The sequence below is a fragment of the Crinia signifera genome, chromosome 11, assembly GCF_055691185.1.
Source record: "Crinia signifera chromosome 11, ASM5569118v1, whole genome shotgun sequence".
Lineage (NCBI taxonomy): Eukaryota > Metazoa > Chordata > Amphibia > Anura > Myobatrachidae > Crinia > Crinia signifera.
In genome coordinates this window covers 81,594,094-81,715,459 of record NC_139227.1, presented here as the reverse complement: position 1 = coordinate 81,715,459, position 121,366 = coordinate 81,594,094, and the positions used below count along the sequence as shown (strand labels likewise).

At 45.8% G+C, this 121,366-nt stretch overlaps 1 protein-coding gene across 3 annotated transcripts; it reads right to left on the bottom strand.

Annotated features, from left to right (window-relative positions):
• Positions 1-37,748: 37,748 nt before the first annotated feature.
• Positions 37,749-121,155, bottom strand: CRACR2B (calcium release activated channel regulator 2B). 3 transcript variants are annotated; one of them, XM_083165414.1, is made up of 10 exons: positions 121,058-121,155; positions 83,587-83,822; positions 82,379-82,490; positions 79,107-79,272; positions 74,901-75,047; positions 64,831-64,921; positions 63,580-63,675; positions 48,630-48,817; positions 40,531-40,602; positions 37,749-38,322 (listed from the first exon to the last, which is right to left on the bottom strand). In XM_083165414.1, the coding sequence occupies exons 2-10, from the start codon at positions 83,773-83,775 to the stop codon at positions 38,169-38,171; spliced, it is 1,215 nt and encodes a 404-aa protein (XP_083021540.1). In that variant the 5' UTR covers positions 83,776-83,822; positions 121,058-121,155; the 3' UTR covers positions 37,749-38,168. The 3 variants fall into 3 exon arrangements, with proteins under 3 accessions (XP_083021540.1, XP_083021539.1, XP_083021541.1); XM_083165413.1 differs by having other exon boundaries at positions 120,950-121,093; XM_083165415.1 differs by lacking the exon at positions 121,058-121,155 and adding an exon at positions 120,954-121,056.
• Positions 121,156-121,366: the final 211 nt, after the last annotated feature.

The following is a 121,366-nucleotide window of genomic DNA, read 5'->3' as shown; positions in this document are numbered from 1 at the left end:
TCTTTGCCATAAAACCTCCATTCCATCATCAAAGCTCTCTTTCCCGTATATTGGACATCCCTCAGTCTCACCGGCCACTTTCTAAAGACTTTGCTCAAAGACGTTATTTGGGACTTTCCTTGTTTTCCTTATGTCAAAGCCGTTATTTGAATAAGTGATTTATTTTCATTTGTGAAACTGGTACTTATGTAGTATCTGGGCGTCCGATTTAGAAATCGGATCGCATCGCATCGCATGCGACCAAATCGTATGCGATGCGATGGTCAAGATTTTTCCATAGGATTCAATGTTAAAATGGTCTGAGTCCATTTTAACATAGAATTCAATGGGAAAAAGGGGTCCTTTTCCTTTCCCCACTATCCAAGTGGGCATGGAGTTGGATATAAACCTGTGGCGAGCGTAGCGAGCCACCGAGCCCGAAGCGTGGCGAGCGGACACAGAATACTTTTTAAGAAATATGCGTTCGCTCGCCACGCTTCGGGCTCGGTGGCTCGCTGCGCTCGCCACGCTATATAAAATCAACTCTATGCCCACTTGGATAGTGGGGAAATGAACAGGACCTTCTTAACATTGAATCCTATGCAAAATCGCATCGCATCGCATCTGATTGTATGCCTTAAGGTAAGGCATACAATCACAAAATCGGCAGCCCAGATACTACATAAGTACCGTGAAACTTTCTATAATAAAACCAGCTCGCTTTAGCCCTACTCCATCTGGTCCTAAAGTGATTCCTGAGCACCACACGATCCATTCCAGCCCTCCACCCGTGACAGTTTGCACTGACCCAATGGAGTCGAGTGGCAATCAGGGATTACCAGCAGACCTCCTGAAGGGAATCATGGGTCGACTGGAACAACTGGAGGCGTCGCAAAGACAGGTGGCCCAATTCCTGCAAACACTCTCACCCCCCCCAGCCGGCAGCACCTACTTCCCCAGCAGCTCAGACTGAAGGATCTCCAACAGCTTCCTCAGCCGGTTCTTCAGCCCTAGTCACTGCGGGGCATCTCCACTTGTCCACGCCCAATAAGTTCGACGGGTCACTAAAAGCCTGCAGAGGATTCCTCAATCAGTGTGATGTCCATTTCACACTCCAGCCTTCCAATTTCCCCACACCTAAAACACAAGTTGCCTATAGAGTCTCGCTCCTGACAGGCCCAGCCATAGATTGGGTATCGCCCCTGTGGGAGAGATTGGATCCTTTGTTGTCCAATTATCCAGAATTCATCTCCACCGTTCGTCAGATCTTTGACGAGCCAGGAAGGGTGTCCTCAGCAGCTTCTGAGATCCTGAGAATCCGACAGGGTAGCCGCCCCGTAAGCCAATACGTAATACAATTTCAGACTCTGGCCTCTGAATTGAGCTGGAATGAGGAGGCACTTCTGTCGGCTTTATGGAACAGTCTCTCGGGTCGGCTAAAAGACGAGCTCACCACCCGGGATACTCCGGTGGATCTCCGCCTTCAAGAACGACAAATGGAGAGAAGCCAGTCAGACCGGTTCTGGGCTCGCCCTCCTCCCAGTTCATCTGCACCTAAACCCAGTTTGTCTCCGAGTCTACCTCCAGAGGAACCCATGCAGGTCAATCGGTTCCACCTATCTCCTGAGGAAAGATCTCGGAGACGAAAGGAGAACCTGTGTATGTACTGTGGATCGCCTGCTCATCTAGTCTCTTCCTGCCCACAGTGGCCGGGAAACGACCTGTCCTAATTGGCAAAGGAGAGGCCAGGTTGGGAGTATTGGGTACCTCTCCCACTATCCTCGTCCAGCTCCCCGTTCCACAAGGTCCAATGCCAGTAAAAGCGTTGCTGGACTCGGGGGCAGCTGGCAAGTTTCTCTCAGCAAATCTCATTGCTCAATTCCCTCTTCCAGTATTCCCCTTGGAACAGCCACTATATTTAACCGCAGTCGATGGCAGCCGGATACCTAAGGGACAGGCTACCCATCGGACGGGGCCATTACTTCTTCAAATCTGGCTTCTACATCAAGAGTCTGCAGAGTTTCTCGTCATTCCAAAGTCCTCCCATGATCTGGTGTTGGGGATGCCGTGGCTAACCAAACACAACCCTCATCTCCACTGGAGCACCATGGAGATCAAAGCCTGGGGTACCAATTGCTTCTCATCCTGTCTTCCTGGAGTGCTTCCACTTCAACAGATCCGCTCAGATGACTCCATCGCTTCTCTACCCCCACAGTACCTCTCTTTTAAAGATGTCTTCAGTAAGGGGGGTGCAGACTCTCTTCCTCCTCATCATAGTTGGGACTGTCCCATCGAGCTAATTCCTGGGAAAACCCCTCCTAGGGGGCCGTACATACCCTCTTTCCGTTCCTGAAACTGAGGCAATGTCTACATATATCCGAGAAAACTTACAAAAAGGCTTCATCCGCCCGTCTACTTCGCCAGCCGGTGCTGGCTTCTTCTTCGTAAAAAAAAAGACGGATCACTCCGACCCTGCATTGATTACCTCAGGCTAAATGACATAACAGTCAAGAATCGTTACCCACTCCCCCTTATCACCGAGCTGTTTGATAAAGTCAAGGGGGCAGTGGTGTTCACCAAATTAGACTTACGTGGGGCATACAATTTAATCCGGATATGCTCTGGGGATGAATGGAAGACGGCATTCAACACCCGCGACGGGCATTACGAATACTTGGTAATGCCATTTGGACTATGCAATGCGCCCGCCGTCTTCCAGCAGTTTGTTAACGACGTCTTCTGGGACATGTTGTATCACACCCTTGTTGTATATCTTGATGATATCCTCATCTTTTCTTCCAATCTCTCTGCTCATCGTCAAACCGTGAAGGAGGTACTGTCCCATCTCCGCAAAAACCATCTCTTCTGCAAACTAGAAAAATGTGTATTTGAAGTACCTTCCTTTCCTAGGCCATATTCTTTGAAGTACCGGCATCGAGATGGATCCTGTCAAGGTCAAACCAATCCAAGATTGGACCGCACCTACTTTGTTAAAAGGTATCCAGCGATTTCTGGGGTTCTCCAATTATTACCGGCGATTCATTCGGGACTTCTCTTCCATCACCGCCCCTCTGACCGCTTTCACGCAAAAGGGAGCAGATCCATCTCATTGGCCTCCAGAGGCGGTACAGTCCTTCCAGTTGTTAAAACATGCATTTATCACCGCTCCCATACTTCTTCAACCGGACTCCTCCAAACCCTTCTTTCTAGAAGTAGATGCTTCTGCAGATGATGTCTGGGCTATCCTTTCCCAGCGAGGGGAGAACCAGGAACTTCAACCCTGTGCGTACTTCTCTAAAAAATTCCTCCCAGCAGAGAGAAACTACCCAATCGGAGAACAAGAACTTTTAGCTATCAACTTAGCCTCTGAAGTACCACTCCAGTACTGGCTCAACTCTTCGTCCTCCACATCTTTAAATTACATGGTCTTCCTGAAGAGATAGCGTCGGATCGAGGGGTACAATTTGTCGCCAAGTTTTGGAGATCCCTGTGTTCATCATTGCAAATCAAATTAAAGTTTTCTTCTGCCTACCACACACAAACCAATGGACAGACGGAACGAGTCAACCAAGACTTAGAGGCTTTTCTCCTTTTGTATATCTCTTCCGCACAAGATGACTGGGTAGAACTGCTCCTGTGTGCAGAATTTGCCTATAATAACTCCTACCATTCTTTTTCCAAAACCACCCCATTCTTTACTGTCTTTGGCCAGCACCCTCATTCTCTTGAGTTCACAAGTTTGCCAGTAGTGGAAGTCCTGGCAGTAAACTCCTCACTACAACAATTCTCAAAGACTTGGTCAGAGGCTCATCAATCTCTTCGAAAGGCCTCAACTCGCTATAAGAGATTCGCAGACAAGAAAAGGAAAGCCGTTCCTCGATTGAAGATTGGCGACCTAGTTTGGTTGTCCACACGTAACTTGCGTCTTCGTTAACCCTCCATGAAGCTGGCTTCCCGCTTTATCGGTCCTTTCCCAATCATCTGAATCATCAATCCAGTGGCGTACAAGCTAAAACTGCCAGCCTCGATGAAGATCTCCAACTCTTTTCATATCTCCCTTTTAAGGCCATTACGATTGAACCCGTACCATCCTAAACCTCCCAAAACACCTCCAATTTCTACCGAAAAGGATGTCGAATTTGAAGTGAAAAAGGTCCTCGACTGTCGCCGTCATCATACTCGTCTTCAGTTCTTAGTGGATTGGTCCGGATATGGCCCGGAGGAGAATTCCTGAGATTCTCCTCAGATCTACATGCTCCAAGCCTGGTCAAGCAATTCTTCCGGAAGAATCCACTCAAGGCTCGAAGGTACCTTTTCGGCACCCAAAAAGGGGGGGGGTACTGTCACGGACGGCCGCGGGGCACGGCGGGTTCGGTACTCACCCCTTCGTACCCGCCGCCGCCTGTCTGTTCTGGGGCTCTGGTGTGGGCACGCTGCTGTGTCCTGGCCTGCCGGGAGGCACTGTGAGATGGGGGCGGGTCCCTGTGAGTCCCAGGGGAGTTGTGACTGAGGCGGAGCTGGAAGGCCGGCGCCGCCATCTTGGATGTGGGCAAAATGCAGATTGGATGCCAGGTTCAGGTTTCCTGCCTTCCTGCACCGTCTAAACCAATGACAGCCGCCCACTATGTATGTAGGGGATCTGTCCTGGTGAACTCGTGTCAGCGCAAAGGTTTCCTAGCCTTGTGCAGTTGGAGACTCCTGGCTACTCCTGTCCACTGCAGCCTTCACCTCTGTCCGCCCTGCTACGGACTCTGGGAATCCTGACCTCTCAGTGCCTTCCTGCTTGTTCGCCCGTGATACCAGTGCTACCTGTCTGTGGGCCCCTGCCGGTACCCCGAAGTCCGTCTGCACCCCACAAAGTGATTTCGCCTCCTGGGGTATCCTGCAGCCTGGAAACCACCCACTTACAGTCTTCTCCATACTTTCTGGATCATCACCCACTTCTTTCCCGTGACCTTGCCTGGACTTTCATTCATTTCCATCTTTGCCTGTCTTTGCCATAAAACCTCCATTTCTTCATCAAAGCTCTCTTTCCCGTATATTGGACCTCCCTCAGTCTCACCGGCCACATCTTGAGTTTATGCAAGCCGTATTGCCTTTTATTATTTCCATTGTTTCTAAAGACTTTGCTCAAAGAATAAGTGATTTATTTTCATTTATGAAACCTTCTATAATAAAACCAGCTCGCTTTAACCCTACTCCATCTGGTCCTAAAGTGATTCCTGAGCACCGCACGATCCATCCCAGCCCTCCACCCGTGACAGAGGGTAGATAGTGATGTGAAGAGGCGGCACTCTTAGGTCTTTGAAGAAAAATTTCAGGCGAGAAACACCATAACTTATATCAACGTTTCAGTTTTATTATAAACCTTTGTCAGAATACTGACGAAAGTTTATAATAAAACTGAAACGTTGATATAAGTTATGGTGTTTCTCGCCTAAAATATTTCTTCAAAGACCTAAGAGTGCCGCCTCTTCACATCACTAATATATATATATATATATATAACAGCGTGGTGATGGCGGCACTCGAATAAAAGACACAAACTGCCAGGGGTATCCCAACGTTTCAAGCCCTTGCGGGCCCTTTATCAAGGTGCAGAAGACAACTGAAAACAAGTGACACACATACCTATATGCAGAATCCATCTCCGTTCGCGGGCTCCCCCGGCGTCCCGCCCGGCACAGAAACATGACGTCATTCCTGACGGAACGACGCTGAAGCCGCGAAGGGCAAACTGGAACTGCCCACACTGTGAAAATACAAACGCAAGTGATTAAGACAATGTAAAGCGGAACCATCCGCACATTGATGGTAATAAGACTGAGTTAAACACGACTCAGATATAATAATGAAAAAAGGAAAAAATAAATAAATGTTAAAGCAGACATAATACAATTAAAATAGCAAACAATTATGGAGTCCACCCAAAGTAACCGCCCACATAGTGACGGTTTCAGCATAGTATATGGTGACAGTCAGCTGCATCATAGGTCACCATAGTAACACAGTTAAATGACGGGCAATTCAAACGTGTGGACATTGCAGGCATGTGTATATATAATACTGATAGCAACACCTCAATTTTAAAATAAAAGCTGGAAAGCTGGTGCCAAATACCAATGGACTATATGAACTCGGGGTAATTTCATAAAAAATATGAATACCCAGCGTGTTCATTCAGGCCCTTGGGGGCCAATGTGTCGAGCCGGTATATCCACCTGCTTTCCGCACGACACAACAACAGATCTCTATCCCCTCCCCTTTTGGGTTTGGGGATCTGTTCAATGATTCTGTACCTCAAAGATGCCAGAGGATGCCTGGCTGAGGCAAAGTGACGGGACACTGGTTGGTCCCCAACCCCTGAGAGTAGTGCTGATTTAATTGCTGAGCGATGTGCTGCAGCTCTTTCTTTGAATGCCCGTGTGGTTTTGCCGACATAATGTCGACCACACGGGCACCCAATCAAATAGACCACATGGGTGGATGTACAAGATACCCGCTGCCTAATCTTGAAGGGTTTCCCCGAATAAGGGTGACAAAATTGGTCGCCTGTGACCATGTGGCTACAGGTTGTGCAGCCGCTGCATTTGTAGCAGCCAACTTTGGGGGTCCCAAAGAAATAAGAGGGGGTCTGGACTGGGTCCACTATATCGTTTTTAACAAGGTAGTCCTTGAGGTTTCTACCTCTGGTGTAGGCGCACATGAGCTTCTTATGATGTAATGCTTTTAGAGCTTTGTCAGAGTTGACAATTGGCCAATGAGCTTTAGCCATCCGATTCATGGCTGTGCTCTTAGGATGGTAGGCATTGACCCAGACCACCTTCTCCTCACTAACTCTGGAGGCCGGTGCCAATGCCTGTTCACGAGGAAGGGCGAGAACTTTCTGTTTAGATTTCAATAACTCTGTCAATGGGTAACCGCGCTCACTGAATTTTTGAATCATGGTTGTAAGGGCAGGTTCTACTTCGCTTGGATTACTCACTATCCTGCGTACTCGCAGCATTTGTGAGTATGGTAACCCTGCTTTCAGTGGAATGGGGTGGTGACTATTGGCCCGCAACAAATTGTTGCGGTCTGTGGGCTTACAAAACAGCCCTGTAGAGATGGTGCCATCAGAGATATTGATATTGACATCAAGAAAGTTGATGTTTTCTCTACTCATGGAGTATGTAAATTTAATAGGCGAAGCTGTCAAATTATGCTCATCAAACACCTGTTCAAGTAGTTCTTGCGGACCAGACCATAAGATCAGCAGGTCATCTATGTACCGTGTGTATAGCACAAGATGCCTGCTGATCTCCGGTACATCAATGAGCAATTGATGCTCTACTACAAACATATAACTGTTGGCGAGCGATGGGGCCACTGAGGACCCCATCGCACACCCACAGCGCTGAAGGTAGAATTTATTGTTGGACATGAAGAAATTTCGGTACTTGTGAGTTATCCGGGCTGCCGATTTTGTCCTTAAGTTTGGTTAACTTAAGGACACCCGACCGACGCGATGCCCACGATTTAGCTCCAAATCGGGGGCATCGCGTCGGTCGTGGCCGTTATAAGGGGCCGCGACGCGATGCCCCCGATTTCCCATAGACAGTAATGTTAAAAGACACGATATCGGGGGCATCGCGTCGGTCGTGGCCGTTATAAGGGGCCGCGACGCGATGCCCACGATTTCCCATAGACAGTAATGTTAAAAGACACGATGGACCCGATTTCCCATAGACAGTAATGTTAAAAGACGCGATGGACCCGATTTCCCATAGACAGCAATGTTAAAATAAAATTACAATGTGAAATTGGGCAATATGTTTTTAAAAAAAAATGTTTCATGGCCCCCCACCACCGTTAACGCCACCCCGCTATTGACGCCAACCCGAAGCGTGGCGAGCGCAGCGAGCCCGCGAGGGGCGGCGGTACGCGTCCTCCGACCTTTTCATGCCCTACTATCCACTAGGGCGTGGAGTGAGAATAGAATAGTGTGGCGAGCGCAGCGAGCCACCGAGCCCGAAGCGTGGCGAGCGGACGCAGACACCTGTGAAGCCCGCAAGGGCACGCGGATACCTGTGAAGGTGTCCGCGTCCCCTCGCGGGGCTCGCTGCGCTCGCCACGCTTCGGGCTCGGTGGCTCGCTGCGCTCGCCACACTATTCTATTCTCACTCCACGCCCTAGTGGATAGTAGGGCATGAAAAGGTCGGAGGACGCGTATCGCCGCCCCTCGCGGGCTCGCTGCGCTCGCCACGCTTCGGGTTGGCGTCAATAGCGGGGTGGCGTTAACGGTGGTGGGGGGCCATGAAACATTTTTTTTAAAAACATATTGGCCAATTTCACATTGTAATTTTATTTTAACATTGCTGTCTATGGGAAATCGGGTCCATCGCGTCTTTTAACATTACTGTCTATGGGAAATCGTGTCGGAAATCGGGTCCATCGTGTCTTTTAACATTACTGTCTATGGGAAATCGTGGGCATCGCGTCGCGGCTCCTTATAACGGCCATGACCGACGCGATGCCCACGATTTCGGGCGCGATGAAAAAATCGGCAGCCCGGATAACTCACAAGTACCGAAATTTCTTTCCAAGGTTAACCCCAGGAGCTGCAAAAATAATTCAATATTGGGTCCCTTGTACAATGGGTTATCAGTGATCAAGGACCGTACCGCCTCGAGTCCCCCCTCGTGCGGAATGCACGTGTAGAGACTCGAGACGTCCACGGTACACAAAATACAATTTGGGGGAATTTGTCCCAACCCCTGCAATTTGAGCAGCAGCGTAGTGGTGTCTTTTAGATAGGTCGTGCGGTCCTGAACACACGGTTGAAGAAAACTGTCCAAGAAGATTGAGACTGGCTGGAACAGGGACCCCCCGGGCCGAGATGATAGGTCTACCCGGGGGGTCCACCAGACTCTTGTGGACTTTAGGGATCGTGTATAATAACGGGATAATCGGATGCTGGGTAATTAAGGCATCTTTGATATTTACATCAATCATGGACTCCCGAACTGCTGTTTCAAGAATATTGTCAAGTTCACGTTTGTAAACCAAAGTGGGATCACTTGGGAGAAGTAAATACACTTTGTCATCAGACAAAGTGTATTTACTTCTCCCAAGTGATCCCACTTTGGTTTACAAACGTGAACTTGACAATATTCTTGAAACAGCAGTTCGGGAGTCCATGATTGATGTAAATATCAAAGATGCCTTAATTACCCAGCATCCGATTATCCCGTTATTATACACGATCCCTAAAGTCCACAAGAGTCTGGTGGACCCCCCGGGTAGACCTATCATCTCGGCCCGGGGGTCCCTGTTCCAGCCAGTCTCAATCTTCTTGGACAGTTTTCTTCAACCGTGTGTTCAGGACCGCACGACCTATCTAAAAGACACCACTACGCTGCTGCTCAAATTGCAGGTGTTGGGACAAATTCCCCCAAATTGTATTTTGTGTACCGTGGACGTCTCGAGTCTCTACACGTGCATTCCGCACGAGGGGGGACTCGAGGCGGTACGGTCCTTGATCACTGATAACCCATTGTACAAGGGACCCAATATTGAATTATTTTTGCAGCTCCTGGGGTTAACCTTGGAAAGAAATTTCTTCATGTCCAACAATAAATTCTACCTTCAGCGCTGTGGGTGTGCGATGGGGTCCTCAGTGGCCCCATCGCTCGCCAACAGTTATATGTTTGTAGTAGAGCATCAATTGCTCATTGATGTACCGGAGATCAGCAGGCATCTTGTGCTATACACACGGTACATAGATGACCTGCTGATCTTATGGTCTGGTCCGCAAGAACTACTTGAACAGGTGTTTGATGAGCATAATTTGACAGCTTCGCCTATTAAATTTACATACTCCATGAGTAGAGAAAACATCAACTTTCTTGATGTCAATATCAATATCTCTGATGGCACCATCTCTACAGGGCTGTTTTGTAAGCCCACAGACCGCAACAATTTGTTGCAGGCCAATAGTCACCACCCCATTCCACTGAAAGCAGGGTTACCATACTCACAAATGCTGCGAGTACGCAGGATAGTGAGTAATCCAAGGGAAGTAGAACCTGCCTTTACAACCATGATTTAAAAATTCAGTGAGCGCGGTTACCCATTGACAGAGTTATTGAAATCTAAACAGAAAGTTCTCGCCCTTCCTCGTGAACAGGCATTGGCACCGGCCTCCAGAGTTAGTGAGGAGAAGGTGGTCTGGGTCAATGCCTACCATCCTAAGAGCACAGCCATGAATCGGATGGCTAAAGCTCATTGGCCAATTGTCAACTCTGACAAAGCTCTAAAAGCATTACATCATAAGAAGCTCATGTGCGCCTACACCAGAGGTAGAAACCTCAAGGACTACCTTGTTAAAAACGATATAGTGGACCCAGTCCAGACCCCCTCTTATTTCTTTGGGACCCCCAAAGTTGGCTGCTACAAATGCAGCGGCTGCACAACCTGTAGCCACATGGTCACAGGCGACCAATTTTGTCACCCTTATTCGGGGAAACCCTTCAAGATTAGGCAGCGGGTATCTTGTACATCCACCCATGTGGTCTATTTGATTGGGTGCCCGTGTGGTCGACATTATGTCGGCAAAACCACACGGGCATTCAAAGAAAGAGCTGCAGCACATCGCTCAGCAATTAAATCAGCACTACTCTCAGGGGTTGGGGACCAACCAGTGTCCCGTCACTTTGCCTCAGCCAGGCATCCTCTGGCATCTTTGAGGTACAGAATCATTGAACAGATCCCCAAACCCAAAAGGGGAGGGGATAGAGATCTGTTGTTGTGTCGTGCGGAAAGCAGGTGGATATACCGGCTCGACACATTGGCCCCCAAGGGCCTGAATGAACACGCTGGGTATTCATATTTTTTATGAAATTACCCCGAGTTCATATAGTCCATTGGTATTTGGCACCAGCTTTCCAGCTTTTATTTTAAAATTGAGGTGTTGCTATCAGTATTATATATACACATGCCTGCAATGTCCACACGTTTGAATTGCCCGTCATTTAACTGTGTTACTATGGTGACCTATGATGCAGCTGACTGTCACCATATACTATGCTGAAACCGTCACTATGTGGGCGGTTACTTTGGGTGGACTCCATAATTGTTTGCTATTTAAATTGTATTATGTCTGCTTTAACATTTATTTATTTTTTCCTTTTTTCATTATTATATCTGAGTCGTGTTTAACTCAGTCTTATTACCATCAATGTGCGGCTGGTTCCGCTTTACATTGTCTTAATCACTTGCGTTTGTATTTTCACAGTGTGGGCAGTTCCAGTTTGCCCTTCGCGGCTTCAGCGTCGTTCCGTCAGGAATGACGTCATGTTTCTGCGCCGGGCGGGACGCCGGGGGAGCCCGCGAACGGAGATGGATTCTGCATATAGGTATGTGTGTCACTTGTTTTCAGTTGTCTTCTGCACCTTGATAAAGGGCCCGCAAGGGCTTGAAACGTTGGGATACCCCTGGCAGTTTGTGTCTTTTATTCGAGTGCCGCCATCACCACGCTGTTACATTTGCTTCCTTGCTTTGAACTTTGGGAGGGCACCGGCTATTTGCATGGTCCACGACACACCATTGGAGTGCAGCACATATCCAAAACACTATATATATATATATATATATATATACTAGGTGATTCATCGCGCCCTATGGGCGCTCTTCACACCGTCGTAAGGGGCTGCGCCCCCTTAATTTGTGAACATTTGCATATGAGAAAGATGGTTAGAATTGTATGAAAGATGGCCTGTATTGCAACTTGAGTTATAGGTGAAATGTGTTAAATAGAGAGCATATGATGTGGAAGGGGGTGTGTATTGTTTTGTTTAATCAAAAAGCGGTTACAGAGTAAGATGTACATTGATAGTGTGGATGGTACAGTGACATTTGTGGGTGTGGGGGGGGGCTGTGTGTGCATGTTGTTTAGGTGTGTGTGTGCAATAGTATAGTAGGGTGTTTCTGAGTCAGCGGCTCCCCACTGGCGGAGGTCAAGACACAGGAAAACAGGAGGCTGGGTAGTGATAGGGGTGTGTGGGCATAAGGGGGACTAAAGAGGAGGGTGGGAGATACTGTGCAGCTTCTGCCAGTGGGTGAGGGTACAGTGTGGCAGTACAGGAGTACAGGATGGTGGCCCTTAGTCAGTGTCTCCTCCTACTGGGTGGGAGTTCGGGTGCATGAGAGCAGGAGGCTGGGCTATGAGGCATGATAGGGGCATGTGGGCAAAACAGCGTCAGCGACTCCCCAGTGGTGGAAGTTACGGTTCAGGAGAGCAGAAAGCTGGGTAGTGATAGGGGTGTGTGAGTATACGGGGGACTAAAGAGGGGCTTAGGGGTGCTGTGAATTGCGGGAGGGGCGCGGGGGGTGCCGTGAATCAAGGGAGGGAGGGGCGCAGGTGTCGGCGAATCGCGGGAGAGGGCGGGGGGCCGCAAAGCGTGGGAGGGGAATGAATTGCGCGAGGGGGGGTTGCGAATCGCGGGAGGGGGGGTGCGCGGGGGGTCCGTGAATTGCGGGAGGGGGAGGCACGGGGCGCGATGAATCACCTAGTTGGTTATATATTCTTGTAGAAGGATGGTTGGATGTTGCTGTCATTCAGAATGCATTTACATAAACAGTAATAGTAGCAGTAAAAGGTCTGACTTAAAACACCTACAGTAAAACAGAACAGGTGTTATATATTATACAAAGAATTGGTTGATGATGTGTAGGTTGACGTGCACATAGTTCATAGTTGTCACTGGAAAAAAATTGCTACAAGAAAAAATCAACACAGAAAGTTCAACACATGTAAATGTTGACATAAGTGTGGCACTTCATCGGTGTCCATGTCGACACATGAGAATGAATATAAAAACATTTAAAAAAAGAAAAATAAATCTTCAAAAACTCATGTCAACCTTTTTCATTGTCGACCATAGCCGTGCCAGTATTTTGCATGTGCCATTTAATCCTGGGGTTGCCGTGAATCGCGCGCGGGGCGGGGAGGGAGGAGGTGAGGGGTGTCCGCGAATCACGGGAGGAGGGGTCGTGGGTGGATGCCGTGAATTGCGGGAGGGGGGGTCGCGGGGGGGGGGGGTGCCGCGAATTGTGGGAGGGGGGCGCGGGGGGTTGCAGTGAATCGCAGGAGGGTGGGTCGCGGGGGCGGGGGGTTGCCGCAATGACAGGAGGGGGGTCAGGGGTGGGGAATCGCGGTAGGGGGGGTCGTGGGGGGCACCGTGAACCGCGGGAGGGGGGGCCCAGGGGGTTGGCGCGAATCGTGGGAGGGGGGGTCGTGGGGTGCCGCGAATCGCAGAAGGGGGGGGGTGTCACGGGGTGGGGCCGCGAATCGCGGGAGTCACCGGGGGTGCCGCAAATTGCGGGGGGTGTGCTGCAAATCGCGGGAGGGGGGTCGCGGGGGGTTCAGCGAATCGCCACAAGAAAAAATCAACACAGAAAGTTCAACACATGTAAATGTTGACATAAGTGTGGCACTTCATCGGTGTCCATGTCGACACATGAGAATGAATATAAAAACATAAAAAAAAAAAAAAAAAAATCTTCAAAAACTCATGTCAACCTTTTTCATTGTCGACCATAGCCGTGCCAGTGTTTTGCATGTGCCATTTAATCCTGGGGTTGCCGTAAATCGTGCGCGGGGGTGGGGGGGAGGGAGGAGGTGAGGGGTTGTCCGCGAATCAGGGGAGGATGGGTCGCGGGTGGATGCTGTGAATTGCGGGGGGGGGGGTGTGGGTTCCGCGAATTGTGGGAGGGGGGGGGAGCGCAGGGGGTTGCAGTGAATCGCGGGAGGGTGGGTCGGGGGGTTGCCGCAATGACAGGAGGGGGGGTCAGGGGTAGGGAATCGCGGTAGCGGGGGTCGTGGGGGGCACCGTGAACCGCAGGAGGGGGGGCCCGGGGGGTTGGCGCGAATCGTGGGAGGGGGGGTCGCGGGGTGCCGCGAATCGCAGGAGGGGGGGGTGTCACGGGGTGGGGCCACGAATCGCGGGAGTCACCGGGGGTGCCGCGAATTGCGGGGGGTGTGCTGCAAATCGCGGGAGGGGGGTCGCGGGGGGTGCCGCGATTCGCCACAAGAAAAAATCAACACAGAAAGGTCAACACATGTAAATGTTGACATAAGTGTGGCACTTCATTGGTGTCTATGTCGACACATGAGAATGAATATGAAAACATTGAAAAAGTGAAAAATAAATCTTGTCAACCTTTTTCATTGTCGACCATAGCCATGTCAGTGTTTTGCATGTGCCATTTAATCGTGGGGATGCCGTGAATGGGGGGGGGGGGGGAGGAGGGAGGGAGGGAGGGAGGTGCATACTTACCAACATGACCCTCTCCAGGAGGGACACATTGCTCTGTTTCTGGACTTTCTTCTTAATTTATGGATTACCATCACCTGTGCTTAAACACCTTTCTTTATCAATTACCCTGTTTAAAACAGGTGATGACAATCATAAATTAAGATGGAAGTCCACAACCCAGCGTTACAGCTCCAGACACACTTTGAGTGACAGATGTAGCCGAATATATAAGACAGAGGGTAGATAGTTATGTGAAGAGGCGGCACTCTTAGGTCTTTGAAGAAAAATTTCAGGCGAGAAACACCATAACTTATATCAACGTTTCAGTTTTATTATAAACCTTTGTCAGGATACTGACGAAAGTTTATAATAAAACTGAAACGTTGATATAAGTTATGGTGTTTCTCGCCTGAAATATTTCTTCAAAGACCTAAGAGTGCCGCCTCTTTACATCACTAATATATATATATATATATATATATATATATATATATATATATATATATATATATAAACTAAACACACAATTGTGGTATGGCGCCTAAATTATGTTAGTTTCAAGTCCATAAATGGTGTTTATCCAAATTGACATTCAATGAAACTGCTGTTATTCTCCAGATATTGTTTTATTGTTTCTTAGAAGTTCACAGGAAACAGGTAAAAAACTCCCAACGCGTTTCGTCTAGCACGACTTCATCAGGGGAATACAATATACATCTAAAAATACATAAGTACTGAGTTTTAATACAATGTAAAAAAACATAAAAAAACTGTTTTTAAAATTCTTTTTTACATATATTGTATACAGCGGTTTCACTTATCACGTAAAAGATTCTTACGAAAAAAAGGCTTATGTATTTTTAGATGTATATTGTATTCCCCTGATGAAGTCTTGCTAGACGAAACGCGTTGGGAGTTTTTTACCTGTTTCCTGTGAACTTCTAAGAAACAATAAAACAATATCTGGAGAATAACAGCAGTTTCATTGAATGTCAATTTGGATAAACACCATTTATGGACTTGAAACTAACATAATTTAGGCGCCATACCACAATTGTGTGTTTAGATTGTTGTATTTGTCCCCTAACCCTCTAGGGACATTGTGGTAAGGCTGCCAATAGTTTAATTCTTTCTGTATTTAGCGCGATTGGATTATTGGTCTGTGTATATATATATATATATATATCATAAGGAGGATGGTCCGGCACTCCGCTCAGTAGAAGCAATGTGCTCCAGTGCCTGCAGCGTCCCGGTTGCCCAGGACTGTTCCGGTTTTCACTCATAAATCCCGCGTCCCGGCCAAACCCATCCCGGGACGCGGAAAGTCCCAGTTTTAAATGACGAACATCTGTCGACTTTAGGCCTTCGTAGTACACACTCAGGCGGCATGAGGGGTAGAACTACAATGTCCAGATAGTATGCAGTCACGTGATATGCCTTCTGCTGGTGGTGCCCGGGAGATGGGAAGTGTACAGTGAATACTGATACCCTAGTGACTGAGCTCCAGCTATGCGGACATAAAAGGCCGCGTCCATGTTTCTGAAGACCATGGCTCTGTGCAGCTATGTGCAAAGGTAACCAACAAAATGGCCGCAGCCGTCAGTCAGACACTGTGCTGAGGGGATTACTAGCATGAGTGAGCTGATGCCAGCAAACGAGCTCCATGGCGGCGTGAGAAAGCTCTGCTTCTGGTGACAAATAGGGACCATGGAAGGGCGTGGCCTAATGTTAGGTAAGCGTGCGTTTCTTTTGGATTTACATAATCTCCCTCCAGTTTCTTGTCACGCAGAGTGCTTGTACAATGCTGATGGGTGGCACCCTGTCCCTCCACGCTGACGAGATTCTCTGCGCATGTGCAAGCCACATAGCAGTCACTCACGCCAACTCTCCCGGCGATTACAGCAGGACACAGCTAGCCCGTCCCCGGGGTCGGCGGTTCATGTCACAATATTGAACGCAACTAACGCCAGTATTTACGAAAGGTTAGCTGCTCTGAGCTCTCTTCTGGTAAGCCTTTTATTCATTCACTAGCTGACCCGCCCGGCGTTGCCCGGGAAAACCTTGGGGTTTCTTTATTTCCAAAATTGCTGAAAAATGTCATCTTACAGTATGCTGTGACAAAGACCTAAGATTGTAATTTGTTATAGATTCCACCATAATGTTAGAATGTGTTTGCATTGATACTCAATGATGGCAATGAAATCAGGTGTGGTGTTGTTGTTTGAAACACAACGCTCCTGAGTTGAAAATTGTATGTGTTGATGAATTCCACATCCACTCCTGAGATTTAGCACCTACTGTATGACATATCCTCCAACATCTGAGGGTCAGAAATCGGTACAAAATCAGAAAGGGACATGTCCACACCTCAATTTCTATACTTTCAATGGTACAGTTTCTAGGGTGTGTAATTACAGGCGCTGAGTGCGTGGAGACCGGGGTGGGTGTTACTTACCGCGCCATAATTAATTAAAAATTCACTGCTCCCTGCCACTGCCACTCCCCTCACCGAACCTGCCTGCAGCAGTCTCTGAGGTCTGGGGATCTGTAAAGCACATGCACCGAGCATCTCTACCAAACAGTGGGGCAGCCCCTGAGTGTGGGAGCAGGTCCGCTGGCCTGGCCACATGATGTCATGACGCGACGCAAACTATCCGCACCACTGTAATGCACCACTGGGAATGGGTGCAATGGGCCAAATTCTTCCCTACACCCGCCGGGCCAATTCACTGATCCAGCCATCACAATCATCAATGGGATGCATTGATAAGGTTTGGAGTTTAAGAAGTTGAAGAATAAGATTGAGAAAAAGAATTGCCATGTTACAAAGTGTACAATTTACTCAATAAATCGTGAAAAAAATGTAAGTCTACATAGAAGTACAATCAAGAAATGAAAGTAGGATTAAAAAATAAGTTCTGATTCAAACTGTTAATTGTTTGGATGGGGTGGGTTGTGAAACAAATCTATAGGTGGGGGTATGGATATTGTGGGCATAATTGGTGTTTGTTACACCTACAGGGGGCCCTCAATTGATGGGATTTTCACTACAGTGTCACGGTCACAGTGTCACCATAGGGGGATTCCCAATTGGGGTCCAGGTGGTCTTTTAGGGACCCTTTACAATCCTGTAGGTCTCTTCTCCTTGAGCTTACAGTCTCCCTTAATGATAGTCAATCACTGAGGGAGACCATAGGCTCCAGGAGAAGAGACCAACGGGATTGTAAAGGGGTCCCTAAAAGACCACCTGAACCCCAATTGGAAATCCCCCTACGGTGACACTGTAGTGAGAATTTCTCATCAACTGGGGACCCCCTGTAGGTGTACCAAACACCAATTATGCCCACAATATCCATACCCCCTCCACCTATAGATTTGTTTCGCAACCCACCGCCATCCAAACAATTATCAGTTTGAATCAGAATTTATTTTTTAATCCTACTTTTTATTTCTTGATTGTACTGTACTGTACTTCTATATACGCATATTTTTTTCACGATTTATTGAGTAAATTGTACACTATAACGTGACAAATCTTCATCTCAGTCTTATTATTCAACTTCTTACACTCATAACATTCAATCAAATGCATGCAGCGCTCATGCCCATCGACCAAACATTATCTATAAACCAAAAGAGTCTGGGAAACCCTTAAGGCAGAGCAGTGCCTGATATCCAACTGACTAACAGGGTGAGTGCAGTGTACCCACTTTGTATTGATCAATGGGTGCATTGGCCAGGACAAAGATTTCTCAGTGCAACTGGCCGGGGAGCGCAGTGACAGGCTGGAGGACTGGAGAGACGGATATGGGGAACAAAGTAGAAACGGTACATTAGGTACAGTTTTTATTTGCCGGTACAGACGGTTAAATAAACGGCAAATTATTTTTTATGTGTTCTGTGTGTTTGTGTGTGTTGTACTGTTTTTGTGTATGTGGTTGTGTGTGTTGTATTGTATGTATCTGTCCAATGCGTAAGTGTGTGAGGTGTGCTACGTATATACAGTATGTGTGTGTTGTGTCTTTGTGTATCTGTGCAATGTTTAAGTGTGTGTTTTGTGTGTGTCGTACTGTTTTTTGGGTGTGTGTGGTGAATGTGGGTTTGTGTTGTGCTGTTAGAGGTATGTTATGTGTGTGTGTTGTGTGTATCTGCCCTATGTGTAAGTGCGTAAGGTGTGCTATGTATAAATCTGTGTGTGTGTAGTGTGCTGTGTGTATCTGTGCAATGTTTAAGTGTGTGTTGTACTGTTTTTGGGTGTGTGTTGTAGTGAATGTGTGTGTGTGTGTTGTACTGTGAGTGTTGTGTTGTGTGTATCTGCCGAATGTGTAAGTTTGTGATGTGTGCTACGTATATATGTGTGTGTAGTGTGCTTTGCGTATCCTGGCAATGTTTAAGTGTGTGTGTTCTGTGTGTTTGTTGTAATGTTTTTGGGTGTGTGTTGTATTGTGTATGGATTTGTATTGTACTGCATGTGGTGTGTTTTGTTTGTGTGTGTATCTGTCCAATGTGTAAGTGTGTGAGGTGCTCTACGTATAAATGTGTGTGTTGTGTGCTATGTGTGCATATGTGGTAATGTGTGTGTGTGTGTGTGTGTGTGTGTGTGTACAATGTGTATGTGTGTGTGTTGTGTGGTCTATGTATATCCTCAATTATTTCCTAATTGTTTAAAGCCTTCACCATAATGTTAGAATGTGTCATTCATACTCAATGACAGCAATGAAATCAGGTGTGGAGTTGTTCCTTCGCAAACGGTTTCCCAGATCATCAATCTTTTCCCCAGAACATCAATAAGGGAAATTACAACTTGGTGTTTTTTAAATTTCTAAGTGAAATTTCCCAAAAACGGCTTCGAGGTGCACACCACCGGGTCCAGAGGTATCTTGTTGCTGAATTTGGTGTCTCTGAGTGCCACAGTGTGTCCGCAATGCGACGGACACGCACACACACACGCACACACACACGCACACAGACTCTTCAACTTATTATATATAAGATTACAATAACTTGTTTCTTTCGCACCTTTTTCTTAAACAATGCTTTCCTGGCGTCCCGGGTTCGTCCATTGGAACAGGAACAAATCATACAGTGGCACTCATTTGGATTTTTCAAAACGTGTATTAATTGTGCATGATGTTATGTGTTTTGCAACTAGAATATTATGACATTAGGATTCTGTAATATGAAGGGGTATCTATCAATGTATGCTTTCAATAAGCATCTAGCTATAGTATTTTTACTTGACTCATGTTAGTTACATTATGGTATAATGGCTGTATTTATATTTAAAGTTAAAATGTGTGAGCAGAATAAGCTCTATATTCATTCCATGCAGCGAAGCGATGCCTCAAACGTTTTTTAACATTTGTATTTGTTGTAGGTTGCTATGACACCAGGCAGCGTCATCACCTAGCGCTGATTGGTGGCTGGTGTCAGCTGACCGGACTACCCAGGAGTGAGAGCACGGTTGGAGTATACCAGGAACTTTGTGTTTGAATACTTTGTTCCAGGGGGAGCCTGACTGTTGCCGTACACTGCCCGGAGATTGACTGGAGCTGGCTGCCGCTAACAGGGTAACACAGTGATGGTGAGTTCTCTCCCATCTAGGGTTACCACCTTTGTGTTGAGAGATTCCCGGACAGTGACCCGCCCCTTGACACACCCACAGCCCGCCCATTGACCCGCCCCCAGCCACGCCCCTTGACCGGCATAATGTTTTTGTTTTTTTTACATTTGCTTTAAATCTATTCTTGATTTCGCACACGGTAATGCCACATACACGTTCAGGTCACACGCTTTAGTGCCCATTACACGTTATGCAACACACTGTGATGCCCATTACACATTATGCCATGACTGGACAATAAAAAAAAAAAATGGACAAAATGGACAGTGCGTGCCGAAGGCGCACACAAAACAATTACACCATAATGCCTATTACACGTCACACACCCATATTATACCACATGCCATAATGCCTATTAGAGTTATGCAAAAATGACACTGCTCTGTATAAAACCCTTACAGACATTACACTGTCCCATGAGAAGCAATGCCTGATGCCATTACTATTAGCAATGCCATTAGAATAGGAAGAGGATCAGTACTAGTAGTAACGCAGTACAAGTGCCGGATAAAGGGATGTGGCCTCTTAAAAGGGGGCATGTCCTTGAGTGTAGTGTACCACACCACATACACCCCTTATACACTTTATGCAATGCAACAGTGGACCACCTTATACTTGCAATTTAAATATGATGCCACACTGAATTAGCCAAAATTCACATTATGCCACCGGAAATAAAACAAAAGTTACATGATGCCACCAAAATTGAGCCCAAATTTTACATTATGCCAAAATTCAAGTTATGCCACAGGATTGAGCCAAAAACCACACTGTGCCACACAGATTGAGGCAAATTTGACACTATGCCACTCTTAATCTAAATTTATGTTATGCCACACAGATTGAGCCAAAATGTTTGTTATGTTATATGCATTGAGCCAAAATTCACGTGCAGCATACCGTGTATTTTGACGTTGGTGACGCAGACAGAGAGATGGTGGGGTGACGCAGGGACATTGAACCTACAGGGGTTAAGTCTAGGCACTTGCAGGGAGGGTTAGGCGGTGGGGGCAGGGTTAGGCTGCAGCAAGGAAGGGTTAGGTGGGGCAGGGGTGCCAGCGCCAGTATTCTGAACACTGGGCATCCATATGTTTTACCATTAAATATTTTTTTAATGTTAATATAAAAGTATGAAAAGCATATATATATACATATTGTCCCAGTGATAAATAACTGGTAATAGCAATGACAGGAGCTGGGCCACACTGGGAAGCAGCAAGCCTCCCCATACCCAGACTGTGGTTGCTCCTCATTTGAGCTATTATGTGGATGCCTCCCCTCAGCCTATGATGACTGTGCCTGCACCCTTAGGGCTATTTCACACACTCCGGCTCCTGCCGGGCGGCGAAAACCCGCACGGCCAGGAAGCCGTGCCGCACTCAGTAGTTTAGAATAGTGGGATGGCCACAGCCCGGCAGCCATCCCTTTCAGTAGTGGGATCCGGCTGCAACCGTGCGGCCGGGCCATGGCCGTCCCATATGAATGGACACAATAGCGTCCATTAACAACTAGTGTGCACGGCACGGTTTTTGGCCGTGCGGGATATCGCCGTCCGGCAGGAGCCGGAGTGTGTGAAATAGCCCTTAAGGAGCGACTTACCTACCTTCTCTGTGCGGACTCTGCAGCTAGGGATACCGCTGGCACCTGGCAGCTAGTGTTCTCTCCCACATGGCAACCGCTGCCTGCTGCCTCCCGGCGGAACCTCAGCTTCACCCCGCCATCAGTTCTGCGTCACAGCTGGACTCAGCCGGCCACCTGACTGCTGCTGCTGCGCCCGAGGCCGAGGCGCCATTTCAAAAATCGCAAGATTTCAAAAATCGCCAGACAGCAGCGAGAAAAGTTGATGTCACATCAGTCCCTATCCGGGTTCTATGTACAGTGATCCCACATCAGTCCCTGTCCTGGTTCTTTGTGCAGTGATCCAACATCAGTCCCTAGCCTAGCTGCCTGTGTGCAGACAGTGATCTCTGCCAGTTCCAACACTGTGCCTCTCTCAGCTCTCCAATGCATTCTACCTTACTGATGTGCATGCTTGTAACCAACTACACAGCCCGAGGAGGGATAACTGTGCTTTTAAATTTCTTTTCTGAGTTCATAAGTTGCTTGTATCTGGCTACTTTGTGCAATGTGCCCATTGCACAAAGTGTTAACCCTCATTGCTAAAAATACCCATTATAAGAACTGTCATTTTAAGGGCTCCCACTGCAATTATCACTATGTGGAGTTGACACCGATTATTAGATCACCTCCAGCTGGACATCCAACAGACATGATCAGCACTCCACACAATCCAGCACTATAAGACTATTGCAAGCAGTAAAGAGGCTAGCACACAGCACAGAATAGTGCGGGGAAAGGGTTGTGGAATGTATCAGCCCCCTACCTCTGTGTGCAGGGCAAGGGCAGCGATCCTTCCTGGGCATGGGCACTGCTTCAGCTTTCTCCTTTCCCTGGCGGTCGGTTTAGCAGCTGTGAGAACTGAGAAGTGAGTGGAGGGGAGGAGGAGCTGCGGAGACAGGGGAGGAGCACAGCACGTACGTAGTGTGTTGCCGGCTGCCCGCCGAAGACAGGCGAGGATGCTGCTGCTGCGACCAGGCCACTCTCCCCTTGTTGCCTGCGCAGGATCTCCGGTCTTCAGTTCCCGGACATTGTATAGTCCGGGAACGCCACCCGTCCGGACTCCGGACACCCGGTCTAATTACCGGACTGTCCGGAGTAATCCCGGACGGGTGGTAACCCTACTCCCATCGGGCCGTCCCGTGTGAATGGACACAATTATGTCCATCATTAACTACTTTGTATGGCCCGGCTTATGCCCGTGTGGTGTTTTGCCGCGCCCGGCAGGAGCCGGAGCGTGTAAAAGGGGCCTCTGTTTCCTGCAGCTGTCTGAACCCGGCGGCCGAATCACACCACTCCCCCCCGCCTTGGAGCAGCCGAATCGCATTCACCCTAACTGTGTAGTGGGTGAGCGCCGGGGCACCCTTCCTCGCCTGGGCCACCAGCCCTGTAACTAATACTTCACACTGTATACACAACACATAATAGTGACTAATACGGCTCACTGTAAGAACACATACTACACAAAAAGGGCAGTGAGTATACAAAAAGAACACACATTAGGCAACACACACACACTGCACTCTGCCCCGCAGTTATTACTCACCAGATCCGCCACGTTATGATGGTGCCAGGCAGACGCTGCTGATGGTGTCAGGCATCGTATTGTAAGCACAAGTTTGCATGCACCAGTTGCTGGGTCACGATTAAGGAAAGGGACTTACACATGGTTAAAATACACTCCTCCTGGCATAATGTCTCACTTATCCCAGGCAGCAGGTTTGGTGGTACGGTGCTGTGGGCGCAAATCAGCAAGTAAATGCATAATGGCAGTGGGACTTAGGATTTTACAGGCCCGTGGGTGCTCATAATTTTTTTGTGGGTGCTCAGGCCCTTGAGCACCCACAGAATCAGCACCTCTGTATGCATTCCAGCTTTATTAATAAGAGCGTCATTGACATTGCTGTGTCACGTGACTATAATGCGGGGGACCATGTGACCAGAACTTCCGTTGATCACACAGTCCCAGGGCTAGATTCTCTAAGCTTCAAAAGTGATAAAATGGAGAGTGATAAACAGCAAGCCAATCAGCTCCTACCTGCCATGTCACAGACTGTGTTTGAAAAATGTCAGGTAGGAGCTGATTGGCTGGCTGTTTATCACTCTCCATTTTATAACTTTTGAAGCTGGGAGAATCTGGCCCCCAAAATTAGGCCTGACAAGTACACCACATAGGGCGGCGGCCTCTAGAGATCACAATGACAGAAACGGTTATGTGCACGCCACACCCTGTCATAGTCCATGTGGACATGATATTAACTCTGGACACTTGCCAAGCACCCACTACATTCCATTTGGATCCGGACCAGTCGTCAATGCAAAGATCCTTTTCCACACCTACATTGCCACTCCATACCATCTCCATTCTCTCCCAACACCACCAACATGGAGGATAATGCCGCAATACATGCCGAATTGGAATAATTCCTCAAGTGGTCGAAATGTGGTAATTATAATCACCCTCTTTATAGGGGTGTGGTATAGCACACAGAAAATGTCTAGTCAGACAGTCAATAGGTAGACACCAAAAGTTAGACATGCATTAGTCAGACATTGACAAAAGTTAGGCATGAACATGTCGACATGAGTTTTTCTGGTTTTGGTCTATGTCAACATAGGTCGAAATAGACACTGTCTAAGTATACCGCGGCCCCTCACATGGGTCTCGATGCCTCACTGCCCTCCATGCTGTAGTGGAAGAATCCATCTGCTGGTAGGTGACAATGTGGAGCAGTGTGTGTGTTGGGTGACAGTGTGGCACGACGTGTGTTATTTATTAACAGTTTCATAGGTACTTGTGTATTATCACGGCGCCCCCGATTTCCATCGCAGGGCATTGTACAACCACAAAATCACGTTGCATCGTATGCCATATGATCGCATGCGATGCGATGAGACGCGATTATACCCGATTTTCAATTGTACAGGCACCCAGACCCGATTTTACATTGTACACCCACCCTGATGGGTAAGGACAATGTAAAATGCCCCCCCCCCCATTGTTAACGCCACCCCATTATCAACGCCAACCTGAAGCGTGGCGAGCGCTGCGAGCCCGCGAGGGGCGGCGGTACGCGTCCTCCGACCTTTTCATACCCCCATTATCCAAGTCGGCGCGGAGTTGCTTGTCCCGCGCGAGGGGACGCGTAATACTTGTGAAGTAATGCGCTGCGCTCACCACGCTTCGGGCTCGTTGGCTCGCTGCGCTCGCCACACTATATAAAATCAACTCCCCACCGACATGGATAGTGGGGGTATGAAAAGGTTGGAGGACGCGTACCGCCGCCCCTCGCAGGCTTGCTGCGCTCGCCACGCTTCGGGTTGGCGTTGATAGTGGGGTGGCGTTAACAATGGGGGGGCATTTAACATTGTCATTACCCATCAGGGTGGGGATACAATTAAAAATCGGGTCTGGGGGGGCATTTAACATTGAAATCGCGTCGTATTGCATCGCATGCCATTATAATGGCATGCGATGAGACGCGATATTAAAATTGTACACTCATCCCGGGAAAAGCCTCAAATCGGGTCCATCGCATACCTTAATTAATGGTATGCGATGCGACGCGACGGACGCCGTGATAATACACAAGTACCGTTTCTTATATAGCGCACACATATTCCGCAGCACTTTACAGAGAATACATGAACATTCATAGCAGTCCCTGCCCCAGTGGAGCTTACAATCTATATTCCCTACCACATGTACACACAGACATTCTAGGGTTAATTTGTTGGGAGCCAATTAACCTACCACTGTATTTTTGGATTGTGGGAGGAAACGGGAGTACCCGGAGTAAACCCACGTAAGCATGGGGAGAATATACAAACTCCGCACAGTTATGGCCATGGTGGAAATCAAACTCATGACCTCAGTGAGGCAATAATGCTAACCATTACACCGTCCGTACTGCCCCGTGTGTTGAGGTGATCTGTTAGCAGCTGCTAGCGTGGCACAGAGAATTTGATGTGGGGAGATCTGTGGGCAGCTGACAGCATGGCACAGTGACTGTCACTCATGTCTTCTGTCCTATCCTTGCTTCATCTGTCCTGACACCTCTGTTCTAGCCCTGTCCATGTCACCTGTATCCTGGGGGTGTGGTATGACTGCCCGACAATCGGGATCCAGACAGTCAGTGCTCCGACAAGGGGGGGGGGGCGAGTGCAAAGAATGCCCTTGAGGGCTCGGTGGCCCGCTTCACTCACCACAGGTCCTACTCTCCCTCTATGGTGGTTGTAGACCCCCACAAGGGACAATAGACCCTGTCAGCCGGGATCCTCCCTGTCGGAGCACTGGCAGTCAGGATTCCGATGTCATATACTGTCGGGATCCGGATTGTCGGGCAGTCATCCTGCACCCATATCCTGGCCCAATTACTTCTGTACTGTCCCTGTACTGTGTCCTGACTGTAATTGGCTGTAATTGGCCATGCCGCCTGTCTGATGACCTACCTGCCATGTCACAGACTGTGTTTGAAAAATGTCAAGTAGGAGCTGATTGGCTGGCTGTTTATCACTCTCCATTTTTATCACTTTTGAAGCTTAAATAATCTGGCCCCTGACCTAAAGCATGGCGATCAATGAGAGGCATTTGGGGGACCAAATGCTTAGCTGTAGACATTGACACTCCAACCTTGAAAAACTTGTGTCAACCTTTTTTATGGTCAACAGTGTATGTTGACCTTTTGCTGTTGACCCGTTAACTGTCTATAGACATTATCCATGAGCCATCCGTATACTCTGAATACCCTGCTTCCCAAGCAATATTTCTGTAGTCTCCTAGTAAGAGCACATCACAACACACCTGTTCTCAAGGCTCTCTGGGTACAAAGCTTTCAACATATGTAAAAGTACAGAAACAAAGCAGTGAGAAGCAATCTATTCCCATCTGGCTACTATTTGCCCTAATTTTGTAAATCTTTAGAATAACAAAACAATACAAAAATGTGCAAAATCAGTATACCGTTTTAAATACCAGGTCTCAAACGCTTAGGCAATGTGAAAGCAGCATCAGTAGATCTAACCACATGTGCAATAAGAATTCATTGTGGCAACTTTTATTAGGTGATTTTCTGGACAAAGATACAACAGAACTTCACTGAACAGTTTGTTTAATAAAATAACAATTGTCATCATCTACCCCCGAACGCGGCTTTTTTTCAGAATGTCCCTGCACAAGACTATCGAAGATAATTGCCGACCTGGGGCCTTATTCAGTTTTATTAGCAAAGCAAAAAAGTACACCTGGGCAAAACCATACTGCACTGCAGGTGGGGCAGATGTAACATGTGCAGAGAGAGAGAGAGTTAGATGTGGGTGGGGTGTGTTCAAACAAATCTGAATTTCAGTATAAAAATAAAGTACCTAAAGGGTACATATGTTAGTTGGGCGCCCATTATAGTTAGTACGCTCATTCCCCCACTATCCATGTCGGCATGGAGTTGATTTTATATAGTGTGGCGAGCCACCGAGCCCGAAGCGTGGCGAGCGGATGCAGAAAACTAAGCAAATAGCTTAGTGGGCGCCCAACTAACATATAAGTACCAAATAAAGCGGTCTAATATATGTGGGCTGCATGCAGAAGTAGACAGTATTAACCCTGCACATAAACTTTTTTAAAATGTTTTTGGCACCTGAACCAGATTTCTACCCAATGTGGGCATGTGTAGAAGTCACTCACAGGATATATGGATGATAGGTCAGCATTCTAAAGGTCAATACCATATGGGTCGACATGGCTAAAAGGCTGACATAATAATGGTTTAAATCAGTGGTTCCCAAACTTTTTCAGTCCAAGGCCCCCTTTGGGTCTCCATGACTTTTTCAAGGCACCCTTAAGCCAAAATAATTACCGAACTGTCCCTTTTCTAAAGTAGTTAAACTGCCCAGCTCGCTGACTTGGCACAACCAGCCGCTCTGCTTCCTGCAATCAGGGGTGGATCTAGCCTTTTCTTCTAGGGTGGGCAGTTCACTGTTTAATCTTGACCCTCCCCCCTTCAGTCTCGACTCATCACCTTCCCAGTCCCGACTTCAACATACCTCCAACTGTCCTGGTTACCGTGGGAACATCCCGGATTTTGGGGATGTTCCCGCCCCCCGCCCGGAGACAGTGACAGTGTCCCCCGTGAATAGACGCTGTGCGCATAGTGTCTATTCATGCCCCACAGTGGCACGCGTGTGAGCATTCCTCAAGCTCCTGCAGGAAAGTTGGGAGGTATGCTACCATTCCCAGCATATGAAGCAACACATTTTAAACATTCAAAACTTTTTAAACTATAAGTGCTCAAGTCCCCATTGGACTTCTATGATGTAACTAAGTATGATGGGTTGGTGCTCGGTCATCCCCTACAGCCACACCCTAGGCACCTCTACTACTACTACCCCCCATTCTGCCATGTCCTGCAGCAAGCTCCCCCTCTATCACCCCCCAGCGTGTTGGTAGTACTTACTGCAGACAGTCAGGTTGTGCACAGCCCCGGGTAGCAGCAGCCGGGAGTCCAGCACATGAAAGGTCGCCCTTCTTCTCCGCCTGCAGACCAGGTTGGCAGTGTCACATAGCAGGGTCGAAATGCTTGGGCATTGCTCCTGGGATTTTGGCCCGGGACTCAGCACTACACCCAGGTTGTTCCGGGGCCAATCCAGAAAAACGGGCTCTTCACAATGTGTGGTCAGGGAAAACCACAGAGGAAGAAGAGAGGGGACATAGGCTGCTACGGTGAGAACATAGGGGAGGTTACAGTGTGACGTTGCAGTAATCTTCCCTCATCTCCTACATTACAACCCATACAGAGGGCTAGCATAGCTCCACCCCCCGACACCCCGCCCTCGTGTTTTGATTGGCCCACAGACCAATCAATTAAACACAATGGATGACCATAGATTTGTAAAAATATCGATGGTCATCCATTGCATAGTTAAGCACTATCGATGGCCAGTTGCCGAATTGCCATCGATGGCAATGGCAACGATGGCCATCCCTACAGAGGGCTGCTGCGGGGGGGAGGGGGAACCTGGCCAAACATCAGTGACCGGAGGCACTGCCCCCAGATAGCGTCACGCTCTCCACTCCCCAGCTCCATCCTGCTGCTGCTGCCACCCGGTCATCCTGCTGTCGCCACCAGAGACCAGGGGCGGATCTAAACTAGGGGCAGGGGCGTAGCTTCTGTAAGGCAGCCCCCGCCACTGCTTGGGGGAGCAGGGGCTGCGTGGGCGCCGGCTCCCGCCCGGCGCACTATGTGTGTTAGATCGTGCGTTTTTTTTTTTCACTTACATTCTGCTGCGGGCGCCTGCTGGCGCGCCGCCTGCCGCTGCCGCACACGGGAGCAGCCATGATGACAGACTGTCATGCACTTGATGTGCGGGCAGCTGTCCAATGCGAGGGTTGGTTGCGCCGTGCGCGGCTTGGGCTTTGGCTATGGCTGGAATGAGAGGGCGGGCGGGGGAGTGGCCTGGCACTGAGTGACAGGGTAAGCAGCAGTGACTGCTGGTTACTCTGCCTCAGCTTCGCCTATGCGTGTGACGTGATCACATCACACGCTGGAGAGGCCACGCCAGACAGAGGAGCCCGGGAAGCTGAGCAGAGAGGGAGGTTTCCTTGCAGTGTCCCAGTCGACGGCGTCCAGTCCCATAACTTGTTCTTGCACAGCATTGTAAAAGCAGAGGTGTGTTTTAACTTCAATTATATAAATACATTTTAAAGAAGTGTGTGTGTGTGTGTGTGTGTGTGCGCGCGCTTGGCTGTGAGCAGTGCAGGAGGGATCAGATTCCCAATTGGGTCCCTCCTAGATACATTTGAGTGTCACACAAAGTGTGTCACAGTGTGTGTGTGTATATTAGTGATGGGAAATCTAGTTCGTTTTGGTGACTAGTTCATTATGATCTAGTTCACCCAAAAGATTAGATCAGAAGATTAGTTCATCTAGTTCATTTAGTTCATTATTCCAGCACTGACTCAGAGACTGAGAGGAGTGAATGGATCTAGATGAACTAGACTAGATTATGACACACAGAGCAGGCATTGTAATACCAGCTCATTGTAGGAGTTATAGTCTTGTTAGAATGATCATATACTGTATGTTTAATAAATCAGATTATTTTCTAGTTTAGAAAAGCAATAAATTATACAGCACCCTTCTAGTGACATGTTTATTGTTTAGCTCTGCAATATTAATCCCATTGTGGTTATTATTTTACATTCCATAATATGCAAGTAAAATACCCAAATTCAGAGTAATTTAATAAGTCAAATTTTTTTCTGCTTTTAAAATACAGTAATTAGAAAAAAACATGTCCCCTTGCCCCAATGTAACTGACCTTAGAGAGATAAAGTAGAGACTTTGCAAAGTAACCAGTTGCTGATTGGTTGCTAGGGGCAACTGCTCCACTGTATGCATCATGAAGGTTCATACATATCCATCTCTGACTGTAATGTGGAATAAACAGAGGTACTACAGTATACTGTATAACATGCAGCAGCCAGCACTGTGTCTGTGGCTGCATACACACAACACATGTGCCTGAGCACAGCAGTGCCACACATGGTAGCTCACAGGTACTGTACAGTCTCATTATGGCTGTATAGTCAGAGATTAGTTCAGGGATCTAGATTAGTTCAGGGATCTGTATGATCAGTGAACTAATTGAACTACTGAACTATTTGCAGGACTCATGAGTCATCAGGACAATGTAGTTCATTTGGATCCGCAGAGTCCAGACCATGTCTGAGCTCAGCACTGCCATCTTTGGCAGCTACCATGTACTGCCTCCTGTGTATTGCATGAGAGCTGATAACATGGCTGCTGCAGAAGCTCCTACACAAGTCCCAGCAGAAGATTTAGCACAGCAGTATGCTCAGGACCCAGTACCAGAAGCAGCAGCAAGTGTTTGGACATCTGAACTAATCATATAATGATAGCATCACAGAAAGGTGAGCAGCATGAGCACACATGCTCACTCACAGACACACCACACAACTTTGTCTAGGCAGTGCATATTTTTATTTTATTAGATCTGTATTTGCTGGGCTTTGTTGTACTTTTAACTTTAGATTCAGGAAGTAAAGATCCAGTAAATGAGCCTTATGGATCTGCTGGGCTCTGTCTGTCTGTGTGTTACACCTCCCACTTGCTTTACTTCCTGGTGAACTAAATGAACTAATCTTTGCCAGAGCACTGATCTGAACGATTTAGTTCACTTTGAAGATTAGTTCATTTTGATCTAATCATTCACGAACTACCCATCACTAGTGTATATCCCATTAACTATGTAAAACCCAGGTGTCATTTTTTCTAATGTATAGATATCTATATTTCATTTTTTATTTCATTTGTTAAATTTCCCTGTTTTGGCACTCAGATGAGGGGGGGGGGGGGGGGGGGGGGCTCCAATTATTTTTGGCAGGGGGGAGCAAAATTTATAGTTACGCCACTGACTAGGGGGCAGAAATAGAGATATAGGATATGACCACTATTTGCGCACTGCTGCCTATAGTCCGTACTATTCTGTAGTTATCACCCAATAACTTAAACAATACCAAAAAATACAAAAATGGGAATTCCGAACTATCAACTGGTATACATTTTTACATATTTAAATAGGAATTTCCTATTTACCAGAAAAACATAAGGGTAGTGTACAGATTCGTACCAAAACTCACACTTTGCAGTGTTATCTTAATGTGCATAAAGGTATCACAGGGGGGTGAAAGTAATAATATTAAGAAGTAACGGATTTACACATTTATGTTTATTCTTTATTTTATATACACACTATCTGGAGTTGAAGAGGATAATGTAGAAAGTTACAGGAAAAGAAAACGCTACGTGCACATACAGTGCCGTATACACTGTGAGTAGGGTACGCCTATCTATATTTTCCTGCTTCACTCCATTGGTAGGAATTTCTTTATCAATACACTAATCAGCACCTAATTATTGGTTTATCCTCTGACTTACTTCCCATACCACCGGAAATATATGAGGAGAGAATATCCAAATACGATAAGATTCATTGGAGGTTTGATGGTCTGAACACACCAGTATCAGTTGCGCCTTAAGAAGTTCGGAATTCCCATTCTTGTATTTCCTAGACTAGGGGGGCGCTGATCCTGCTTGCACTGACCACTCCCGTGCAACAGGCATTCACACTGCCCGGGCCCCTGACTTTGAACAGGCAGCCGCAAGCCAGCAGCTCTTCTCCCTGCACTCCCACCCGCCTAATTCTATGCTCGCCGACCATCGAATGATTTCTCACCTCATCAGAAATAAGTCAGTCACAACTGACCTTTAGGTCTGCTGCTGTTCGCCGAAAAGGAGGCGGGCACTGACATCATGTGACATCAGCTACCCGCCCCGTGCAGGCATTGGCCCACCTGCGTTCCCAGGGGAACACCCAGCGTTTTCATGGAGATGCCCATAAAACGCTGGGCATTCCCCCTGCCCCAGCCCACTCTCCGCCCCCTTCCATCCCCTTAGTGTGCAAACGTCCCGTGGATACTTTCTGTAGGCATTTTCACCCATACACAGACCCACAACATTGGTCCCCGCAGCAATTTCGCTGTGGACCGATGAAACCTGAATCACCCCCTAACTGCATAGTATTATTTGCTCAGACCTACAATTTGACATCAACAAAATCTAACAACCTAGATACTGTCAACCTTTTTAACCAAACCCCGCTACTGGGGAAATCTGTAAACCCTGCACTACGGTTAGAGGTTCCTGGGGGTTGTAATTGGGAAACGCTGGCATACGCAGAACTTTAAATGCCATTTGATATTAAGTTTTTTTTTTTTTTAGATTTTAAATAATATTTGCCTGGTGACGAGAACTATTATATCGTCTGTGTACAGTTACTGCTGGTCAGTTCTAACAAATAATAATTCATAATACGCATTTTTAAAAGTGGGTGGAGTCTATCAAAATGGGGCCAAACAACATTTTTTTTCCCATTTGGTTCAGTAAGTATTTTATTTGAGCCACTTTATGTTGAATATTCTATTGGGGATTTTACCTGTAATCTTGTTAGCAGAAAATATGTTGATCATTTTTTATTTTATATAGTGGGGACATAATATGCAACATTTTACACAAGGGATGGGGAACCTTCGGCCTTCCAGCAGTTGTTGAACTACATATGCCAGCATGCCCTGCTACAGTTTCGCTATTTGGCCATGCTAAAACTGTTGCAGGGCATGCTGGGACGTGTAGTTCAACAAAAGCTGGAGGGCTGAAGTTTTCTCTATCCCTGATTTATACCATGTTTTCTTCAACCCCAGCAGACTTTCCAATTTAAAAATAGGTCGTAGGATGCCCACGGGCAGATGTGCCAACACACACACACACACACACTACAACAAAACAATCCGCAGAATAGTGTTAAGGTCCATAGACACTTGCCGACTCGCATCATGAACAATAATGTTAAGTATTTTACCTTGAACTCCTGCTGAAATGATGTAGCCCATACACACTGAACGATACCATGTACAGGGGATGGGGGCTAAAGGAGCAGCGTTAACAACTCATGGGAGTGGGCATTGTTTGTTGCGTACACACTGGGTAATATTATGAACGATATCCCTCAGGAGGGCCATAATAAGCACCCATATGCATGCTGTTCACAATGTGAGCTTCAGTAATTTAGGGCCTTATTCTGGTTGGTGCGGCCAGGCCGTACGCGTACGTTCCGGGGTTTTTCATGATCTGCGCATGCGTACAATCGCCAATGCGCAGGCGCGAACACTCCACAACGCTAACGGACGGGTCTCTCCGTGCGAAAAAACCTGTACGCGAGAGTACGGGCATTGGGGGCGGCATAGGGGCGTGTTGAGGGGAGCGGCCGAAATAATGAGGGAAAATGGGCGTAAATATGGGCGTACACGGGGGTGTGCACCAAAAATGAACGGTGCTACTACCGCACAATCGCCTAAAGCACCGTTTATTTCGGACACAAAACAGGCGCCCGCCAACCGCCAGCTCAGACCACCCCTACAGATACCGCATGCCTGCGTGCGCCTGGGTTTGCTAATTTACGCTGATTACTACTCAAACACATACACCTGAATGTAATAAGCAATGCTGCAGTCTATTAAGTCTAAACCATGATTTCACTACCTGCAAGCCACACACAGCACTCAAACACATTGGAAGCTTATCTTTCTATACTTCTCTACATTTAAAGGTTTGTTTAATTTAAGGTAAGAATCTTTTTAAGACCTGCTTATATATGCTAAGGTAGGTATTTGTTAAACAGTTATACACATTCACTACGTGCTTTCATAGACTTTACACAGTAGCACACTTAATCTACACAAGTCGACATGTGTCAACGTGTTCACTCTAATACAAACATAGGTTTTGTATTTATGATACAATAACATAAACCACATCTAACACCTACAAAGGATGTTTCAGCAATGTTTTAAGCCCATGCCCACTATTTTGTACACAATTAGAATAATTAATTAATTGTCAGAATTGTAGTTGAAAGGCAAGATTTGCAGGTCCATATATGTGAAGGGTATGCCAGCGTGCACGGACGTACGCTCACTCTCACGAGCGGTGACATAAGCTGAGTTTTCTATTGAAAACAATAGGGACCCGTCCGTGCAAGCTGGCGTATGCTCAGATAGCCGCAAGAAGTCGGTGGGAAGACGGACGAGAGACGTCCGTAAACGGTGGCGTACGCTCTGTTGTACGCCAGTTGTCGGAGTGTAAGGGCTGGTCCGTCCGTGTACGTTGGCGTACGCTCAATTGTACGCCACTCCCCTTCGACGTTGTTTCTGGCCGTACGTATGCGGCTGAGTTGTGGGTGGACTTAACCCCAACGGCTGCGTACGGAGAGCGTACGTTAATAGTGAACGTACGCACGTTTGGCCGCTCCGATCAGAATAACCTCCTTAGTGTAGAGCAGAGCAGTGGTTTCCAACCTCAACCCTCAAACAGGTCTTGTTAGGATTTCGGTTTGTGTAGGCACTCCCGCTGTTGTTGAGCTAAATATCGCAGCATGCCCTGCTGCAGTTTTACCCTTTATCCATGCTGAAACCATTGCAGAGCATGCTGGGATGCATAGTTTAACAGCAGCTGGAGTGCCAGACAGGGGCGTAACTAGATATTTGTAGGCCCCATAGCAAAAGTTTGTAAGGGCCCCCTATTTAGCAACTGATGGTGATAAATGTATGTAAAACATATTACTTAGACAGTAAAGACGGGCCTCCTTCAGCTCTGGGCCCCATAGCAGCTGCACCCCTTGCACCTATGGTAGTTACGCCTTTGGTGCCAGAGGTTCCCCGTCCCCGATATAGGTTATAGATCACTGCCGATACTGTGGCATTCATCCAAAATAAGGTCAGTCAGTTTGTGTTTGGGATTACGCAATAGGGACTGCCCAAATCACAAGAATGGTGTATTGAAGTTTCCCATATCAGTTTCTTGCTATCATTTTATTAAGCATACGAGATCAAGAATAGCTAGATACAATGGGGGAAGTTCTACTCAAGTCAATTTTTATTGTCATCAGCAGCGGGAGAAAACTCTCTCTGCAGACGAAATTGTGTAATACATAAATACCAGTACAGTAAAAGCAATATCCGCAAATACATATAAAAAAGGGAAGAAAAATACATAAGGGATACATAAAATCAAACATCACTTCAAGCATTCAACATACGCACTGCTGATGGAAGGAAACTATTGTGCAAGCAGCTTGTACGTGCCCTCATGGTTCTGAACCTTTTTAGCGAAGGTAATTTCTCGAATGAACTAAAAAACGGGTGACTGGAATCGGCTAAAATATTTTTGGTACGCTTTAAAATTCTAGAATTATAGAGCTCCAGTATGGTTGGCAGTTGCACTCCTATAATTTTGCCTGCGGCCTTTACAATACGTTCTAATTTTGAGCGTTCCCTAACCGTGCAATTGCCGAACCAGACGATAATGCCGAAGGTCAGAATACTTTCTATCGAACATCTATAGAAGTTTGTCATGGTGGGCTTGCTCACACCGGCCGCTTTTAAACGCCTCAGAAAAAAGAGACGCTGTTGGGATTTCTTTGTCTGAGTGAGAACATTGCCAGACCATGACAAATTGTCTGAGACCTGAAGTCCCAGAAACTTGACTGTCTCCATAATTTCTACATCTGCCTCATTTATACACACTGGTTTCTTCGGCACCACTAGCTTTCTCCTGAAATCAATCACTAATTCTTTAGTTTTTCCCTCATTTAACACTAAGTTGTTTCCCTCACTCCAGGCTACCAGTCTCGCTATTTCTTTTCTGTAGTGGGTTTCATCATCCTCACTAATCAACCCCACAACTGCTATATCGTCAGCAAATTTCACAATCTTGACAGAGTCAGAGGACGATATGCAGTCGTGGGTAAACAGCGAGTATAGTAGGGGACTGAGGACACATCCCTGCGGCATTCCAGTCTGAATTATGGTCTCCTCAGATACGGTGTTCCCCATTCTGACCACCTGGGGTCTGTTAGTTAGGAAATTCAAGATCCAGTTGCAGGTAGATCCGCTCAAGCCCAAGTCAAATAATTTCGACACTAGTGACATTGGGATCACTGTGTTAAATGCGGAACTATAGTCAACCAGAAGAATCCTAACATAGGTTGATTTATGCTCCAAGTGCGTTAGGGTGGAGTGCATGACAGAAGCTACAGCATCGTCAGAGCAACGTTTTTTCCTGTATGCAAATTGAAAGGGATCAAATTCTACCGGCAAGAATGACTGAATCTGTCTTACAAGCAGTTTCTCAATACATTTGGTTACTAATGACGTTAACGCAATAGGGCGGTAGTCATTCAAACATTTGGGGAGGCCTTTCTTTTTGGGAACTGGGATGATGGTCGAGGTTTTTAGGCATTTTGGGACTATGCAGTCCAAGAGGGATTGGTTGAATAAAAAAGTTTAAATCCCACCCAATTGGTCTGCACAGTTTGCCAGAACACTACCACAGATCCCATCAGGACCAGCTGATTTTTTCGGGTCTGTCTGACGCAAACAATGAACCACTGTACTGACATCAAACATAATGGGGGATTCTGCCTCCCGAATGTTTCTGGGCACAATGGGTACATTGTTATTTTTGTCGAATCTGGAGTAAAAGGAGTTTAAGTCGCTAACTAACAGACTGTTATCACCCCCCATCTCTACTTTCCTCTCTTTGTAACCAGTGATTTCTTGGATCAACTGCCACATGCATCTGGGATTTTTGATTTGGCTACTCTGAGCCTCAATTTTTACAGTGTAGTTAATCTTCGCTTGTCTAATTCCCTGTCGTAATTCAGACACACCAGGAACAGTCCACGGATATCACCAGCAAAGGTAATATGTACAGCCGCAGCGTATGCACGCGCCGCCATCTTTTCGCGCCGCTATACTCTTGCATACCTCCCAACTTTCATGATAGCAGAATAGGGACACTGCGCGAGCATCCGAAAAGTGGTGTGGTCTATGCAAATGAGGGTGCGGCTTATGCCAATTAAACCGCACCCCCTATTTTCGGTCGCGAATAGACGCTGTGCGCATGTGCACAGCATCTATTCGGTCAGATTGGGGAGAACTCCCAACTCCCTCCCCCCCCTGCAGCGGGACACGTAGGGTCATGGGAGAGACGCGGGAACGTCCCCAAAAAATCGGGACAGTTTAGCAGGACAGTTGGGAGGTATGCTCTTGTCCACTATCGAGGGTTTAAAATCTACCCTCTCCCCCATTTCTGCACATACAAATATTCATGCTGTTCAGGGATGAGTAGTTCTCTCGCTGGCTATGAATACTGCATGCATACCTCGCAACTTTGCCAGGAGGGGAAGTGGGACCTGCTGTGGTGGAGGCACTTCCCAAAATGGGGTGGGTGAGTGGAGCAGCTCGGCAGCAACCAACTCCCTCCTCACACTGTTAGATGCCATGCGTATGGCCTCTATTCAGCGGGCACTGGCTGCTTTGCAGAGCAGCAGTAATTACAGGCTCCCCATCCTGGCCCCACCCTGCCCGTGGAACACTGCGGCCCCTAGCAGGACTGTGCCACTGTAATCAGGACAGTTGGGAGGTATGTTGTATCTTTTACCAGTTGCTTTGATAAATGGCTCAGCAGCAATAGCAACTCAAGTGGTAATTCAATCTGTTGGAGAACATTACATACAGGTCACAATGTAATACACAGCTATAGGGTCAGTAAATTGACGCATTTTTTTTTTCTCCAGATGATTAAATTAAAAAATTAAAATGACAAAAAAATAAAATTTAATAAAAAAAAAAATGACATATTCATTACTCGCCCAAATCCTCACTTACTCTGGAAGCACTATTATTTCCTTTAGGACTCTGAGGTAACGTTGGTTTGGGTATATCTGACCTGTGTATACAGACTCTTCCACTGTGTGCAAGCCTAGACCCTCTCATATATTGTTCTGTACCTGACAGCATGCGGCTAGGGCTAGGCTGTAGCTTTGACCTAAAGATACATAAGCACACCAATATCTGTACACATGTACATGGATGTACTATGTGCGCACAGATACATACATACATACATACATACAACAATTATATACACATGTATATACAAAATCACAACTATATATAGCTAAAATATTCAACACCTATAGTACACGCTGCTGACCCCTGTAACACCCCCTTGCAGTGGTCACTGCCTGGGATCACAGTGCAGGCTGCCTGGGGAACTCAAGCAGCCGCAGGAGCCAGGCACCGCGATGGGGTCTGTGAAACTCTTCTTAAGGATATCCAGTTTCTTCGCCTCAAACACGTCCTTCTCATCCCGAAGCTTCTTGTTCATGTCCCTAGAAGACAATATGTAATGAGCATCCACAGCATTTCCACATTGTATATCAGTATAGCACGGGTAGGGGTCAAAGGGTCAACTCAATTAAGGTCGACATACAATGGGTCGACGACTGAAGGGTGACAGCGCTTAGGTCAACACCTGAAATAGGTTGACGAGGTTGGAAGGTCGACATGAGTTTTCACGTTTGTACTGCCCCGGATGTTGACATGGCCACTGTCCATGTGTACTGCTGCGCTCCTCACTCCAGGTGGACTTTTTATACTGAACAGTGGAGAAACCATTAGATGGTGAGCGAATATCGAATGCCTTCTCTTCCATTCTGGGGCATGCGAGCAGATGTGTATGCTAATGCATCTGCTCGCATGCAGGGGACCGGATTTGGATGTGCGACGGGCAATGTTTACCTGCTCACTAGGCTCTGAATACATGTAGCCTAAGGCAGTGGCATACCTATCTCGATGTAGACCCCGCCGTGGCTTGGGGGAGCTGGCGCCAGCAGGGTCTGCGGGGTGCACTGCAAAAACCGGAGCTGCAGTGCAGGGAAATGCCCTAAATTGTGGATACAGGATTGGGAAGAGATAAGACTGCAATTTACCAAAAATTGGCACAGTATCTCCATATTTTGGTAAATTGCGGCCTAAGGATTATGTCTGAATCGGGCACATAACCTCCACACATTCCTTGTGTACAACTTCTGATAGATCTATTGTTTAGGACTACACTACATTCTGAAGCATTGGGGTGGCTGAGTTTGCCCTAAGTAATGTGGATTTGAGCCCCTGCGCTTTGGTACGGTCACTGGTGGGCTCTGATCAAGAACATTTGACCTGTTTTTCCATTTACGTCCTACACCTCCCGAAGGACTTTCGTTTTACAGCACCCGTTTTCTTTGCTACTCCTTATAATTGTCTATTAACATTATTTGTTATAGACCTATAGTTTATTTATGTATTTCTTTATTAACAGTTTCTTATATAGCGCACACATATTCCGCAGCACTTTACAGAGTATAGTTGAACATTCACATCAGTCCCTGCCACAGTGGAGGTTACAATCTATATTCCCTACCACATGTAAAAGTGCACACAGACATTCTAGGGTTAATTTTTGTTGGAAGCCAACAAAATTGGGAGGAAACCGGAGTACCCGGAGGAAACCCACGCATACACGGGGAGAATATACAAACTCTGCACAGTTAGAGCCATGGTGGGAATTGAACCCATAACCTCAGCGATGTGAGGCAGTAATGCTAACCATTACACTGTCAGTGATGCCCTAACTCTGTACACATGATGTCCTGTATTGCAATACAGTCTTAGGGCCTTATTCTAGTTCACTCTGACAAAATCCTTCTTAGATGGACAAAACCATGTTCACTGCAGGTGGGGCAGATGTAACTTGTGCAGAGAGAATTAGATTTGGGTGGAGTTTTACTTCACAGTGAGATCTATATTGCAGTGTAAAAAAAAAGCAGCCAGTATTTACCCTGCACAGAAACAAAATAACTCACCCAAATCTAATTCTCTCTGCACATTTTACATCTGCCCCCCTGCAGTGCACATGGTTTTGTCCATCTAATTTTGTCACAAAGAGTGAACTAGAATAAGGCCCTTAGTAACTGGTGTTATAGCGCATTATATTCCTCTGCTGTTCAGTAGGGTTGGTAATTGGCTGTTCTGCTTCATATTTTTATTGCTGCTTACAGCTTTGATTTTTACCATTGCAGCTTCCTCTTGTGGCATATTGTGTGATTAAGTTTAAATATTCACATCCTGTAAATGTAACATTATTACCACCTAGCAGGTACATTTTCAACAAATAGAGATGACGCTGCTGTACTCTGACAAAGTGGTGACTGCTAGTGTGAAGCTGTTAAAATGATATCAGACATATCTATATTTAGTGTGTTACATTACACTGTTTCCTGGAAGACCCGGACATTCAATTTCATATGCAGATACAGTGACAGTAACACACTGAATATAGATAGACATGCTGTATATAACTTTAATCAACTGAAGCTGCTTGTGCTTCAATAGTCGCTTTATTTTGCAAATAAGATGCTATTTAATACGAAGTCACAAATAGACACCCGGCACTACTGAGTCACACAGAGCTTGCGCGTTTTGTATAACGCGACTTGTATGGGATAGAGGATAGATGTATGGGGACAAATCTGTATGTATCTTATGGAGGAAGTTACCTGAGCAGCTCCAACTGCCGTAGAAGACTCTGCTTCTCCTTCTGCATGTTCCGCGAGACTTTATACACATCTCTGCGGGGAAACAAAAATAAGTCAGTCACTCATCCCTTTTACAATTCAGTGAAACATTAACAATACCCTAAAGCAGGGGCAGCCAACTCCAGTCCTTGAGAGCTACCAACAGTTCACATTTTCCAGCTCACCTCACAGGTAACACAGGTGCACTCATTACTGACTGACACATTTTAAAAGATCGGTACTTGTTTCCTAGCACGGCCACAACGATCATAATCGCGGTCATCGGGGGTAAAATCGGGGCCATCGCGGGCATCGCATGCGCAAAAAAATCGGGTCTGATGGGCCAGACGCAATGCCCGCGATTTCCCCATAGAGAACAATGTTAAATGCCTCAGTTTACCCGCGATGACCACGATTTCCCATAGGAAACAATGTGAAATGGCTCAATTTACCCAAATTATCATAGGAACCATGGTAAATGGGCCAAAAACACCCCTGAACATTGAAATGTCCCCCCAAAAGTAGTTTACGCCACCACGCGATCAACGTGAACCCGAAGCGTGGCGGTACGTGTCCTCCGACCTTTTCATACCCCTACTATCCACTAGGGCGTGGAGTGAGAATAGAATAGTGTGGCGAGCGCAGCGAGCCACCGAGCCCGAAGCGTGGCGAGCCCCGCGAGGGGACGCGGATACCCGTGAAGCCCGCGAAGGGACGCGTTTACCTGTGAAGGTATCTGCGTCCGCTCGCCACGCTTCGGGCTCGCCACACTATTCTATTCTCACTCCACGCCCTAGTGGATAGTAGGGGTATGAAAAGGTCGGAGGACGCGTACCGACGCCCCTCGCGGGCTCGCTGCGCTCGCCACGCTTCGGGTTCACGTTCATCGCGGGGTGGCATGAACTACTTTTGGGGGGACATTTCACTGGTCAGGGGGGTTTTTGGGGCTTTCTGGCCCATTTACCATTCTTCCCTATGATGATTTGGGTAAATTGACCCATTTAACATTGTTTCCTATGGGAAATCGGGGTCATCGCGGGTAAATTGAGGCATTTAACATTGTTCCCTATGGGGAAATCGCGGCCATAGCGGGTGTACCATTTAAGCATTTTTAGGCGCACACGACGCGACCGACCTGATTTTTCACTGTTTTCAATGCATTTCAAAGGAAAAATTAGGGGGCATCGCGTCGGTCGCGTCGCAGGCCACTAAAATTACCCCCGATGGCCAAGATTTGTGGCCGTGCTAGGAAACAAGTACCAAAAGATCCACAGGTGGAGCTAAATACTTCACTTGTGATTCTAGGCGGGACTCTCTAACATCCTCCGCCACACATCGCCGGCATTCGCATTGTTAATAATGGCATATGCACTAACATAGTTGTGTTAAGAGCGGTCCTTTGCGTTGTGGCCAGCGATGTGCAGCAGATCCCCCCTCCCTCCCTGCAAGAGGTGCAGGGAGGAGGTCACTGGTCCGGGCAACACAGCAGGAGGCTGCCCAGACACAGGTGAGGGGGGGTGGGGGTGGTGAGAGACACGAAGGGATGCCCATAGACTTCTATGAGGTTACGCCATCTAGAACTGGCGTAACCCCCCCACAGTGAAGCCCCAGCGGTGGGGCTTAGCTGCATATGAAAATGCGGTACAAACCCTAAAAACTGGGTTTTTACGGCATTTTTTTGGTGCATCTCGCCCTCTGTGAGAAGACATGGAAAATGTTAACTGTTGGTAGCTCTTGAGGGCTGGAGTTGGCTACCACTGCCCTAATGTGTAAGATAATAGTGCAACTCTCAGGTAAATCTGATTGTTTCTATGTTATGCCCATGTTACATACATTTGCGTAATCCCTGATCTTTGGGAGTTTGGTTCCTAAAACAAGACCTCACTTCTCACCAACCCACACATGCTCACTAGGGTTTACTTCTTGAAGCAACAATGGATTCCCCGAGTTACCCGTTACCTCCAACTTCTGTTGGGTACCTTCAGTAGCATGTAGTCATGGGCAAAGCGATTCACTCAACTTATAAGTAACTCGTAAAGATCAGCAGGACCCTTGCAGTCCTTAGAAGTACTCAGAGTTTATTTCTCCCTGTACTTTAAAGATTCTCCTTGGTCAGTTACCAGGATGCACTTGAGGTTTGGTCCGGATAGTGGTGCTTTATACGAGAGTAGTCATCCTGTTTTGTAGGTACAGGTTGTACTGTGTATTTCCCAAGCCTCCAGCAGAGGACTCACTGTTCCAATCTCAGCATCTGTTCTCTCTGAACTCTGTCAGTTGCAGACACACCCTGGCCCTCTGTTTGTTCTTTAACCATTACTTAGGTGGCGATCCTGTATCTGAGACCTTCTTGTATGGATCTCAAGTTACCTAAAAAGACCCCATTCCTATTTGTAGACTTTTGATTTCTGAGGTCTCTAATTCACTATAATGAATTACATATGAATTACATATGTAGCAGTGATATTTTTCTCTCTGTTGTATAGATTGTGGGGGTTATTCTGGCTTACTCACAAAGGCAAATGGACAAACCATGTGCACTGCAGGTGGGGCAGATGTAACATGTGCAGAGAGAGTTAAATATGGATGGGGGGGGGGGGGGTACTTCAAACTATTTGTGTTGCAGTGTAAAACATAAAGCAGTCAGTATTTACCCTGCACAGAAACAATATGATGACACCCATATCAAACTCTCTGCACATGTTACATCTGCCCCACCTGCAGTGCACATGGTTTTGTCCATTAGAGAGAAAATTTGCCTTTGCGAGTGAACCAGAATAATCCCCTAGATATAATTACGGTGTAAGATACCCTTTGGCGTACTCCCAGATACAGGGCTACATACTGTATACAAAACACATTCGGTATTGCATACAGCAAAACAGAGCGAGATTTAAATTCAAACTGAAAATGTAACTTTGCACTGTAGAGGCATAGTGCAGCCTAAGTGAATCAGGGGCATGCAAGTCATTTACAGTAATGTGCAGAACTCGCCTATTGTACGATGCCTCTCTACATCTGTAAAACCTGTGTCCTATTAACCCGTGGCGTACAGGTGCTTACTACTGAGTTCTCCAGCACATACGCCGCGCCTATACACGGTGTGATGAAGAGGTGTGATGCGCACTCCCACGCATCACAAAGTATGTGCTGCCCGTACTTTTTGAACTAGATTCCATCACATCTAGTTCAAAATGCACCATGCTTTAGCCCATTGCATGCGTTTTGCACTAGATGCGATGCAATCTAGTTAATAACCATAGGCGTGCGCACAGGGGGTGCCAGGGGTGCACAGGCACCTCCTAATGATGGGCACCCCCCTCACAATTGCAGCCAGAGCCGACATCGGGGAGCAAGCTCGGGCCGGCTGCAGTGTGTGACAGACGTGGCCGAGGCTGCTGCAGCAGGATACTACAGTACTATCTGTATCTAGTGACGCCCCTGGCTGCCTCTAGGGGGAGCTGACGTGCACAGCTTCGCTGCCTGGGTGAGGAGGGACGGAGGAGTGAGGACTTCCTGCCTGCTGATTGAAATTTGCTGCAGGTGTGCTCAACTTATCGGGGCTCGGGAGGTGCTGTAACAGGGGGATTTGTATATTATCTGGGCAGTCTATGGCTTTGTTTTATGGGGGGGGGGGGGGTTGTATAAAAAGTTATTTTTATATTTGTCTTTAATCATGCTGCCTGTTTTTTATTTTGTCAAAAAGGTGTGTGTGTATGTATCAGCTTTTTGTATGTATACTGCATGTGTGTCTGCATAGAGGGGCTGTGTATACTGTATGTATGCTGTGTGGGTGTGTGGGAGGGGGCTCTGTGTATCTCTTATATATTTGGCTACATCTGTCACTCAAAGTGTGTCTGGAGCTGTAACGCTGGCTTGTGGACTTCCATCTTAATTTATGATTGTCATCACCTGTTTTAAACAGGGTAATGGATAAGAAAGGTGTTTAAGCACAGGTGATGGTAATCCATAAATCAAGAAGAAAGTCCAGAAACAGAGCATGTTGGGAGGTATGCACCTCCCTCCCTCCCCCCCCCCCCCCATTCACGGCATCCCCACGATTAAATGGCACATGCAAAACACTGACATGGCTATGGTCGACAATGAAAAAGGTTGACAAGATTTATTTTTCACTTTTTTAATGTTTTCATATTCATTCTCATGTGTCGACATGGACACCAATGAAGTGCTACACTTATGTCAACATTTACATGTGTTGACCTTTCTGTGTTGATTTTTTCTTGTGGCGATTCGCGGCACCCCCCGCGACCCCCCTCCCGCGATTTGCAGCACACCCCCCGCAATTCGCGGCACCCCCGGTGACTCCCACGATTCGCGGCCCCACCCCGTGACACCCCCCTCCTGCGATTCGCGGCACCCCGCGACTCCCCCTCCCACGATTCGCGCCAACCCCCCGGGCCCCCCCTCCCGCGGTTCACGGTGCCCCCCACGACCCCCCCTACCGCGATTCCCCACCCCTGACCCCCTCTCCTGTCATTGCGGCAACCCCCGCCCCCGCGACCCACCCTCCCGCGATTCACTGCAACCCCTCACCTCCTCCCTCCCCCCCACCCCGCGCGCGATTCACGGCAACCCCAGGACTAAATGGCACATGCAAAACACTGGCACGGCTATGGTCGACAATGAAAAAGGTTGACATGAGTTTTTGAAGATTTATTTTTCTTTTTTTTAATGTTTTCATATTCATTCTCATGTGTCGACATGGACACCGATGAAGTGCCACACTTATGTCAACATTTACATGTGTTGACCTTTCTGTGTTGATTTTTTCTTGTGGCAATTCGCAGCACTCCCGCGACCCCCCTCCCGCGATTTGCAGCACACCCCCCGCAATTCGCGGCACCCCCGGTGACTCCCGCGATTTGCGGCCCCACCTCGTGACACCACCCCCTCCTGCGATTGCGGCACCCCGCGACCCCCCTCCGACGATTCGCGCCAACCCCCCGGGCCCCCCTCCCGCTGTTCACGGTGCCCCCCACGACCCCCCTACCGCGATTCCCCACCCCTGACCCCCCCTCCTGTTATTGCGGCAACCCCCCGCCCCCGCGACCCACCCTCCCGCGATTCACTGCAACCCCCCGCGCCCCCCTCCCACAATTCGCGGTACCCACACCCCCCCCCCCCCCGCGACCCCCCCCCCTCCCGCAATTCACGGCATCCACCCACGGCAGCACCCCTAAGCCCTCTTTAGTCCCCCGTATACTCACACACCCCTATCACTACCCAGCTTCCTGCTCTCCTGAACCGTAACTTCCACCACTGGGGAGTCGCTGACGCTGTTTTGCCCACATGCCCCTATCATGCCTCATAGCCCAGCCTCCTGCTCTCATGCACCCGAACTCCCACCCAGTAGGAGGAGACTAAGGGACTAAGGACTGACTAAGGGCCACCATTCTGTACTCCTGTACTGCCACGCTGGACCCTCACCCACTGGCAGAAGCTGCACAGTATCTCCCACCCTCCTCTTTAGTCCCCCTTATGCCCACACACCCCTATCACTACCCAGCCTCCTGTTTTCCTGTGTCGTGACCTCCGCCAGTGGGGAGCCGCCGACTCAGAACACCCTACTATACTACTGCACACACACACCTAAACAACACGCACACACAGCCCCCCCCACACCCACAAATGTCACTGTACCATCCACACTATCAATGTACATCTTACTCTGTAACCGCTTTTTAATTAAACAAAACAATACACACCCCCTTCCACATCATATGCTCTCTATTTAACACATTTCACCTATAACTCAAGTTGCAATACAGGCCATCTTTAATACAATTCTAACCATCTTTCTCATATGCAAATGTTCACAAATTAAGGGGGCTCAGCCCCTTACGACGGCGTGAAGAGCGCCCGTAGGGCGCGATGAATCACCTAGTACTACAATACATCTGTGTGTGTGCGTGCTGTGCCTGTATGTATAATGTGTGTGTGTGCATGTGCATGCATAGAGGGGGTGTATGTGTGAGCATACTGTAGGGGGCTGTGTATATTAGGGTTACCACCCGTCCGGGATTACTCCGGACAGTCCGGTAATTGACACCAGCGTCCGGAGTCCGGAAGGGTGGCTGTCCCGGACTATACATAGTCCGGGAATTGATCTCCAACCCCCCCCCCCCGCTGCGCCGGCACCGCCGATTACATTACTGCGGTGCGGGCAGCCATCAGAGACAGTGTGTGAGTGGCAGTGCCGCTGCCCACCTGAGTCAGCCACCACGTGAGAAAGCAGGGTCACACACATCGGAAGGGTCCCGAGCCGTCCACTTCAGCAGTTATTCATCTTGAGTGACACGGTCACTCCGCCGCGGCGCTCGCTTGGAAGAGGAGGGAGGTGGGACACAGTTGTGTGTGTCACTGTGTGTGACGTGGTGTCCGACTCCTCCTGCGGGCAGCGGCTGCGGCGCTGCCGCGTGACACACGCCCGCTCGCCTGACAGCAGTGACACCACGTGAGACAGAGTGCGGCTGCCTGACGCGACGGACGTGCCGGCAGTGAGCGCTGTGGCATGATGATGATTGCATCCGCAGCCACTGCAGTATATTATTCAGCAGTACCAGTACTGTAAGTTCCGCAGTGTGGTGGGTGGGCGGGCAGCGGGCACAGGATCAGTATATATATTTTATATTATTCAGTTCAGTATACTACTGTAAGTTGAGTTGACTTATTTCCCTCTTGTTGTGTTTCTGTGTTGTGAGGGCAGAGAGCCAACCTGTCACCATACTGTCACCACAGTCCAGGCAGGCAGTCCCCTGTCCCCGTCTGCGCCGCACCCAAGTCACCTGGGCGATGTTGAGTTGTGCCTGCCGCAACCACCCAGCCAGGCCTGCTCCAGCCAACCTCCCAGCCAAGCCCAGCCAGCACTGCCAGCACTTAGCACAGCCACAGGAGCTACTCTCTCTCTAGATTTACAACTGTGGCCAGATTTACAACTGTGGCTGGCCTGGGCCTGGCCCAATACAATAGTATGTTGTTGTTGTATGATGATGACGATCACTATTTTTCAAGCAAGCTTTTGAAAGCAAATAATAGTGTAGTCACCAGTGTGTCAGTGAAGATTTTGGAATAATGTGTAATGGGCATTATGGAATGTGGTATACTATGTAATGGGTGTGTGATGTGTAATCAGCATTACGGTGTCCGTGTTGTCCCTATCTTAGAATAAAATTGAGTCCTGGCATAACAAGTAATAAGCATAATGTGTAATGGGGATCACGCTGTGTGGCATAACGTGTAATAGGCATTATGGCAGGTGGTATACTATGGCATTTTGTACACTATGTAATGGGTGTGTGACGTGTAATCGGCATTATGTTGAAAATTTTGGGCACGGTCTGTATGTTCCTCCTTCCCAAAAAACTTTTTCAATTCTGGCATATCGTGTAATGGGCATTGCGGTGTATGTCGTAACATGTAACTGGCATTTTGGTATGCAAAATCAAGAATGAAATTGAAGCAAATGTTAAAAAAATCAACATAAGGCGGGTCAAAGGGCGGAGCTGGGGGCGGGACATGGGCGGGGCAATGGGTGTGTCAAGGGGCGGGCCACTGTCCGGGAATCTCTCAACAAAAAGGTGGTAACCCTAGTGTATATGTATACTATGTGTGTGGGGGCTCTGTATGTATATACCTGTGTGTGCATAGGGGGCATGTGTGATGGGCATTATTGTGTGTGGCATTATGTCTAATGGGCATTACAGTGTGTGGCATTATGTTTAATAATAGGCAATGATGAACACACCCAGTAGGCGGTGATGGACACGCCCCTCCAATGGTGCACCCCCTAAGAAAATAGGCTGTGCACGCCTATGTTAATAACGCATGGAGTTTTATCGCTCCATGTATAGATGGCCGTTAAAAATAAAATATGTAACACAAAACGTTTAAGAAGGACCTATAGCCTGTGCTGGTAACTGCTGATATTAGGGGGGGACGGTATCAGAAATATTTTTTCTTTTCACATCTGTAATACAACACCAGCGCCAATAACAATAACAAAATAGAAAGGAGGTTTGTGATTGTTTGAGGTGTCCTGCCATAATTAAGGCTTGCACACATACCTCCTCTTGTGCTCCTGCTCCTCCTGCTCTTGTTTCCGAAGCCCCAGCAGATTGTCTTGTGCATTCTCCAGGTCGCCCTTGGTCCTCTCCAGCTGCTCAAGCAAGTCCTCATTTAGCTGCTTCAAGCGATCATTCAGGACTCGGGTCTCTAGTTGCTCACTGTTTATAGACTTTAGCTGATGCTCCAGCTGTAACGGGGGAAACTGGGAATAAGTTGTGTACTAGGTGTGGCATAAGTTTTGTATTACAACCAAATATAAAGCCGACAAACTGAGTAATCCACAAAAAAAAAAAAAAAAAAAAAAAAAAAAAAAAATCGGGGGCAAAAATAGGTAGAACATTTATTTATAAAGTGCAGCAATTCTTATTGCGCTTTAACAATTGCAAACAGTGATAAAACAAACCAGGTATTTACAGACAATCAAAACGGTAGTAAAGGGGCGATTTCAGGGAATTTTCTAAGAAATCTCACTGGAACTTTAAGAAAAATGCCCCTCATTCGCTCCGTGTATAGGGGCGATAGCGATGCTTCGCCCGGCAATTACTATACAGCATGCTGGATAAATCTACTTAAATCGCCATTCAGGGCCAGTGTTCTCACCGGAGAACGCTGGCCCTAACAGATCGCTGTGGGCTGAGCGATCTAGATCTATCTCCCCGTGTGTGGGCCCTTTAGGTCCTGCTCGCAAGCTTACAATCTGTAATGAAATAGGCAGTGATATACAGGTTCTTGGTGGGCTGTATGGTTTCTGAATAGAGAATACATGTGAATTGAATAATATTAATTAAAAGAATGCCTCAACAAGAATATAACAAGTTATTTGAAATTCTCATAACAAATCTGAAATGCAATAAGTAAATATCATACAACAAATGATACCCTCCAAGAACAATGGGAGTCCAAGCCGTTACTGTAGCATATTAATATACCTGAACAAGGACCGTTTCACTTCAGAAAGTTTTCAATAATGCGGGAGGTTAAAGTTCCTCAGTTGAGTATAAGTGGAGCATTAAAAGGAAATGATAAAACTTGATCCACTTGTGTAAGCATGATGGTTGATATTGCCAGATAACGCCCAGTGTAATGAAACAGTTACTCAACAGTCCTTCTGGGAGATCTTGGGGCCATTTATCATTAATATTTGCAGCTAATTGCAAATACGGGTGTTTTCGGGGATTAGCCGCAAATATAAATATGTATCACCTGAATGTATCACAGAGGGTCAGTAGCAGGATTCTCCAATCCCTGCTGCGAGCCCTACTGCTCTGCCACCAGCTGCACCACCTATTGGTTTCAAATGGGGATGCAGCCCAATGTTTCACCATCGAGCAGCATCACATTGGGTCCCAGGGCTCCCACCATTCTGAGATGGCAGTAGCCTATGGTCTACTGACCTAACTGCTGCGAAACCTGGTGGCTGTGGAGTAGGTTCTTGGGCAGCATGGGGAGGCAGAGGGTGTCTGGCGCTGTGGGCTCACTGGGCTGTTCTCTGTCATGTGAGTCAGTCATGTGAGTCAGAGGCTCCACCCAGCGTTAGAGACACACTCACACACTGAGTGACAGATGTAGCCAAATATATAAGAGGTTTTTTGGAGCTGCACTAAATATAAAAAATTCTGGTATAAAATATTACGGGGTAGATAAATTAACCAGCGTTAAGTGCATATGCTGCATTTACTGATGTTATCTGGCTGGGGGGGGGTTAACTTTTTTAAAATGTATTAATAGTGGGCAATATACCATCGGCGCGGCTATCCCCTCCCTTCAGGTGTGATTTGGTGTTAAAAATCCTTTATTCATATACACTATACACTATGATACTTACAGTATCAGCATACCTCTAGTTCCATAATAATGTATTTAATAGAACTAACAATAAGATACAATGAAACTGCATTATATACTGTAACAAAGATTTATGGCACCAAGCTTAAATTAGCATGCAGAACAAATCCCTCGGCAGTTATCCCAGGAGTGCTGGATCAAGTATTCACTACAACCACTAGTTTGGTAAGTCCTTACCTCCCTGGCACAGCAAGCTAGGCAAGGTAGCTGTAACTCCCGGGAGTGGAGGATGCTGAGAGAAACATCTGGCAGCATCAGTAGAAAATCAGGGCCGGATTCTGGGATGGATGCAGGCGGGCTGTATCTTTTGCAGTCTAAGGCTGCTTCTGATTTTTATAGACCATACTGTGCTCTTGCAGTGTCTGAAGACCGTTCATTCCAGCCTTTAGTTGCAGTATCAGTGCCCGACCTCTGCGGCAGGTGCAGTTTCTCCATCTGACTATGGCATCCTGTGTGTGCTGCTGCGTGCCGCTGAACAATGAGGGTTTCAGTGACACACCCCTGCCGGTGTAAAAAATGTGTAGCGCCATGTGTAGGGACGCAGTGTAGCGCCATGTGTAGGGACGCAGTACACTAAGACGGTGTCCACGGCGACATTCGGGACAAAAAAACATGAAAAACTCATATCTATTTGTTGACCTAATGGTTGTGTCGATGGCATCCTGTGTGTGCTGCTGCGTGCCGCTGAACAATGAGGGTTTCAGTGACACACCCCTGCCGGTGTAAAAAATGTGTAGCGCCATGTGTAGGGACGCAGTGTAGCGAGTGTAGCGCCATGTGTAGGGACGCAGTACACTAAGACGGTGTCCACGGCGACATTCGGGACAAAAAAACATGGAAAACTCATATCTATTTGTTGACCTAATGGTTGTGTCGATCTTAAGCCATGTAAACCTATTTCAGGTGTCGACAAATGGGGGGGAACCTTACTGGCAGACATCTAACAACTTCAGTGGGATTCAGTGTTACCGGTGGCAGCAGCAAACCTAGATATGATGATTATCAATAAAGTTCAGGCTGGCATAGAGCCAGGTCACGGGTATTTCCTGTGTGAGTAATAAGGTGTGTCCTTATCACAGGGCACATACCTGAGCTTTACTTAAGACTCGGAACAACAGCTGCACATCTTGGGGATGCTGCCTCATTACACAGCTCATAAATATGATGTCATTTCACTATCTGTACCTTGGAAGATGGGTCAGGTGTGAGAGATAGAATAAAGGGGGAGCAGCCGGCTTATTACTTACTAAATGAACGTTCCGTAATCTAATACACTGAGGATAAATAGAAGGGAGAGGCTTTCCAACATCGCTATCTCCTTGTGTATGCTTGCTGAACAGTCTTCTGTCCTGTTGCTGCCTCGGCTTATAATGCCAATACTGTATTCATGTGTCCTTGCGGATTTCACTTCACAGAGACAAAAGGCTTTAACATTCCATGGGAGCCCAGTAAAATGGGACCCTGACTCTGGCTGGATACACCGCCTTGGCACACTTCCGCTGTGTAGCTGCCAACCTGGCTCGGACGTATTAAAAGGCAAATACACTTTTTCAGGCTGAAATCATCATCGTTACCCAGTCTCCTACACGTCTATCTTCCAGCATAAATCCACAACTACATGACAGTGTAGGACTAGCACAGACAAGCAGGCAATAGTAAACCTCCAGTTACTAGTATTACCCTACTTTTCTGCAGCTCCCCTATCCTGGGGTCCCATACCCTGCGCCCCTTTTCATGTTCAGTAACTCTCTATTCTGAGATCAGCATTGAGTGGAGCCAGTCCCATCTTATCATGGGTGTCTGTATGTATAACAAACAGCATAGTCCTGTGAAGGGTTCCTCCTGTCCCCAGGGGTGTTTTGTTTTAGTGGATTAAAATAAACATTACAGCAACAGTGATGTAATAGGTGTAGTGTGACTGCCAACTCATAAGTACTTGTCTTTGGCAAAAGAACTCAAATTGGGCTCATATAAAAGTCATATGTTATTGGATAAGGCAGTGGTTCCCAAACTGTGCGCCTAGGCTCCCTGGGGAGCCTCAGAGCACTTGCAGAGGTGCCTCAGAGGTTGGTGTTTCAGAACCAATCCAAATTATTTATGGTCAATGTAATAGGTAAAATCAGTGCTTCCAATTATAAAATATGTGGGTAAACAGAAGTGAATCCTGTCCCTCACCACATAAGTGGACCAAAGGATAAAATTTAATCACAACTTAAATTCATTTAATATTTATTTCTGAAATTCACAGCAACAAACTTTTGGTCTACGGGTGCTGTGATATATATTCTGATACTGTAGACCAGGGTGTCGTGATTCATAAAGTTTGAGAACCACTGGGACAGGGTATAAAAGCAATGGGCCATAGTACATGTCCCCCCTACAACAAACATTCTCAAATAAACCCCTTTACTAACATTTAAAACAGATTCCACAGCACATGCCAGCCTCTGTGCCCACATAAACAGAGATTACATCTTGGCAGCATTGTATAGATTACTAACGTCACTGGTAATGTTCGGAAGCTGCAGCAGCGGGTCATGTAGAGGTGACAATGCACGCCATAAAGTTTGGAACATCAGAACTCTGCATTTTTTACTACAGCAAATGCTCCAGGAAATGGATTTTACCCCTGACCCTTTCAGACATAAAACCTTGCCTTGGACCAGGGATATTGGCCCTTATTCTGGTTCACTTGCAAAGGCAAATTCCTTCTCAAATGGACAAAACAATGTGCATTGCAGGGGGGGGGGGCACACGTAATGTGCAGAGAGAATTACATTTGGGTGGGGTTTTACTTCAAAGTGAGATCTATATTGCAGTGCAAAAATAAAGTAGTCACTATTTTCCCTGCACAGAAACAAAATAACTCACCCAAATCTAATTATCTCTGCACATGTTACATCTGCCCCCACCCCCTGCAGTGCACATGGTTTTGTACATTTGAGAAGAAATTTGCCTTTGCGAGTGAACCAGAACAAGGGCCATTAAGCCGAAGCCGGGGCTTTCTGTACTTGTTCACGATCACACATCGGGGATGATCTGGGTTTTCCAAGGTCATCACCCTTCATACCAGACCGGAGGCTTACAGTGAGGTCATCTCCAAGTCCTGCTGTCCACTGCCATTTCCTTTTAGGCAGGATTCGGTCATCAAGACCCGGGTCATACTTTTCAGAGTCGGGGCACAGATGCAGGTTGGTCAGTTGGCCAACCCTGGTCAGTTGCAGGTCACAGAACCCAGGACAGTCAAACCGTGTAAACTCTTTCACATATCACACACCGATCACATATGAGCCGAACCCAGGTTGATGTGCATTCATGACAAAAAAACAGGTGCTCCGGGTCCACGACTCCCTCTATGGGGGTCGTGGACCCCCACGAGGGAGAATAGCTGATTGCCGTCGGGAACCCGTCTGTCGGTGATCCTGGGTAAATGGCTGTCGGGACCCCGTCCGGCACCCAGGTATAGGGGAAAGACAAAAAGTACATCTGACCCAAAACATTGGTAATGTCACTTTGGACCGAATACGATGTGATGCGTCAAATCTACAAGTGCTGCTGTGTAATAGGTGTTGAAACTTACACACAGCAACTTGTTGGATGGTGTAATTTCTTTGAACAGACCGGAGTGCTGCTCTTTGGTGTATGCAAGCACCATACATTGCTACATGACTGACGGATGGTACGGGGCAATTATATACATCATTGTTCCACGGGAGCGCCGACTTCTGGACATTATAAAGGGATTTTTGTAAGAACTTACCGTTCGAATCCCTTTCTCTGATATGGTCCTGGTGACACAGCTCAACACTGGGATGTAGGAGGGTCCGAAGGAGCCAGGCACCTATCCTAAAGCTTTAGAGGGTAGGCTCCTCCCCTACTGCATCCCTGGACTCTTCAGTTCAACTTTCAAAGCCACTGGAATACATAAACTCAGTACAAACGCCTGCACATATTATATGCACATTTTATAACAGAAACTGTTAACTTTTAACCATTTTAACATGAACATCATGAAATTCTGGCATACTTACTGAGCGTAAGGGAGGGATCGCTGTGTCACCAGGACCATATCAGAGAAAGGGATTCGAACGGTAAGTTCTTACAAAAATCCCTTTTTCTCTTTCAATGGTCCTGGTGACACAGCTCAACACTGGGACGTTCCAGAGCCGGTCCTTTGGGAGGGTACGCTCAGGTCTGCAGCTCTCAGCACTGCTCGCCCGAATGATGCGTCCTCCGACGCGAACTCATGGAACCTATAGAATTTGGCAAATGTGTGAACAGATGACCAAGTGGCAGCTCTGCAAACCTGCTCCGCTGTGGCCCCATGTCGGACCGCCCAAGAGGTAGCAACTGACCTGGTGGTATGCGCATTAATTCTGGCCGGTACAGGCCTACCCACTTTGGTGTATGCAAAAGCTATCACAGATCGCAACCACCTAGCAATGGTCTGCTTAGATGCAGGCCAACCAATTTTATGTACGTCATACAATACCAATAAAGTGTCAGTCTTTCTAACACTCTTCACTCTGTCCACATATATGCGTAAGGCACGCACAACATCCAAAGTCTTCAACTTGTCCCTTTTCTTGGAACCCTCTGGGGGTTGAAACACAGGTAGAACTATCTCCTGATTTAAATGGAAGGCAGAGACTACCTTCGGTAAAAATTGCGGCACTGTTCTCAGAACAGCCCTGTCATCGTGAAAGATTAAGAAGGGAGATTTGCATGACAAGGCTCCCAACTCAGACACCCTCTTAGCAGATGCTACTGCTAACAAAAACACTAACTTCCACGTGAGAAACTTAAAGTCAGCCGACCTCAAAAGCTCAAAAGGTGCCTTCTGAAGGCAATCCAAAACCAGTGACAGGTCCCAAGGTGCTACTGGTTGCTTGTAAGGGGGTTTCAGTTTGGATACCCCTTGTAAAAAAGTTTGAATCTCCGGTAAAATGGCAATTCTTTTTTGAAAATAGATGGACAAGGCCGAAATCTGCACCTTCAACGACTGAAGGCTTAGGCCCGAAGAAAATCCATCTTGTAAAAAATCCAACATTTTTGATAATTTGAAGTGAGATGTGTGAGCTTTTTGCCTCTCACACCATCTAATATAAGTCTTCCAGACTCTATAATAATTTGCAGAAGAAACAGCCTTTCTGGCTTTTATCATAGTCTGCACTACTGCGTCAGAAAATCCTTTCTTTTTCAAAATGGCGGTTTCAATAACCAAGCCGTCAAAATCAATCGATCGGAATCCAGATGATTGAATGGGCCTTGTCTTAACAGGTCTGGTCTCAGAGGTAGACGCCATGAATCCACTGATAACCTCTGAAGCCTCGAATACCAAGACCTCCTTGGCCAATCTGGGGCCACAAGGATCACCGGGACCTTCTGGTCCTGTACCCTCTTTAACAGTCTTGCTAACATCGGAATAGGAGGGAATGCATAAAGAAGATCTCCCTGCCAATGGGTAGTCATGGCATCCACTGCCTCTGCTAGCGGATCTCTCGTTCTGGCATAGAACCTGGGCACCTGATGGTTGAACCTGGATGCCATTAGGTCCAAATCCGGAGTTCCCCACATTGCAGTGATCTGGTGAAACACCTGAGGGTGTAGGCTCCATTCTCCTTCCTTGAGCTCCTCCCTGCTCAGGAAGTCTGCTTCTATATTCTCCACTCCTGGAATGAATATAGCCGATACTGCAGGAACATTCTGTTCCGCCCATAGAAAGATTCTGGACACCTCCCACATGGCCAATCTGCTGCGTGTACCTCCCTGGTGATTCAGATACGCCACAGCTGTGGCATTGTCGGTCTGAATCCTCAAGGGGGAGTTCCTTAACCTGTCTCCCGCCAAGGAAATCACTTTCCAGACAGCTCTCAGCTCCAAGATGTTGATTGGCAACGCTGATTCCTCTGCCGTCCACAGGCCCTGCAGCCTGAGATCCAGGGCTACTGCCCCCCAGCCCCTGAGACTGGCATCGGTAGTTACTATCAACCAGTCCCAGGTCTGTAATGACCGACCCCACTGAAGGGAATCTACCTCTGTCCACCATTTCAAGGAGTCCCGAGTGTCTGCGGACAGCACTATCAACTCCGTCTTCATGGTCAAAGTGTTTCCTGACCAGGCTGACAAAATGTTCCATTGGAATACTCGAGAGTGGAACCTGGCAAATTGAAGCGTTTCGAATGACGCCACCATTTTCCCCAGGAGTTTGAGGCACCTCCATACTGACAAGCTCGGAGCACTGAGGATCTCCTGAACTAGATTGACCAGGTCCCTGGCCTTTATCTCCGGGAGGAATACCCGATGGAGATGGGTATCCAGTATGACTCCCAAGAACTGGATCCTCTGTGATGGTACCAACTGAGATTTTTGTAAGTTTAAAATCCAGCCGTGAGCCTGCAAAAAACTGATGGCCTCTTTTAAATGACTTTGAAGCAGTGTTGCTGATTCTGCTTTGAACAGGAGATCGTCCAAATAGGGTATTACTGTGATTCCCCTGAGCCTCAGCACTGCCGCCATCACAGACATTATTTTTGTAAATACCCTTGGCGCGGTTGCTAGGCCAAAGGGTAACGCCCGGAACTGTAAATGCAGGTCTCCTATGGCAAATCTCAACAGCATCTGATGTTCCGGGTGAATGGGAACGTGCAGATATGCGTCCTGGACATCCATGGACGCCAGAAATTCTCCCTGGTCCAGACTCAGGAGTACAGTTCTCAAAGACTCCATTTTGAAATGGTCTACCCAAAGGTGAACATTTAAGGACTTCAAATTTAGTATTGGTCTGAAAGACCCGTCTGGTTTGGGCACCAGGAACAGCGTGGAGTAAAATCCTTTCTTCCACTCTGCCCTGGGAACCGGGACTACCACCCCTTTTTCCAAAAGGGAATGAGCCGCTCTCATAAGAGCTGTGCGCAGGAGCGCCTGCTTTGGTATGGGTGTGGGGATGAACCTCTTTGGAGTCCGCCCTCTGAAAGGGATTTTGTAACCCTGGGTAATAATCTCTAAGACCCAGGTATCCTGGTCTAGAGAAGCCCAAGCGTCTCTGAAGTGTGTAAGACGCCCCCCCACCTTTATCCCTGCCGGGCTGATCCCCTGGCAGTCATGCGGAGGGTTTTTCCTCTCCTTTAGAGGCAGGCTTCTTATTGAAAGAGCCAAACTTGGACCTTTGGGATTTGCCCCTGGAGTTCTGGAACTTTCCCCTGAACGATTGTCCCCGAAAGGACGCACCACCTCTAGGGGAGGGCCGAAAGGACGGCCTAAAAGCAGCAAATCTGGATGACTGCTTTGTTGAGGAGGCCGGCAGAAACGTACTCTTGCCGCCTGTGGCTTGTTTTATAATCTCCTCAAGCTCAGAACCAAAAAGTAACTTTCCCTTGAAAGCTAACATTTCTAAGGCCTTTTTGGACTCATTGTCCGCTTCCCAGGCCTTAAGCCAGAGTACCCTCCTGGCATTTATGGAGACTGTGGATACTCTGGTAGCCATTTTAAGAGCTTCCTCCTCTGCTTCCACCGCATATTCTGCAGCGGCCTTAATCTTTTCTGCTACCAGCAAAGCACCGTGGTCAGCCTGCAGCATGGTGCATAGCTCACCAGCCCACTCTATAATGGCCTTAGAGACCCAGGCTGAAGCAATAAGGGGACGCAGGGTAAACCCCACCCCTTCAAAAATAGCCTTGAGGTTTCCCTCTAGCTTTTTATCCACAGCATCTTTAAAAGCTGCACCACCCTGTACAGGTAATACCGTAGCTTTTGATAAGCGTGCCACAGAAGCATCCACAACAGGCACCTTTTCCCAGAGTTCAGAATGAGACTCCGGCATGGGGTACAGACTAAGGAATCTTTTAGGCATCTGTAGCCTCTTATCTGGGGTTTTCCAAGCCCCTTCCAATAGTTCCTATAACCCCTCATCTGAGGGAAAAGTAACAGCCTCCTTTCGCTGTCGCTTAAAAACACCCTTAACAGGGGTCTTATCCTCAACAGACAGTTTTAACGCCTGTTTTACAGCCACAATAAGATCCTCTATACCAGCAGCAGAGGTCTCTTCAAAATCATCACCCTGGTCCCAGGGTGTGTCAGTATACTCTCCTTCCTCTTCCTCTAACACATTAGGCATAGCATAAGACCTTTTAGGGGTCCCTGTAACCTCATCCATTTTGTCCAGTATTTCACTGAATCTGTTGATCCCCTTAGCAGTATCCTGCATCACCTGAATAAGTGCAGGATCTGCCTGGGTAAGAGGTAAGGAGCCAGACGACTGCTGAGATGATGGCATAGGTCTCTGTGATTCTACCAGCACATCACTCTGCCTGTCCAGAAGCTGCACCAAAGCGTTTACCGACCTGCCTAGGGCACTGGCCCACGCAGGTTCACTCTGCTCTCCCCTATGGTGTTCACTGCCCATGGGTCTCACATCAGCGCAAGTAATACATAAGCCCCCCTTGGCCATCTGCTCAGGGACAAACTTTTGTGTGCAAACATTGCACGCGCTCAGTGCACTAAGGACTCCCTCCCCCAAAACCACAGCCTGATGCTCAGACATGATGCAAGTGAAGCGTATATATATATATATATCTCAATATACACAGTGCAAACAATTGTACAAGCGTTTATACAAAGTCAATGCACCCAATCACTTAGCTGTCTGTAGGTTTCAACTGCGGGGAAGCGATGCCCAGGAAATCCAAGTCACTCTGCCAGGATCAATAAGCCAGCTCAGCTCCGCTGCAAGCGTTCTGAAAGGCGCCAAAGTCAGAGTGAAGGAAGAGACCAAAGTCCCTGCTGCTGCGGGGTCCGTGACCTTTTGGCGCCAACCACCCCCAGCTAGCCGCTCCTTAGGTAGGATTTCCTTGTTCCAGTATCTCCCCCTCAAATGGGGACCACTTGGAACATGCCTGTCACAGCGCTGCTGTCCTCTCAGTCAGGAGCTCAGCGTGTAAGCTCCGCATAAAATGGCCGCCGCCATCACGGAGCGCCTGTCCCCCATGATCCCCACCTAAATGTGGAGCCGGTTTCAGGCTACTCCGGAGCCCAGGCAGCCTCTTAATAGAGGCTGTAAGCGCAGCACAGGGAGACCAGACAGAGTCTACCCTGTGCACAGAGAGCTGACAGGACGCGCTTCTGTCAGCTCCTGCTGCGCTAGCAGTGTGAGGATTCACTATGAAAATCCTCACACTGTGCCTACCTAGCTAGGGTAATAGTTAATAAAATAATAAAAAAACCCTAACTACTCTAATTCTTCGGCTGCTCCTGCAGCCCTTTAGAATAGCACCCACTCCAGTGGGCACCTAACACGAACTGAAGAGTCCAGGGATGCAGTAGGGGAGGAGCCTACCCTCTAAAGCTTTAGGATAGGTGCCTGGCTCCTTCGGACCCTCCTACATCCCAGTGTTGAGCTGTGTCACCAGGACCATTGAAAGAGAAATATAATTTTTTGTTGTTGTTCTGACGGCGCACACCCTATTGTAATGTACTGCGCATGCCTATGAGCCCTGGTCCAGGTTTGGTGCGCAATGGACTACCTAGAACAGAACCCTGGACAATCCTGGCACTGACCTGGGTAAATGTAGGCAATGTTCATTCTAGCACCCTACCTACACCTTTCAAAAACCATGCAGTTTCTCTATCCTGCCTAGGGTGTCGCTCTCTGCTGTGGTGCTTCGGTACCCGTGAAGTTTCACGGAGGCAGTTATGTAGTCAGCGTACCGTCCCTGTCAGAATGAGCATAGTGTTCCCGCGGCCAGCGTAGTCAGCGTCCCTGTCAGTATCAGCGTAGAGTTCCCGCCATTTTGTGGCTAGCCGGAGCTTAAGTAGTTAGCGTTGTCAGTCAGGCGTCCCTGTCAGTATCTGCGTTGTGTTCCCACCCATTCGCGGCTAGCCGGAGCTTACATAGTTAGTCAGTTATCGTTACGCAGTTAGCGTAGTCAGTCAGCGCTTATTACATTGTGTGGGAACCGTTGACCATTTTAACCTTCCTGACATGACAGGTGTGAATGTGTTCCTGAAACACCCCTACTATCCACGTCTCCCTGAAGCATGGGCAGCGGACGCGGTACGCATCCTCCCGACCTGTTCATACCTCCACTATCCACGTCGGCGCGGAGTTGATTTTATAAAGTGTGGCGAGCGCAGTGAGCAACCGAGCCTCGCAAGGGGAGGCAGAATACACGTCAAGTAATCCGCGTCCCATCGCGGGGCTCGCTGCATTCGCCACACTTTATAAAGTCAACCCCACGCCAACGTGGATAGTGGAGGTATGAACAGGACGGGAGGACACGTACTGCATCCGCTCGCCACGCTTCGGGCTGGCGTGGATAGTGGGGGGTTTGAAATAGAGGCATTTGCCAGTATGCAACATGGAGCACTGTGAAATGCATCCTTTATTGTGAATGAGACGCACTTGCACACACCCCCCTGAGACGCCTATGGGCTTCTACCGCGACCCACCGCCGCCCCGAAAGGACCCCCGCCGACCCCCCCCTCACCTGTGTCCAGGCAGCACAATGCTGTTATAATAATGAGGATTAGAAAACTAGTAACAAATCCCAGAAAATCTGCACCTATGGTATTGCATTCCCCCTTATAATGAGTGTCGTATACATGTCACAAAGGGTTTGTTTTCAGCATGTAGTGTTTGTAGGGTTACCACAGTAGCAAAACCCTGTGTGAACTTTGTAAACACACACTAATGAGGAATGTTCTATCGCACATACACACACTAATTGTTTTGTTACACGCACATACTGAGGAAAACTTTGGTGTGCACCCAAACCAGAAATGTACCCAGAAGCACTCAGTGGCTGCTCATTAAGCCTAATCAGTCTCAAACTGCATATCAACCAATAAGACATTAGCTTTTGTTGTAAACTTTGCACAGTATTAAAAGAAAGCTAATAACTGAATAAATGCTGCGGATTACTAAACTGACATTTCATTGGTAAATATCATGTTAGACAGTCATTTGTATGTGTTCAGCAAACATTAATTTACAAAATGTATGCAGTGTATCGCTGAAAAGCGGTGACAGCAGTGCCGTCTTTCCCATTGAGCTTAATGGGCAGTTTCCCTGGGGCTCCCAAGGATTCTAGGGGCCCATCCCAATTGGGAAGACGGCACTGCCCCAGGGAGCTGCTGTGGGTAACAGGCAGCGGGGCCTGGGATGGAGCTTGTAGTGCTATTTGCCGTGCAGGAAGCACTGCCGATTTTGAAAAGCCTGTCAGCGTCAATCAGCGTCTGGGCCAGTCTTTTTAAATCAGTAGCGCTTCCCGCCACGCCACACAGCAAATAGCACTACAAGCTCCCCAGCCACCACTGCCCGGATCCCCATTGCCTGGACCCCGCAGCGGGGATCCTGAAAGAGGCGGCTGGGAGCTTGTAGCGCTATTTACCGGGTGGGAAGCGCTACCTATTTGAAAAGATTGGCCGGATGCTGATTGGCTGAGCGTCTGGCCAATCAGCGTCTGCCCGTCTTTTCAAAATTAACAGCACTTCCTGCCAAGCAAATAGCGCTACAAGCTCCCAGCCCCTGCTACTGCACATAGGTAGGGAGGTGTGTGTGGGGGGCCTCCCAATTAATTTTGCCCAGGGGCCCGCTCTTATGTTAAGATGGCCCTGGGTGAGAGTGAGAAGATAGATGTTCCAGGAGGCAATAGTTTGCAGGAACAATGCAGATATTTAATAAATGGAGTTTGGGGAATATCTTTGGTTTCTGAGCACGGGGTATAGTACAAACAGGAGTATAGTTAAGGTTCTGGGGCCTGGCCACACAGTACAACATGGAGATCAAGGAGGGGATGCTCTAACATCCGCGCCCCCTTACCGCCGTCCATCGCCGGCTACCGCAAACATGCTCCAACATATGCGATAATTATGGCAATTATACGCTCTTGTGTTAAGAGCGGTCCTTTGCGGTGGGAGACAGCGGTTCCCACCGGGACCTGGCGGCTCCCCCTTCTCTCCCTTACCCGGTGCTGCTATTGCTGTGCTGGGCTCTCCTCCTCCCTGCACCCGGAAGAGGATCATAATGCAGGGAGGAGGAGGAGGTCACAGGTCCGGGCAGCACAGCTCTGTGGCTTCTATAGGGCATCGCCAGATTTTTCTGCCAATGCCCCCCGTCACGATAACCCGGCGGGGGAGGCTTAGAGCATCCCAAAATGTGGTAAATTTTTAGTTTAGAGAATCTACCCACAAGGCTGGAAACTCTAGCCAAGCTCCCAGGTGTATGAGCCGAGCCTAGCAACTCACATTGAGCTTCCAAGTTTCTCTTTGCCGCTGCTTTCACCAACACTTTACAGAATATTAGGAGTGTTATATTTCAGACTAGGGGCAGATGCATGGACCTCCAAAAGTGATAAAATGGAGGTTGATAAACAACCAGCCAATCAGCTCCTACCTGAAATCTTTCAAACACAGTCTGTGACATGGCATGTAGGAGCTGATTGGTTTATCACTCTCCATTTTATCACTTTTGAAGCTTAGCGCATCTGACCCCTAGGGACAGATTCTATAAGCTTCAAAAGTGATAAAATGGAGAATGACAAACAGCCAGCCAATCAGCTCCTACATGCCATGTCACAGACTGTGTTTGAAAAATGTCAGGCTGGAGCTGATTGGCTGGCTGTTTATCACTCTCCATTTTATCACTTTCGAAGCTTAAAGAATCTGGCCCCTAGTCTGAAATATAACACTCCTAATATTCTGTGAAGTGATGGTGAAAGCAGGGGCAAAGAGAAACTTGGAAGCTCAATGTGGAAAAGTTACTAGAGTGTAAAAGATCAGTCTACATCTACATGGGTTACTGAGCTTGGAATTATATATTTTGAGATATAGATTATATATCTATCTATCTATACACACACACAAATATATGCCTGTGAGCGTGTGCTTCATCCTATGCTGTGAGGCCCAGGGTTCTATTTTGTGCCATTGTGAAGAACATACGGTCTATTTTCTCTTTTGTCTACACACGGTTGTAACCTTATATTGTGAAGGGCACATGGTACGTGCTCATTACACTAGCAGTTTCAGTTGTTACTGTGAATGTGCTCAGCTGAAACCAGGAATAATAGGAGGACACAGTTACAGGGAGTGACGGATATACTATACCTGTCTCTGCCGCAGAGCAATTCCCTCCAGCTCTTGTTCTTTCCTCATCAGCTCCCTCTGCAGAGCGGTGTGTCTGTGCTGCTGTCTTGTGGAGTCCTGCACACAGGGACAGAATGTAAGTGCTCCACAGCAGAAGCTAAGGCGCCTCACGCTCATTATATCAGTATCTGGACAGTAATCAGAAAGTCAATAGGTCAACACCAGATGGTCACCGGCCAATAGGTTGACCGGTTCAAAATGCCAACATTCAAATGTTAAAATGTATGATATTTAGGGTTAAACACCAGGGAGAGGATTAGACTCACGTGGCGCTATCGCCCCTAAAACATATCACCGGAGAACACTGTCCCCGACAGATCGCTGACACATCGGTGTGTGCTGAGCGATGTTGCTGAAGTGTTTCGAACGATCTAGTATCACTCAGAACTTTAGGCATCAGGATATGCATGTCGACCTTTTGACCTTGTAAACATAATGCTGCCCATACACTTATGCGATCAGATGCGATGGGACATCGCATTCGCATCTGATCGCATCGAGTGGTGCCCAGTTCAGCACCCGATGTCGCATGCCATCTGCGATGGACATCGGGTGCTGCGGGATACTACCTGGCTGGGGACTGGAGCTGTCACTCAGCAGCGGCAGCATATGACTTTGAAATACTGGACGGCCCTCTGATTGACCGAGGCCGCTGAGACTGAGAGCTCTCTCAGCCAATCAGCAGCCTCACATTCAGGCGGGCACTGATTGGCTGAGAGAGCGCTCTCTCTCTCAGTGGCCTAAGCCAATCAGAGGGCCGTCCAGTTTTTCAAGTCATCTGCTGCCGCCGCACCGGTCCCAAGCTCCCGGTAAAGGTACCGGCTCCCGATTCACATCCCTGCCCCACTCCCGCTCCTTGTCCGCCGGTCCCCATCCCTGCCCCGCTCCCCATCCCTGCCCCGCTCCTGCAGCTGATTGCTCTTGCAATTCGATTAAATATTATGAGCTGCACATAATATTTATTGATGCGACATTTGACGGCGTGCCTGTGCATCGCGTCGAATGTCAGCTTTAAAATGCATGCAATCATTCGATTTATAGGCCAGATGTGGCCGAAATCGAATGATTGCATGCAATATCTCACATATGTATGGGCAGCATAAGTCCATGTTGACAATTGGACCATTTACTCTTGACCCATTGACTGGCAACATATTAAACATCAATCGGTTAATGAACACTCTAAATCATACACATGCGTCTAGCTCATACCTTCCTGAGAAGCCGCTCTCGTTCCAATTTGATCTGCTGCTCCATCTCCTCATATAGACACCGGACTTCTCTCCCGTGATCGGTCTCCTTTCTGCAGCAGAGATTTAAAGGGGTGTTACAGATCTATACGCACAACTAATCATGCGCAGAACTTGTAATATCTATAGAATTAACTAAAATCGTGCTAGAATAAAAGGAATATGAAAAATGGTAGAAGAAAAGAGGACTCTTTGCTGGGGCACTCTTGGTTAAAAAGTTATTTAAAAACAATATTTATTCATATACATTAAAATCATAAAAAACACAAGTCAAACAGCAGTCAAAAACAAAGGAAAGGAAGGGGCGACAAGTCAGGTCGTATCGAATATACCATGTACTAATGCTATATAGATATCATAGTCTCTATTTCATATGCATGCAAAAAACACAAATCTGTAAGTGTACAAATATGTGAACCATAATACAACAACGTGCTTAAATATGTCAATGACTATATAATACAAAAATGGGTGATTGACAATAGTGGATAGTCTCCTACACACGAGGAGATGTGCCGAGTGGTACTAGATAGGTGCGTGCCGCGCATCACTTACAAAATGCCCCAAAATCACTACGTGTGTAGGCCCCATTACTCTATACTGCTGTCTTTATAAATCCATTTGTACAGTGAGAACATACAGTGCATCTGTAGATCATTTACAGTGAAACATACATAAACATTTAATAAAAAGGCGACTGAATATATTTTGTATCAATGAGGTACGAAGCACTCCAGTCAGCCTCATTACAAATATCAAGCTGTTTTTGAGGTATCTATAGTGCACATCCCTAATTTCGATAGTAAGCAAGAATTGTCCAGACTTATATTGAATTTAAAGTAGCTTAGTTTATTGGGTATATCCTAAGAAAGGTAGAAGAAAGTACAGATTATTACCTGTTAATAGGCTTTCCTCTACTCCACCATGGCAGCATACTTCTGGGTTACGCCCTCTTGGGTAGATATCTGGAAAGGAACAAAAAAGACACTGCCCCTATATAAGGACCTCCTCCCCTGGGCTCCGTGTCTTAAATTATAGAGCTCCATACACATATTGGTACATCAAAGGGTTAGGGAAAACGGCTGCCATGGTGGAGTAGAGGAAAGCCTATTAACAGGTAATAATCTGTACTTTCCTCTACCTCCCCATGGCAGCATACTTCTGTGTATACCCAAGCAGTTTAACTTCACTGGGTGGGACACGATACATATTTTACAACAAAGAAAAATAAAAGGATACGGTTACTTCACCATCTCCGTCCGTAGTATATAGGACTTCACCAGCATACATTTTTGCTATTACACTCCTGCGCTTAATATTTTTCGTCCCATACTGGCATCCTGAGATGCCGTAACATCTACTCTGTAATGCTTGGTAAACGTATGTGCAGACGACCAACACGCTGCCCTGCACACTTCTTCTATTGATGTAGATTCTTTTTCAGCCCAGGACGCTGCCAAGGCCCTGGTCGAATGGGCTTTCAGCCCTACAGGAACTTCCAATTTCCTAATTTTGTACGCCTCTCTTATACACATCTTAATCCACCTGGATATGGTAGTTTTTGTAGCTCCCAGGCCCTTATTCCTACCTTCCATTAGTACAAATAACCTTTTTGATTTCCTAAAAGGACTGCACTCTTCTTATATAAGCTTTTAGAGCCCTAATCACATCTAGGTTGTGTAACCTTTCTTCCTTAGCGTTCTTGGGATCCGCATAAAACGAGGGCAGTATTATTTTCTGGTTAAGATGAAAACTGTAAACTACTTTAGGCAGAAAGGTAGGGTTTGTCCTCAGCACCGCTTTGTCTTCAAAGAAGTTTAAAAATGGTTCCTGTACCCACAGGGCCTGGAGCTCGGACACTCTCCTTGCCGATGTGATGGCTACGAGAAAGACCACTTTAATAGTAAGATAGCTGATCAATATTTCTTCTATTGGTTCAAACGGTGCCTCTGTCAATACATTTAGGACCAAATTGAGGTCCCATGGGGCCAATGGATTGTGAAAAGTTGGCCTGATCTTTTTGATCGCTTGCACGAATCTTTGTATGTACTTCTTATCTGCAATCTTGATGTCCAGCATTGCCCCAATGGCCGAAATCTGCACCTTCAAAGAATTTGCCGCCAACTTTTTCTCCAATCCCATTTGCAAGAAGTCCAGAATGGTAGGAATTAATCTAGGATTTCTGTCATTCTCCTTACAAAAGAAGACATATTTGCCCTATATTCTATAATAAGTCGCCGATGTCGACACCTTTCTTGCCCTTAGTGGGGTGTCCACTACCTTCTGAGAAAACCCTTTCCCTTTCAGCGTCCTGGTTTCAGTAACCAAGCCGCCAGGCTCCAACTTGCTGGTTGACGCTGATAATACCGACCTTGGCCCTTATTCTGAATCGTGCGGTACGGCCCGCGTGCGGCCGTACCGCCGATGTTTTCAGTCTGCACATGCGCAGAGGTCAATCTGCGCATGTGCAGCCCAATTCGCCGCAGACGTAGTTCGTCCGCCGCAAAGGGGGCGTATAGGGGCGTGAGGGGCTTCATACCCTCATTTCCCTATGCATACGCCCCGCGTTTCATGGGCGTTCCCATGCAAACGCGGGGCGTATGCATGCTAATGAGGGTATGACGCCAGTGATGGGGGCGGGAAGCTGACGTCGCCGGATGTCAGCTCTCAGCCCCCATACAAGCTATCACACGGACGATTGTCCGTGTGGTCTCAGCTTGCGGGACCTGGTGGGGCGTGCGGCCCTGCCTTCGATGGTCGCCGACCATCGAATGCAGGGGGCAGCTCCCACCATGGTGGAGGCGTACGCCCCACCATTTTCTTGCGGATCGCCAGCCGTCCGTGTACGGACGGCCGTGGCGATCCGTATCGTGGGCGGGGATTGGTTTGTGCGGCCGGAGCACCGTGTGCGGCTCCGGCCGCACAGATCTGAATAAGGGCCCTTGTCGGATTAGATCTCCTTGATTGGGCAGGATCCATGGCCCGTCTATCGTCATTTTTACAAGTTTGGCGAACCATGGCCTCCTTGGCCAATATAGCAAGATCACTATCACCGTGGCAGTTTCCCTCTGCAACTTTTTCAGAAATCTGTGAATAATTGGAAACGGGGAAAACGCGTATGCTAGTTCGTTGTAAGGGCATCCGTCTGCCATGCTGTCGGTTCCCAATGTCTGGAGATAAACCTCGGCACCTTCGTATTGCTTGCTGTCGCCATAAGGTCTACTTCTGGTACTCCCCATCTTTGTGTTAACTGTACAAACACTTCTGTTGACAGTTCCCACTCTCCTGGGGCTAATCTGCACCTGCTCAGAGCATCTGCCCTGAAGTTTTCTTTTCCTGCAACAAACACCGCGGACAGGTTCCTGACATGACGTTCCGCCCATTTCATGACCAATGCCAATTCTGACATCAGCTTCTGGCTCCTTGTACCTTCTTGTTTGTTCAGGTACATGACCACCGACTGGTTGTCTGACCTTATTATCAAGTCCTTGTCCCATATCAATTCTTGAAACGCTTGACATGCCATAAATACTGCCCTCATCTCTCTTACGTTTGAATGTTCCCGGCTCATTGCCTGGTCCCATTCCCCTTGTGCCGATTTCTCCTCGCACACAGCGCCCCATCCTTTTTCGCTGGCGTCTGTAGTCACTATCGCTTGAGGTCCGGTTGCGAATGACCTTCCTTTGGTCAGCCTCTGCACCTTCGACCACCAAAGCAGGTCTGAGACTGCTCCTTTTGAAAGATATATTCTCTGCTTTCGGTCTTTCACATCTCCACTCCACTGACTTAAAAAGCAATTTTGCAGTGTTCTCATGTGGAATCTGGCCCATTGCACGGTGTCTAAAGCGGCCGACATTAGACCGAGCACTCGCATGCACTCTTCTGAGTACACCGCCCTTTTTCTCTGCATATCTTTTACTTCCTGCAACAGTTTTAGACGTCTGTCCTTTGTTAATTTTATTATCATTCTTTTTGTATCTAGAATGACCCCGAGGTATTTTACCTCTTGTGTCGGTTCTAGCTGACTTTTCTGGAAGTTGATCAACCACCCATGTTGTCTGAGGTAATCCAACACTATTCGTGTATGTACCACCGCCATCTCTTCGGTCTGTGCCACGATTAGAAGGTCGTCCAGATACGGCCAGATTGATATACCTTGTATCCTTAGATTGGCTACTAGTACAATCAATATTTTTGTTAAAGTTCTTGGAGAGGTTGACAGGCCGAACGGCAGCGATGTGAACTGGTAAGTGATCTGTTTAAGACGAAACCTGAGGAATTTTTGATGTCCTGTGAATATTGGGACATGTAAATATGCATCTTTTAAATCGATGGTGGTTAAAAACATCCCTCTTTCTATGTCCAGCAATATGGACCGTATCAAGTTTATCGTATTTAGCCTCCTTAAGTCCAGAATAGTCCTGAACCCCCCTGAAGGTTTTTTTACTACGAAGAATCTTGAGAACCACCCCAGATCCTCGCACTGTCTGGGTACTCTCTTGACTACTCCTTGCTCTATCATAGTTTGTAGACTGCTGAATAGGGCCGACCTTTCTTCCAGGTGACTCCTCCATCCAATTTCCTGGTATAGTAACGAACTCTATTTTGTATCCTGAGGTTATCGCTTCTAACACCCATTTGTCTTCTATTGACTGACGCCAGACCTCTTGATACTGCAGCAGCCTGCCGCCCACTTTCTCCCTGGCGTCATTGTTGGTTTTGCCGGAAGGCAAACCTGCCTTCTCTGCCTCTTTGGCCACGAAAATTGGTTCTATTGCCGACCCAAGGTCTGCGAAAACCTCTACCAGGCCTGTATGTTTTTGCTTCTTTGAATTCTGCTGATTGGTACCGAGGTGATTTAGTAAATGCCCCTCTTCTTGCGGCCCTATCCTGGGGTAGCCATACTGACTTACCCCCTGACACTTTAGTAATAATCTCGTCCAATTGCTGTCCAAATAGATAACTTCCTTGGAAAGGCAGTGAAATTAATTTATTTTTAGACTGATTGTCTGCTGCCCATGGCTTTAGCCACAAAGCCCTTTTTGTAACCGCCGTTGTAGCACTGGATCTAGCCGCTAAACGCACCATGTCGAGTGAAGCATCGCACAAAAATTCAACAGCCACCTGTATATTTTGTACTACTTTCATTAGCTCTGCTCTTTTGATGCCGTCCAGCATGTCGGACTCCAAATCTTGGCACCATGACCGTAAGACCCTCGTCGTTACCGCCATAGCCGATGAGGCTTTAATTGAAGCCCCTAGAGTTGTGTGCTGTTTCCTCAGACTCATAACTATCTTTCTCTCCATTGAGTCTTTAAATATATTTGCATCCTCTAATGGGAGCGTAGTTTTTCTTGAAATACGGGCCACCGCCGCATCTACTTTGGGCGCTTCATCCCACCTTTTAGCGTGCTCCTGGTCAAAGGGCTACATTTTGGACACCCTTAAAAAGGTACCGCCACCTTTTTGTCCGGGTGCCCCCATTCTTCTTCAACCACATCCTGTAATGTTTTAGACAGTGGAAATTGTTTAACCTTCTTCTTTTTGTCTTTAAACAGAATGTCTTGAAGCTTCCCCTCCTCCTGAGGGTCTTCTATATTAAGAGACTTATGGATCAGACAAAGTAAATTGTCTAACAAGTCTGGGTTGAAATCCGCACTCTCTTTCTCTTGAAAGATTTCTCCTTCCTCTGTCTCTTCCTCTGTCTTGCCCGAAGGCCCTGCCTCCGAACCCTCTGAATCAGAGAGCACTGCCCTGGGCCTTTTCCCTGGTGAAATCTTCCTTTGGCACAAAGGTATCCGCCAGCTCAGTTTTAAGTAATTTCACTAATTCTGTTATCTGTATAGGTCCCATCTGCAGCGAACCCCTGCATTTGCTACATACAGAACCTGAACATCTTTCAGGCAGCACTTTATCACAAGTTGAGCATTTCCTTTTGTGCTTAGTTTTAACTTCGCTTTTCTCTTTGCCAGTTTCAGACCTAGCAGAAAAACCAGGTTTAAACCAGTTGTGAACTCCAACTCAACACATCAAAACACACTTATATCCTCTTCTTTCTGGCTTACCCTGACTTAACAAGCTGCTTTTTTTCTTCCTCCATAATATTTGCTCAGCCACAAACCGTCCACTGTAACAACATGTGTGTTTCACAGTTAGTGTCAAATAAGATAATATCCAAGTCCCAGCAGCGCTGCTGCCTTGCGGGACCTTACCCCAGTCTGCTGGTACCAAGGGGAGCCGTCCGCCGCCATGTCCGCACTGTAGGCGGGTGTTTTATACCTTGTGCACAGCCTCCGGTATCCTGCCCCACGCCGGACGCTGAGGCGCCCGACGACCTCAGACGCCAGATCCCGGCGCCCTGTTACTGTCTCTGCATGCGACGCGTCACCACGCACTGCCATCGTCTGTACCGTCAGACGCCGCTTCGCGCGGCGCCTGTTTGGGGCACTGTAGCTCGGATACCGGAGCCGCTACCCACCACCGCACTAGGCAGCGGGGTACTCCAGCAGACGGACGCCCCTACTGCCCTCGACAGCGGGGGTCCTCCATGCCATCACCCCTTACTGCACTCGGCAGTGGAGCCAGCTTGCAGCATTTTCACAGGGTAAGCCATACATCTACCCGGAAAGGAAAAAAAGACACGGAGCCTAGGGGAGGAGGTCCTTATATAGGGGCAGTGTCTTTTTTGTTCCTTTCCAGATATCTACCCAAGAGGGCGTAACCCAGAAGTATGCTGCCATGGGGAGGTAGAGGAAATCTATGCTTAATGGATGCAAGGCCTGCTTCTACTGCCCACCGTGTGTTACTGAGAACAGTGAACAGGTGGGTGAGATTGCAGGATCCTGGGTCCACGTCCCTCTCTGCAAACACCTCTACATATTAATCATGCAGAGGAATTCATATTATACCAATGCGAATGCACATCGGAGAAATGCACAGGGAATCGCTTATGCGACCCCTGCTGAATTAGGCTCAAAGTCCATAAATACCATGAACATGGGAAACAAGGGCTTCCCTCAACTTTGGAAGGATGAGACATGAAGTTAAAAAAAAAAGAAGCAATCAGGAATTCTCAACCTTTATCCGGATCAGCAGAAGCACCAGGGCTGGATAAACCGTAGCTTGTATCTCTCTTAAGAGGCAGTAGATATAGAGACCTAAAGGAGTGGGACTCAGGAAGACCAATCACAGGGATGTATAGCATAATGTAAGATTGGATGACCTTGGACAGTAGCAGATCTGCCATTGCGGAACACCATGAGGTTAATTTCCCATTTACACTGTGCCTTGGACCCAGGTATTACCCGGGTCGGCACCCTGTTTATACTGAAACAGTCTGTCCTGCATGTCACTCACAGACACTCTCTTGAAGTAGAACTCTGCATACCCAGCCAATCAGCAGCTTTTAGGCATAACCCGGGGTGGCGCAGTTTACACGAACAACCTTTTTACACTGAGCCATGACCTGGGTAGACCCGGCAATAATCCAGGCAGTGGAAAAAGGGTATAAGAGGAAAATCTCCAGTGGTGCTTGATGTTGTGCTACCAACAGAGGACGGTGAAATTTCCATTGCTGCAATGTATGTCAAAATAAAGCCTGATAAATCTCCATGCTGTGACCATTGAACTCAATACATTACAGGGTTCAGGCATTTATAGATAGATAGATAGATAGACTATCTAGTAGGTGTTTTGCTCCACCTCATTACCATAGGCCCCATTATATTATTACTTCCCTAACTTCCCACCCCCCCATTGACTATAGACCACTCAGAGGTCTTCGATCCTAATAAAAAGTACCTATCCACACCCCCTTAGTACTGTTGCACAAAATAATAATAATAATAAAAAATAAACGTATTTATAAACCAACCACCCTTATGTAATGCCCCATCCCTAGTGAATACGCCTATTTTCTCTGTTATTGGTAACCCTTGAACCTTGGATCCATCGTAGCACAACAATATCAGGTATCCAAGTGAGATCTACGTCAATAAACGGTCTATGCTGATGACCTTTTACTCCCCATCACTAACCCCATTGCCTTTCTCACCCCTTTGCTGAATGAACTTGGTACCTTTGGAAAGATTTCCATCTTTAAAACTGTGACAAAATGGAGGTAATGGGAGGAATTCAACTGCGGCTGAATCCATTTGCCTAGATGAGTAAGCATGGCAGCGAGGCAGCCTGATCTCTCACAAAAGTGTTCACTGACCCATAGGGAACACTGTGCAAAACTGGTATTCAGCCAGCTAGGCGAAGTGCCTCATCTACCTAGCACCTTCTAGAGCAGGGCTGGCCAATTGCGGCCCTCCAGATGTTGGTGAACTACACATACCAGCATGCCTTGCATCAGTTTCAGCATGGCCACATAGCAAAACTAATGCAAAGCATCCTGGGATATGTTGTTCATCAACATCTGGAGGACCGCAATTGCCCAGCCCTGTTCTAGAGGATAATAGGTAGAATCTGATTGGTTGCTATGGGCAACATCTCTCACTTCAAGAGCTCACACTTTAGTAAATGTAATTAATAATTGATTGTTAACAGTGGCGGCTCTTACCAGTATGGAGGAGGGGGGCTGCCGCAATGCGGGCCCCTCCAGTCTGCTGCCGCCACTGCCATCATCCCCGGCCACCGCTGCGCTCCCCAGTCCCCTGCACAGGCCAGCGCATGCGTAGTAACTTCGTACATACTGCGCGTACGCTGGCCCAAGCCTGCGGGGGGGGCTGCTTTTGCAGCAGCCCCCGGAGGCTTGATCGGGTTCGGCACATGCGCAGTATGGTCCGCGGTACTGCTCATGTGCAGAACCCGTTTTGTGGTCTGCTTGCATTTGCGCAGAGAGAGGCATCCCGGAGGGAGGGAACACCTCCCATTGGGACTGCCTTGAGTGACTGGCAGGTCAGACTTCCAATAGGAAGTCACTGCAGTCTCACAGACAGACTGCATCTGGCTTCACTTTAAAAAAGCTTACGTGAAAAATGGTGACTGCAGAGGAGGCTGCTTTACAAATCTGCTTTTGAATGACAAAAATACATTTTACTTTACAAGTTTGTACTTAAAAAAAAAAAAAAACACATTTACACACAACAGTTAAAACAACAAGAAACAGACATGCAACAATATATACAACTAGTTTAAGGCCTGTCACCTTGAACGGTGACAGTTTTCAGCACACAAACTCTTCACCCTACCCCCAGTCCCTATCTGCTCCAACCTCTAATCTCTGTCTTCCCAGCTCCCTCTCTCCATATCTAGCAAGTCTGAAACAGATCAGTGTCACTGCAAAAAAAAAAATTCACTTTCTGTTATGACATCTTTTAGCACACAAAGGAGTAATTGGGACTGTCGATTGGCCTCTAGTGGTCACTGGCAGTACTTCACCTCTAAGAGTTGAGGAGCAGTTAGCCTTTTACTGTATATGTATAGATGATTTAACCAACACCCCCTCGATTTAACTGAACTTGATTCCGGCATCATTAAGTCATGAACATATCTTCCATGGTTCCAAATGTTCACCATGAATTTATAGGTTGCATGATTGAGGATGTTGCTTTAAGGTGCCCATACATGCGTTTGCACCATGCGATGCGCGCTCCTGCCTTCTGATCGTATCACATACAAAACGCATGCGTTGCGATGCGATCCAGCCCATAACGTGTGCGATCAATGCACAGTGTATGGGCACCTTTAGGCTACAAGGCGGGAGCCCCCACAATACATAAATGGCAGATGCACTGTGATGATTCTCTGGGATCCATTCATAAGGCTGTATTCAATTGTTTTCACATTGAGTTTTCAAAAAGTACTTGTGCATCCTCCCAAACCAATCCACCAAAAAAAAATAAAAGGACACCAAACTGTAAAATAAAAATGTACAATTAAATGTTGCAGGGGCCTTGACAGTACATAAATCTTCAGTATCCATGTTACTAAATAATAATTTGCTTAGCAATTTAGACCTAATTGTTCTGTGTAGTTTACAGAGAACAACAAACAGCGCAGCAGGTGCAGCTTTGGGAAGTGACCAACCTTTTTAGCGCCTGCTCCAAAGACTCCTTTTCATGGTGCACGTCCTGGATGTACGAGGAAACCCGAAAGAGAAATTCCTCAAAGTTTGCTAATAACTCAGGTCGCTCTTTGCGTAGACGGATCCACAGATCACGAATCTCTCGGTGTCTGGTAGGGAGCACAAAGCAGGTTTAATAGGCTAGACAAAGTAAGGAACTGGGATAGAGCAAGATAAATCATATACTTAATGTGGGTGCTACTTGCCTAAGGAAAACTGGGAGGATGACTGACAATGGATCTAAAAATAACCTTGGCACATACAGAGTTGTGAGTTACTTATTCAGCTCCTGTTCACTTGAATCATTCTGACTTTATTAATATTAATCAAACTTATTGTACAGCGTTCATGTACATACATGAGAGATGTGATAACATTTGCAAAGTGCTTTTAGGCCCTTATTCTGGTTCACTCGCAAAGGCAACCTCCTTATGAAATGGACAGAACCATGTGCACTGCAGGGGGGCAGATGTAACTTGTGCAGAGAGAATTAGATTTGGGCGAGTTATTTTGTTTCTGTGCAGGGTAAATACTGGCTGCTTTATTTTTACACTGCAATATAGATCTCACTGTGAAGTAAAACTCCACCCAAATCTAATTCTCTCGGCACAAGTAACATCTACCCCACCTGCAGTGAACATGGTTTTGTCCATCTAAGAAGGATTTTGTCAGAAAGAGAGAACTAGAATAAGGCCCTAAGACTGTATTGCAATACAGGACATCATGTGTACAGAGTTAGGGCATCACTGACAGTGTAATGGTTAGCATTACTGCCTCACATCGCTGAGGTTATGGGTTCAATTCCCATCATGGCTCTAACTGTGCAGAGTTTGTATATTCTCCCAGTGTATGCGTGGGTTTCACTTTGAAGTAAAACCCCACCCAAATCTAATTCTACCTGCACATGTTACATCTTCCCCACCCATCCCTGCAGTGCACATGGTTTTGTACATTTGAGAAGGAATATGCCTTTGTGAGTGAACCAGAATAAGGGCCTAACATCAGACCAACTTTCCTCCAACCATCCAACTAGTTGCTTGGTTGGAATAAATATATAGTACTGGATGGGAGCAAATGTAATATTTACTACAGAAATTTGCTCCCAAAATCTGGAAAAGGACAAAAATTGTCGCTCAGACACGGTACAGTAGTTGGACCTGTTTGATTTAAACAAGTTGACTGAATGTTTTTGTCCATTTTCCTGGGTTTGTGAGCACATTTCTGATTGTCCTTAGCTTCTGTCCAGTACCATATTTTTATTCCATCCAAGCAACTAGTTGGATGGTTGGAGGAAAGTTGGTCTGATGTGTGGCCAGCATTGGTGTATATATACTGCAGGTCACAAAGTCTTTTGTCTGCCTTCCATTTTACAGCAGAGGGCACAGAATTACTTAAGCCTAGGGATGAGTGGTTTGATTTGACTTGGGTCTTTTTGAAAGTTCGAATGTGAAAACGAGGCAAGTCATCATACAGGATGGACGTGCTGGATCTCATGTGGTGAAAAGATGAGGGATTTTTCTTTTTTAGCCCTGAACTGCTCATCACTAATTAAAGACACACAAATACCTGTTGAACACAGAAAAATGAATGATGTTAGAATGTACCAATTATAAGGGATGATGTTAAAACTCACTATTTATCCAAATATTGGGCCTTATTCTGGTTCACTCCTTTTGGCAAATTCCTTCTCAAATGGACAAAACCATGTGCACTGCAGGTGGGGTAGATGTTACTTGTGCAAATAGAGTTAGATTTGGGTGAGTTACTTTGTTTCTGTGCAGGGAAAATACTGGCTGCTTTATTTTTACACTGCAATATAGATTTCACTTAGAAGTAAATCCCCACCCAAATCTAAAAGGGGGAGATATATTGCTCAGCAATATATTGCTGAGCAATATATTGCTCAGTCTCTCCTTTTCATCAGCGCCCAGAGATGGTCGCTGATGAAAAGAAACTTCTGCCGGGGGAGCCACAGAGGTAATCAGCTGGTCGCAGGAGCAAGCTCCTGCGACCAGTGATTATAACGGGGCTGAAAACAGGAGCGCGCACCCGGCGATTTATCGCCGGGGCACACTCCAATCACTGGCAATATGGTCACCAGCGACCACATTTCCAGCGATTTCAGCAAACATCGCTGCCCTGTGTACACGGCTTTATGAACCAGAATAACCCCCAAAGCCTACATATATGAATACTTTTTGTGCATGACATAATTATATAACGTGCTATAGAGGATTACATGACATAATATGAGTGCTTCATTGCATTCACTAAACTAATGTTACGTTTGTTTGGTTCAGGATCTGATTCTTAGGTCGGCCATAGCTAGTGTCTCAAACAGGAACCAAAGCCTAGATTGAAAAGAAGTAATCCGAGTACCACTGGGAGGGTATTTCTTATATAGATATGACCTGCAGTGTAATATCTGGTCCTGTTCTGTCCATTTACATAATACTGACAGTTTGGACCCTATGTAAAACAGTTTAATCTATAAACCGGCTCAGTTTGTTGAGGTCACAAAAATTGTTTAAAGTACAATGAACTTGTAAATAGCATGTAAAAGAGGCAAATACAGAAGAATTTGTACAGAAGTCAAATGAAAGAAAAAAAACTAAAACATTACATTACACTGGTGATAGTGTACCATGTATAATGTAAAGTGTTTATATTGTGCTTTTGTCCGACATGACTCAGTGGGTGGGGGAATTCAACTGGTATTACTGCCGGTCTCCCATCTAAAGTGACACAAAGATCATGGGGCAGTAACAATTGCTGGTGGGTATCGTGCTGATCACATTCATTATGGTCAGGTTTAGCCATGCTTCAGGTGGCCATACATCAGAAAGACCGCGCTTACAATCACTATTGTGTCCAACTTTCCCTTCAACTCCCTGTCAGTCGTTGGTGGTTTTTGGACACACAATGTACTCATGGTATACGGTCTAATTAAATTAACCACACTTAGGTCGACAGTCATTAGATCGACACGGTTGGGTCGACATGCAACTAGGTCGACAGGTGTCTAAGGTCGACATGGGACAAGGTCGACATGGGTTTTTTCACTGTTTCTTGAGCCGACAGGCGGTATTTCATGCCCTACCATCCACTAGGGCGTGGTGGGAGAATAAAATAGTGTGCCGAGAGCAGCGAGGCACCGTGCCGGAAGCATAGCGAGTGGCTGCAGTTGACTTCCAACTGTGTCCATGTCGACTGACGACATTCGGGTCAAAAAAACGTGAAAAACCCCATGCCGACCTAAACCCATGTCGACATTGTACCATGTCGACCTAGACACCTGTCGACCTAGTTGCATGTCGACTGTCAACCTAATGACTGTTGACCTAAGTGTGGTCGATAAAACGTTCCACACCCGTACTCACAATCAGTCATACAATCAGTCGTACAATCAGTCGTACATTTAGTCGTACAATCAGTCATACAACTGAGCTGAGATTGTACGATTGGGTACAATATCTTTCTGGTGCTGAAAAGGTCCACTTTTCACCTATTTCAGCTCATCGCCCCCAGGGATGTGGCAGTTAAGGAACACAAGGCAGACTTTGACATTTAGGGGTCAGAGGGCAGGCTGCATTAGGTAAGTAGGGGTCAGAATGCAAGGTGTAAGAGTGCAGGCTATTCAGTGTATCCAGTGCCAAGCGTGGGGTGTCCTGGGGTTGGGGGAAAATCAGGAAAGCAGACTGAGGGAAGGAACAGGTTAGGTGGAAGGGACCTGGAGGCGGGCAGAAAAGGGCGGTCTGTGTGGGGAAAGAGGCTGCCTGGATGATCTCTGTCCGGACAGTAAACATGCCATTAGTAACACAAGGGGCAGCTCTCTCCGTAGGAGCTGCTCTTTTTCGATGACTTCTGGTCCCTGGACTAGGCGACTGTGAGTGATGCAATCCAATTAGATCCCTCTACAGCACCGATGCTAATTGAATCTGCCATTACCCTCCCCACTGGAAACCCGGCAGCTGGGACATACAGTACAGTAGTACATATGGGAAATGCAGTAAGAACCTCAAAACCGGGATTTTACAGCATTTTCCCAATAGTTCATCCCGGCCCCTACGAGAACATATATTTGAGCATCTTTTCTCAGGCAAGCTGGGACACAGAAATGTGTTTTATGAATAGATAGGACAGAATTATATGGACACAGCAAAACCTACTCTTGGAATATGCGCGTGGCCCCCAACTGCTCCATAGTAGTGCAAAAAAGCATTTCCTCTGTATCATCCTCATCTTCATCTGACCATCCAGACTCAAACGTTTCTTCCATTGCTCGTCTCTCTCCATCCTCTACTCCATTTGTTATATTGACCCCAAGTAACTTTCCTGGAAGTAAGAGAAACAAGCTCAGTCAAAAAACACCCCCCAAAAACCCACATGTACATTCAGAATATAGCGTCCAGCACAACAATGAATATGTCAAAACTGAGTAAAATCAACCCAGTATGCAGACAGTTTAACAATGAAAGTATTTTAACAGTGTCGGCTTCACAACTTCAACCATGATGCAATAATGTCATTGTTATGCAGATCAGCCCAGTGTACGACAGTCAGCATATTACGCACCGGTAAGGATGTCATGCAAGTACCCATTACAGAGCAAGTTGTACAACTTCATGTTGCCTCCTGTATTCTGCAAACATACACAACAGCCTACACATGGGCAAAGAACAAGAAGCTGCTTTGTGTCTTTTAAAGATTGTCCCATAACATTCTATATATAAAATGACAAGGTGTGGATTGTGGGTGATTAATAACGACCTTCAGGCTTGTGGCTAGAGTTTGTCTTTTAGAAAATAATTAACACCTTACTTATCAATTCTAGAAATATTAGCTAAAGCCACTGGTTCTCATCCCCCCCCCCCCCCCCCCCCCTCTCATGTTTCCCAGCACGTCATGTGTTGGACCTGGCAAAATAGATAAAAAAACGCCCGCAAAACCTGCTGAGGGTACTTGAAGCCCTATTTAAAGGGAATCTTAATAAAAAAAATCCTGCTGTGTACCTTACAGTATTATAACCTCTTCTTTATGCAGGATCAATTAGCATAATGCTTTCGGCAATGGAGCCAATGCAGAGTGGGACATTGGTTTATCTGCTATTGCTTACATGTTATGCGTTGCTGTACAGAGAATATGTAATCATTCAAAGTTCATGCCCCAGTGGAGCTTACCATCCCTACCACTGGTACACTTATGCACACACACACACACACGTAACCTGCCAGTGTGCCTTTGGGGTAAGGCGTAAGCCGGAGCACATAAAGGAAATTCACAGACACAATAAGGACACGCTCCACTCAGATGTCCCCTGGGGCAGGACATTTGAGCAAATTATCACCGTCCCACAGTGCTACCCAACGCATTCTTCAAACACCTAGTAATGGAGGCAGTGTTTGGAATATTGGAACTGGTGTAACAAGAACCATGCCTTGCAATCAAAGGTTTCATTCAAGACAAATCTCATCACCAAGCTTTAAGCTTTCAGCAATGACCAGTGTAGGCGCTAGTCTAAACACAAAGTCCACCAGCTGCAGTAAGATATGGTGGGGGAGAATCTGTTGTAGAGAGAGAAAAGGGGGGGGGGGGGGGGGGGAGTTGATACCACTTTAACAATGGGGCAGAAGTGACTGTTTGAAAATGATCAGATTGCATTTCGGCAGTTGTGGAGGCGTTGGGTATCGCACCTTCTGGAAACAAGGTTATTGATAATAGCAAGCGGCATGAAACAAGTGACACAATGTTTTTACTCTGGGATTGTATAGCACAGCGTAATATGACGTACACTAGGCAAAGACAGCAGCACATGGTCACTTCTAATACATATATAAAATGATGACTGGGAGTAGTGGTGTTAAATTTAACAATGACCTGAACATATTTTCCTTCTACATAGCCCTTAAAAGCTGGATTTAGCAATGTTGATTTTATCTGATGGAAACCTTCACCACAACTTTGTTGTGGACCATACATTGCTGAAACCTGCGTCCCTAAAGTGCAAGTCCCCATATTCTTCTTCTCTACCCTTCCATTCCTCCTATCTAAGCAGACCACTATATAATCCTAACCAGAGGTCATCAAACGTTACATGCCTGACTCAAGAGAATGGATTGCTTCAATGTTTACTTCCCTACCCGTCCTTCATTGTTTGTAATACCTGAAAAATGTAATAAAAGGCTCTAGCGAACAAATATTAGTATAGACATTTGTAAGCAATTGTTCTTAAAAAGTGATTCCAACAAAGATCTCCAGGCGTGTCTTTTTTTTTTTTTTTTTTAAATGGTACTTATGTAGTATCTGGGCTGCCGATTTTTTGATTGTATGCCTTAAGTTAAGGCATACAATCAGATGCGATGCGATGCGATATCGCATCGCATCGCATCGCATGCGACCATCGGATGCGATGACCCGATTTTTCCATAGGAATCAATGTTAAAATGGACTGAGTCCATTTTAACATGGAATTCAATGGGAAAAAGGGGTCCTTTTCATACCCCTACTATCCAAGTGGGCATGGAGTTGGATATAAACCTGTGGCGAGCGTAGCGAGCCACCGAGCCCGAAGCGTGGCGAGCCCCGCGAGGGGCCGGTATTCTGTGTCCCCTCGCGGGGCTCGCTACGCTTCGGGCTCGGTGGCTCGCTACGCTCGCCACAGGTTTATATCCAACTCCATGCCCACTTGGATAGTAGGGGTATGAAAAGGACCCCTTTTTCCCATTGAATTCCATGTTAAAATGGACTCAGTCCATTTTAACATTGATTCCTATGGAAAAATCGGGTCATCGCATCGCATCGATGGTCGCATGCGATGCGATGTGCCCGATTCGACCCGATTTAGAAATCGGCAGCCCAGATACTACATAAGTACCTTTTAAATAGATCCACGCTCTGCTGAACCTGTCATAATGCCAGTGTCCATCCATCAAAATTCTATGTGTGGCCTACTCACGAGTCAAAGAATTCTCCTTGCACTCATGTTTGCCTGGAGTCTGGGGATTCAGAGCAGGGCTGTCCGGTTGTGCTATGGAAGCTATGTTCCGGGCGGGATTTACTACAGCAGAAAATGCAGTAAAAACTCAGAAAATCCCATGCCTGTAGCAAGTGTTACCCATTCTACCCTAAGGTGGATCACCACACAGCCACAGAATCACTCTGTCCACGTGCAGAGGTATCTCTGGGTCCTAAACCTAGAAGCCCAGTGATTGCAAAGGACAGTTCTTTAACTGGGAGAGCCGTCCATTGCAATACTGACCACTTTTAAGTAGATGGTAAGTATGTATGCAGTGTGGCGGGCTTTACTGTATTGTGATACTTCGTACATCCTGCCGTCATCACTGTAGTGGTTCTTTAATCATGGTGAAAACTGGAAGCAAGGCAATGTTAGATACTACTCAGTGACAAACATAATAGGGTTAGAATTAAAATAATAAGTTACCAAGGCCCATGCTGAACTCCACAGGAGTGAGGTAGCCATTATTGCTCTGGTCAAGGCTGTCAAATACAGCTTCCAATTGTTCGGGAGTAAGAGGAAGTTCATTCTGTAGCCTCTAATAAAAATAAAGTCACAAGTTAAATAAAGCTGTGGTTCTAATACACCGCAATCATCCGTATCACTCTTAATTAATATAAATGCTTTTCCTTTTGAGCAAACTGAAGTCACTATAGTGACACCATCAGTGTGGAGGATGATGCTAGCACACCATGATCCCCCAACTACTACACACAGAAAAGGTTGATGAGCTATTAAAAAAATTGTCCTCGCCTCCATCCTGACACTCAGAAATGAGGTACGCTAAATTGAAAGAGTAAATGCCCATCTTAAATTAGGTAAGTCTCACAAGTAAATTGTCTGGTGATCAGGGTGGAGGTAGGGAGACCAGGACTGAATGGTGGGCCTGCCGCTGCCGATGATCCCCACTGTGAAGTGCAATGGATGCCTAGTCTGCTTGTGGACCAGAAGCAGTTTGCATAGTCCTGGCAGACACCCTGTAGATGAAAATGGGGCAGATGTATGAAAGCTGGCAAAGAGATAAAGTGGAAGAAGATAACGCACCAGCCAATCAACTCACACCTGTCATTTTCAAAAACCACTGATTGGCTGATGCGTTATCTCTTTCTACTTTATCTAAAGTGTATCTCTTTACCAGGATTAATACTTCTGCCCCAATGTTACATGTAAAACATTAAAGGATACGGTCACTAGGTCGATAAGGGGAAAGTCGACATGCATGAAGGTCGACTTTACTGAAATATAAAAGGGTCATTAGGTCAGTCGACACAAGCATTCGGTCGACATGGGGAGTTTCACTTTTTTATTGAGCCGACATCATGCCCTACCATCCATTAGGGAGTGGCGGGAGAACAAAATAGTGTGCCTGAAGCATGGCGAGTGCAACAAGCCATTTGATAGACGGTACTAGATAAGCTTGACCCTGATTGGATGCAATGGGCAGCTGCTTGCCATCTTCAGATTCTAATATAAACAGGACTTTTCACTTCCAGGAAACTGAACAATGCATAACTGAGGACATCACCCAAGCAGATTATCAGTCTTGTTTCATGAAATCATTCAGAAAACTGGTTATGGATCAATCTGTGACATTGCTGGCCAGAAGCTACAGAGCATATTTAAGGTGAACCTACCTGCAGATCCCGTTTGGTTATTAGCCCCTTTTCCTCCTTATCACACAGCTGGAAGAGTTCCTCTGCTTTTCCCATCATCTCCTCAGGCTCGCTGACCAAATGGGATGGAGAAGACTTCTTGGAAGTTTTGAACCCTTTCCTTCCCCTAAAACATGGGGAGCATCTCGGTGAAGTACCCATCTGCTCCATGTCTTCAGGTGGTGGGCAGGAATGTTCCTCCACCCGTCAGGCGATAGCTGCAAACAGCACAGAATACATCAAGTGTAAGTAAATGTTGATTATCATCTGTATAGAAAACCCCTAACTGTAATGGTAGGCACCATAGCTAGAACCAAAAATGATCATGAGTTAAAAAAAAAAAAAAAAAATGTTGTGTAAAAAAAAAAAAAGATTATATTCCCTACATAAAAAAGTAAACAGAGGTCATTATGATAAATAAAAATCTGTCAATTTCACACCTATTTTGTCAAATTCACTTGGCACTCAAAGGGTTAACTGGGCAAACTAATATTTTTCAGACTTTGTCCACCCCATCTCCTATAATTGCACTACAGTCACACTACAAGCTAGCCAAATTCACCCGAACTACAAACAAAACTGACAGACATTACGGGGGAAATTTACTAAGAATATGCATTCTTAATACGAATTAAGGTACTTATGTAGTAACTGGGCTGCCGATTTTGAAATCGGGTCCATCGCATCGCATCGCACCCGACCAAATCGCATGCGATGCGATGCGATGCGATGGACCCGATTTTTCCATAGGATTCAATGTTAAAATGGACTGAGTCCATTTTAACATGGAATTCAATGGGAAAAAGGGGTCCTTTTCATACCCCTACTATCCAAGTGGGCATGGAGTTGGATATAAACCTGTGGCGAGCGTAGCGAGCCACCGAGCCCGAAGCGTGGCGAGCGTAGCGAGCCCCGCGAGGGGACACAGAATACCGTCCGCTCGCCACGCTTCGGGCTCGGTGGCTCGCTACGCTCGCCACAGGTTTATATCCAACTCCATGCCCACTTGGATAGTAGGGGTATGAAAAGGACCCCTTTTTCCCATTGAATTCCATGTTAAAATGGACTCAGTCCATTTTAACATTGAATCCTATGGAAAAATCGGGTCATCGCATCGCATCGCATCGCATCTGATTGTATGCCTTAACTTAAGGCATACAATCAAAAAATCGGCAGCCCAGATACTACATAAGTACCCGAATTAATACAACCGCATACCTCGTATGCTTTGTCGTGTTCCGGAGGGGGATTTACAAAGCAGTAAAGTACGACTGCTTTGTAACCCTCCGATATTGTATAAACGGCCGTATATACGTCCGCTAATACGAATTAGTGTAGGCAGTCTGCACGAATCAGTCAGATCCGTGCAGGCTGCAAAAAAAAAAAAAAAATAGTAAAATAAATAAAAAAAATAAAATAAAAAAAAAAATTGGCGTGGGGTCCCCCCCACAGCTGTAACCAGCACCGAGGCCGGTAATTAAAAATCAGGGAACCCAACAAATAGGGGTTCCCCGATTTTTAACAACCAGCCCCAGGCTCCAGGGCTGGTTCCCAAAATACGGGGGGGACAAAATGACTAGGGGTCCCCCGTATTTTAAGAACCAGCCCCAGGCTCAACCAGCCAGCAGGGTAATGCCACAGCCGGGGGGGAGACTTTTTATACAAGTCCCCCCGGCCAAAGCATTAACCCCCTGACCGGTCAGCCTAGCCAGGGGCCCTGGGGGAGTGGGGACCCCCCAATAAAGGGGTCCCCCCCCCTCCAGGACTTACCTGACCAGGCTGAAGCCTGGTGCTGTCCTCGATGCCCCTGGGCATCGAGCTGATTTGTGTAAAAAATAGAATAAACTATTGTTTTTAACTGTGGAACTATGAATCCCAGCAAGCCTACCCTGCAAGCTAGGACTTGAAGAACCACAAGTCCCAGCCTGCGGGGCATTAAAGGGCCCGCTGGGTCTTGTAGTTCCACAGTTATAAAAATAGTTAAATAAACACACACTGACACATAAGAAAAATAAAAATTTAATACATACATTACACACATACTGATACTTACCTATCTTGATCCAGTAGGTAGGTCTCAGGGTCTTGATCCGGTGCCTTGTCCTGGTCCCGGATCCATGTTGCATTCTTCACCATGTCGATCTCCATGTCGGCGGCGGCGGCTGGTCCGGGGTCCGAAGAAATCCATGGGGGACCTGTGGAAGGAAATCCTACTCACCCAGGACCTCCATGGATCTGAAGTCTTGATCCGCTGTAGTCCTGGACTTCTTCAAGCTGCTGGCGATTCCTGGAGCTCCCCGCGTCGGACTGAGAAGCACAGAGATCCTTTATCCTCCGCGCCTTTCATCAGAATGATTCTATTGGCCGCTAGGCTGTACCATTTGTGGGTACCTGGGAGCGGTATCTAAATGAAGATAGGTTACGACCATTTTGGGGTGGCGCCAAAACCAGAAGAAAAAATCCGACTGGCAGTTATGGTGACACTGAGCAACCAAAGGATTCCTTAGAGGTCCGATGCTGTAACAGATGTTCCTGATGTGTGTCAGATGCTGCATCTTCGGACACAGGCGGCGGTTTTGAGAAGCCCCCGTAGGGACAGTCCTAGAAACCCTTGTATATCTTATCTTATAGTATTTCCCTTCATTTACACACATTGGACCCAAGCACAATGAAAAAGTTCCACATCTGTACTCTAAGGTGTACATTACATGGCATCTACTACAGTATATGATGGGAAATGAATGTGTTTGTTCTTACACACAACTATAGAGTACTAGTTTTGTTAAAGACAGATGCCCTGAAACACAGACCATGACTTTATAAACATTAACCTGGAAAATAATCTGTCAGCACCGTTTCAAGCAACCAAAATGCAAACAAAACAGTGATGTGGAAACCACCATGCATCCACGTAGCAGCAAACAGACTGTGATTAGTAGGAGCACTTAACATCTTTTAGTTTTACTTATACTTTGTGCAATATTTATTTTATGCACTTCTTTTTACTTGTGGTGACATTAAATTAAATACAAGAACCTGTGATAATCCATCCCTAATGTTTGTCTTTATGCAAATAGATATCCTTTTAAAGCATCTACCCACATACCTCATTACATACTGCCGCATCTCACACATATGCCTATGGCCCGCTCTAATGAGGTGCACATTCATTAAACACCTTACCATTAAGTTGACCACAGACAGGCGGCCTTTCCAACCAAATAACTACCAGGCTGGTTGGAACAAAAATCTGGTAATGTGCTTAAGCATAGGACAATTGTCCGATTACCTTCAAACACTAGAAAAACTATCGTTCAGAATGGTTGGATTTTATAAATTTGTCTGAAGTACTTTGTCTATTATCCAGTGTTTGGGTGCAAATGTACAATTGTGATTGCTCTCATACATTACCAGGTATTTGTTCCAACCAAACGAGTAGTTGGCATTTTGAAAAAAACGTTTAGTTGTTTGTCCAGGTTTACTTTCAATAAGCTTGCTGTGTATAGACACCTCACTTTACCCATTTTTTATGGAGTTAACAAAAAAAGGATTTACTTCTCTTTGCTATTGCATGTTTTTGTCAGAATGTGGAGCAAGTACATTATACCGTTACAGAAGTCACTGTACAAATATACAAATTGCACTGTGGGTAGTCAATACCGCTTGGTCTTCCACTTTGCATGGACCTCCACAGGAATGGTAGTAAAGGTATTTGAAAAACATGGCTGAGGTAAGAGCTTGGGTCCATATCTTCTCCTGTTACAGATACAAAAGATCACACAACATATGGTCTCCCAACCACATTAGTGGCTCTTAAAGCCAAGACTAAGGACTGAGTCATGTAGGGGAAATCCTGCCTGACTAGCTACATGAAAGCATTGGCAGGTTGTCCAAAGGAATGCTCTTCCTTGTGTACTCTAGATATGTAGGATATGAAGATCACTATACAAAAATGTAGCTAGGGCAGCTCATTACTGTATATAATGAATGCAAAATATAGTCCCATAGTAAAATGATCAATAATGTTTAACTCTCCTGATCCCAGAGTGAATAATGTATGTGTTGTCTGAAGGAAAGCATTGGCTGGGCTACTGAACGAGTTAACGTTTCTGACCTGGAACATACCCCATGTACTCTGTGCTCCCGATTTACCAGGATAAGAAGATAAGCAAATAGACCTTTGGAAATTGTTATAGTGACAGTGTTTTGGATCATGGATTCTTCCTTATATTACAAAGACCTAGTTAAATTGAAAATTCCTATACATTTTTACAGGACACCTTTTTTCCTAAATAGAAGGACCATACTCTTCCCAGGATCCCAAGTCTAGGGGGTTTTTCAATCACGGATTCCAACTGTCGGTATGTACTGGCATGTCGGAATCCTGGCCGTTTCCGACAGTCGGTATTCAATATACCAAATGTCGGTAAGTCCGCCGATCATCAGAAATCAGGTGTGAATTCGACAATCCGCGGCTGTTTCCAACAAAACAGATCTGACTTTAAAAAAAAAAAAAAAGTCAGATCTAACAGTCTGTAACGGCAGCATTGAATAGGTGACTGCAGATATTTCCCCTGTTGGGAAGTAACAGCTTATGAAGACAGTATTTTACCCATATGGACCCATTAGATGGGGAACAATTTATTCTGTATGTTACCAAACATAGGATGGACCCATTAGATGGGGAACAATTTATTCTGTAAACTTGACAAAAGACTGGACTTGTAGAGAGATATTATACACTGATGACAAGACAAGTGATTCTGGAGTTCTGGAACTCCTCCAAATCAACACTAAGAAAGATTTAAATGTTGGCGCAAATCCAGTTATTGCCGCGAATTTGTCCCTACAGAATCTGTTTTATAAGTAGAGGTGAAAATATGAAATGGGCAAACCGGTTTACAAATGTGATTGGAGAGTGGCCTAACATGCGGTGTCATAACAGAGTTGGCCACTGTGTGCATCACATACAAGAGCTTGCAGGTTTTTCATCTGCATACACAAAAAGCTGTCATTTACACCTTCTGGTGGTAGATTAGGAGCGGGTGCAGTCCCCGTCATGCCCGTTTAAAACTTCACAGCGTATGCATCAGGATAGATGAAGGTCCAGAAGAACATAGTAAGGCCTCAGGAGGATGAACCAGCATTACAGAACTACAAGCTTCAAACGGGCACTGAAAACTCAACTATTCATCAAAGCGTACCCTTCCGCTGCATAAACTAGTCCTGAGGCTGCTTCTCCGACCCCGTACCTGCTTACATCCTGCTATCAAGCCACCTCCCACTTGCTTGCACCTCATGTAATCGGTCTGTCTCCCCTTCCTACTAGATTGTAAGCTCCTCAGAGCAGGGCCCTCTTCTCTTCACATTTCACTTGCAGCCCTCCCATACTCAAACACTCAGTAACCATCTTTGTCTGCATACTCATCTCCATCATTGGCCACAAGCCTCTTATAGTATGTTGATTGAGTCCTCACTTATATTTAAGCTGTAATGTGTATTGCACTCTTTACCTGTACTCTATTTTTGTTATTTATTCAATGTAACACTGTTTTGTCTCCCTGTACTGTTACATTGTACGGCGCTGCAAAACACTTGTGGCGCCCTATAAATAAAATAATAATAAATAAGGTACTTGTTTCCTAGCACGGCCACAATCGGGGGCATCGGGTGTCATTTTTAGTGGTCTGCGACGCGACAGACGCCCCCGATTTTCCCATTGAAATGCATTGAAAAAAGTCAAAATCGTGTCGGTCGCGTCGTATGCGGCTAAAAAAAGGCTTAAATGGTCCAGACGCGATGCCCCCGATTTCCCCCATAGGGAACAATGTTAAATGCCTCAATTTACCCGCGATGCCCCCGATTTCCCATAGGAAACATGTTAAATGCCTCAATTTCACCAAATCATCATAGGGAATAATGGTTAATGGGCCAAAAAACCCCAAAAAGACCCCTGAACAGTGAAATGTCCCCACAAAAGTATTTTAGGCCACCCCACGATCAACGCGAACCCGAAGCGTGGCGAGCGGCGGCGGTACGCGTCCTCCGACCTTTTCATACCCCCACTATCCACGTGGAGTTGAGAATAGAATAGTGTGGCGAGCGCAGCGAGCCCGAAGCGTGGCGAGCGCAGCGAGCCCCGCAAGGGGACGCGGATACCTTCACAGGTAAACGCGTCCCTTCGCGGGCTTCACAGGTATCCGCGTCCGCTCGCCACGCTTCGGGCTCGGTGGCTCGCTGCGCTCACCACACTATTCTATTCTCAAATCCATGCCTACGTGGATAGTGGGGGTATGAAAAGGTCGGAGGACGCGTACCGCCGCCCCTCGCGGCCTCGCTGCGCTCGCCACGCTTCGGGTTCGCGTTGATCGTGGGGTGGCGTAAAATACTTTTGGAGGGACATTTCACTGTTCAGGGGTGTTTTTGGGGGTTTCTGGCCCATTAACCATTGTTCCCTATGATGATTTGTGTAAATTGAACCATTTAACATTGTTTCCTATGGGAAATCGGGGGCATCGCGGGTAAATTGAGGCATTTAACATTGTTCCCTATGGGGAAATCGCGGGCACCCGATTTTTTAGTGCATGCGATGGCTGCAATGCCCCCGATTTTTACTCACGATGCCCACGATCATGATCGTTGTTGCCGTGCTAGGAAACAAGTACCATAAATAATGTTCTGAGGTTCAGGCATCGCATGATCTGTTTCTGGACCTCAAATTCTACAGCAAATCTAAAGTAAACTAACCCTTTTTTCTCTCTTAGTAATATAATGGGGCCCTTTCCCCAATATACTACAGACATACAGCACACAAACATGATCTGAGGGTTAGGGATTAGACGGTTGCTGCGAGGGGCTTGTGGTGTGGACACAGAGCTGGTGAATAGAATAGAATCAACTTTATTGGCCATGTATGCTTGTGCACACTAGGAATTTTTTGTGGATTACAGTGCAGCATCAGGAATGGATGAAAAAGGGGGGGGGAGAGACATTACATGCATTCCCTTTCTAGCTACGACTATGGTGGTCAGGTCACCAAGTAGGGACACGTTGTTTGGCTGTTGATATTGGGATTACATTCGCTTTGATTGGATTGTTCAGATGATGGACGGCTAACGGAAAGAAGCTTCTTGCGGATCTGGACGTTTTGACAGGGATGGACCTGAACCGTCTTCCGGATGGTAGGATGTCGAACAGGTTGTGACCGGGATGCAGCTTGTCCTTCACGATCTTCTCAGCGCGTTTCCTGACCCTGGATGAGAACAGATCCCTTATCTGGGAGAGGTTAGTCCCTATGATCCTTTCTGCAGCCTTCACTACCCTCTGCAGTTCTCGCTTGCGCCACCATACCAGATTGTGATCGAGGAACATAAGACAGACTCCACGATGGCGGTGTAGAATACGCACAGAAGTTCCTGTGGGATGTTGAGTTTCCTGAGTTGCCTTTAGGAAGAACAGGCGCTGTTGGGCCTTTTTGATGTTTGTGGTTATGTTTAATCCCCATCTTAGGTCGCTGGACATGGTTGTCCCTAGGAATTTTAAAGATTCAACCTGCGACACCAGTCGGCTATGGTTAGTGGGACTAGTGCATTTGTTTTGTTTCCTGCAGTTGACCACCTTTTCAACTGTTTTGGTGGTGTTTAGATCGAGGTTGTTGCTGCTGCACCGTGTCAGCTTCTCAACTGCATGCCTGTACGTGGTCTTGTCACCATCCTTGATTAGGCCGATGATAGTGGTGTCATCTGCTAATTTGATGATTTTCACTGACTGCTCAGCTGAGGTGCAGTCATTCGTGTAGAGAGAGAAGAGCAGAGGGGAGAGGACGCATCCTCTGGGGGCTCCAGTACGGATTGTTTGTGTGCTGGACGAGAAGGCGCCGGCTTTGACCACCTGTTCCCTTGCCGTTAGAAAGTCCACTATCCATGAGCATGTTGATCCTGGGACTCCTAAGGAGAGGAGTTTTGGCTGCAGGATGCTGGGGAGTGTTAAATGCTGAGCTGAAGTCCACGAATAGGACTCTCGCATAGGTGCCTTGGTGGTCGAGGTGTTGTAAAATATGGTGCAGCCCGAGGTGGACCGCATTCTCTACACTTCTGTTTGCCGGTAGGCGAACTGCATGGGGTCAAGGTGAGAGTTCGTCACTTCTCTCAGGTGCTTCAGTACTAGTCTTTCGAATGCTTTCATGGCCACTGAGGTTAGTGCAATTGGCCTGAAGTCATTTAGGTCCTTTGCGGGTGTTTTCTTAGGGACCGGGACAATGATAGAGCGTTTAAAGCAGGCAGGAACCTTGCACAAGTCCAGGGAGGAGTTGAATATCGTTGTGAAGATGGGGGCGAGCTGAGCTGCACAGGTCCTAAAGCTGAATGGCGACACACCATCTGGTCCCGCAGCCTGGCGGTGTGGTTGGTTAGAGTACACCATAGGATTTCTTGTTTATGGTAGGTGGGGAGAGGACAGATGACTTTATACTGTGTTCAAAAGTATATTAAAAAGTACCCAACATCAAAAATTAGTAAATGAACCAACATTCTGAATTTATGTGCTGATGCTTTCATGATGTACATTACAATACACTTGTAATATAAAACCATTCTGTCCATTATCTACCATACAAAAATAAATCCTTCATAAATGTAATCATTATGTAACAATGTTGTTTACACCATCCTGCCTATGGCACTGTGACTGCCATCCAGATCTCAATGCCAACGTGATTGTTATTAACAGTCAAGTCTGGCTGATGTTAGGGAGGCTAAGAGGATTTACTTGCTGCTCGGCTTTACTGGAGGTGCATAGAACATACTGTACGCCCTTTCAAAATTAGGCATCAACATTCCAGCATCCAGGCCAAGCAGCAACAGAGCTCAGGACTCCGGCAGCAGGTAGTTAATTATAGACCCAAATTGGGGTAACATGGGTGTGGGGCAGGGCCGGATTAAGGGGGCACAGGGGGTCAGTGCCCCTGGGTCCTCCTCTATCTAGGGGACCCCTGTGGTTGGCATGTATTAAAAATAAATAAAAAAAAAGTGCTGCAGTGTCACATATCTGCCAATGTGACAATGACTAATGGTGCGAAGCATCGGGAATCAAGGCAGACTGACTGCACACGCAGTGCATTACTGGGAGTTGACTAAGTTGCTTTCATATGATTCTCAGAGATATATATATATATATATATATATCTAAAATACACAGAAGAGAGAAAAGGGGCGCTCTATGGTGCATGTAAACGATATTTATTTTGAGGAAAGTGCTCAAATATCAGATAAAAGCTAGTGCTCGTACCAAGATAAAAACGGCTGTGGGCTGGTTACCACAAGATACAATCATAAATACCCGGGGCACACCGCTCCTGGAGTGAAGTCCGCTTGCACAGGGATGAGGAGAACCGAGGGCGCTGGTTTGCACCGCCGGGAAACCAGACCAGGGCTTGGGGATACACGCCAGTCGGGGCAGCCGGGATCAGCAAGACGCGGGTATCACAGGCCACGCCCTAACGCGTTTCGTCAGAGACTTCGTCAGAGGGCGTGGCTCTGTGAATACCCGAGTAGAATATAACAGCGTTCTCCTCCAATGAGGAGGCCGCGCGTCATATGACAGATCCGGAGCAGTGTGCCTCAGGCTTACACTGAATAATGCTAAAATTACATACAAATATAATCCACAGGATACTATCCTGATACAATTTAATACAGTGCTACTATTCATTATGTAGCTAAAAAATAAAACCATACCTATGTACTAAATACGCAATAAAACATACGGAGGCACACAATTATAGACACAAAATTTTCAAAAATATGCAGCTTAGACCATGATCACATCAGAAAGAATCTTTGTCAGTGTCAGATACATCAAAGAAACACTCATAGTAAATTCATAAAAAATATATATATAAAAATATAAATACAAAGTCATTAAAAGCCATACATAAAAAATGTACAAAACATGTAAAAAACATATTTGATATATAAAGCAGAAATTGAGAACCAAGGACTGATTGATAAATCTATAAGCCTTGATGAGTATAGATATCTATACAATACAACACCCAATCTTGCCACATTCTACCATCTTCCGAAATTACATAAGGATAAAAATCGTCCACCAGGGCGACCGATTGTGGCAGGAATTGGGTCTTTGACTTCTCGCTTATCGGAGTTTGTAGATTCTTACATTAAGCAGTTTGTCCCATTGTTGAATACCTATGTTAAGGATTCCACACACATGTTACAAATACTGCGTGATGTGGAATGGGACGATGGTTTGTGTTTTGGCACTATTGATGTCTCATCGCTTTATACAGCCATCCCACACAAAGAGGGTGTGGAGGTTGTAGAGAAGGTACTGAGAGCCAATGGTACATTTTCAGAATCAAAAATTATTTTTATTTGCGATGTTTTGATGTTTGTGCTCAAGCACAATTATTTTGAATTTCTGGGTACCTGGTACCTCCAGACTTGGGGCACGGCGATGGGGACGATCTGTGCCCCAAGTCTGGCTAACCTTTATATGGGGGATTGGGAAAGTAGCACCCTTACCCCCGATGTTATGAGAAACATCGTCATGTTTAAAAGATATATCGACGATATCATCATAGTGTGGAGGGGCGATGTATCATCATTTAATGCCTTTGTGTCAGATATAAATAGTAACTCTTATAATTTAAAGTTTACGTCAAATTTTAATGAAAAGCATATTGAGTTCCTTGACCTTTTCTTGAGTGTGGAGAATTATCCCGATAAAAGGTGTATTGAAACTTCAACATTTTTTAAACCTGTTGATTGCAATAGTTACTTGCAGTTTGAAAGCTGTCATTTGAAGAATTGGAAACAGAACATACCATTTTCACAATTTGTCCGTTTAAGACGTAATTGTTCCGATGTTTCCCTTTTTGACTCCCAAGCCACTGTATACACTCAGAGGTTTAATGAAAGAGGGTACCCTGATAATGTTGTGATTAGGGCTAGAGATAGAGCTAGAGCATTAGATCGCTCTAATCTCTTGGAATATAAACAACCTGACCCTGCGGCTAATAAGAAATTCAGTGGGGAATGTCTTTTTGTTACCCAATATAATGACAGTGACCGAGAGATTAAGCAGATACTTGAGAAAAACTGGCATATCCTACAATTGGATCCGACAATGAAGGATTGGCTCCCCACCAATCCACATGTTGTTTTCAAAAAAGCCAAGACTCTCAAGAACCTTATATCCAAAAGTCAATTACAGGACATAAAGGTAAAACCACCATCTGCTACCTTTATGGAATTAAAGGGCTGCTTTCCATGCAGTCACTGCAAGGTTTGCAAACATATCCCACGTGGCTCTGACTTACTTAATCCTAAATTACTCAAAATTAAAACTAATCATTTCTTGAATTGTAACTCCACCTACGTTGTGTATGTACTTTCTTGCACTTGCGATATGCATTACGTGGGTAAGACAAAAAGACCCTTTAAGATCAGGGCTTTGGAGCATCTACGCAATATCAAGAACGGGGTTACTAATCATAGTGTTCCGAGACACTTTAATGAATTTCATAACAAAGACCCCAGTGGAGTTCTGATTAGAGCCATTGAGCATATACCACCACCAGTACGTGGGGGAGACAGGGATAAATTACTTATACGACGTGAGACGTATTGGATACTTACCCTAAATACATTGGTACCACATGGAATGAACGAAGGTTATGAGGTGACACCGTTCATTAACCAATGATTATGTATACATCTGTCTCATTTTGCTCATTTTTCTTGGTTCTCAATTTCTGCTTTATATGTCAAATATGTTTTTTACATGTTTTGTACATTTTTTATGTATGGCTTTTAATGAATTTGTATTTATATTTTTATATATATATTTTTTATGAATTTACTATGAGTGTTTCTTTGATGTATCTGACACTGGCAAAGATTCTTTCTGATGTGATCATGGTCTAAGCTGCATATTTTTGAAAATTTTGTGTCTATAATTGTGTGCCTCCGTATGTTTTATTGCGTATTTAGTACATAGGTATGGTTTTATTTTTTAGCTACATAATGAATAGTAGCACTGTATTAAATTGTATCAGGATAGTATCCTGTGGATTATATTTGTATGTAATTTTAGCATTATTCAGTGTAAGCCTGAGGCACACTGCTCCGGATCTGTCATATGACGCGCGGCCTCCTCATTGGAGGAGAACGCTGTTATATTCTACTCGGGTATTCACAGAGCCACGCCCTCTGACGAAGTCTCTGACGAAACGCGTTAGGGCGTGGCCTGTGATACCCGCGTCTTGCTGATCCCGGCTGCCCCGACTGGCGTGTATCCCCAAGCCCTGGTCTGGTTTCCCGGCGGTGCAAACCAGCGCCCTCGGTTCTCCTCATCCCTGTGCAAGCGGACTTCACTCCAGGAGCGGTGTGCCCCGGGTATTTATGATTGTATCTTGTGGTAACCAGCCCACAGCCGTTTTTATCTTGGTACGAGCACTAGCTTTTATCTGATATTTGAGCACTTTCCTCAAAATAAATATCGTTTACATGCACCATAGAGCGCCCCTTTTCTCTCTTCTGTGTATTTTAGATTTCCATTTCATCCTGACCCTGGATGCTGTCTTTGTGCCTAAAGGGAGCTGCAGTCTTTTAACAACAGACTCTGGTGACTTTGAAAGATACCTTGTTATAAGGTTATTCTACTTTGCTGGACCAATTGTGGACTTTATTGTATCATAGCGCTGCTCATACATACAATTTCTCTATATATATATATATATATATATATATATATATATATATATATATATATATATATATATATATATATATATATATATATATATATATATATATATATATATATATATATATATATATACACACATATATATATATATATATATACACATATATATACATATATATACATATATATACACACATATACACACACACACACACACACACACACAGTTTTTACTTTAATTCGCCGAGAGTGCATTCAATGCTAGAATGGAGAACTGCTTTCACCATGATTTTTGCAGAGATTCACAGTTTTGCATTCAACATATTTTTTAAAAAGGTGAACTGGAATTTGTTCTTTTAAAATAAAGGTTTTATTGTTTATTATTGTTTTTTTTTTTTTGTGTCAAAATTTTTTTATCATTTGAAGGGTCTTGCTATTTGGATCTACTGCCCCAACAGAGGGGTGAGGGCCCAAGCAGAGCCTGCACACCTGCCCCGAGATCACATCCCTTCATCTCAAGTCCTCCACCACCCAGTCTGTCTATTCAGCTACCCCCTGCTATGCTTTCTTGAAGCGCCTCTGATTCCAATACACCCATGCCAGCATATTATACCTTATATCTATTCACATTGAGTAGCAGAGGCAAGAGCTGTGGAAAACACAACTATAAATGCAGTCCACCTTTACATAAAACATAATACTACAATAGGCAAGACTTGTGATACTGTAGCTGAAAGCAAGGTCATTAACCACAGCCAGCATTAGTAAAAGATGGCAGTGCAACTCCTGACCTCTAGCCTTTAATTTGCAGATAAAACACCGGTTCTCATACACAACTGAATTTCTGCCTTAGAGAAACGGTATTTGAACTTTGGTTGGACATAGGACTAGACTGGAACATGTCCAAAGGGAAAGTATTGTACGGTATATATGGTGTAGCAAGGAGGTGTGTGTCATTTAAAATAGGACATGGGATTAACAGGGGTGTGTGCACACAATTGCACCCTTTTGTAAATTGGCACAATATTTAATGCAACAGCTGGTCATATAAAAAAAAAAAAATAGAAAAACCTTTTATGCTTTTAACACTTCCGGAACGTGGCATCTATTCATGTCTAGTGTAATTGTTTATTTTACTTCAAGTTACCTATAAATACATATCAAATAGCCGCTATAAATTACTGTACCTGTGACAAAGAAAATACAGAAGGGGCAACTGAATAGTTTTTCATGGATTTTTTTTTAATTATAAACGGGCTTGTTCATACGTTTCCATTCATGTTGGCATCGGGTGGATAAAATAGCAGTGTGCTAAGCGTAACAAGGCACCGTGCCCGAAGCATGGCGAGCAAAACAAGTCATGCGAGGGTGTGCGTTACACTAATTGGGGATCCATGTTGACATATGTCAAACCAGCATTGACCTAATGTACTCAAGCTACTAACATCGTGTCCAAGACACCATACAAGATTAACACATACTGTATATACTTATTTCTCTTTTATGGCAAAATAATACATAATGGTGGAGGTGGTAATGAACGGATATAGAGGCCATTGATGATCAGATTACCCACCATGCAGCAATAGTTGGGCCATCCCACAACTTGCATCACAATTAGATACCCTATTACCCCTAATGTGCAGGACAGGAAGGCACCCAACCAACTCCCAAAGTGCAACACAAGAAGATAACCAACAGGGTAAGAATGCCACCTTGCAGTAATGTCAAAACACACCCACCACATAAGTTGCACAGACAAATGAAAGCCAATAGTTTATTTGTTGCTTTCGGAAACTGCACCAATCAACTTTGCACCATAGTAAATAACTCACCCAAATTCAACTAGCTGCAATTTTTCCATGATAAGCTCACTGCAAAAATCCCCCAAAAAGTTTTGTTGCAGAAATTCTTTATTTGGGCCACAGGACCTTATGCGCTGCACATAAAAGTGAAGACTTATATGGAGTGACTGTTGACCTGAATTTTGTCAAACTTATTATCCATACCCCCTCAAAAATGCAGAGGGGCCGTGCTTTTGCATTGCTGTGTGGTTTACACCCACACAGCGATATTTTGCCATTTTCTGAGCGATTTATTGAAATTATGTAAAAACGCTCAGAAAATGGCTGAATATCGCCCAGTGTGTGTGTAAGTACCATACCTGGATGCTTCACAGAAGCCGTTGTGAACTCAGGTAGCAAGTCTCCTCCAATTCATCTGTGAACATACTTCATTCCATCACTATCAAAGCTGTATAGTCTTCGTCACTTCAGATGACACCGTTCCATTGTTCTTCTGACCAATTATTAAGCTTTTTAGTCCAGTCTAATCTTGACGATCTTTAAAAGATAAAAGGCTTTTTCCTTGGAATTCAGGCATCTAATCCAAAACACTGACGTCTCAGTCAAATATTCTTGCCACCAATGTTTACACCACATTCACATAAATTGACTTAGGAAATAAAATCCCAGAACGAATTGCAATAATGACAAGGGATGAACTTGATATTGTTGATATTACATGGTGTCATGGAGTAATGGTGCAATGAAAATGATTGAGACATGGCTATACCAGGATATACTTTATTTAGAAAGGACAGAATCAGAGGAGGGGTTGCAATATACGTGAAAAAAAGCAAAAGTATTGAAGAAAAAAAACCGAGGCCCTTTGGGCGACCATAGAAACAGGGGAAAAGGCGATTCTTCATACAGGGGTGATCAATAGATCACCAGGTCAGGAACTTGACAAGAGCATATTGCAGGACATTAATAAAATGGCATTAAAATGGAACTACCTTATGTAAACTGGGAGGTGTCTGTTGCAAGTTCCACCAGAAGTAGGGACATTCTGAATTTCTTGCAAGGAGTATCCCTCCAGCAATTGGTGAGGGAGCCCACTCAGAAGGACGCAATATTAGACTTAATACTTACAAATGGTGACAAAATATCTGATATAAATGTGGGTGAAAACCTGGGATTCAGGGACCATCAAGCTGTATGGTTCAGAATAAAGACAGAGAACAATTCATCACACACAAAAACAAAAAAAAAAGTGTTAGATTTTAGAAAGGCTAATTTTGCAGAGATGGGAAACACTGAAAAGGCCCCATACACTATGCGATTTGGGCACGATTTCACCCGATTCTGATGAATCGGGCCGTGAAATTGGGCGAAATTGCACATGTAGACATACCGTGAGATTCTATGCGCGTTCCCGTGCACATCGGAGTCGGGAGGTCGGACGGGCTGCACATAAGATTTGCTAAATGTCATGTGCAGCCCGGAGCCGGACGGGGGGCACCCGCGACCAAATAGCTAAGCAGAGGGAGCAGAGGGAACCAAGGAGCCAGGCTGGGGAAGCTACTGCGGGGCAGCACCAGCGGGCACAGTGGAGAAAGTCCTAACAGAACGCTCAAATCCAAAAGTGGATAAATCAATGGGGCCACATGGGATACATCCAAGGATACTAAAATAGCTTAAAGGGGAGCTGGAAAAACCATTAACAGAATTATTCAACCAGTCACTAGCTACTGGTAGAATCTCAGAGGACTGAAAAATAGCGAATGTAGTCCCACTGCACAAAAGTGTAAGCAAGGAAGAGGTAAGCAACTACCGACCAGTGAAACTTAGATCAGTAGTAGGGAGATTGATGGAAACACTCTTAAAATAAAGAGTAGTAGAATATCTCAAAACCAGCAACGTACATGATCCTGAGCATCATGGGTTTACTGGGGGGAGATTGTGTCAAACTAATTTTTTTTTTGACTGGGTGACTAAAGTAATAGATCAGGCGGGGGGGGGGGCTGTAGATGTAGCTTATCTAGACTTTAGTAAGGCATTTGACACTGTCCCACATAGCAGACTAAGGTATTAAATTCTAAGATGGTTGAATGAATAAGATATTGGTTGCAGGACAGAAAACAGAGAGTTGTAGTAAATGGAGTGAGATACTCAACCTGTATATAAAAATAAGATAAATGTTCTCATGTGTGCAGTAAGACAGGCATGGTTTATGGTGAGCAAACACATACATTATGTTGTTGGTGTGGATTATAGTGAGCAGTGCAATAAATATATCTACACAGTGTATGATAAATGAGTATCAGCTTTACATCATTATCATCAAGCCCAGCTAGGTTTTGAAATAATCTTGTAGTAAATCTGACTGCAATATTTTTCTTGTAATAGTAAAATAAGGGCAGTAACCTTTATCAGCGTTAAGCAAACGGATGTCCATTGTATATATGGCACAATGAGGGATTTTCCAGAGACCAACTTCATGTCCTTTAAATACTGGATCAGCTCTGCCTTTTCTGGCAGCAGAGCTGGGTCCTAAATATGCTGCCCGACTAGGACACTACAGGGATAATTTGATGTGCATGGCGTGGTAGCTGCACATATAGGGCCAGACTAATGCTGGCCACACAGACCAACTTTCCTCCAACCAGCCAACTAGTAGGTTGGACTGAAAATCTGGTACTGTATGGGGGCAAATACCAATAAGCAATTTGCTCACAAACTCAGGAGAATGGACAAAAACATTCAGTGAAATTGTTTAAATTAAATAGGTCCAACTACAATACCGTGTCTGAGTGACAGTTGTTGTTCATTTTCCGATTTGCGAAACAAATGATTTAATTACATTTGCTGCTATCCAGTGCCAGGTTTTTATTCCATCCAACCAACTAGTTGGATGGTTGGAGGAAAGTTGGTCTGATGTGTGGCCAGCATAAGATGTGGATGGAGTGACAGCAGGGGCGTAACTAACTATTTAGCGCCCCCCCCCCCCACACACCTAACCTGCCCCCCCTTCTTACCCGCGGTCTGCGTCTTGCTCGGCTCTCTGTCGGGACCTTCCTGACGTCACGGTCCTGGACAGAAAACTGTCTGCAGTATGGGGGCAGCCATTTTCTAATTGTCATTTTTTTGTCATGTTTTCATTGCAGCAGGAGCCGGCCGGGACCGTGACGTCAGGAAGGTCCCGACAGAGAGCCGGGTGAGACGCAGACCGCGGGTAACTATAGCCCCGCAGCCCCCCCGGCGGCGCCCCCCTCCACCGCGGGGGCTGCGGAGCTATAGTTACGCCACTGAGTGACAGACAGGGTATGGGTCATAGGGACAGTATGACAGTCGGCATACATTAGGTCTTAGGATGACACATTAAATAGGTCAACAGGCCTAAGGTCGACATGAGGTTTTTATGGGTTTTTTGTCCCTAATGTTGAAGTAAGTCGTCATGGATCAGTGTATTACGTCCCCTTTCATGGCTCGCTGCGCTCAACCTGCTTCGGGCACTATTATATTCTCCCTCTGCGCCCTTGTGGACGGTAGGGTATGAAATACCGCCTATTTTTTGTTTTTTTTTAAGTGAAAAAATGGTCAACCTTTTGACTGTTGACCTTCCAATTGTCGATCTAATGCATGTGTCAACATTATGACCATGTCGACCTTTAGTGGTCAACCTAGCGACCGTATCCCAACAGACAGTAATCACTCCGTATACGGAGGTCTGGTAAACTGCGCATTTGCAGCATAGGTCCTGCCACCATGATCAGTTAGGCTGCAGATGTCAAATGACTGACAGCCTGCTATCAATTAGGGGTCCAGAAGGAGGGGGAGAAGGGGAGGTTGGCTATGGTCTCCATTTCCAGTTTTGCATCCGTTTCGTGGGACTACGGAGAAAATCTTGATCTTCCGATGGAGATTTCCTGGCCTCAGCAACAGAGCGGCTTTGGCTGGTATCCATATCCTTTGGCGTACTCAGCCGGCCTTACTGTAATGCATCCAATGATGCATTATCATTAGCAATTACGTACAATCCATCCACATATAAATGAGGGCCACACATGAGGCTATCCACCACAGTGCCTTAACCTTTGCAAGTTTTCCTGCCCAGTGATTGGATAATGCAAAAGACTGCACTCGAGAATTAGTAAATCTTTACAGACAGCCCCACATCTAAAGAAATCCCCACCCTCCAAAAAAAACTGTCTCTCCCAGGATCAGATGTACCAAGCTTCAAATAGTGATGCAATTTAGAGTGATAAACTGCCAGCCAATCAGCTCCTACCTGCCATGTTACAAAGCTATGTTTTAAAAATGATAGTTGGTAGTTGATCACTCTCCACTTGATCACTTTTTGAAGCTTAGTACAACTGGTCCCCATAGAGAACCTGGTTAATAACATTTCTAGACACAGAGGTGTAGTCATCGGTGTTTGTACAATTTCACATCAATGCATCCAGTAGTCAATATTACATCAGGATAACAAATAACAGTATCAATGGCCCGCACAATAATAATTACAGATAAAGCTGCAGACATATGATAACAGATGCCGGCGAACATTATCATCTATAGAACAAGACCAGGGCAAATACTGTCCTTTCAATTATTATATGTATGTATAGTACATACAACATACTGAGAGCAGTCAATTACATAAAATGTATCTATTCTGTGATAAAGAATCACTCAGTTCTTGCCCATTCATTCCCTTGTTTACCTATGTTGCTGTGTACAGGCAGGCATTGTGCACCTGTACAGTAATGTAATACTGCCCTACAGTATGTCAAGCTAGTGGTGTTGTACTTGGAACACAAGTTGTGTGGAGCATTGTCGGGAGCAGTTGCTGAGTGCTCGGTGTAAGCCTGGTTATTTGGCTCATAATTACAAGTGTTAAATATCAAGGAAAACAATTTCTGTTGTAAAACAAAGACGTGTTTCACTGGAATTATGTAATACAGGAATAAATGTAGTAATAGGATACAAAGCAACAAATGAGAATTGTTCCTAGAGATAAAGGGGATGAAGCATATCTCAATTTATCAAGAAGAGAAAAGAACACAAATAACAACACTTTAATAAAGCAAATAAAATTGCATGCAAAAAACACATATACATAATATATTTAAAAAGAATATATGTACACCAAAATAGGCACATACAATTACTTTAAAAATAACCGTTTTAAATACTGATCTTTAATAAATCCTGACTAGTACGGGTTAAATTGCACAGATTAGACAGCTTTGTTATAATTCCCAAGGTTCTTTTCTCTTCTTGGTAACTATTTGAGGGGCGGCATCCCTCTACCATAAGGCAGCCTGTGTAGACCGCACACAGGTACTATCCCAAAACGCTCTAGACCCAGTGCTTTGTTTGAAGATCTCAATTTATGACCACTTGCAAAGTATCTTATGCCACATCTACACATGAGTGCGGAGAGGTGTAATAGGGGTCTTCATATAGAGCTTAGGGTAGGAGAACTCACGTACCTGCACAGTGCAGAGTCGGTTGTACTGTGAGCATGTCTTTTGTACCTAGTATACAGCTGGTGCAAGTGTGCGCGGATGAGGACATCCAGTAGATGCATACAACCTAACGGGTTCGTCACAAAAGACCTGGTATACATTAAGGGGGTGATTCAGGTTGGTTTGAAAAGTGTAAATGTGTAAGGGAAGCCTAGGAATGGTTGGTGGCGTGCATGCAGTTGGAAAATCCATTGGTACAAAACCAAAAAATACAAATGGCATTTACTTTGCCAAATTGTGCCATTGCCACAGTGATAAAACCATAATTAGTGATATAATAGGATACATTCTAATTAATATCATTTGTGCTCATTAACGCCTGTCCCAGCTATGCCGTTAATGGCAAAATGGAAAATGTATATACACAAGAGTAGCAGCAATTACTACTACAGAAAAAAAGAAACCTAGACAATTCGCGTTTTGGAGGAAAACACTGAACGAGTAAGAGGGCTCAAGGAAATGACTTTAAAGAAACAATGATATGTCTTGCATGTTTGCATACTTCATATGCATAGGATGGTTTTCAATAGTTATCAATATGGGGATAATACTGAGGATTACACAGCTTCATCATACAAATATTGACACAAGACAAAAGATAAAATACAATACAATACAGGAACCAAATAAACTTCAATACATTTCCTTCACTGCAGTCTATAAAGTGCTACACTCAGGAACAGTTTAAAAAATAAATACATTTAAAAAAAAACCTTGTTACGGGCGGACATTTTTAAAACCCTCGGCCTCCTCTATGTTGGAATGTTAAGGACAGCAAACAAGCTATACACTGTGACTGTAAACACACTGTATGCTGTCAGGTACACAATACACTCTGTAACTATTTGTCTCTCCTACAGTATGCTCAAGGTGCAGTGGAATCGTCCGATACACAAAAAGAGGCAAGGCTACATTGTACAAAGTGAGATTAAGCTGGTCACTAAGGCGACTGCAACATTTTTTTTATACAAAAAGTAAAGATGACCACAAAGAGCTTTATGTGATGTAGCTTCTACAAGCATTTGTAAACGGAAACATACATTAAACAATATACCGGTCATCTCTGATCAAATGATCACCAGGGACTTTATTTTATTACTGAATTCACTGGTGACCCCACAAAGTAGGCAATTAAAAGGTGCCCATACACTAAAGAAACGTCTCTGCTAGGGTAGCCGATCCCAGGATTTGGGAGTCTAATGCCAGGCAGCATCTGAGCACCTGCTCAGTTGTGTTTAAATGCAAAGCTGCAACTACAGTACTGCATAATACAGGCAGGTCAGTACTGTAGCACATTCACCCGCTTTGTGTGTGTCACATACGCCTCCGCACTTTAATATCCATTTATTTTGTTTGCATAATAGCATCTGTTATTTTACATCAATAAAACTTCAAATTCTTGGACGTCGAATATTAAGTTCTGGTCTTAGAGGAAAGAAAAACATATGCTTATACAGTACACAGAAGTATAGTCAATGACCGAGCAACAAAGACAGCACCAGTCTTAAGAACCCATTTACCAATGAATGTTTGCAGATAGCGGCAAATATTGAGTCCCGCGCTATGTATGTAGAAGGGACCGCAGCAGCTATCGTAGATACCTGCTGTGATTTCTCCATTTCCGCATTCCCTATATGTGTCTATGGGGGATGCAATGCTGCTTGATGTATCACTATTGGGCAGCATCGCATCAGGTCCTGGGGCTACCACTATATTAGGATGGTGGTACTCCATTGTAGCCTATATACTTGCCAATATTATTTGACCTGCTGAGGTGATGCATGGCGACCCAATACAATATGGTGCGCGGGAGGATGGGACTGTGATGAAACTTCTGGTAACGAATCACATTATTACCACAAAATGTCAAGGAATGTGGTGCGGGGGCATTGGCCTGCACTACTGGAACGTTGAGAACATACTTTGAAGTTTGGGAGTTTACAGGAGGAGCCAGGTTACAGACATTAGACACAAACATTAATTGGGTCAATATTGATCACATATATTATGGAATTATCCTTTAAAAAATACGAAATAGAGCAGCAAAATGTATTTGTATCTTAATGGTGGACTAAACATGATTTGCTTCAGAGAAAATATTTAGAAAAAAAAAAAAAAACACACTACAGTACTACAGTACAGTACATGTCACGGTACTGTATTATGCTAGGTATCCAGTCATTAGATCTACAGAGTCTAGGTAGACAGTCAAAAGGTAGACAGTCAGAAGGTCTACACAATGAAAAAGGTAGACATGAAAAAGGTCAACGTGGGTTTTTAATGTTTTTTTTTTTAATCGACTTGTTCATATTTAAATATTGTGCTGAGCGCATAAAGCGATGCGGGGGCACTCTGTACAATTACACATTTGTCCATGTTGACCTTGTCGACATTCGGGTAAAAAAAAAAAAAAGTGAAAAACCCCATGTTGACTTTTTCACTGTCGACCTAGACACTGTTGACCTAAACCCATGTCGACCTAATGGTTATCGACCAACATACTGTAGACCAAAAGATTCCAACCCGATCTAATATACCATAACCATTATGTTCTATTTCTGTAACACTTTGTTAGGGATGACTGAGGGATTTAGCAGCTGCTTTACGTAGGTTTGAATGTGTCATTTAAGAAGCCATTTCTGAATGCTTTTTGCATATTTCCTATTTCCCTGGGGGGGGGGGGGGGGGGAGTTCTTGTCAAGGGGATCAAGATTGTGCAGCTATTCTACAATATATTGCTAATCTGACAACCGGACGCATAAAGAACCAGATTCCATTTTGGCCCTTATTCTGGTTCATTCGCAAAACCAAATTCCTTCAATGGACAAAATCATGTGCACTGCAGGTGGGGCAGATGCAACTTGTGCAGAGAGAATAAGATTTGGGTGGGATTTTACTTCAAAACGAGATCTATATTGCAGTGTAAAAATAAAGCAGTCAGTATTTTTCCTGCACAGAAACAAAATAACTCACCCAAATCTAAATCTCTCTGCACATGTTACATCTGCCCTCCCCTGCAGTGCACATGGTTTTGTCCATTTGCAAATGAACCAGAATAAGGGCCACAGTCCAGCTACGGTCCGGAGGTCGGGCTTCCCCCATTGCTGTAAACCGGAGCGGGGTCAGATGACTCGGCGTACCCGTTTACACTGCTCTCTACCCAGGTCCTGCCCATGTTCTACCCTGGTCAGTTCTTGTCAAGGGGATTAGGCCTTGTGGAGCATACAGCAGGTGCTTTTAGTAAATGGTTTAGTTCTATGACCTTTATTCAGATCTGATTGCAGTACAAATTTGTTTGGAAAATGGGCAAAACCATGTGCACTGCAGCTGGGGCAGATGTAACATGTGCAGAGAGAGTTAGATTTGTGCGAGTTATTTTGTTTCTGTGCAGGGTAAATACTGGCTGCATTATTTTTACAATGCAATTTAGATTTCAGTTTCAACACACCCCACCCAAATTTAACTCTCTCTGCACATGTTACATCTGCCCCACCTGCAGTGCACATGGTTTTGCCCATTTTCCAAACAAATTTGTACTGCGATCAGATCTGAATAAGGGCCAATGTGTGACCGGAAATCTATTGCTTCATTCATGATCAAATCTGATTTATTTAGAAACATTTGTTATAACTTAAATCCAAATTGTGACTGTAAAATAGGTTGATTCAACTTTCCTTTAGAATGATCAGGAACATCAAATTACAAGAGCAAAAATAATCTTTTTTTTTTTTTTCATTCATTTAGAAAAGCGACAACCGGACTACATCCATTGAAGAGTAATGCTATCCCCGTGTATTAAGGCTAGTATATACAGGATGGAGGGTCTGTGCACCACTGCCAGGAATAGACAATACTAAAAATCTACTATGGATATATTTGCAGTAGAGTAACGTGGCGCTTATTGTGGAGGATCTGCCTGATCTGCACCGTAAGAGCTTTCCCAAAAAGAGCCCTAAAATAAACAATGATAGAGATTTTTAGTATTTAGAGGGTGGTGCTGAATACTGGCGCTCCCCCCTTTTTTTTCCTCTTCCCAAACAAGGTGGAGCGCCCAGTATTCAGCACCACCCTCTAAATACTAAAAATCTATCCAATAGTTTCTCAAGTTACCGGACATAATAGTCAGGAACCAGACTGTCAGGTTCTTAAATGGGTAACCTGCAGTATTCGCTATAGCTAGTTTAAGAACATAATCATGCACTTAACAGCTACTTTCCAGCAAACTTGAGTGGACAAGATAGACCTGTTTCAATTTACGTACTACCCGCGCTCCAATATTCCCCTGTTCTACTTTATTTAAAAAAAGGTCTCATTATATTGTAGCTTATATAGATCTCTATGATACGCCACGCTGTCAGCATAAGTAGTAACGGGATAAAGGCCCAAACACTAGAAGATATGAAAGATAAAATATATTGGTGAACAATTTCCCTTGAGCTGAGCATGAAAGATATTGTGCATACACACTGAAAGTTTTTATGAAAGACAAAAGGATATTGGCACCAATCTTCTGAGTCACTTCATTTGTGACCAGTGCCCGTATAACTAAACATTAATGGCCAGTGCCCTAACATTGGTGGCCAGTGCCCTTATTTTAAACTTTAAATAAACATGGCCAGTAGCATAAATACAGGGCAAGCATTGGTGGTCAGTGGCTAGTATTCTGCATTATATACTTACATGAAGACTGCAGCTCCTCCAGCGGCACCGGCTCCAGCTAATTTCACTTTCAGCTTTGGGGCCGGAGGTGAGCGGCGGCCGCGGCTACAGGGCAAAATATTGTTCATGCCATTTTATTAGTGTGTGTTTGGTACTAGTAGTGGCTTTATGGATATAAACCATATGATAGATTTGAAATTACACTTGAAATATTGACAGATTTTGTGCACACACCCATAACAAGTAAAAGTTTTTTTTATATCAAACTCCATCTACCATCATGCACTTGCTAGAACATAACTAAATGCCTTTCATACTGATGATCTCAGAACATTTTCTAAGCGATCTTCTTAGAAAATGCCCCAACATTGCTCCGTGTGTACGGGTCATGGTGATGGCCCCGCGTGTCGCTATTACCAGGCAATTAAAATCAATCAAGCTGGATAAATCTAGCAATATCGCCGGCCAGGGCCAGTGTTCTTACCAGAGAACACTGGCACTGACAGATCACTCAGCACTGACACATCGCTGTGCATCGCTGTGTACTGAGCGATCTCCATTGCTCAGTACGCTCAGGAGAATCTCCTTGTGTGTAGGCCCCTTACGGGGGAGATTTACATTCTTATCACTCGCTGCTAATTTCAAATGCTGCTCCAACCACTACGCTCCTAATGGCGAGTACACACTGGTCAGTATGTAGACCGTTCAGTTGAATGGATGATATACAGTACCATGGGCATGTCAGCAAGTGTGTACGTCATTCACAGACATACAGTATCTCACCAGCTGTGCATCGCAAGCAAAAGATGTATCTGCAGATACAGATTTGGCCTTTTAAGTTGTTGCCGAGATGGACTGCTCCCATCATAGCGTATTGTCTGCATAGCATATGCTACCCATTTACTTCTATGGGAGCCGCATTTGCTTGCCGACCCACTGAAGTGATTAGGAGCCGGCTAGCAATGCATGAGCAGGTACATCTACAGTATGCAGCAACACTATAAAAAGGACACTGTCTGTGCAATTGCTGTAGAGGCCACAGGTGACTGACAGCAGAACTGGGCTTGTAAATGTCCACCCAGTTGTGATGTCACTGGGACAACACAACCAGCCAATGATAAGTAAGTATGCATGCACTTACCAATCATCAGTTGGACCACTGATTGTTTGGAACATTAGTAATTAGTGCCAACAGAATATCACATGACCCTAAATAATAGACTGTCATGTATATTTGTACTTGATTGTATTATACTCATAATACAGTGTTCAATGTCACAAGACAGGAGTGCGATAGCCAAGTGCTTACGTAATCTCCATCCTGCATCTAGGCATTCTGTTATAAATACCGTGTACAGTATGTGAGACTTACTGATAATTGCACACAATCTCCATACTCAGAGGCCATGCGTATACTATACAATTACAGGACACTAGTCACAGGCACATATAATCCTCCCTGCACTGTTTGCATTGGCATTACAAACCCCAGATACTAATTTACCTAAAGGGAGGAAGAGTCGTGATTTCACCTTAATCTTATTTCCCTAAATTTGCATGCGTTTACAGAAGCCACAGACTAGCAGCCAGGTCAGCTGCATGGTGCAATTCCTTACCAGGAAGGCTGGCCAGTACTGTACACAGGGTATGGGTGGGAGAATGTGTTCAATAAGACTAGCAAACTATGTAATAATTTACAGGAGGGTGTGCGCTATCCCTATTATCTCACTGGTTATACACATTATTTATACAGAATATACAGATTAGGGCCCCCATTTATCATTGATCACCTTTACAATGCGATCTGGGTGGAATATTACCGCCTAAGGTGCTGCGAAAATTTGGTCTTGGTGAATTGTTTTGTTCGTATGTTAACCTTATGTACCTCGATATCCACAGCACGGTGTTGGTGAACGGCTGGAAGACTGACCCCTTTCCGGTTCTCTCTGGGGTCAGACAAGGCTGCCCTCTTTCACCTCTTCTTTTTGTTTGTGTTATAGAGCTCCTGGCCCTATCCATCAGACAGAATCCAGAGATTAGAGGGATCACCGCACCAGGTCCAGACCACCCAGTGGCCAAGTGCTCGCTGTACATGGACGACGTCACTGTCTTCTGCGCGGATCAACGCTCGGTGGCAGCACTCGTCCAGACCTGTGAGGACTTCGGCCGTGCTTCAGGGGCAAAAGTCAACTGCGGGAAGTCAGAGGCCATGCTCTTCGGAAAGTGGCACCTGTCGTCCTCGGCTCCTTTCCCATTTACCGTCAAACCGGACCTCATCAAAATTCTGGGGGTCTGGTTCGGTGATGATGGAGCCGCCCGGAAGTGCTGGGATGAGAAACTTGCTACAGTGAGACAGAAAATTGGACTGTGGAGCCTCAGAGACCTTTCCATCGAAGGGAAAGCCCTTGTGCTGCGGAACGAGATTCTTCCCGTCCTGCAGTACACAGCCCAGGCCTGGCCGCCGCCAACTGCGGTATGCAAGGCCATTACCCGGGCCACTTTCCACTTCATCTGGGGCTCCAAAATGGACAGAGTGAAGCGGAGCATTATGTACAAGGATCCCCTCAAAGGTGGCAAAGGCATTCCAGACATTCCAACTATGCTGAGAGCCTTCTTTGTATGTACTTGCATCCGCAGAACTTTGATTGAAAATTGTGCCGGCTCTGCAGGGAACTCCATGTCCCGCTTCTTCCTCCTGCCTTTGTGGAGGACCCTTAAATGGGACAAGTGGGACAGCTCCATCCCTTACAACTGGACCACTCCGTGGTTTTACCTGGACGTGTCCAAGTTTGTGAGGGAACACCAACTGGAGGGATTGAAACCCGACTTGTGGAAGCCAAAAACTGTCCACAAGCTCATCAGAGCCAAAGACACTATGGAATCGATCCCAGGGCTCCCGGCGGCAACTGTTAAGTTTGTCTGGGAGTACGTGGCATCCAAGAGACTGAGTAATAGACATAAAGACTTGTCATGGATGGCCATCCAGGGGGGTTTGCCTCACCGGTCATTCATGCACTCCCGAAACTTGTGTAGGTACAGACATTGTCCCTGGTGCCTCGTTCGCGAGGAAACATCTATGCACCTCTTCTGGGACTGCACCTATGCCCAGTTGCTGCTGGATGCCCTAGAGACTGAGTTTAAGGACTGTGTGCCCAGGAGCCACCTATCGTACCATTCGGTGCTTTATGGACTGTTCCCCGGCACACACACTGTTGGGGCGACCCAGGAGGCCTGGCGCCTTATAAACTGTTTTAAGGACGCTGTGTGGTTTGCCAGGAATCGCCTCATTTTGAGGAGGGAGAGGATGTCCGTGCAGGACTGCCGCAGGCTGATCCACAGCCTGCTCAGAGACTACTCCATCCGGGATAGCCCTGAGGAAGAAGAGGACTAACCCCCCCTTCTTCTGGCCCTTTCCCCATTGAACTGAGTGATAAGAACTGTGACGTGGCCCCGCTCCCCCATTTCACGATGTCTGTTGTTTTATTGATGTCCTGTCTATTTATTGCCCTCCCCTTATATGTGTCTGTCTGGTCAATAAAGCTTCGGGCAATGTGACTCCCCCTCCCTCACCCCCCTCCCCTCCACCCATAGTCTTATCCATAGTCAATGATTGTTTAAGGTTAGAATGCATAGTGCATAACATGTCTTACGGTATTTGATTTCTTATGCTGTATTTCATGAAATGTACTATACAGTCTTGCATGTGTGCTGTGTTTTGGCTGTGCTGCGACACAGTATATATGCCTAAATGTTACCGTCTGTTTTTTGCTTTCTTTGTACAATAAAGATTTGCCTTTTCAATCAAAATTACCGCCTAGGATCGCATTGTAAAATGCGATCATTTCGGCCGAATGTATTACCTGGCAGGGCGCAGGGACAGGGCTTCGAAAGGAGCCCGCCCCTGCGATGCCTGAAGCCGGAAGCCGGGGGGGGGGGGGGGGGGTCTGCGCATGCGCTGACCCCCCCGCGACCCTGCTGACCGCACTGCCTACAATGGGCTATCGCCATATCAGAATGGCGATAACCCAGGGAAGCGAAGCCGGGCTGCCCGATTTTAATACATCGGGCAGCTTCGCATCCCCCATAGAAACCTATGGGGGATGCGGCCGGCGCGGCTGCAGGGGGGGGGGGAATCGCAGTAGGGATCGGAGATTCCTGCTGTGGTCCCCCTTAATACATCTCAGTGCTACTTAATATTTGCGGTTAACCCCCGAAAACTGACGTTTTCGGGGATTTAACCGCAAATATTACTTGATAAATAGGCCCCATAGATAGATACACACACCAATAAACCCCACAGTAAGTATACTTTTAATGTTTGTTTTTTCACATCTACGTTTATAATCTGGGAGTTCTGATGTCATCACTTTAATTATTAATAATGTATATTGTGACACTGCAAAAGTATTACAGGAATTAGAGGTCATCTCACATTTCCATGATTTGTATAAAGGTGCCCATACACGGTGCGATGAACTCCGTGCTTTTAGTACTAGATTGCATACTGGCTACTCTGGTTTCCTCCCACAATCCAAAAATATACTGGTAGGCTAACTGGCTCCCAACAAAATTAACCCTAGAATGTCTGTGTGTGTGCGTGTACATGTGGTAGGGAATATAGATTGTAAGCTCCACTGGGACAAGGACTGATGTGAATGTTCAAATATTCTCTGTAAAACGCTGCGGAATATCTGTGCACTATATAATAAACTGTTAATAATACAAATTGCATCATCGTGTGTTAGTGAATGAAGTCATGATTACTAATGAATTACAAAAAAAAACATTATCACACACACACACACACACACACACACGTGGCTAGGATTAAAGAAAATTACAGATTCTACGGAGACACAAAGTGCACAAGCGTAGCTGTCACAGCAGAGGCCAGACTGATCACTTTAGAACAGGGATGAGGAACTTTAGGCCCTCCAGCTGTTGTTGACCTACGCCACAGGTTCCCAAACTCGGTCCTCAGGACCCCACACAGTGCATGTTTTGCAGGTCTCCTCATAGAACACAATAATTAGCTCTACCTGTAGATCTTTTAAAATCTGTCAATGAGTAATGAAAGCACCTGTGCACCTGCTGGGTGACCTGGGAAACGTGAACTGTGTCGGGTCCAGTGGATCGAGAACCCTTGAACAACAACAACAACAACAACAACATGTATATAGCACTTTCCTCCTAATATGAATCAAAAGTGCTTGCATTAGTCTTTTACAGCACAATACACAAAACAAACTTAACAAGCAACACACATCCCAACATGCTCTGCTCAGTCTGATCTCTACCATCGAGAAAGGATCATTGGATAGACAGCAACCAGGTTGACAAGCATTAGGTCAACATGATGGAAGGTGGACACAAGCATTAGTTCGACATGGGGGTTTTCACTTTTTTTGTCCCAAATTTTTACACAGTCAACATGGACACTGAAACATAGCACTGTGTCCCCTCACTACGCTCGCCACGATGCTTCGCTGTGCTCGGCACACTATTTTATTCTCCCACCACACCCTAGTGGATGCCTGTCGGCACATGTCTGCTCAAAAAAAAAAGTGAAAAGCCCCATGTCGACCTAATGACCTGTCAACCTAACCAATGTCAACCTTCAGTCATGTCGACCTAGTGACTGTATCCCCTACCATCTGTGTACCTGCTCCATACACCTTTCACAAATGCCAGAATCCTGCCCCTCTAGCCCATGAGCTCTGCTGGAATTCCTGAGGCACAGACATACAAAAAAATTGATAATTTCACACTGCAAAAATGGCTTTTACATTGTCAGTTATAAATCATTGTGTAGCATAATGTACCGAAATCAACAGGATAAATGGGGATACAGTATGTTCTTTAGATTTAAGTTAAAAAAAAAAAAATAGACAGGAGTTGCCATGTAGTTCAGCGTGGCGTGTCGTAGGATCCTAATTCTTACCATTAACAACTGCCGCAGGGGAATGAAAAGATTAAACACTAGGGCCGTTAATCAGCTTTAGATGTCATGAGGTTTTATAACCCAGCAGTCAGTGTACTTGTCCATTCAAGATCATCTAGAGACTGTTGACCGAATGTTGAAATAATTGTTAACTGTATGTTGCCAGCAGATTGTGCAGCTATTCTACAATATATTGCTAATCTGACAACCGGACGCATAAAGAACCAGATTCCATTTTGGCCCTTATTCTGGTTCATTCGCAAAACCAAATTCCTTCAATGGACAAAATCATGTGCACTGCAGGTGGGGCAGATGCAACTTGTGCAGAGAGAATAAGATTTGGGTGGGATTTTACTTCAAAACGAGATCTATATTGCAGTGTAAAAATAAAGCAGTCAGTATTTTTCCTGCACAGAAACAAAATAACTCACCCAAATCTAAATCTCTCTGCACATGTTACATCTGCCCTCCCCTGCAGTGCACATGGTTTTGTCCATTTGCAAATGAACCAGAATAAGGGCCACAGTCCAGCTACGGTCCGGAGGTCGGGCTTCCCCCATTGCTGTAAACCGGAGCGGGGTCAGATGACTCGACCGTACCCGTTTACACTGCTCTCTACCCAGGTCCTGCCCATGTTCTACCCTGGTCAGGACCTGGGTAAAAGTCCTGTGTAAAGGGACACGGGTTAACCCCTTTTACATTGCCGCTGACCGGGGTCCACAAGGGAAAAACCTGGGATTTTGCGACTGTGTAAAAGGGGTCTAATTTGGTTTTCTGTGTGAAAAGGGTATAAGTTGACATACACTGTATTATACCTCTCTTTGCGTTATATCGCTATCAACAACGCCGAATGCATAGTTAAAGATTTAACCAAACACTGCATTCTTTGACACCATGGGTAAAATTTAATAGGATGAGAGATTCAGGAAGTGAGAGATTTGGTAAGAATCTCCAGTTTTTTTTAAAAGTGGCAATCATTTACACTGCAAAACAGTTTGATTTTGAAGTGTAAATGATTGCCGCTTTAAAAACCTGAAGATTTATTACCAAATCTCTTATCCTATTAAAATTTCACCCCAGATTTCTAGCAATATTACTAATTCAGCACACTAAAATTGAGCAGGTACCTTCTGAGTATCTAGTCTAGTCTGTACAACAGTGGTGTCAAACTCATGGCCCTCCAGCTGTTGTGGAACTACACGTCCCAGCATGCCCTGCCACAGATTTTATATAATAGATTGCTAAAACTGTGGCAGGGCATGCCGGTACGTTTAGTGCCACAAGTTTGACCCCACTGCTGTACAATATCGGTAAAGATGAGCGCTTCAGTGCATCGTTAACAATTCACCCCACCACATTGTCGGAAGTTGCTGGTTATTTTGGCTATGTAGCTAACGACCTGCATGTTCAGCAGCTGCGAGAATAGTCACTGGACGATACTGTAGAGTCTAGTGTGTATGCACAATATTGTTCACCTGTGGCTGATTTTGTTAAAGATATCGGCAACGGTGAGGGTCATCCAGTGCACAGGTTCCCAAACTCGATCCTCTGGACCCCACACAGTGCAGGTTTTGCAGGTCTCCTCACAGAATCACAAGTGAAATAATTAGCTCCACCTGTGGCTCTTTTAAATTGTGTCAATGAGTAATGAGAGCACCTGTGCACCTGCCGGGTGACCTGGAAAACGGTGTGGGGTCCTGAGGATTAAATATGATAACCCCTGATCTAGTGTATACAGGGCTTAACTATCTGCAGACAGATCGTGCTCGTGTTCTGCATACATACTGCCCGATAAGTTGGCGGGAATTTACCTGCACCGTCCCAGATGTGCTGTGAATTGAATGATGCATAATTCTAACGTAATTGTTACTTAGAACACTTGGAAGCAATAACATTTGTGGACCAGGGATTACACAGAACTTAAAAAGATAATACCGCTACAATGGGTAGAATAATGAATAAATAAAAAAAAGGTGGGAATTGTTACAGGAAGAGGTCACCTGTAAACAGAGGATTAACTTCAAGCATCACAGCACCCCAGGCAGCGATAGCAGCGTATTACTGCCAACACCTGACGTATAAGCATTACATAGTAACAAAACAGTCTCTGCAAAAACCATTAAAGCACAGTCCCTATATACAGATCAAAAATGTATACCGCAGTCATGGGTCGGTCTTGTTTTACCCCCTGGCAAACAGTACATCAATAAGAGGAATGCCCACCTAACTCCTTGCAAGAGGAAGTGAGAAGCTAAATGAAATTTATTTCTCCATGGGTTGTGGCCCTTAATCGTAGGGGCCACTGCACCTGCCTAGTCTATCATTCCCTACTTCTGAACCTGTACCTTAGCAACAACTACATTTTGGCAGGCATTTCTCTTTAGCTGATCTTGAAACAAATCACAAAAAATTTGCAAATCGAAGGATTATCAAATGACTGTGCAAGCATGGGGGTTAAGTACCGAATAAAGATCTGTACGCATAGAAGTCACAAAGTACCTGCAGTCTGACAGGAAGCTGTTATTTAGGGACGGTAACATTGCATTGTCTCACCTTTGTCATCACTCATCATGCCTGGCGGGACCCTTGCGTGCGCCCAACATTTGAGGCGTAGCCTGACGACAAGGGGTGTGGCATACAAATCACATCACTCCATGATTAGGCCACGCCCCTCAGCGGAGCAGCAGGTGACAGGGGGTCTCCCAACTGCCCAACTCCCTGCTGCAGGACACTGCCAGCCCCGGGGGGGAAAAACGGGATGGTCCCACAAAATTCGGGACAGTTGGAAGGCATTATATAGAACAGTGGTTCCCAACCTTTTTTCTCTCCCGTACCCCTTGTTCAGGCTTTTCATTTATAAGTACCCCTCCTCTCAATTTGAAATTTCCATAGTACTAATGAGTGGAAGTGAGCAGTATGCGTGTCCTAATATTAAGGAGTAGCCGTGGACTACTATATGGTCAGGAATCAGGTCCGTCTTTGGCCGCTGGCTGTGTATTGTCTCGAGTTCCCGCTAACACCTGTAGGATTAATGCTTCTTCCACCCATGTCAGTGCGGGGCAAATGGTCACAGGTAGCTCTCAGTGAATTGCTGGTTGGGCAAAAGCACGAGTAGAAGCTGATGACGCTGCAGATGGAACTGGAAATGACACAACGTGGCTTGTTTCCATGTCAGTGGTAGACTTTTTTTTACCATTGGGAGACTTTTTCTTCTTCCGCCATTACCAATATTATTTCCAAGTACCCCCAACTGGTCTGCAGAGTACCCCCAGGGGTACTAGTACCCCAGGTTGGGAACCACTGATATAGAACATGACATTTATTACATAAATCAGCAATAATTATCTATCCTGTGTATTGCTTAGTTAAGAACAGTCTAACAAGTAAGGGTCTTATTCAGACTATAGATTTTTGTTGCTTTTTGGCATATGAGAGCTGAGGCACAGACAAGTGGGCAGTCATTTGATAATAGATCAGCTTGCAAAATACTTCCCAACTGAAAGCATAAGAGAAATTTCAATATTTAGAGAATAACTGCTCATCACACAATTTGAGAAGTCATGTGAAAACACTACCTGTGTACACACAACATACGCAATAACAACTGAGAGTACTCTCCACATAAAAGGATAGACTTCACGGATAAAAGGAAGGGGGTAATGGAATTGTCGGCAAATTGTTCACCTGCCTGAAACTGAGCGGCATTTTCTGCACATTGCAGCAGCGCGATCTCGCACAAAAGTGCATAAATCAGGGTAGAAATCTGCTGGGAAAGGCTGTGCAGACTCCAAAAGGTAGTCAAAACTGCGGAGAAGATAATCGGGACAGACCTTCCCTCTTTCCAGGACCTAACTTCACAGGTATGCGCGTCCGCTCGCCTTGCTGCGCTCGCCACACTTTATATTCTCAACTCCACGCCGACGTGGATAGTAGGGGTATGAAAAGGTCAGAGGACGCGCACCGCCGCCGCTCGCCACACTTCGGGTTGGCGTCAATCGTGGGGTGACGCTCACAATGGGGTTGGTTAACTTTTTAACCATGACGGGGCCATATACAATGTGAAATAGGTCATATTGGCCCATTTCATATTGTTTGCTATGTAAAATGGACTTAATCAAGTCCATCTCATCTTGTGCCATTATAATGGCACAAGACCGACGCGATGCTCCCGATTTCAATGTTAAAAATATTTTAACATTGAAGCCTATGGCAAAATCGAGTCGGTCGCGTCGCGGGCCATGTTAATGCCCGCGGCCGACGCGATGACCCCGATTTTGCCTTTGCCGGCAAAATGGACCTGATTTCAAAGGAAATCGGGTCCATCGCGTCCCTTAACTTTAAGGTACACGATGGACAAGATTGTGGCCGTTCTAGGAAACAAGTACCCAAATTCCTAGTATACGCAAGTATACCAGGCCAATAAAGCTAATTCTGATTCTGAGTTGGGGAGAGGTTGCCAGCATTTAAACACCATGGCAATGGTACTTTGCACCCCTTGCAGGCAACTTAATCCTCCCCTCCTTCCAAAAAGTGATATGAAAGACGTGATTGATTCCTAATATGGATTATATATGTAAATATGAAATGGAAATAATGGTCTTTATTCTGGTTAACTCGCAAGGCTGTAAACTTTGCAGCCTTGCGAGTACCCCAGATGCCTCCCCCACCGAGCCCCTTGCCCGGGCTTCTGTGTGCGAGCGCTTGCACACAGTGGCTGCACATGAGCATTAAAACCTATGCGAAGTCACGAACTATTGGTCCCTCATGCGAATGCGCGGGGGACCGATTGAATTAGAATCACCCCTAATGTATATATTACCCCAGTAAATGACATATATGCAATTTATGTTTTAGCCAAGATAACTGCTACATATATATATGCTGCAGATGGAGCAACAGGTGTTTGATTTGGAAATATATATATATATATATATATATATATATATATACATACATATACACATACATACACATATATATATATACAGTATATATGCAAGGAAATCAAAGAAGAGACGCACCAATGAGCATAAATTCAACGTACATTTACTGCACACATAAAGCTCACGTACATTTAAGGTTTAAGATAATATGCTTGCCAGCCTGGTAGTACAGATAGCCACTGTCGACCTCTCCGATAGTGCAAAACACCACCGCCCAGCTGCAGACCAAAGGATCACACACCAAGACGCCGGAGTCTCGCCACGGACGAACAGGATCAGCAGGTCCTGCTGATCCTGTTCGTCCGTGGCGAGACTCCGGCGTCTTGGTGTGTGATCCTTTGGTCTGCAGCTGGTCCGTGGCGAGACTCCGGCGTCTTGGTGTGTGATCCTTTGGTCTGCAGCTGGTCCGTGGCGAGACTCCGGCGTCTTGGTGTGTGATCCTTTGGTCTGCAGCTGGTCCGTGGCGAGACTCCGGCGTCTTGGTGTGTGATCCTTTGGTCTGCAGCTGGGCGGTGGTGTTTTGCACTATCGGAGAGGTCGACAGTGGCTATCTGTACTACCAGGCTGGCAAGCATATTATCTTAAACCTTAAATGTACGTGAGCTTTATGTGTGCAGTAAATGTACGTTGAATTTATGCTCATTGGTGCGTCTCTTCTTTGATTTCCTTGCATGTGTACCCATTGGATCTTGGTACGATCCCCCTTCTGAAGAGGACAGCACACATTTATTGGAGACTGTGGACATTACACTGCATATTTGAGGACTATTTGCGCTGGGTATTTTGTTTATATATATATATATATATATATATATATATATATATATATATATATATATATATATATATATATATATATATATATATACACATACACACACACACATTTTTTGAAAGATGATATGACAGATGGAATATGTACATGGATGTATAACTACTAGGAGAATCATTGGACAGGGAGATACATACATTGATAAATCTATTTAATTAAGGTATGTGGTTGTATGGGCGACAGCCTTTAGGTCAACCACTATTGGTCGACAGGCCGAATGTCGACACACCAAAAAAAAAAAAAGAAGTCGACCCGAGATTTTCCTTCAAGGACTTTTACAATCATGGACATGGAGGGGGGAGTATAATAGTCCAAAGCAGAGCACAGCGAAATCTCATGTTGATCTTTTGCTTGTGTGAACCGAATGAATGGCAAACTTTTTGGTGTGTTGGCCAATAGTGGTTGACTGTTGACAAGTCGACCCATACCCTTTAATTAATAGATGGGAAAATATAGATACGTCATCATCTAAATTCTAAATATGAAACAAACAATGTATTTGATAAATAGGATTGCTACATCCAAAATAAATGTGATTGTTCAGCATAAACTAATATAAAAGTAACTTACACACTACACAAATGTATTATGATAAAGATAGTATGATAGATAGATGTAAAGTATGCAGTCACTAGGACTCTGGCGCAGTAGGTGACTATATCGACAATCAAATATTGACATCATAAATGTTGACACCTGCAACATATCAGAATGTTGGACCTATAATATTCTAACTAAATAGATAGTACAACAAACCTGAAATTAATACATACCATTATAATATCGATATCTAAGTGTAAAACTCATTCAAGCTGCAGATGAGTGTAATACATAATACTGTGTATAAAACAACAACGTTGCTGGCAGATAAGCAGGAGGGGGGATGTAAGAACTTTGCTAAGTTTGGAGGGACCAATGAAACATACCTACTTCCTCCCGTGTAAGATGGATAACAGCCCCCCGGGACTTGCTGAGCCTCCCTGCAATGAGAGCAGAGCACCCGGCATGGACAGGGAAATGCACAAGCTGCTTACCTGTGAGCGCACCTGCTGCTGCTGTTATTGCAGGAGGCTCACCCGGATCCTGCAGCAAGTGCACATAGGGGGCGTGGCCTCATTCCCCTCCCACCCGCTCTTTCCTTCTGGAGTCTGTAACGTTCTCTTCTTAACTCTTCCTGTGCCGGATACAGCCGCGCAGAGCATGTGGCGATCGTCTTGTTTAGTGCTTTGAAAATAACATATTTTAGCATTAACCCACAACTTGTTTCCTGTCTCTGCATTATATTGTGTTTAGTGTCATTTGTTTCCTTATCTTAAAATGTGTGTTATTCTGTGCATTGCTAA

Bases quoted from the DNA above. Each gene is read 5' to 3' on its own strand.
- CRACR2B (XM_083165414.1), bottom strand. From the start codon at position 83,775: ATGGAGCAGATGGGTACTTCACCGAGATGCTCCCCATGTTTTAGGGGA. The intron at 82,491-83,586 runs GTAGGTTCACCT...TATTTTTATTAG, and splicing joins TAACCAAACGGGATCTGCAG to AGGCTACAGAATGAACTTCC. The intron at 79,273-82,378 runs GTAACTTATTAT...TCTTACTTCCAG, and splicing joins GGAGTTCAGCATGGGCCTTG to GAAAGTTACTTGGGGTCAAT.